Source organism: Xyrauchen texanus, chromosome 46, assembly GCF_025860055.1.
Source record: "Xyrauchen texanus isolate HMW12.3.18 chromosome 46, RBS_HiC_50CHRs, whole genome shotgun sequence".
Classification (NCBI taxonomy): domain Eukaryota; kingdom Metazoa; phylum Chordata; class Actinopteri; order Cypriniformes; family Catostomidae; genus Xyrauchen; species Xyrauchen texanus.
The window spans coordinates 21,213,904-21,358,082 of record NC_068321.1 but is presented as its reverse complement, the minus strand read 5'-3'; the positions used below and the strand labels follow the sequence as shown (position 1 = coordinate 21,358,082).

The 144,179-nt window shown below is 37.7% G+C and overlaps 1 protein-coding gene across 4 annotated transcripts; it reads right to left on the bottom strand.

The window, feature by feature from the left end:
• Positions 1 to 32,720: 32,720 nt before the first annotated feature.
• On the bottom strand, positions 32,721 to 116,526 carry lrrc4ca (leucine rich repeat containing 4C, genome duplicate a). Of its 4 annotated transcripts, none has more exons than XM_052119235.1 (3): positions 115,008 to 116,526; positions 63,480 to 63,552; positions 32,721 to 37,189 (listed from the first exon to the last, which is right to left on the bottom strand). In XM_052119235.1, exon 3 carries the CDS (start codon positions 37,134 to 37,136, stop codon positions 35,187 to 35,189), a length of 1,950 nt encoding a protein of 649 aa, XP_051975195.1. In that variant the 5' UTR covers positions 37,137 to 37,189; positions 63,480 to 63,552; positions 115,008 to 116,526; the 3' UTR covers positions 32,721 to 35,186. The 4 variants fall into 4 exon arrangements, 3 of the variants coding, with proteins under 3 accessions (XP_051975195.1, XP_051975196.1, XP_051975197.1); XM_052119236.1 differs by lacking the exon at positions 115,008 to 116,526 and adding an exon at positions 83,682 to 83,711; XM_052119237.1 differs by lacking the exon at positions 63,480 to 63,552.
• Positions 116,527 to 144,179: the final 27,653 nt, after the last annotated feature.

The window sequence follows — 144,179 nt, the reverse complement described above, 5'->3', positions numbered from 1 at the left end:
ACGCCTAAACGGAATTGCAAAATTAGTGCCTTATGATGCAGAAAATGCGGAAAGAATCTCAAAATTGAGTCATAAAAATGGAAGTAAATGTAGAACACAGAATATCACAGAATTTGGTATGATTGACAATTTGACAGTTAATCATATTCAAAGTGTGATGTGATTAACCCGCAAAACTATGCAATTCGGGACCCCACAATACAAGATAATAGACCATTCCTACAGAGTGATCAATGTTTTGAAATAGAAACCATCTGTACCTGCCAACGGCTGATTAAAAACATTCCAAAGAGGCTGAATTATCGAAAAAATATTTGACTTTAAATGTTGACCTTGGTCCTGAATGTACCCTGTTTCTGCCCTCAGAACAAACCAGACTGTGTTGCATTTCCTGCAGTGTTTGTCAAAGCAAATGCTTTTAAGGCGTAGGCAGAAAGCTTCTATTCAAAGGACAGAGGGAAAAAGAAGCACATTTTTCTCTGTGAACTGGAGTAACAGAGGTCTTCCCTGTACTGCAGCTATATTTGGTCAATGTTATTAATAAACAAGCAGATTAAGTAGGAGCTTTTTGAGTCTGCAAAGAATTGGCAAACATTGCATCAACTCTGATGGGATCGTAGTAGCTTAAATTACCACAGAAACTATAAATAATGATTTATGTGCTGTGTTAGAGAGCATACACAATGGAGAATAACTTTAGCAACATAAATTACTCTATTAGCTTCTGTTGGGGTTTTTTTTTTTTAGCGACTGTGATCTCAATACAGGGGTGATACTAGGATGTGATCTGGGGGGTCTTTAGAGTGGGCAACTGTTTTATCTTTGTCAGACCAGGGTGAGCTCATCCTTTATAAATTAACTTGAGTTGGTCCCCCATGTTGGTTTTCTACCATTGGTCGGGGGGGGGGGTGTCAGAAGTTTCGGGGGGAGGAAAATCTTGAACCCATATCCCCACCCCCTTCGACCTGACCATGTCTCAGTACATAAATAATGACTGTTAAAAGACACTAGCTAGGCTGCTGGTATACACATTTTTAAAATGAATCTTTGGCTGCACGTTTGAAGGTCACAGTTTAAAAGGTGAATTTTGCCTCTCGGTAGCATTCATTAATCTAGGCTGCAACCAGGAAGGAATATGAATTTCGGTGATAAATACTGAAATAGGGTGCTCAGGTGTGCGCTTTGACTGGGAAATAAAACCAGTGGTATATTTCTACAATGATTACTCTGGAATAAAAAATGAACTACTGTAGGTTTAGTGCTTTAACAATTTGCATCTTTGATTAAGTAATAATTGCAATGTAGTGCAACAGCAGTTCATATAGGCAGTGCAATCCTTAACAGTTTGTCAACATTCCTATTTAAGGATGGGAATCGTAAAGATTTTATTCGATTCATTTACTGACAGAAATTACAATAAGATTAAGATAATATTAAGTGAATTAAAGTCAATTTTTGGAAGAAAAAAAAAAGCATTTAATAAAAACATTTTCATTTTTTATATTTTTCATATTTTAACAGAACAGATTCTTGCAAACGATGTGTTTACCCAGGCTTTTAATTAAGATATGTTATTCATTCATTTTTATAAAATACTTACTACAAAAAAACCAGACATTTATTACTCTGATTAAAGACTCACAAATCTCATACACAACACAGTAACAAATTTTGGTTCATTTTGAGTCACAGGATGAAATTAATGATTTATGGTTCAGAACGTTTTTGATTCACTACTAAGAACCAGCTGATGAGAGTAATTAATTTGGGAGGAAGTGCTTTAGGTTCAAAAGAACCGACTCACAAGAGTCATTTGTTTGGGAATCAAACTACACTGATCTTGCTATATGTTTCAAACTGTAGAAGTAGTGTAGCTGTGTAACAGTGCCACTAAAGCGTAGAAAACACTCTCAAAATATTTTAGTACATTGTTAATCTGCGTTGGGATAAGAATGCGTGTTCGAGAACCATTAACAAAACCGAAAGTCATTGTGGCAGGGACGGATGCTGCACACCCTGTTCCTAATCGGGCTAATCAAGCCATCGAGGGGGATAAAGGCCACTGGAGGTGGAAGTTTGAGAGAGAGAGTTACAGGCAGCTGCCCTTTTTTGTCTTTTTCCTTCATTAAATGATTATTTATATTGTCAAGCCGGTTCTCGCCTCCTCCTTTCCCTTTTACCCTGTTACACTGGTCTAGTACTAAAGTCCTCGACACTACCATCCACCCTAATGGAGCAGCTGTGGCCATCCGCCGGGGGATAGAGGAATCCGGCCGCCTGAGAGCGGAGGAACGGCCAACGACCATGAGAGGAGTCTCCTAGCCAACCACCTGGAGTGGTCTGGGCCACTGCCAGGGGCGTGGGAGACCCCCTACCATCCACCAAAAAAGTACCGAGGCATTCCGTCCACCAGGGGCTGGAGGAGTGCCTCAGATCCGCCCGGGGAGGCGTCGCTGTAGTCCACTAGAGGGTGGAGGAGTGGCCCAGGACCACGCTACGGCGTATCGAAGAACGATTATTTTCTCTCTCTCTCCTCTCTCTCTTTGTCCGTTCCCACTCTTTTTGTTGTTGTTGTTTTTTCCCTCCCCTTCTCACCCTCTCAGGTCCAAAGAAGAGGGGATGACCTGCCGGCAGGCTGGCCGGAATTGTCGGGGGCTCCACGGCCTGAAGGAAAGGAGGGAGGAGTGTGGCAGGGACGAGAGGCGAGGCCGGGTCTTGATGTTGCATACCTGGCCCCTAATCAGGCTAATCAAGCCCTCAAGAGGGATAAAGGCCACCGGAGATGGCAGTTTGAGAGAGAGAGACAGAGTTACGGGCAGCTGCCCTGACTGTAATTACGTTTTATTAAAAGATGATTTATATTGTCAACCCGGTTCTCGCCTCCTCCTTTCCACTGAACTTTGTTCCAGTCATGAAAAAAAAAGTTATACTGGTTTGGAACAATATGGGTGAATAAATCCTGGATTTTTATTTTTGGGTGAACTGTCCCTTTAACACTGACTGGTAAAGTAGAACGTTTTAGACTAGCGCGATATGATTAATGATTATAAAATATATGATAACATATTCACTCTTATAAAAGAAACTGTAAATATTGTTATAGTAACACATTAGAAATAATAACATTGTACTATAAGGAAAAATCCAAGAGTTGTTTTTACAAGCTGTTGTCTTATCTAGGAGATTTATGCTTCATATGTTGTTCCCAATTGCCTGTAAATGTAATTTAGAATATGTTAGATCTCTTCAGAAGCACGCAGATAGAGTCTACTTTGTTTTATTGCATCGCTTTGTGTGGGCAATTCAATCTTCCCCCATTAAATATGGGGAAATGTTGTTACTTTGAATATGTAGGTGTGATACGAAATGGAGTACTCCACGTGCACTGATCCAGTTAAGCTGAACAATCATCAACTGTGATGAAATTCCCAATAGGTTAGAGAGGAAACAGGTGGGAACTTTGGGATTGCAAGAGGCATGGTGGGGCCGACTCGTCGCCTGCTCTCTGTGGGAGTCACTTGAATGATAGTCAGGAGAGTTTTAGTTTTTATCAATAAATGAAATTGTTTACTCTCCGAGTCACACATCAGAGCTTACTCTCTCAGGATGGTATCCCAGCCCCTGTGTAGATCTCATTTGCAGTACAATTGTTTTGGAAGAGAGTATGGACCAGCAAAGCAAGCATGTAACTTGTAGAGATGGTCTGCCCAAAGAGATCTGTCCAGGTCTTCTAAAGATTCTGGAAAGATGTAGATCAGAAAATCACAGCAAAACAGATGTTCATTACCAGTCAAAAGTACTGGTACATTTATTCCATCAATGTGAGCTGGACACGTTTAGGTGAGCTCTAAAATATGGAACAGCCTTTCTGTGCCTTTCGGCGGCACTGTATAACTGTGCATATCGCCACCTACTGGGAAGAGAGGAGAATTTATTGTAAAAAATGACTTAAATGTTGATCTGTTTCTCACCCACACATATCATATTGCTTTTGAAGACATGGATTTAACCACTGGATGTATTTGCTTTTTAGGCTTTAAAAATTCTGGACACAATTCACTTGCATTGTATGAACCTACAGAGCTGAGATATTCTTCTAAAAATCTTTGTTTGTGTTCTGCAGAAGAAAGAAATTGATCCACATCTGGGATGGCATGAGGGTGAGTAAATGATGAGAGGATTTTCATTTTGAGTGAATTATCCCTTTAAGAATATAGTTTGAAACTTAAAACCGGTTCTTATTCTGTCCCGAATTATTTAAAGAAACTCGTCCAACAATGCTCTGACAATGTTTCTTGCTGTGCTAATCAGTGACAGCACTGTCCCTCTACTGAATCTAAAGCATGAAACAGACTGCGTGACCAGTGTAGTCTGATTCCTGAACAAATTACTCTAAAGATTTGGTTCGTTTGAATCTACAATGCAACCAATGAAGTGTGGTTCTCAAATGAATGGCTCTTATAAGCTGGTTCTTTTGAATCTACTACATGAAACACACAGAGCAACAAGTGTAATGTGGTTCCTGGACAAAAATAAAACATTTTTGAAGTAATTTAATAGTCTGTGTAAACACGCCTTTTGCAAGAATTGCATTCAATTTATCTCCAATTTGTCATATCTGTTCTGTTGAAATCTGAAATGATCTTATCATTTGGCAACAGACTGATAGAAGGCAGTAAATGCAATACAAATTGCATTGATTTCGGTAAAATGTTCTTATGATTCCCATCCCTATTTAAACATAATAGTAAATTTGATATACTATAACAAAAAGAAATTAGGCACAATTCATATTTGTCAACAAAACCAATTTCAATGATATCAAATCAAAATGTTTTAAATCATGTGAAATATAAATCCAGTAGGGTATCAAATCTTTGTGGTATATGTTTTATTTTTCTTGATCTAATTTAGGAATAAAGAGATAAAAACATAACAAATGAATGCAAAATTATTAGACAAAAAACTACTCCCATGCAACATTTCCAACTGATCTGCATGATTTGATAATGAGATTCTAATTAATTTCTGATTAATTATCAATGGGGAACATATTGGCTTTGCCTGCACAAGAATGACATATTAAGTTACATCAATTACATGGCATTCTTTTTATCGCCTGTCACATCTGTTCATGATCTGTTGTAAACATCTCGAGATCCACTGTCAGCTCACAGCTTCTAAGCATACAATAGAGATTTATGGGTAATATTCCTGTGCTCTTTATCTCCCAACTTCTCGAAGGTGTAAAATGACACATCAAAGCAGTCATATCTGTCAATTTTTCCTTTGTTTAACTTTTGGACCGGTACACAAGGGAAGTGCCCGAAACAGGCTGTTTCAGTGTTTACTGAAATCCAAGAGGAGCCACCTGTATGATGTTTTTATATTAATTTGAGCAGTGTCGGACGAACATTTTCTCCCCCTGCCCTCCCCAGACATCAACTCTGCCTATCATGATCGCTGTTGCTTTGGTCAACTTTTATCTCTGAGTGAACCAAAATAAGATTCAAAACAGCTTTTTGTCTGACTAGAAAATTGTTTTATTGACATATAAAGCTATAAATGAAATGTTAGCAATTAATTAAGCCATAAGCTGCATAAGCAGTGCCGGTCCATTTGGCACCCTAGACGAGACCCTCCAGTAACCCCACTCCCCCCACTAAAATTATTAGAAAGCTATGTAATTCTTTTTACACACAAAAAGTACAAATTAACACATAACACATTCTATTGTGTGTAAACCTAAACTAGCAAATCATTAATTATAACAATGTTGGGAAAAAGTATGAAAGTGGATGTTATGGCTACTTAAGTTGGCATCACATATGGGTATTACTGTATATAGGAATAACTTTAACATAAAGTGCACGTAAACCAAGTTAAGTGGTCTACGATGTAAAAAAAAAAAAAGAAGAAAAACGGCACACTGTCCTAAAGATCTATTTTCTTTACTAGCCTATATATACGTATATATATGTAGTAGCCTATATACAGTATATTTTGTAGCATTAATTTCACATTATACAGCACAAGATGGTTTATCAAAGTTACCTTACTAAGCCTGCTGTGGCAGAATTATGGTACAGTATGTTAAAACCTTGGTATTTTTTATAATACTTTAGGCCTATATCATGGTATTTATATGGAAGGCTACTCCAAAGAACATGTCCAAAAACATGGCATTGGTTTGGTTTTGGTAATTTTAAGTGCTTTTATGTAATGTGTTTTGATGTGACACTATTATTTAGAAAGTATCTTTACCTGCAGTAGGCATTCATTCACAGGCTGTGGCACAATGCGTCATCGGAACACAGGGCGCATTTTGTTTGACACAGATTGAACACTACTTATTGGCTCGGTAGATCGGCGCCCCCGAAGTGATGCCGCTCTAGGCGCTCGCCTATGTTGCCTAATGGGTTGACCGGCCCTGTGCGTAAGGCTGGGCATTACAGGGCTTTTACCATGGTGGAGTGGTGAATTAGGTCATTCATATATTCACATATATGTGCTTGTAATTTTTAAAAAAAAAAATGTTTAATAACAAATAAATTGCACCAGGTACGGTGACTATAATAATATGCCATATAAAACAGAAATAGATCACTACTGAACAATATATAAACAAGGGCATGCAAAGAAAAATGCAACTTAATGGAAATGTCCCTTGTCAAAACAAATTAATTATACATAATACTAATAACAATATATATGCTATAAAAAGTTTGATTTGGTAAATAATAAATATAGAGCATTGTAATGGAGCCAAGTCTCTGTCATTTCAAAATAAGAGTCCCCCGTGTGTTTTAGGTTTGTTTAGTGTTAAAAGTCCCAGGTTATGCATCTTAACATTTTTCTGATTATTATTGGGATAATGGGTTGAAAAATAAACGACATCTGGGATGCTTGTGTCATATATATTTTGGACTCTAACCTCTATGTCTGTGCCAAATAAGAAAATGTTCTAACATTCTATGAATCAATTTTAAACGCTATAGACCGATTAATCAGTAATCAGCCTTTTCCATCACCTTAGTTATTGGTCTCTGCCAAATCCACTGTCAGTCAACCTCTAGTTGTTATGCAGGTACAATTTTAAAAGCTTTAATTTTGAGAAAATATTCATAAGCTTTGAACAGTTGTACATACAGTGCATTTTAGGAAGTATTCAGGCCCCTTCATATTTTTTTTCTTTTTTTTTTCTCGCATTTTTGTATGTTGCACATGTTTTTTCACACCAATAGACACAAAACAATTTTGATAACTATGCAAATGTATTAAAAATACAAGACTGAAATATCACATTGACGTTTGTATTCAGATCCTTAACTCAGTACTTTGTTAAAGCACCTTTGGCTGCTATTACAGACTCAAGTTTTTTGGGGTATGATACGACAAGCTTTGCACACTTGGATTTGGGGATTTTATGCCATTCTTATCTGCAGATCCTCTGAAGCTCTGTCAGATTGGATGGGTACCATCGGTGGACAGACATTTTCAGGTCTCTCCAGAGATGTTCGATTGGGTTCAAGTCTGGGCTCTGGCTGGGCCACTCAAGGACATTCACAGAGTTGTCCCTAAGCCACACTTGTGTTGTCTTGGCTGTGTGTTTAGGGTCATTGTCCTATTGGAAGGTAAACCTTAGGCCCAGTCTGAGGTTCCTGGGTGCTCTGGACCAGGTTTTCATTAAGGATATCTCTGTATTTTGCTGCGTTCAGCTTTCCTTCAACCCTGACCGATCCCCCAGTCCCAGCTGCTGACCTGACCCCCCACAGCAGTATGCTACCACCACCATGCTTCACGTTTGGGATGGTATTACGCAGGTGATGAGCGGTGCCTGGTTTCCTCCAGACATGATGCTTGGAATTGAGGCCAAACAGTTCAATCTTTGTTTAATCAGACCAGAGAATATTCTTTCTCACAGTCCAAGAGTCCTTTAGGTGCTATTTTATGAGGCTTGCATTGAGGAAAGGCATCCGTGTTGTAGTGATAGTTGTCTTGTATAACCCTGAATTAATACAAATCTATAAATACATTTAAATAACAATTATATTTTTTAATAAATTGTAAATTTGAAACAAATAAACATAAATGTATTGCTATTAGACTGAGTTCTAAAAAGCTGCTGAAACCACAAATCAAACATTCAGAATGACAAAGCTAAAACAAGAGGATAATCTCTGGAAATCCAAAGACTTTATATTGATTCTGGTGATGCAGCCCAGACTTCCCGTTATTACTTATGGAGGCAGGTGCAGCAGTGTTAGTATATAGATCTCAGCTGCATAAGCCATATTAATGTAACACATGTCTGTCTGTATAAGTGACCCCTCCCGGAGCCATAATCCCTTCATCTGCTCCTAGAACATAGTCCCTTAAAACATAATTTCCACCTGAAAGAAGATGCATGAATTGATTATAGGATTCAGAACTGCAAATAAGCACTTTATCTCTTTCAATGCAGAACTCCAGCATATGAGTCAACATGGGAACAGTCATTATTTCAATGTCCAGTGTGCTAGCGCCTAATATACTTATTAATAATATGGGTTAAGAGGGTGCTATTTTCAATTACCTTTTTCATCTGCTTAGTCTAAGAGATGTAAATAGTAGGACACTGCTTTTTGCATTAAGATCTTTCAGATACTCAAAAATGAATAATAGAAAGCCCAGAGCTCTATTTTCTGGAGATGAATGAATAAATCAATTACTTTTAATGTGATGAAAATGGCAAGGATATTTATTTTTTATGTACACCGGCGGTCAGAAGTTTGGAATAATGTACAGATTTTGCTGTTATGTAAATAAATTGGTACTTTTATTCACCAAAGTGGCATTCAATTGATCACAATGTATAGTCAGGACATTAATAGTATGAAAATTACCATTACAATTTGAAAATGTTAAAACATTTTAAACTACAATGAGTTCTCATCAAAAAATCCTCCAAGTGCAGCAATGACAGCTTTGCAGATCCTTGTTATTCTAGCTGTCAGTTTGTCCAGATACTCAGGTGACATTTCACCCCACACTTCATGTAGCACTTGCCATATATGTGACTTGTCGGGCACTTCTCACACACCTTACAGTCTAGCTGATCCCACAAAAGATCAATGGGGTTAAGATCCATAACACTTTTTCCAATTATCTGTTGTCCAATGTCTGTGTTTCTTTGCCCACTCTATATTTTAATTTCTATTTCAAAAGTGGCTTTTTCTTTTGCAATTCTTCCCATAAGTCCTGCACCCCTGAGTCTTCTCTTTACTGTTGTATATTAAACTTGTGTTTAGCAGGTAGAATTCAATGAAGCTGTCAGCTGAGGACATGTGAGGCGTCTATTTCTCAAACTAGAGACTCTGATGTACATATCCTCTTGTTTAGTTGTACATCTGGCCTTCCACATCTCTTTCTGTCCTTGTTACAGCCAGTTGTCCTTTGTCTTTGAAGACTGTAGTGTACACCTTTGTATGAAATCTTCAGATTTTTCAAGCATTGTTTAGCCTTCATTCCTTTAAACACCCAAAGTTCATAGTTCGCCCAAAATAAAATCGTATTCATTATTAACTCACCGTGTCAATTGCTACTTATAAATACATGTAAAATGTAGCCCTTTATTTATTAGAAACATATGTTGTTTTGCTACCAAAAATAAAAAAAGCTTGTAAGGTTCTCACACAGAAAACCTAATATATAAAAGTTTCCTAGAATGTTAGAAGTTGCTACACAGTGTTGTTAGGGATCTATAAACTAATGTTAGGGGAACATGTTTGCTGGGAAAGAATAAAATCATTCAAGTAGCTTCAGAAAGAGTGATATGCTAATACAGATTTGTTTTACCTGTAAATGTATTGGATGCTAGTATGTATAGACTCTAGGAGTATAGGAGCTTACAGCAGGTCCTCGTACCCTCATGGCACTGACCATGGAAAACTAATTAGCTGATGCATTTAATTCCGTCAGAGTCCATGGTGCAATCAATCATGCTCGGGGGACAAACAAAATAGGCCTACACTACTCACGCAAATTAAAGACACAAGAGCCTGTAGCTCTTTCATTCTCTTATTCATTTATATCTTTCCCTGTGTCTGATCATGGAAATCTCTTTCCCATCTTGGCGCTCATGATTAACAACAGGGAATGTGTTGATTCAATGGTTTGCGATAAAGAATAGATCAGACATGCTCCGATATTCCCTCTGAAATGTATTGACTTTTATGGCCTCCTTGCAGTGAATACCATGCCATCTAGTAAATGCAGTCAATGCATGTCGCCCGGTGTATTCTGTGGCCATGAGACATTGCATTAAATGCACCACTCAGAGTCATGTAATGTAATGCATAAATTGCAGTTAGCCATCCTGTGGCTCTCCTGCTGTTGTGAAGAAGCTCATTCTGATTGGCTAGACCTGTGTATAACAGGCCAAAATGAAATATGGTGAAGATTACATACTTTCCTTTTCAATTAGCTTGTTTCTTCACAACAGTCAAAACAGGATTTGCATAATTGTAGGAGGCTGGGGAGGTGGAGAAAAAGAGAAAGAGAGAGAGAGAGAGGAAAAAATGGGATTGAATTATGTTAAGCTGTTTAAATTTTGGTTAAAAATAAAGAAATAAATGCATAAACAAAGCAAGCTGAATCCAAGCTGTTGCTTGTTTTTTAAGTCTTTGTCAGTTTTCAAAAATAACCTAATAGGAGATTCACAGTATGATCAATGTGTTTCTGTTTGATTATGAGATCAGATTCCTTTGCTGAGATATTAACAACTACTAAGTGAAATATAGCTGAAATTATGTTTGTATGGATGGACAGTTTTGATTTTCTAGATTCTTCTTTCTGTTTTGTGGCATTGTACAGGTGATCATACCTGTGGAAAAATATGTGATATTTTTTCACGTTCATCTTGAGATCTCAACGTGAATTAAGAAAATAAGACAAATATGTTGATGGTGAAAGTGCTGAAAGAAAAACTTTTTGTTTGGTCAAGTTATCACTTTTTACTCCAGTGAATATTTCTTAGGGTAGGTTTATTTTTCAAGTGGTTATGACAGGAAAAATGTTCTTGATATTTTGACATACTGTACAAGAGGTAATTCTATTATAAAAACATACTGTAAATTTCAGAACTCAAAACTTAATCTCCACTGCAATATATGCCCTATGTCTCTATGAGTACATTATTTCATGATAATTTCATTTCTACAGCAAAAAAAAACATCAATTTCTACTTAAAATCATCACACCAGTGGCCCCGCCCACTGGTGCTCAGTTCGTACTCAGACAGAAAGCAAGTCCTACTGTGGCCTCACTATTCGGGACCCATCTGGACTATTCAAGATTATTTTGTATGTATATTTTTTTCATGCACTGGACAGAGATCTTTGACCACATGATACATATATAATGCTGCTTTTAGTAGACACGGTGTCAAGTTACAACTCTGAATAAGAGACTCCATTTGGTTTCATTCAGTCTCTTGTTGTTTTGAGCACAAAAGTGCGTCTAGTTCACACTATGCTTTCGACTATGTGTGTGTGCATCATGTGGATGTTTCTTCATCTTTTTTCAGCGTAGATTGTACGTTTTTTCGGCTCATGTCAGCGCAGATTGCTTGTGAACCAGTCATAACACCATTCAAGCTTTGCAAAGCAACTATTATTGAAGGACAGAGCAGTTAAGAACAATTGGACGCCATGCAAAACATTAAGAAAATCGTTTAATTCATGAATATTTCAAATGTCATGACTGTTTGATATTTTATGGTGCTGGAGTGTTAACAGTTGTGCCTGAGATGAAAAGTTTGATAAATTTGGATGCAATGTGTTGGATGTGCATTATGTATAAAGCCTGAAATTTTGTTTTATAATGTTGTGGATCTTTGTTCATTCTCTTCCAGTTGAGTTTCAAATATGGCTGCATTATTTTGAGGGTTATTTTTCCAGGGAGGTGCTGTCTCGAGGAGCGTAAGATCCGAGAACCAGGACCGGGTGGGCCAGTAAGGGGCCACCAGGATGACCTGTTCCTCATCCTCCCTGATCATGCAAGAAGTCTCACTTGGGGAAATACATACTTGCGAAGCCACCGGGGCCAGCTGTGTGCAAGCACGTCTGTCCCGAGAGGAGCTCCTGTCAGGGAGTTCCAGAGCGGGCAGTGGGAGTTGTCTTGGGAGGCAAAGAGAGAGTGCCTGTGCCTTGCCGAATTGGTCCCATATCAGCTGGACCATCTGGGGATGGAGCCTCCACTCTCTGCTGGGCGAAACCTGCCACGACAGCGCGTCCGCCATCATGTTGCGGTTGCCAGGGATGTGAGTGGCTGTTAGCCAATCAAAACAGCGGGCATTTAAGTTTAGGCGCTTAGGTCAAAACTGAGCGTTTCAGACAGAGGGCCAGAGACAGGGTGGTAAATTATCATATATATTACAAAATTATGACTGTTTTGGTGCAAATAAAAAAAAAAAATGAAAATAAATACAAAATTAATAACATTATCCATGGACCTTAATATATATATATATATAGCCACAAGATGTAAACAATAAGAGTGTTAACATGATTTAAGTGTGATAAAAACACTTACTCTTTTAAAACCTTTAAGCATCCATTAAAAGTATGATTTACAGCTCAACTAATACACTAATTTTCACAGAATAATTAAAGTCCTATTTTTTATAAAATTATACGCTTAGATTTCTGCTTTTAACTCTCCAATAATTGGACCTATTCATGCCCATTCACTGCAAAAAAAAAAAATTCCTCAAAATAATTAGTCAACATGTATATATATTTTGTGGTAAATAACATTATGCCACAATTGCTGTCAATTGAGCTTAACTTGCATTGAACCCAGAATATTAATTTAAGACTGTTTTGATTTAGATGTTTGAAACCAACATAGATTGCCAGTGCTTTTGATTAAGAACCTTAATTACTGAGATTCCCTCATATTTTAATTATTGAGATCCCCCATATTTCAACTAGTCCTGGGAATACTTCAGAATAAAGTAGCAGAGAATATTTTAAAAATTTAACTTGGCTCTACCCCCTTAAATTTGTGTTGCAAAACATTCATTTTAAATATAAAGAAGATGTGTGCTGTCGCATGTATTCATCTCTTAAGGGACCAACAAGATATATCTGTCTGCATATCTGTTTAACTTTTAAAAAACAGTTGACAGTTGATTCATCCAACATTGTAGGAGTCAGAAAAGTAAGTAGAATGAGTAACATGTCATACCATAAACTATGCAAACATTACATAAGAATGATTTAACACAGATTGCTTAAGGTCGATTAAATATTTGAGAGCGTGGGAAGCATATGGCTGCTGTTGCTTTCCCTATACAGTATGTGTCACTGTCAGCAGCAAACATATGGAAAAGGTCATATAAATGACCCATGGCCCAGAGTTATGAGCCATGTGATTAAATAATGCAAATCCACTGGGAAAATATGGAGAGGAAAGATTCATTTAAAATTACAGTTTGCTCACCTCAAACATTCACATATAGTTTCTAAAACACAGTATTCATCTTAAACACTGAGATGTGCTCTTCTGAACTATGAATTATACGTTTTTGTGGTGTTTTCTTGCAATGAATTCAACATATTCCAGCAAAAATGATAGATGGTGGAATCATAACATAATCGTTTTGCAGCTGGGGACAGTTTCTGCAGCTGTGAAGACAGCTGTGTCCTTGTCCAAAATTTTTTAAAAGAGAAGCAAATAGAAAACAAGGCACCATGGGAAATGATCAAAGCACATAAACAGGATGCTTTTTACAATAATAATGCCAGAAAGATGACAGAGGATTCATGATTTCTGATTGAGTGGAATTGATTTCTTAAAGTTCCTCAAAGACGCAGAAGAAATTATGAAAACTTTGTGTTTTAAGGGCCATTCACACAGGACATTTCTCAATACACACATACAAAACACACTCTGGCATAAACACCAACACACCTGCAAAATTTTAGCTGCATAATGTATTCTGTTTGGCCTGCAGTGCTCTATAATACAGCAAACAGAAAATAGGAAAAAAGCATGTATTTGCTCCATAGGCTAAAAATAAGGAAAATGGTGCCATTTGGAGGAAAATATGAATATTTTTAATTTTGAAGCCAGGGCTCTGGAATGAAAGTATAATATCATATAATTCATGATGTTATGCATTCAATGGGGACATATTTGTCCTTAAGGTCCTGTGTGTAACCTGAGGCTCAAAAACCATATATGCTTGGTATGCAATGCATAGGGGCGCCATGTAAAGGGGGGCACCAGCGGCTCACTAAAGGTGGTTCAATCGGCCTCATCGACCCCTCCAACATCAAAATGTCAAAATTAGATCGCAGAAGATTTTTAGGGTTCTTTTTTAATTCTTGTTTGACGAGCTTCCACAAGGATAAAAGCAGTGGCGGTGCCAGCTAATTTTGATTGCAGGTGCCGAAGAGGTGCTAAATCATGGACAGGGGGAGCTGAGCTTTAGTCACTAAATATGTGCAAAACCCTGCATGGCCAAGTGATTTTATTAAGATCAGTTTGCAAGTGGTGACAACAGAAGTGAAATCTCTATGTTACAGCCTCAATAAAACAGGTAACACACTTTCAGCTTTTTACAGTACTGTCTGATGCACGGGTCCATCAAAACAGTGTTCCCTTATTGGGGGTCTGGGGATATGATCCCTCAGGAGAAACATTTAGCAAAAATGGCACTTAAGTATTTAATTCTGGTGACTTTAGGAGCAGCATTTGGTAAAACATATTGAAGATTAGTGGACAGGTGACCAATTAATTAGGTTATGCGCTGTTTCCTCACAAAAGCAGTTTATTATTCTTGTCTCTTGTCTCCTCGCCTGTGAACCGCAAACAGAATGTCTATGGGACCGCTGCGTTGTGCTTATTTTGCTAACTTTGCAGGCTCACCTTGGAAGAAGGGCTCTGGTTGTTACAAAGCAGGGTCCAGGATCCAAGGTTGCGGCTGCTGCTGCTGCTCCACCATTACTGGGAGATAATTGTTGAGATTGAGTGAGAAACGCTCCAAAAGACACAGTGCATGAGCTGTCTGAACTATTTGGACCATTTTGCCAAACCGTTTGACTTATTCTTTGAGGAATCAAGTCAAATGACTAATTCATTCATAAATCGGGCATCACTCATTCTGATTCTAAACAGGCAACAGAAATAAATGACACATGGAATAATTGCTAAAATATTGTCAGGGGAAATGTTTCTTCACACATTCTTAATACAGAAAATATTTCAAACATTTGCTGGGGGTGCTATGGACTTTCTTGGGGAGGCTGAAGCACACACTAGCCCCTTCATAGTGCCACTTCTGAAGTGATGACCTTGTGTGTTGTTATAGAAAAGACTCTGAGTACTATTTCCAATCTATTATGTCACTGAGCAAGCCTGTCACCTGTCAGTCAAGACTGCCAATGCCCCTCCCTCCCTACCTGTTTTTGGCAGTCAGACTGTCAATTGTTCAAAACGTGGATATAATTTGTGTATACAAATGTCAAAAGGTCAATAGATGTAATCCTTTCAAGAGGTGCTGGGGTTTGTTCATTGGCATTTTGGCTGCTTTCCTTAATCCAATACTAGTAGAGTGTTTCTCACAAGCTGTTGTTGGCAGGGACGGTTCTAGGGGGGGGGGTGCAGAAGCCTGCCCATCCCCCCAATCCCCGCCCCCATCGGATGGAATTTTGGTGCCACCACAGGCTGATCACGGTGCCCTGCACGACCCCCCTTGTAAAAAAAAAAAACCTGCCACTGCTCCTGGCTGTTGGGTGGGGGTAAGGGGGTTCTCTATTCAGTGGAGATGGGTTTTTTGATGGGATTTATATGCCGTGTTGGAATTGATAGTGTTATAGTGTGTATATCACATCAAGTGAGCACTGACATTTAGCCGTTTCCTACAAAAACCTTAGATGGTTCATGAACTATTATGATTTCATTGAGATGAAAAAGGAAGTTGATTACCTCATAAACATTTTCTGAATGCCAGTCTTGAAATGGGAATGATCATGCTCATGGGTTTAGATTATGGCATTTTTGTTATATTATGTGCAAAACATTGGTTCTGGTGGGTCATGACCCCAAACTGGATTACAAGTCTTTTCTGATTGGGTCTCGCAGACAGCAGGGAAAAATACAATAAAATAAAATACAATGCTGATTCTAACGTTAATTATCCATAAAAGTATTCATTATAAGTATTCATCAACTTTTTTACAGGTACAAGAAAATTCTCAAATCTTGTGTCGATAATGTCAAAGGCAAAGTTCAATCAAATTACAGTTTTTGGTGTAAATTCACTCGTGGACTTCAACTGTACTATCCTCAGTGTGTTTAGTTGAGATAATTATTTTACAAAATGAATACAACTTTATTTATTTTTTTATTTAAGTGTACATGCATGCCTCACTGAAATATTATTTATTTAATAACTTTTGGTACTCTGTTGGTATGCCACTTGATATCCAATGTGTCACTGGCCAAAAAGTCCTTTTCTGCATATCATGGTCCCCTTCAGCATAATGCGGCGACATTTTGCGACCCTCTTCAGCCAGTCGTGGCCCGTTTGGCATAATGCGGCAGCCCATTTCAGCTTATTGCCTCCCGTACTGCACCGTTCGGCCCCGTTTCGTGGCTGGCCCGCCGGGAAAAGTCCCGGTCTTCCTTATGGCCAATCCGCCCCTGGTTCTGGGTATTAACCATGATAATAAAATTTTGCTTTGGACACGTAACATGGTAGTGCCATGGTATTGTTGGAAGTGCATTGGAGTATGGATGTAAAAACGATGGTACATGAATTTCAGGATCAAGATATGTATAAAAATACCATGGTTCTACCATATAATACCATCACTGCACTACAGTACCATTACAGTACTTTTTTGTAAGGGTTATAGCAAAACCAAGATCAAAACATTGAGAACCATTGATCTACTACAAAAACTGTACCACCATAATTTTAACCATGAGTCAGACACTTTAGCTGTAATTTCAAACACTTTTTAAAACAGTGAGCAGCATAATACAATTAGTCAGATAGGGGAGTCAGAGGCCTCAGAGTAAATAAAAAATATGTATTTTGACAGATTGAGGCTGCAGACATGTGGGACGCCAATTTTACAAGTCTGTGATTTTAACTGATTTTGTCACAGTGAACATAAAGGGCATTTATTAGTCATAATAATGAAATTATTTTGAAAAATTCTAAGCAATTTGACTATACAGAAATTGCCTGAATTGAATAACATGTTTGTGGGGATGGGGGTGTGGTCATGTGTCTGTTTGTGGGAGAGAGGGAGTGGTGTGGCTCCTCAAGCTGGTTGGCATAATTTCTAACAGCTGTTTCTCATTACAGTGATGGCTGAGAGAGCCCTTAAAAGCAGCCAAACACACCAGAGAAGGGAGAGAGAGAATGAGTTGAGGTGCATTGGTGGCTGTTTACCTATTGAGAATTTATGTTTATTTTTGGGCAGACTTTATTTGAACTGAACAAGTGAAAAGCACGGAGAAGAGTGCAACAGCTGTGATGGAGGCAGAAAATAAAGAGCCTTACTTAACTGTGAAACTGCTTCCTGTCTCCTTCCCATACCTGAACATTGACTGTCTGTTTTAAAAAAGTGATGTGTATATACAGTGTATGGATTATAGAAAGAGATCAAGCCAAGTACAATACCCTAACCCCACTTCAAGTATGAGTAATAATAATAATAGTGATGCTTGCCTTAGCACACACCACTAATTACCAATCATAGAGAATAAAATAATAAATAGATATGTTTATGAAAAGTATCAATCATATCTGCTGCAAAATGGGACCTTCTGTTTTTGGCTGTTCAGAACGTTGTTGACAAATCAATAAACATGGTGTTAAATGAGCTCAAATGAAGCTAGAAATAATTATTAGAGTTATGATCCGTTTCACGTTCAGTGATGTTGGAAGAATAGCTCACTTCCTGTTTGTCCAAATTGAGTTATTGATTGGGTTTAATTGCTTTATGTTCACATCAGTTGATGATGTTAGGTGGTGATATATAATGTATTCTTTTTGATGGTTCATGTGTTCTATATAATATTTTCAAGGATTGTTTTATTTATATGAGTTATCCATCATGTGATCTGCCAAACAGACTTATTCTGCATTGATTTGATTCTGATTAATTTTGCTTTGGAGTGGAAAGCAGACACAGATCAATAAATGTGGCGTTATCTGAAGACAGATGCAGCCAGAGATGATTAAGCCTCATGGTGTTCACCGTCTCGTTGATGGTGTTTAATAAAATAGCACACTTCCTGTTTTCCCTCTTGCTGATATTGATTAAGCTTCATTATCCAAGGGATGTGAAATTAAGTGAACACCTTAAAGGTCAAGGGCAGGAAGTTTTCAATTTAAAGGTGATGTCTGCAAATGAAAACTAATATATGTTTCTCCTATACCTGCTTAAAATGAAAAGACAACAATAAGTAAGCCATTTTGTAAAGGAGTTCAATGGAAATGAGGAGGCGAGAACCGGCTTGACAATATAAATATTTTTTTACAAAAACACACACATAGGACGGACAGCTTCGTAGTTGCGGAATATACGTGTAACAGGGTTAAAATGGGCAAGGAGGCGGAGGGAACCAGACATACACCCCCCCCACCCGTCCTTTCCTGCCGGCAGGCTTTCCCCACATCTCGAGTCCTGTGAGGAGACAAGGGGAGAGGGAAAGAGTGAGACGGAACGATAGTGAGAGAAAGAGAAAAAAAATTGTTTGCTGGTTCCCAGACATGCCGTCGCTTGGTCCTCGACCACACTTCCAACTTCTGGCAGATTACAGCCGCTCCTCCCGGGCAGACAGTATCGAGTCTTTCAACCTCTGGTGGATGGCAGCTGGTATTAAGCCCCTCTGCCTCTGGCAGCGGCTCCACCGCTTCAGGCGGCCAGCAGCGAGCCCCTCATGGATGGTGGCCATTCCTCCACATCCAGGCAGCTGGCAATGGCAACACCTTCCCCCGGGGGATGGTTGTGGCTGCTCCTTTCAGTAGACGGCAGTGGCAAGGACTCCACGACAGCACATCCCTCCTCCTTCCTGGATTTCGCACCAATGTAACAGAGTTCAAATGGGCAAGGAGGAGGTGGGAACCAGCTTAACAGTCAAAATACTAATACTAATGAAAACTTAAAAGACTAAAAAAACACAAGGCAGCTGCGTGTGGCTCTTGCTCTCCCAAACTGCTCCATCCGGCTTGGCCTTATCCCTCCCTCTCCTCCACTTATTAGCCCGACTGGGGGCCAGCCATGCAGACTCATGATCCAGCCCAACCCTCCTCCTTGTCACAATAAGTTTTCTCTCCATCTTACAACTAAGAATATCAGCTGTAAAACAGGAAATCTTGACATGCGATCATGTAGCTACATCTGAAGTAGTTTGTTTTATACACAAAATATCACATTATAGCGTCTTTCTAATAATGGAGCTTAATTCAAGAGGCTTGTTTACTGAAAAACATACAAATAAAATACAAACAAGTACAGCAGTGTCATTTGTACTGTCGAGTGCCATTTTTGATTGTTAATCATGCAGTGGCTTTGAGTGTTTTTACCATTAACTCTTTACCTCTAACCTTTCTACTTAGTCCATTGGTTTACAAAAGTGAATGTATGCCTGTGGCCCGAAATGCTTAATGAAACTGAATGAAACTGAATTAGAGAAAATGCAATTTTCTTAACAAAAGATGTTTAGATTGATTGGCAGAGCTGTGGAAAGATAGGGCCAATATGAGCTCGGATGAAGGAGTGTATTCTTGGCAAGGTCCATAGCATCACTGATGTTGGACAAAGTACTAGAGGAATCTGTATGGAGACATGGTCCAATGCACAGATCATCTAAAACAAATAAAGTTGAAAAGTTAGCACCATTCTATTGTCACCCTGAATTTTGACTTGAAAGGGATGTATTTACTTAAAAACATCAGAATATAATAGTTAATTGATAGTCCCCTGTATTTTGTACATTCAGTGTTCCATTCCATTCACGTAGATCTGTACTGTATCTCTCTACTGAACTCTGCAACGGTTGGATGCCCCTAAAACAATTACTCTGCTTCCCCCATGAGGCTCAAAGAAATGCTGTAAGAGAGAGAGAGAGAGAGAGAGAGAGAGAGAGAGAGAGAGAGAGAGAGAGAGAGAGGAGCAACATATGGATGAATTATTGCTTTTGTGACTTGTGATATCAATCATTTTTCAAACAAAATAAATGGTCGCAAATCTGATGACTTTCTTTTCTATTTTTGCCTCTTTTTCCACTTTTTTGCTCATACAGAACGTATCTACTTGGCTGAACCCTAAACTATTACATCACTCACAAATCTGTTGTAGTTTTCAGTCCTTAAATATACTGGATTGGGGGTGGTTAACTTTCTTGATATCGGTATCATCTGTAAAGTTAAAACTGTTACAATCTTCACAGAAAACATGGATTCTTCATAAAAAAAATAGTTTTTGATATATTTGTTTGAAAGCAAAGAAGGTTAGTCTATGTATATATATATATATATATATATATATATATATATATATATATATATATATATATATATATATATAGGGAATTTACTAACCGGGTCCCTCACAACATGATCACATGGGAAATTGACATGTTGCCACCAAATATTCTGACATTCTGAAAATTGCCATCTCCTTTCAGACATTTTTTGCATCAATTTACCTTTTTCGTAGGCCACAGGTTCTGGTCCCAGTGAAACTAGGAAGTAAGTTCACACAGTCAATAATGAGCGTGGTTCGTAGGTTGTAATTTTTTCTGAAAGGGTGCTTTCACACTTGGTTCAATTGCTTGGATCGAACCCGAGTTTTTTTCCTCCCCCTTGCCACTGCCCTGCGCTGGTCTGTGTTCACTTTGGAGTTTTAAGATCGATAACCACAAGCTCCCCTCTCCAACCATAGTGGAGAACCCGGGAGAAGCGTCAACACATGCCTGAGTGCCCATGAACAAGGTGGCTATAGATCTCGCACATCCGTCTCCCATCGCACCCCTCAGCCATGGATCACTCGATTGTTAAAGGATGGAATAGAGCAATAAACAGAAAGAGAGGAAGAGAAAGACAACACAACACACACACACACACACACACACACACACACACACACACACACACACACACACACACACACATACATACTTCATGTACACAAACGATACAGCCAAGAGGGCCGTGACAGACGTCACTGTTTTAAGTGAAATATTAAAGTTTGTCTCTTAGGATTTACCATGAAAACTTGCCATGCACGGAACAACATTTGTGTTTGTCTCCTGCGGAGCCATTGAATGTGCAATGTTGTGAAAAATATTAGCGTTTGTCCGGCGCAAAACAGCGGAAGTGTTGCAAGAGATGTGAAGAATGTAAGCTGCTCTCTGAACTCGATTTATTTTGGACACAAGTCGGTTGGAGAAATGTATTATACCATAATAATTGCGATTGTGAGCCTGCAAAGGTGCAAATTATACATCATCACAAGCGGTTCACTTCCGCGATTTGGTACGACTGCATCCATATCAGCAGTGCACCGTACTAGAGTTCACATGAAACGTACCCCAGACCACATTTTGAAGCAGACCTAGGTGCGGTTCGCGGGTGCATACCTGAGTTCGATAAACAGCGCTCCAAACAAACTGAACTTCGATGTAATTCGACTCCGGGTGTGGACCAAAAGTGCTAGTGTGAAAGCATCCTAAGAATACATTATAACTCCACTGACAGTTAGGTTAAGGGTTGCGGTTTGGATTAGGGTGTATAGTGAATAAATTATGCTTTCATGTTGACTGTTTGCATCATTTATAACTAAAAATACAATTTGTTTTTGGCGCCACTCTATGGACATTTCATGTCGAAAACGGAGATCACACGTGCCCATAAGTTCAACAACACTTCCAGCTTTGGCCACTGTGGGTAGCACAGACTGGTTTCAGAACAAGAACTTTCTATTTACTTTTGCCCAATTTACTGTGGTGGCATTCAAATCCTAAGGTAGCTGCCTTGTTGCCTATTATATTTTACTTACTTAAGTATTACAGGTTATTGACATACATCAATAATTTGTAATGCATACAATACATATGGAATGAGTAACCAAATTTTCCTTTCTTAAAGCTGCGCTACATAACTTTGTGCTCTCTAGCGACATCTGTGGTTGAAATTTGAAATTGCAAGCAATTTGCTAATGAACATATTACCTGAATCGTGTTTCAGCTCTGCTCTTCCTGCAGATGAATATAATGATTTCAGCTTATCTGGACATCTCCTGTGTGTAATCATGCCTGGAGATATTCAGAGCCAGTGTCATATTGTGCTATTTTCATGTTGATATTATGTTATACAATTAAACATTTAAAACTGAAATATTATTTGCTTTGATGAAAATAAAATACATCCCATGAATAAATGAATTTTACACAGAATTTTGCTCTTTTCTAATACTACACTTATACATAGAGAACAGGGTATACCAGAATTATCAGTGTTTTTTAATGATTATTCAAGTGTTTTTTTATATTATATTATGTTTGTATTGTACTACACGTCAATTTTAGAGTTGACACTCGTGATATGGCTGATACGAGTTCAATGGAAGACTTTAATATTTTTATATTATATTGTACAGCCTCAGTTGATGATACAAGTGAGCCGTAATACTACAATATTATGTCTATGCATTGCACACAATCACACCGTAAACTAAAAACATAAAACGACGATTCAGTAATGATGGGGATAAAATATATTTTATTAAACATGAAAATAGTCTGCTAATATGCAATATAACGTCACAAGAAGTCAATTTCAAAAGTCATAAATATTGGCAAACATGTCACAGTAACTTCCCATAACAATCTAGATACATCGCAATCGGTTAAATCGCGAGTCATACAAGTTGGCTATCTATGTTGTAATAAACAGAGCTATCAGCGGGCACAATTCATATTAGCAATTTCCCTCTACAGTCTGTTAAAATGCATTTCAATTCAAACATCAGTAAAATGGCCCTAAATCCAGCTCCAGTGTTGATATAGAAGTCAGCTCTGCTCTCAGGCACCTCTGGGGCTGAAGCTAGATCTTGAGAGGGATATTAAACAACAGCAGGGTTGTTTAATCATCCCCCCAGACACACTGAAGTTAACCCAAACCCTCACCTTGAGAGGAGACAAAGAAAGGCTTAAAGGCATAGTTCACCAAAAATGAAAATCCTGTCATCATTTACTTACCATTATGTAATTCCAAATTTCTATGACTGACTTTTTTTTGTGGAACACTAATGTTTATCTAGCAGATAAGAAATGAGTAAGAGGCCGTACTCACCAAACTTGCTTTTGCATCCGCTTGCGCTGTTGTTACATCATGTTTTCATTGTGCACGGATGCGTTAGATGAACGTTTTTGATAGCTATGTCACGTCTCGTTGTTTTCCGCATCTTGTGCTGGAACGCCAAATATTTTAGTTACCGTGACAAGTTCAAAAGATTTTTAACTTTAAAAACACTATTGCTTTATAAGACTTGCAGACTTTTGTAGTACGTTTATTTTTTTGTCAGGCAGGGTTGCAAATTTCTTTAACTGTATAGAAATGTTGCTAAATATCTCCTTTGGTGTTCCACAGAAGCAATAAAATAATTTAGTTATGTATAAGTTCTCAAATTTAAGTCAAATCTACAAACTCTGGATATTTGCAACCCTTTTACTTTCATATGTGAGTTTCTAGTGGCATTAGGTTAAAACATTTTCATTTTTGAGTGAACAATTCTTTTAAACTTGAAAGGAACAGTTACTGATGGATAAATTGTTGTAAACGTTCTGTGGCTTTTATTCTGATTTAATTCTTAAGAATATATTAAGAAATATTGTGATTTTTAACTGGACATTCTAAATTTCACAAACAAGGTATGTCTAATAATACTTAGTACAAAAGTATTACAAATAACATGCATAAAGTAATCAATGAATCAGTTTCAATATGACAAAATGATACAAACGTCTCTTGAAAATAGTTGTTAGCTCTGCAAAGGAAGAACTTTGAACTTCACACACAGCTACTATTACAATTATATGATTGTTCCATCTTGGAAATTAAAGTGACAAATGTTTGTATTACAATGTCTCAATAATCATTTGGCCTCTGGACCCAGATGTCACATAAATTGCAAGCCGTTCTTCAGAGCTATACACAAAAGTTCCTCCTCTAATTTAATTAAAGCGTATATTCGCTGATATTCAAATCACAAGTGCTCTGCCAAATGCAACTGACACTTGCGCTCCACTAGAGGTCTGTTACTATGTCAGGTTTCACCAGAGAGCAGATGGCCACAGATGGTTTGAGGAAGCTTTCTCATGCCCTCGAATTTCCTCTTGATCTGCTCAGCTCCTGGATGGAATCGAGCAGCAAACAAATTAGATTATGTGACTAAATTTGACAATATGTGTTTGTCTGTATTGCAGGAAATTGTTATTATAAAATCAAGCATTGCTTCTGACTTGATTCGTGTTGCTGCGTCTGTGTGTGAAATTAAAAAAATACATATTCTGGAAGTTGTTGTTGTTTTACATTTACATGATATAGATATTTCAGCCAAAAAGAGAATTTACTCACCCTTATGTTGTTCCAAACCCATATGACTTACTTTTACACGTAGAACACAAAAGGAGATGTTAAGCAGAATTGACAGCATTAGTCACCATTTACTTCCATTGTGTGGAAATAAAATGCAATTAAAGTGAAGGGTGAAACCAGGAAATCTGTTTTTTAGTTGCTAGTAGTGCAGAAATTACACACTTCAACTTTAAATGTAGAATGTAAGTTTCATCAACATTTTCAGTGGATTTATATTTAAAAGATGTATTTCCAAATTTTTAAAAATCACATTTGCAGTTTACTTTATCTGCAATAACTCTTACCAACTCTCTCTCTCTCTCTCAAATCCCAGACATTCATATATATGTGATCTCAAAAAGCTTCCGTTGCAGCCATTTTTACAAGTAGAGGACTTCATTATTTCAAGTGGAGGACTTTGAAGCAGGATATAAAGTGGAACCGAAAATGTTACGACCATGTGGTGCTCTGAAATTGATTGCTTTGGGGACTTTGTCAGGGGCTATAGAGCAGATATTTACTTTAAAAGTCATTTAACATGTTCAAAGCTCTGGTTTTGACTGGTTTTGACTGGTCATGACATTTATGAAAACCACTTTGAATTTCCTAGTCATCTAATTACAAAAATGTATTAACCAGTCAAAACTGACACTACATTTCAGGAGAGCTTCAAAGAACCCAGAAAAGGGACTTTTCCTTCTGGTGTGTAATTTCAGAGGTTCAAAAATTTCAGTAAAATGCATATTTTGTTTTTAAATTATAACTAATTTCTTCATTAAATTACCAATAAAGCTTTTTTTATTTAAAATGTTTTTAATTATTTTAATTATAAACGCCTGAAAGAACTGAAAATTCAGGCTGAAGATGAAGTAGTCGGACAAAAAAGCAAGAGCTGTTTTTATATTTTAATCTTCGATCAGACTGGTTGTCTTCAATGCATTTGGCAGAAGTCAGGGTGAACAAATTGTATCGGCCCATAGGGAAACAAAGTTGTGTTTAAAAGGCACTGAGCTGTCACAATGAGTACTTCTGAGGAAGAACTAGCAGCTAGATTTGCCAAAACTTCTAAGGTATATGACAAAGTTTTGCAAATGATTAGGTTGAAAGTATACTAGATATTCGCAAGCTTGTATATTCCAGTTTGCTTTTGGAGTTATAGAGTTTATAAAGGCAATAAATTATAAATCTAGTAAATAAGAGAAATCACTAAGTTCAGTCATGAAACTCTTAATGGTATAAGCTGGTTCTTTGAACTTGTTATCTGTTAACCAATCAGATTGGTCACATGTGAAATGTCAAGCAAATTGGCTCACATGGTTTGAGCTGATACGTCCTTTGACATATAATCAGGAAGCCAATCAACTTAATTCTCTCTCTTTGCCTAATATTTAAATTTGTTCAGTTTGCAACTGTTTGTTGCCAGTTTACTGCAGCATGCTGTGAGTTTTCTCTGAAAATTCTGTTTGCTTAGGTGGTTCCTGGGGCTTTTTTTCTATCAACTTGCACAGTAAGGTCTGCTTTGGGCCATGACACACACAGTAGAAGCATGTCTTTAACAAATTAACCCTTAGCCAAATCATGCAATGGCACACATCGCTATCTTAGGTTAATTGTTTAAATAAATCTATGCCTTGCTAGGCTAAGTTACTAGTTAAATAAGCTCTGGGCTTCCTGCTCCAGGTACACATTAAGAGTCAGGTCACTAGCTGTTTAAGCCTTTCGGCCAAGCAGTTAAAGCACACCTACAGTAGCTAGCATACACTCAGTGCACATAACTGTTCAGAGCAGCAGCAGTACACAAGTCTTGGTGGTAGATCTGCTTGTTTGGGGGGTTGTGTTTTTTGCTATGCATTTGTACATCTTCCCTGCTTTTTTGGGGAATTGTATTTATGTCTAATTGTGCAGCAGCATGTCATACTTGATGTAGCATGTCTTGTGTTTTCTCTAATTGTGCAGCAGAGGCATCATTTCCACATGCTTAACTCCGTATGTCTGTGTGTGTTCTATAAGTGGCAATACTCTGTACTTGATATGCAGCAGCAACAGCAGCGTAAAAGATCTAGTCCACCAAGACCAATATCCTATTAATATGTCATACCCTCATTAACATGCTAAATCTTTTCGAGAGTTGTCATGACTGTGGACTGTGGTTGGTCAATGTACATTTCGATCAAATGTCCCTTTCCTGTTAAGGTGGGCGATTCTTGGCAAGAATAAGCTGCAGTTTGTACCAGACTTCATAAATGTACCAATAGTCTAAAGTAGTCTAAAGTCTGCATGCAACATGATCACACAGGAAATTACTTTCAAATGTTCACATACCCTGAAATGGACCCCATTCTGCCTAATTACTGACAAGCATCTTCCCTAACAGACATTTTATCAACTCAAATGATTTCACCTTTTCCTATGGCATTACTGATAGCACATTGCATGAGAAAATTCTGAGACATGGGTTCAGGCCCCATGAAATCCAGGAAGTAATTTCATTCGCAGACACAATGATGAGCATTATTTGGAGGTAACATTTTGGCCCTAAAATAACATTTTTACTCAATTGTTACATTTTGGTTTGGGGTTTGGTTTAGGTAGTGCAGTTAATTCATGTATGCATTCCTGTTGACTCTATTATATAATTTACAAACAAGTGCTTTTGGTGAACATTACCCCAGAAACTTTTCAACAACACCTCCGGCACCTTTCAGTAGGCACAGACAGATTTCAGCTGAAGAACTTTTCACTTACTATCGCCAAATTCACATTGTGATCATTCTGTCAGAAGAGAGATTTTTCAGTAAGCCTAAGTATCAGAAAAGTTCCTTTATCTGTGTCTTCATGCTGCATGCATATACTGTAAATATGACTACTGTATGTGTTGCCAGTACCGGACTACACACATGGTAGAGCGAGGCATGGTGGTTTAAATTATCCAATTACATCCATCCATGCCTCATTCATCACTCTGTTTGTCTGTCGAATGTTTGCTGACGGATCAAAGCCATGGATCCATTCCAGCACTTTTTCCACATGATTAGATGGAATTAATTGTTCTCACATCTCACACTCAGTCTGGAATAAACTAATTACCCATATCTTAATGAAGAGACAAAAAGATCCTGGCTAGAATTCCTGCAAATGGCGTTTTGATCCATGCCCATCTATAAATATTTAGTTGAGGGTTAATTGGAAGTCCAGAAGGCTGCAAAACCTGCAAAGAAAGACAACAACAGAAAACAAACCAAAAACGTGCACGTTCAAGCAAGAGATGGTGGTGTGAGACATTTGTTTTACCGTAGGGAGCAACACATTGCTGTTAATTGGTCGCTTGATTAATAGATCTGATTAAATGAGAGGAGTGATTAACACTTGTGACCAGGAAAGAAGAACTTAATGTAATTATAACGCAAATCATTAATGTAAATATGAAAATAGGATTATGTTGACAATCCATTGGACAAAGATAGACTCGGATTAAAAAACAGCTCTATTCCACCCCTTTCACATGGTAAAGGTTTCACAGCACAATTACACAATACATGTAATATATATATATATATATATATATATATATATATATATATATATATATATATATATTACAGGGTTGGGAGGGTTACTTTTGAAATGTATTCCACTACAGATTACAGAATACATGCTGTAAAATGTAATTTATAACATATTCCATTAGATTACTCAAGGTCAGTAACGTATTCTAAATATTTTGTATTGCTAGATTTTTTCAATTGTTTTGACTATAAAAACTCTGCCAGTACAGTAAGACAAAATACACATGTTAAAAATACGTTCTCTGAAAAAACTAAATATCTTATGCAGTGTTGTTTCTAAAACAAAATAAACCAAAATGATCTTGTTTAAAGGTTTTTTTTTAGATATTTTTACAGGAAAACAATACAAAAATATTTATCAAGAATACGATTTTCTTCGTAATATCAAAGGTCATACTAGAAAAATAAAAAATGATACTGATCAAACGTGAATTTTCTTGTTATAAAAATAAGATCGTGCCTTGTAACATGTGCATATAAAATTGTTAGAATTATAATTTTATCTTAGCATAAAGCTGACAATTTACACAAGGCTTATTTCTATTGATTCTGCTCTAAACTTACTTCAAACGTACTTCTCTGTCTGCTCGTATGAATCATAAGAACATAAGTGTTTCACCGCTGTTCAAATGCACTTAGGATCACGTCATTTATATGTATAAATGTTTTTCATTTGAAAGGACAAAACATTAAATGAAACAAATGAAAATAAAATGCAAAGTAATCTCTTCAGAAATCAAAATACTTTTTTAATTTAACTGTATTCTAATTATTTAAATTGTAACTGTAGTGGAATAAAGTTACTTATATATTGTATTTTAAATACTTAATCCCGTTACATGTATTCCGTTACTCCCCAAACCTGTATATATATATACTTTACAATTAAATACACACACACACACACACACACACACACACACACACACACACATATATATATATATATATATATATATATATATATATATATACAGTATGTGTATATTTTAATTTAATTTTAAAGTAATTGTACATCATATATCATATAAATGTTACATTTTTGTATTGTATTTAATTTATTTAAATACAAATATTTTATTACAGTATTTTTACTGTAATTACAGTAGTGCAAAATATAATACAAGTCAGCATTGAGAAGAATGAGAATTAAAAAATGACTCAAAAACTAAAACAAACAAAAAAATAATAAAAATAAAATCTTAATGGTCCTAGAAATACAGATAATACAGAGGCAAAATCCCTTGTGGTTAAAGGAATAAGCTGTATTTACATGGTACAAGGCCAAAAATGAAAATCCTGTCATTATTTATCACCTTCGTGTCATAGCCAACACGTACGAGTTTCTTTCCTCTGTGGAACACCAAAGTAGACATTTTAAGGAGAGTTTACACTACTCTTTTCTATTCACTGAAGTATGTAGTGACCCCTGGATGTCATGCTCCAAAAATGACAAAAAGCAGAATAAAAGAACCATAGAAATAGTTCATATGACTCATGCTGTATATTCAATATTTTCTGAAGCCATATGATAGCTTTGTGTGATAAACAGACTGAAGTCTAGACTTTGGATGAGCTAGGTTCTGACACTGTTCTTTTGGGCTGCTCAGGGCATGCTTGTTACTAGGTCCCAGGTTGTAAAGGGTACAAATGTAACTCAATTTGCATGGGCATATGCGTCCTCCTTTAATCGACACAAAAGTACAAACACAATCACAAAATCATGACCTATTGCTGCAAAACAGACCCAGGTTTCCCAAGCGCCACTGTCATCCATTTGCACCCTGGAGCGTTTTTAAACCTTCAGCAAACACAAACAGATACAGTATTTTCCACAAGAGGTGTACAGAGAGAACCTTTTTTTTGTGTGTGTGTGTGTGTGTGTGTGTATGTTTGTGTGTGCATCTATTCAGCAAATAGTTGCGTTCAGGGCACAAGGGGTATGAAAGAAAGGACCCAGTGCAGAAATTTGCAAACTCAAAGGAAGTGTTCAGAAAAAACAATAACATGCAAAGTACACAAGACTAGAAAAGGGCACACGACAAATGTTAATCAAATAAAAGCCTGCAGTTAATTGTTGCTGAGTAAAATTGTGCAGCTCTTTTTGAATCTGCCTGTTGTCTTTGCAGAGATGGCTTTGCTCTGCGCCTGTTGCTTGACATTGTTAATAAAATGCAAAGATTTCAAATGTGCACTTTTTTCAATCCTTTCCTTGTCAATAAACGTTTGAGCTAAACAGCATCAAGGGGAATAGCGATTAAGACAAGTAAAATAAATTGTCCAGAGCATATTCTTTCCTTTAAAGGCATGTTTTCTCCCATTTGTGGTTGTAGTCTATTCAATATGTTAGCCTACTCTCTATGCAAAGAAATTATTTGAATATGACTTAATCATTGATGACTAAATGATTATAAGAAATAAATATTCCATATATGGATATAAATATACCATCCCTGGAGTCGCAAGTTTGAATCCAGGGCGTGCTGAGTGACTCCAGCCAGGTCTTCTAAGCAACCAAATTGGCCTGGTTTCTAGGGAGGGTAGAGTCACATGGGGTAACCTCCTCGTGGTCGCTATAATGTGGTTTTCACTCTCAGTGGGGAACGTGGTGAGTTGTGCGTGGATGCCACGGAGAATAGCGTGGGCCTCCACATGCACTATGTCTCTGCAGTTACACGCTCAATAAGCCACGTGATAAGATGCGCAGATTGGTGGTCTCAGACACGGAGGCAACTGAGATTCATCCTCCACCACCCGGATTGAGGCGAGTCACTACGCCACCATGAGGACTTAGAGCACATTGAGGATTGACCATTCCAAACTGGGCAGAAAAATATTGAACATATCCAGTGAGCTGTCGTGAACAAAAGTTTATTCATCTAAATATATGTATATTAACTATATATACATATATATATATATATATATATATATATATATATATATATATATATATATACACACACACCCACACACCTTTTATTTGTTCTTTTGTTATGTTTTTGAGAGATTCACTTTCCTGCTTAAATATATCCCCAAAACAAAACAATAACTATGAATAATGGAGGCAACAGAAACGTTTTGCCACTCTGAGTTGGCTCTATCCCAGAAAACATATTTCTGTAATATTTGGGTCAGCGTTCTAAGAGCAAGCCTCAGTGAACTGCCCTTCAACTCTATAATTAGTCTTAAATTAATGGTCAGGACACAGTTTATCAGAGCTATGACATCAACAGGGGAAGAGAACAGAGTTGAACTCAGGAAACAAGGCACACTGGCAGTCTCAGTGAGGGGCAACAGAGTGGGGCACGGCTGATGATACGGGAGGGATTGAAAATACAGGCCTAGCTCAAGTTCAGTGTAAGCATTTGATGGATGGATGGATAGATCTGGTTCAGGTGTTTGCCTCTGAACACTGCACTGGAAAGTGTGCCATGATCACAGACGTACTCAATGAGGCTGAAGTACAGGCAGCCAGTGAAATGTATTTACACATGAGCAATATCAGCAGCTTTAAATCAGCTAAGAAATTACATTTCAAGTGTCTTATCTCAGAATGGCTCATTTCTTATACTACCTGAAAACTTAAGGCAATTGGTGGAGAATTGCATAGGATTCATTTTAATCAATGTTAAAAGCACTAAATGGTCTGCACTTATATAGCACTTTTTGAACCTTAGAGGTTACCAAAGGGCTTTACACTGTGTCCCAATCACCCAATCACACATACATTCACACTCACACTCATACACCAATGGCAGCAGAGCTGCCATGCAAGGCGTTAGCCTGCGATTGGGAGCAACTTGGGGTTCAGTGTCTTGCCCAAGGACACTTCGGCATGTGGAGTCGTGTGGGCTGGGAATCGAACCGCCAGCCTAGCAGCCGACCTACGGAATTTTAATAAGTAAACTCTACTTTTGACAAATATTTCAGAAGTCTAGAAAAATTCATTATATTCTACACAAGGTTGGTCCCCCATTAGATTGAAATCACATGAATGGCCAAAACCTACTCGCTTAATATTGGTAATGTTGAGTACGTAAATAATTGTAAATATTTCATATTTTAAGACAAATAACAGAGAGCAAAATCAGAGGGTCTAGAACTGGAAAAGGTAGATTTCGTAAATACAACATATAGGCCAAAAAAAGCATATTTTTCCTTTGCTGGCCATTCAAATGCAGCTTCAATTCTGACAAAATATTTTTTTGCAAGCAACATTTAAATGACACAGACATGTCATTATGTTATAATAGACCTATTACCAGTGGTCGATTTATTTATTTATAATTTCTTGTTTTTTTGCCTGATGTATAGAACTCCTTAAGTGAACAAATAAACAAAAGAAACAAACCAAAAAAACTTTAAAGATAACACATTGATTCTAGCGAAGTGTAGTCATTGAAACTGGAAAACAAAATAAACCATTTCATTTCAACCTCAAAATACTGTGATTAACATTTTCCAACCTTCTGACTTTAAAAGAAGAGTAAAGAGACAATAGAGAAAAGACAATGATAGTTTATTTGTAACCTTATCTTGTGTATGAACTACAAATTCTGATTTCTATAATTGATCTCCATCTCTTTTTTTTTAAAGGTCATGAAATTGTTTACATGAAAATCAATCTTCAGTCTTTTACAGCATGACTCTCATTCTCTCTTGAAATCGTTTAGAACAGGTTGGCACATGTAAAATTAAAATGTAAAAAGTTTTTGTTTTGATTTTTTTATTTTATTTTCAAAATGTATTTTTATAGAAATCTACCACTAGAACAGCATTCCCCCTCAGAGATGAAAAGAAAGAACTTACGTGGAAAACTAGAGCAAAGTATATCGTTCTCTCCTAAACCAAAAACACAGACGCGTTTACACGATGAGACAAACAAAAGTACAGAACCGGTGATGAAACTAAAAAGCATCATCGTTTTGGACAAAGGACAAAGACTTCTTCCAATAATCATGATTTCAAGACCAAATCATCAAATAAATGAATTAAACACAACCAAAAAAGGACACTCAACTCAATTAATTGGTTTACTCTTGTGCTAAACTCCATTGACCACAAAGATCTTTAACTGTAATTCATTTATGTTTCGATTGATATCAATTGCAGTAATAACACAAACATAAAATCAGAAAGACAAGGATATGAATCAAGATTTGAAAGAGCAGCATATTCAGATGAAGAACAGTCTTTTTGCACGCTTTGATGTCTTGATTAGAAAATGCACCAGATGGCCTTTGCTTTTAGTGGGGCAGGAGGTACACTCAAGAACTTTTTTAAACTGATTTAAAATAGCAAAGCCTGTGAGCATAATTGCATTAGATCTTGGGAATCAGAGTGCATCTGGTGTGTGATAATAAAAGTATGAACCAAAGTTCAGCAGATGCCACTTGGTATCCATGCTCATCTGTTTCACAATTGTAAGTTCTAGAAGCAGGACTAAAAGAGAAAATGTCTTCATGTGAGGCCTGTGTACGTTTTGGATAAATTATGAATGGCCAGCTTAAATGTTACGAAGATGAATAAAATGTCAAAGGTTTATTGGTTTCATTCAAATTACCTAGAACCCTCTTGATCACTTTATAGACTAAATGATGCACTTCAACTCAATCCGCTCTAGCTCTTTAGCCCGGCGTTGCTCGCCCATTTGACTCTAAATACATTTAAAGTGTCAAGCTGGTGTCTGTTGGCTACTCCCTGCCTGTCCAAGGTCATAGGTTTCTATAGTGACCGTCTCAGGCCATTTTGATTTCATAAATTAATTCATAATGACAAGTCATTCTCCCTGCATACAAATGCTTCTTGATAACCACATGTGCAAGCAGTAGATGGATGCATCATTTTCTGTCTGTACTGAAAATAACTAAAAGTGTGATTGAATATGTCATGTGACTGAAAATATGTTTAAAAGTTTAAAAAGTGTTGCATAACTGCCTAGGGAGATTGACAGCACAGAATGAAGAAAGAGAGAACATTGAAGAACTTTGGGGGAAAACATCATCGGTTCACATAATCTTTAAAGTCACATCTGTGGAAGCTGTAGATCTGACTGGCACTAGCTTTGCCACATTAAAAAGGGCTAGTTCACCCAAAAATAAAAATCTTGTCATTATTTACTCAACCTCATGATTTTTTAACCTCCATGGAACACAAAAAAGGACGTTAGGAAATGTACCATCAGTTACCATTCGCTTTCATTGCATCTAAAATTCTTCATATTGTCATTTTTTTTTTGTTCCATAGAAGAAAGAAGGTCATACAGGTTTGGAATAATATAATGATGACTAAATAATTATTACAACATTTTCTTTTTTTGGTGAAATATCCCTTTAAGAAGATCCCCGAAAGAATTCCATGGTGAGGCCACAGGAACCCTTAATGTTGCATACCATGAGAGATGTGTATGTGTAGCAAACTGTTTGAGAAATTAAATATAGCTTTTTTTTTTAAGCAGGAACAAAGATGTGCTGCAAAATATATATAAGAGCACATGGGGCAACAGAAAGTGGCACCTTATTCTCAGACAGATAAAGGGAAGTTTTAGATTCAGCTGGAAATGACTTAATTGGGTCCTCACATGAAGAACATTATATTTTCTACGTTTTACAGAGTTTACAAGCATACTAGTAAACCAACAACCCTTAAAATAACATTAAAAAACATGGAGAAATAATTGCTGGAAAAATAATTGCAGATTACATCTTTTTCTTGATTTAACCACAATAGTTTTTTTTTTTCCTTAAATAAATAACTTCTGTTATGTAAAGACACTTTTGAAACTGTCGACGCACACTCGCTCCGAAATGTTTTTTTTTTGTTTTTTTACCAACATCCTTCTAATGTGTCTTGCATCGGGCTACTGAGTCTTTGTTTCAACAATCTTCCAAATCAATATGTCACATATTGTTCCTTAAGAGTTCATTTAGGTCTTTTTTCAGTGTTTTATTCCCACTATGAAAAGCAATTTAGATCTGTGTTTCTTGTACATTGTCTTTTGAACTGGCCCGAATTAGCAAAGGTTCGTGGGCAGAGCTATGTATAGAATTGATGGTGGAGGCATGGTTGTATGCAGTCTTGTAGGCGTTGTAATGATTCAGGTGCTCATGCTCAAGTGGAGGAAGAGTAAGGTGACCTTCCATGGTAGGTCCACCTGTTACGCAATCCTCTCCCATGTTAATGATCTCGATGGTTCGCGTCGGTGCGTGGTGATTCTGCTGGTGATGCTGTTTGCGCATTTTATAAAATATGATTAGCATGACGGCCGCCATCAGAGTGATGGCCACAAAGCATCCAATGATGATCTTGGTGGTCTTCATCACCTCATCCAAGGTGTTAAGGGAGCCATCGCTCAGGGCAGTGACAGGGATAGTGTAGGTCTTATCTGTGGCCTTGGTGGACAACGGAGTCCGTGCTGTGGTGGTGGTGGAGGTGGTGGTGAATGAAGGTGGGGAGGTCTCCCAAACTCCAGAGGCAGGGGTGGGACCCCCCTTCTGCTGTACTGTTGGGTGGCCCTCATCGTTTGCTGAATCTGTGGTCTCAACTGTGACTGTAGTGAAGTAACTGAAGCTACTGTTCTCCGTTGTGGATACATTGAGTGTAGCCGAAGCTGTTGTGTTGCCTGCAGAGTTGCTCACCATACAGGTGTACGTTCCTGTGTCCTGCATTGTGACATTGGTAAAGTTTAACGTCCCATCATTGAGGACAGAAATGCGTATCTTGTATGCCCCATGTGTCATGATGGATCCGTTGGGTGTGATCCAACTAACTGAGGTCAAAGAATTAGCTCGGCATTTCAGTTCTGCAGCCATGCCCTCGGTTACGTTGAGATCAGCTGGCGGCTCCACGATAACCGGTGCATAACAATGAAAATAGTTCTGGTCCAGTTCGCCAATGTAGCGCCCTTTGTGGCTGGTGGGTGAAGAGCATCGAGCACAGCAACTGGTATTGGCCGGCACCATCTCCTTGAGCCACCAACTGAGCCAGAGGATGTCACAGTTGCAATTCCAGGGGTTGTGGTGCAAGTGTACCCTTTCCAAATGGTGCAATGGCGTGAAGAGGTCATGGGGCAGAAGGGTAAGGTTGTTGTGGGCTAGATTTAACTCCACGAGGGACTGAAGATCATCAAAGGCATTTCTCTCAATCGTCTGGATCTGAGCATGCATCATCCACAGCTTCTGTAGGTGGATGAGGCCCTTGAAAGACCCTGGCCTAATTATCGATAGCTGGTTTCCAGACATTTCCAACTCATCCAATCGGACTAGCGGAATGAGGTTGGGGATCTCCTTCAGGTTGCACATGCCCAGATTCAGGTACCGCAAGTTGCTAAGGCCTTCAAAGGCACCTTCTGAGATATATGAGAGCCGTTTCAGCTCACCCAGGTCCAGCCTTCGAAGAGATGGGACACGGTTGAAGGCATAAGAGGGTATACTCTCTACTGGGTTATTCCTCAACCAAAGCTCCTTAAGTTTGGACAAGTACTCAAAAGCCCCATTGGGGATTGTAGTAAGACGATTATCAAACAGCTCCAGAGTGTTGAGGTTGGCCAGGCCATTGAAAGCCCCAATTTCAATGTTGCGGATATGGTTCTTGCTGAGCTGCAGGATCTCCAGGTGCCTCAGATGTTTGAAGCTGTCCACTTTGATCACCTGGATGAGGTTTTCCTGAAGGTTCAGGTACCTCGTGTTGGTGGAAATACCATCTGGTACATCTCGAAGGCCACGGCGAGTACAAATGACCTTGCTGAACTGATTGCTACAGGAGCAGGCGGAGGGGCAGGTCTGCGCTCGAACCAGGCCGGCTACCACCAAAAGCTGCAGGGCCAGCAAAAGCACAAACAATGGGTCGGACAGGGCCCGGTTCCACCTAGGACCTCTCATCGTCTGCTGCATCAGGAAGGAGCTCATCTTGTTTATCATTCATAATTCGCTGACAGTTTTTCCATTCTTTGGGAAGTGTTTAATTAGGCCAACTGGAAGAAAAGAGAGAAAGAACAGGGTAAGGTTTGGATTACTTGATATTTACATTTGCCACTTCTATCACTGAAGTTAACACTGACAGATACAAATAAAGACTGAAGAAGATTTTAAATGAACTTCCTTGGATAAAGAGTGACCTTACGACCTTACTCCAATAAAGGAACGTTGTTTAATGCGTTTACACAATCACATACGCTGTTGTCTTATTAAGCATAATCTGTGTAGGATTGTTCATGTAAACACTCTTTATTTCTTTGTACGTCATTAGCGAATATTGTGAACCATACTCATAAACATGCTAATAGAGAACTAAAATGTTCTATATGTATATAAGATGTGGTCAAATAACTACTAAAAATAATCAAATATAACTGTAGTGATTATGATTATAATGATTATAATCCTGAAGCTTTAAAAATAGAAACTACATCTCCAAGGCACTGATTTGAAAAATGATTTACTACAAATTGCAACACATTGAGAACATACTGTACTGCACATATAAGCACAAACATACACTTGTCTTTCTCAGTGAGGACTTTTTATAAGCATAAAGTCATTGACTTTGTAATGAGCTAATGTTTTGTGGGCTAATTTCCTAACCCTACACTTAATGTTTTTGCATTTTGAGATTTACTTTAAAGACAATTGTGGCATGGGGGGCGTGGTCATGTGTCGGACTGCGGGAGAGAGAGAGAGCGGTAAGGCTTGTCACCTGGTTTGTAATTACCTCTAACACCTGTGTCTTGTTATAGTGATACGGAGAGAGACATTTAAGGGACGCTAAGTGTCGAGAGCGAGAGAGTGTCCAGAAAGCACGACAGCCAGAGTGTGCAACCTGTGTGATTTAGATGGACATAAATATAATTATAGCGACGGTAACCATCGTGTGTAAACCCCAGAAGTACAAATTAAAGTACTTTGAACCTGCCTCATTGTCTCCTGACTCCTCCATCACCCCAACCAAACCAGTTCACAGTGGTGCCGAAACCCGGGAACAAGCCTTACCGCTCTCTCTCTCTCCTGCAGACCGACACACGACCATGCCCCCCATGCCACAACAATATTTTGTATGTTCATTAAATCGTTTTCTTTCCCATTAATGGTGTTCACAAAGTAGGGGACTTCAGATTTTACTATCATTGTGGGGACAGTTTAAAGTGTTGGAACACAAAATGAGATGTTATACATTGATAGAGAATTCTGACTAAGGCTGTCAGTGCATAAAATCTCCTTTTTGTTTTTCACAGAAGAAAGTCACACCGGTTAGGTACAGGTTTTGTGAGGTAACTGATAACAGACTTTATATTTTGGGGTGAACTATCCCTTTAACCACATACACTAAAGATATTTTATTACACCACAGTTCCGTGGCTATGCATTCAGAACAATCCCTTTTCTCTCTTGTCTATTCACATATTAGCCCCTATAGCCCAGCGAAACTGAATCACAGACACAACATTGCTTACACACATGCACTGTAGATCACCTTGGCAGAGTGTTTCATATCCATTTCATTTCTCTGAGTGTGTGTGGTATCTGTGTGTTTGTGTCTTTTGCACGACTACACTCTCAATCTATGTCACATAAAGTGAGCCACAATATTGTGTCTGCTTTCTCTGTTTCCCCTCTTCTCAGCCTGGGAGATATGTACCACCATGTCAGTCTGTGTTACTTTATTTATTCTTCCAGAGGAGGAATAAATAAAAGTAAGACTTCCCACCTAGCAATCTTTCAATCCCTACATATCTGAAGAGTTCAGCTCTCAGAGATACTAAAAGCACCGGTGTGACCAGAATGTGAATGCAATGTTGGACTGGAAATGAATGGACAGATGCTTATTTAGTGTTTAAAGGGAAAGATCACCCAAGACTTAAAATTATGTCTGCATTTATTCACCCTCATGTGATTCCAAACCCGAATGACGTCATTTAATAGGAGGAACACAAAAGGAAATGTTTTTTGAATATAATGGAACCACTTCTCAATACAATGGCCATGGATAGTGTCTCACATTAAAGCTTTAAAAAAAAAAAAAATCAAAGTATGTGGCTCATGAATCATATTTCATGTCTTCTGAAAGCATACAAAAGGTTTTGGTGAAATACCAAAACCTATTGCAAGCTTTAAAAACAAAGCCAGTATAGAATACACTGCACAGTATGCAGTAAGCACAACAAAAGCCTATGCATTTATATTCAAAATATTACGTGTTTCTGTGGTTTACTGCTAGTTATCAGTCTGTTGGCAGTTTGTACATAGGACCAGGCATCTCAAACAAGATCTATTCTTATTTGATTTCTTTACATGGGTCTTCCTCCCTGTGGCTATTACAAAATCATGTCTGGCTAATGTGCTACACTGTTGTAAAACATTTTCTCACTCTCTCTTTCCACCACTCTTATTCTCTGCAGGGTACTGGTCTTAACCTAATAGTGACTGCCATTACAATAAATTCTTTCATCGCAAAATTACTTCAATCTCAGTCCAGAGTCTTCAAGACTGCTGGCAAGGATTACACATCAAGTATATATGCCATTTCACTGGAACTGCTTTATCCCTAAGTTTTTAAAACAGATCTTCTGGAGAAAGACTTGTAGTATATAGAAGATAAACACATTATAACTTAATCAGATTTTATACATAGATAATTCGAACATAAATCTTGTGTGTAAATAATCAATTATAAGAAAAGATAAAAGCTTTAATTGCTTTAATTATCTTAAACTTTGTTAAAAGAGCGAGGGCTAGTTAATCTTCCCCGATTTGATTTTACACTAATAAAATTGCACAGATCAAAAGTAAATACAAGGTGACACAGAAAAAGAGCAAAAAAAATAAATAAAAATAAAATAAAATAGCACACTAGAAATTCTGCCACCCATCAAACAATGAGGCAGGCAAAATTGGATTTAGTGTAGGAAGAGAATTAGATGAAAATATGCTAAAAAAAAAAAAACATTATGAAATGAATACATTTTTAAACTTATGTCCCTGTAAGAGATGATGAAGCAGGTGGTAAATGCTTTAGCAGGAGGGAGGTAAAGAAGAGGAAGCCATAATGGTGGGATGCGTAACAAGGTAAAACTTTTTTTTTTTCAAGTAACATGAAATTGTATGCCATTGCGGCTAGCAAAAATAAATTCCTGTGTGCTTCTCAGCACAGCCCGGGCACAAAAAAGCTTATGTACTTTCCGTCACAATATGGGGTAAACAGGCTGAGTTAAGAACAATTATGGCAATCATACAGTTCTGCACAAGAAAACCAAATGTCAGGAGTCATTCTGGATTTATATTGTATTCAACTATAAAGAGAGGGAGAGAAGGAGAAAAGACAAGGGAAGAGAAAGAAGAGGACGAAGAAGGAGGGAAGAAAAAGGCGGACTCAAGATGAAGGAAAAGGAAAGAGGGAGAGGAGAAGGTAAAAGGAAAAGGAAGTGGATAGAGAAGTGAAGAGGAGGAGGAGAGAGATGAAGGAGAAGGTAGGAGAATGAGGAAGAAGAGGGGAAGAGGAGTGGAAATGGAAGAGGATGGAAAAGAGAAGATGAAAGGGAAGAGGAAGTAAAGGGGAAGAGGAGGAGGAAGGGGAAGGGAAGAGCAGGAGGAATGAGAAGGGAAGATGAAGAAAAAGGAAAGAGGAAGGAAAATGGAAGAGGAGGAAGGGAAAGGGAAGAGCAGGATGAATGAGAAGGGAAGAGGAAGAGGGAAAAAGGAAAGAGTAGGAAGAAGGGAATAGGAGGAGGAAGGCAAAAGGAAACATTGAGAGGAGGATAAAAAAGTGAAATGTAAAGAGAAGCGGTGGAAGAAGATAAGTTCAAGAGGAAGAGGAAGTAAAAGGAAAGAGGACAGAGGAAGGAAAAGGGAAGAGGAGGAGGAAGGGAAAGGAAAGAGGAGGAGGAAGGGAAAGGGAACCACAGGAGGAATGAGAAGGGAAGAGAAAGAGGAAAAAAGGAAAGAAGAGGAATAAGGGAATAGGAGGAGGAAAGAGAAAGGAAACATCAAGAGGAGGAGGATCAAAAAGGGAAGAGTAAGGAGAAGTAAAGAGCAAGAGGAGGCTGAAGAGAAGTTCAAGAGGAGGAAGTAAAAGGAAAAGGAAGATGATGATGAAGGGGAAGGGAAGAGGAGGAGGAAAGAGAATGAAAGAGGACAGGAAGTAAAAGTTAAGAGGAGGAGGAAAGAGATAAAGGGAAAGAGAATAAGAGGAGGAAGGAAAGGGAAGAGGACAGAGGAAGAGGAAGTAAAAGGGAAGAGGAGGAACAAGAAGGAAAGAAGATGCATAAAAAAGGAAGAGAAGGATAAAAGGGAAGGAGGATAGGTGACAGAGGAAGTAAACTTGAAGAGGAGAAGGAAAGAAGAGGAAGTAAAAAAGGAAGAGGAGGGGGAAGAGGAAGGTCAATGAAAGAGGAAGGAAATTGAAAAGGAGGAAGTAGAATGTAAAAGATAAGGAAAGAAGAGGAATTAAATAGGAAGTGGAGGCTAAAGAGAAATAGAACAAGAGGAGGAAGTAAACGGGAAGAGGAGGAATGAGAAGGAAAGAAGATGCACAAAAAGGAAGAGGAGGATAAAAGTTAAGGGAAGAGGAGGAGGAAGGACAGATGACAGAGGAAGCAAACTTGAAGAGGAGGAGGAAAGAGAAGGAAAGAAGAGGAAGGAAAAAGGAAGAGGAGCATGAAGGGTAAGGGAAGAGGAAGGACAATGAAAGAGGAAGGAAATTTAAAAGGAGGAAGTAGAATGTAAAAGAGAAGGCAAGAAGAGGAATGAAATATGAATTGGAGGCTAAAGGGAAAGAGAAGAAGAGGAGGAAGGAAAGGGAAGAGGAAAGGGAAGAGGACAGAGGAAGAGGAAGTAAAAGGGAAGAGGAGGAACGAGAAGGAAAGAAGATGCACAAAAAGGAAGATGAGGATAAAAGGGTAGGGAAGAGGAGGAAGGAGAAGGATATGACAAAAGAAGTAAACTTGAAGAGGAGAAAAGAAAAGGAAAGAAGTGGAAGGAAAAAGGAAGAGGAGGATGAAGGGGAAGGGAAGAGGAAGGACAATGAAAGAGGAAGAAAAAATGAAAAGGAGGAAGTAGAATGTAAAAGAGGATGGAAGAAAAGGGAAGAACAGGAGGAAGAAGGGAATAGAAGGAGGAGAGAGAAGGGAAGATCAAGAGGAGGAGGAGGAAGAATGGAAGAGGAGGAGGAAGAAGAATGGAAGAGGAGGAGGAAGAAGAATGGAAGATTAGGATGAATGGAAGGTAGGATGAATGGAAGGAAGGAAGAGGAAGAAGAAGATGAAGTTGGAAAGAAGAGGAAGCGGATATGTTGAGTAAACAAATAAAACGACTTATTAGCCACACATGCATTCCATCATTTGGTGATGTTCATGCTGACGACACAATGGACACAAATGTCACTTATTTTGACAAAACGGGGGAATGCTGAGCCTTGGCTGAGCAAAAGGTTTACGTAAACCATGTGCAGGTAGAAGCTTCCGACTTTCAAGCCAATCAACAAGAAAAAAAATAAAACATTTTATTTAAATGCCATTGTAAGTGAGTCATTCTTTAGAAAATCTGGGACTCTTGAACAACAGAGAAGAAAGCATGTTGTATCAAAACTGCACTATTAGAAAACCTGAGGCACCAAGAAAATACAAGATCTCTTGAGGGATTTTGTAAACCATAGCCAGAGAGAGAGATAGACCCTAATCCGGGTTTCATTTATCTGCAGGCCTCGTCTTTATACTACATGCTCCTAGAGCAAAATTCATAGGTATGCTGGATGGCATCAATAAAGTATGATAGTTCAGCCATTGGTTTACAAGACTGTGAAATGCTTCATATAAAAGCAAAGCGGGATTGGAAGTTATACAGCCGGATGAACTGGTGATGGACTGTAGAATCACCAAGTTACCCGCAGCAGTTGCGGTTTAGCCGTCAAATGTTATGATTGGTTGCGTACTACAGCTCACGGGAACAAGGCTGCAGCAGTATTTTCTTACTCTGTATTTTTGCTTGTATCTAAACACCTTTTAAACAAGATATATTTCATTGAGAAGAAAAATTATATACGTACTAAAGGGATAGTTCAACATTTACTCAACCTCATGTGGACTCTGTGGCAATGAGAATCTTAGCCTTGGTCCAACCAAAAAATGAGGGATGAAAGGATGTCATACCAAATAAAATAAAAAAGAAACAGTGTTTCATGTATAGGGCATTGCGGAACTGCAGCTCTTTCAAGAACCAGAGAAAAAAAGGGAAGAAACAGGGGGATACAAAATAACTGCATCAATCACTGTATGCTCATCTCTGGAAATGATATGGAACAAAGTATGTGGGCACCGTCAGACGGTTGCAACAGGGATGAAATGGGTTTTGGCAAAGGCACAAACAAAAGCAGCCTTTCTGTTTGCACCATGCTAGTCCAGACCCCTGTGGTGGTGGCAGGTGGAGACTCACTGGCAGGGTGAGTGGTGGAAAGGCCCCTACAGTGAAAGATGAGGCAAGCACTGTCAGAAAACCCCCAGCCTGATGAGTCTACAAGAGTAGAAAAGAAGAGAAAGGTATCTGGTTGAGCACAATGACAACCATTGGTGGGGTTTGGAGGGTACCAGGGATGAAATCATTCTAGCAATATTTCAACGTGTGAATAAAACAAACTAAATGACTGATTTTCTTAATTACTTTTAAAGGACTTGCTTGTTTTCTTTATTGGGGGGTTACACCCCACCCCCACACATCCCCCAGTTATCTACACCCCTGAGCCTATGTATTGTTTTTGTCCATACAATGCGGTTCAAAACTTTCAAACTCCGAAAAGGACATAAATGCAGCAAAAAAGTAATCCACACGACGTGACTGGTTTAATCTATGTACTGTATATGCGAGAAAAGCCTTTATTCAGAATAAATTTTCTCCCAGGTGCTAATGCCTGCCACATGCAATCTCTGTAAGTGTGACTTATTCAAGTCTTACTCACAACAACATTTTAAACAGGTGCGACTTATTTTCATGCGTGATTTTATTTTCAGAAAATACAGTACTTTTAAAATGTATTTCCAAAAGGTTGACGCAAACACTAGAAAATGAAAATGCAACATCTCATTGATGTACAATGATGCTGAGATTAAGTACCTGGCAATGAAGCTTGCACCGTGCTCCAGTTGGGCCAGAGGTCAAGATTTATAGTGAAAAAAGATTTACATTTTGGTCTGTTCTCACCCAAAAATGAATGTATCACTTCAGAAGACATTCATTAAACCACTTGAGTCATACATATTACTTTTATACTGCCTTTATGTGCTTTATGGAGCTTGGAAGTTTTGGACTGCTTTGATTTACATTGTATTGAAAAATAAACACTTGAGAGTGAGTAAACCTGAGAGAAATTGTATTTTGGGTGAACTTTATTACTTGCAGACAGACAAATATGAGCAAAATTTGGCATTGACACAAATGAATATGTTTACTCCCTTTCATGCCATCCCAGATGTGTATGACTTTCTTTCAACTGAAAGACTGCAGAATGTGAAAGTGAAAGTGGATATTTATAGTAAAAGGACTTAAAGGTGCTGTAAGCGTTTTCAGCCATTCTACTTCCTCGAGACTGAGCCGTTGAATTAGCCTCGCCCCCTCTTTCCAAAAATGACAGATGAGCTTTATTGAGACCGACATTGTGCAAAAACAGTTGTTTAAAACAAAAGTAGCAAAATAGTACCCTCAACAGGTAACTGATGAACAACATGGCTTAAAAATGGCAGTAAGCCTCAATAATTAGCTGCAACTACAATGCTATGAGAATGTACAAAAAGGTTGACAGGTCAAAAGCGTTTGAGACAGGTGAGATATCTTACAGCACTTATTTATTAATATCTTTCTGGGAGTAGAAACATTTGTTGCACACTTTTCCAAGAACAAAAATCACTTACAGCACTTTCAAATATTGATCTGTTTCTCACCCACACCTATTATATCTTCTGAAGATATGGATTTAACCACTGGCATCTTAGGGATTACTTTTATGCAATCTTTATGCTATTTTTGGAGCTTAAAAAGATCACCATTCAGTTGCACTATATGGACCTACAGAGCTGAAATATTCTTAAAAAAATCATTGTTTAGTTCTGCAGAAGAAAGTCAAACACATCTGGGATGGCATGAGGGTGAGTAAATGATGAGATTATTTTCCATTTTTAGGTGAACTGTCCCTTTAAAAACAAAGAGCTGCTGGCCATTTGACTTGAATGGCAACAAAACATATGGCTTAAATTGTAAGACAGACAGTCTGACCCTCGCTGTTTTTTAATCGGCCTGATAATTATGAAAGTGTTTGTTTTTCTTTAGAACTCCCATGCAGCGAACGATATGTGAACTATTACTTGCATTAGCTTCCAAAACGAGTGTAAATCTAATAAATTATGCTACGTGTGATGCAGTACAATGGCACAATGTTTGGTGTTAGGAAATAATATGTTAGGAAAAAACTGCTTAATAATTCCATTGTTATATAATGACAAAAAGGAAAAAGCTTGTGCTGAAATCATTCTCCCTTCCACCTATTATGACAACATGAAAAGGCACCTAAGCTTTCTTCCACTCATTTGGCCTGAAAGCAACTGGGGGTGACTAGAGAGAGAGAAAGATAGAAGGAATGGAAGATATGATATAGTAATGCTCTTTGAATGGGTCTGAGGCATATCTCTCTAATAAGATCCAGGAGAGAAGCAGGTCAGCTGCATGTTTTACAGCACAGGAATTAAGGAGAGAACAGGGTGCAATAAAACGGTGGAGATGCCATAAAGCCGGGTTCTCCCTCTCTCTCTTTTTCTCTAATATCATTCTCTTGCCAGATGATGTTCAGTGCTGCATTTGAAACAAATCAAACCAAATGGATTTTTTAAGAATCTATGAATGTATATTTATTCAATAGCAATAAACCAGCCCAAATGTCCAAATGATGAATGATTCAATAATTTTCCTACATGGAGAAGAATTTCTTTTACATCAGGGTTCTGGTTAGTAACCAAACAATTATTTCTATGGTATTGGGTCTGAAATGAAAGGGATAGTTTGACCAGAAATGCAAGTTATGTCATCATATACTCAAGAATGTTGTTCCAGAACCAACAAATGATCCAGAAACATGTCAGATTTGGATAAATTACATTGTGGCAATATGTCACGCAAATGTTCCCAACAGTCAGCAACTATGAAAACATCAACTTTGAAGACATGCATATCTGAGTCATTTCTTCAAGCTTGTGAAGTCAACATGACACGTGTCAACTTGGCCACACAAAAAAAGTTTCTTTGCCTCTGCGGCTCAAGCTACAGAAAGGATAATTTAATTAAGTCAATCTATTTTGTGAGGGCTAGATTGCAACATAGTAATTCTGCAAATAATAGGCACTCCAATGTAACAAGTGGCCATCTGGTGTAATTTTGTACTCCAGAACTCTTTTCAGACACTCCATTCTTTATGCAAATGAGCTCTGTTTCTAATAATGTCTACAAATTAGCATTTCTTCTATAACTTCCCTTACCACACCCCTTCTAATGAGCCCCGCCCCCTGCCAGCCCCAGATGTCCCTCCCACCTCGTTGTCAATGGGTGCCGCAAAGTTTCTGTTCTACATCGCCTTGGTGACCATATTTTCAGCTGGCACTGATTTACTTTCTGTCCTTGGTTGCCATGCCAACCCCCCTGCAAGGAGGAGCCTCTACTAGTCATGCATGATTTTGACAAATTGTAACAAAATGGTCTTCACTGTCTCAATCTCCACCAAAGCTTTCCCTTTGCCATTGCATTTGTAAAACAGTGTCAGAGGAAGTCTATGCTTCAACAGCATCACGTTGTTGACATGAAACAGAGTGTTCCTCAGCCTTGAGATGGATCTGATGTATAATTCAATGCAGAATAAAGACACAACACACTTCAGCTATGTGTAAGACTAATTCCTGTCAGAGCCACACATTGGTGTAGAATTGGGAGTGAAGGGGGTGATTCAGTCATGCTTCCATACTTGTTCATATATTTTTTTCAGCATGAAAATAATTTAGAATAAAATACATTGCAATCTTACTGTGAGACTGTCATAATCTGACAAAAAAACTGAAGTCCCCCTCCATTGTGCCAGTGGGTTCCAGTGGGTTCCAGTGGGTCCCCCCACCCCTCGGACCCACATTTGTACCCCACCCACCGCAAAATGTTCAAACAAAATCTACGCCATTGAAGCCACCAATACACTGGGTCTAGTTCACCATTCATATGCCCGTATTTGTGCGTAAAACCTGTGTGCAAATGTTTTTACGAATAATTTTAAGATGAACTTCACACGGTGCCCTAAAAAAAAAAAAAAAACATTAATTGCGAAGACAGAATGCAATAACACATTATACGTGAATTGCCCCTATATCTACCTCAGACAGAATGACAAACTTCACAGCTAAACGCATATCTGTGGATTGTGGTCCAGAGAACACACAATTAATTGGCTTATAAAGCCATAACACTGCAATGTGTTTGAATTATCTTAATTTTGGGTCTTTTATCAGCAAACACTGAAATATCCAATTCATTTCACAATTCAATGAATATCATGTAATTTACAGACTAATCACAATATCGGCAACAGTAGGTCGAAAGTTCTGTTGCTGTAATCAGTCTGTGCTTAACGAAATTCAGATTACTGCCCTCCAGTGACTGAAGCTGGAAGTGTTCTTGAACATCACAGTTTCCAGGTTCACATGTCCTCAGGGTGGCATCAAAAGTGAGTTGTATTTGAGGGAAAATGTAACCTTTGTATGGCGCTCACCATTATTTGTGAATGCGATTACTTCCTAGTTCCTACGAGACCAGAACTCGTGTGTCTGAGGTTACTTGCTCTAAATTAATTTATGAACAAACTGTCTGATGGTGGATGGCGCTTGACAGTAATTCAGCAGAGTGGGGTTGATTTCAGGGAACGTGAACTTTCGAAAGCAACAATGCAGATAATGTTGACAGGCCTAATTATTATTCTTGTAATTTAATAACTAAGTGACCATACAAAAAATCTTATTTCATAGTAAGAAAAGTTATGTGTGTTATAGTTCAATCTGGGATAGGTCCGGCATTAAAATGCTGATAGCTTGTAGTCTAGGCCTTTAAAATGTGTTTATTGTGTTTCAGCTGGTTTTAAGAATGACAATACAAGTGGCTTTACTCAAAGATCTTGCTGTATGTGCTCTCAAGCAAGAGCGCTTGGCAGAAAACACTTATATGGAGATGGTTTGGGCATATTTTATGCTAATTACAAATGTACACACTCCAACATTTATAATAATCCAGATTCATTGTAGGATATTAGATGCAGATGAATTACAGATTCAGATTTGATCTAGGAAAACCCAAACCTTTAGTCCTGGAATTCCTCAACATCATAACATAAAAGATTCTGCTTGAATAAAGCACCAAGAAATCTAGTGAAGCTCACATCTGGCTAATAAAACAAACAAACAAAAGAGACTTGTCCATATGGCACATGCCTTTAGAACTTCATACTTCTGAGGAAATACTCCCACAGTTAATGGTTCTAGCCTGACACCGCTATTAAGACCATCTCTGCAAAGAGGCCCCTGGGTGCAGAGGTCACAAGCAATAAAGGACAAAGTGAACCAGCTTCCCTTGAGAGATCCGGCTGAATTACAATGAACAAAACAACACCAATTCTATGAATCTTTAATCTGGATGATAATTAGTCATGAGATCCTTATGAGATCCTCATCCCAGTCCCAGTACTTGTGATTTAACCCTATAAAATATACACCATACTTAGCCTCGCTAGTTAATTCAGAAAATGACTCTATGACCTGTGATCACTTTTATAACTGACAAATAAATGATTAGAGCAAAGATGTTCATTTTAAAATATGTGTAGTGATTGGTAATCACGCATATCTAACAAACCAATGATTATAATCTTTAATCTGGTATGATTCATCTCATTCTACTAAGAATGGTAACTATTCAACTGGTTATTACACCCCGACAATCAGGTGTAATGTATTATCCATGTTGTATAACCAATGAATTAAACAGTATGATTTGTAACCAGGGATTTTCATGTTTTGTTACTTACACGTATAATATTCATGAAAGAATGTCATATTTAGTATGTAAATGCTTGCTTGTTTACGTAGAGAATGTTGATGATAACGAATGTCATGTCTCTTGTAATGTTGTCAAGATATAAAATGATCATGATTAAACATGCACTATTTTTGAGCGGGAGTTTGTAAGAATCCTCCACAAAGGATCATAAATAAACTTTAAAAGTAGCGACAGACCAGTGGACCATGTGACTATGAAAAGTCACTTCTGTTTGGCACACCTTTAGGGTGCTGCCAATTTCAGTTCAAAACTTTCCTACCCAAGGAAGAACTTCCTCTTCTACTGAATTTCCCTCTTGCAACACTCTCTTTGAACCATCGCTTGGTCTCTCCTCTTCGGCTATCTTGCTGCTTCCAGATCCTCCGTGCCATGTAGAGTCCAAGGAAAATTCGGGACACACAAAATCCCAAGGAAGCCTCTCACTCTCTGCTCTACGGTTCACATACCCAACGGAAGTCGTGAGTCCTCCTTGCAGAAGGCCTCGCCTCATCCAGACAAATTACTATCTGCGATCATAACGGAGTCCAAAATATTAACGGAACAAAGTTTCGACAAAGAGCCAAAGAACCAAGCAACACAAGAAACGCAATGCAAGGAAATGCAACGACACACAAGTACACCTCCAGACTTTTGCTCAAAGTGCTGGTGTTTTTGTTGAATACTATATACGGTATGTATACCAATACGGTAATCCGATTGCAAATCGATATAGACTCAAAGAAGGATAAATGGTTCTTAAGGCATTATCAACATACTCCATAAAGTGCATTTTCTCTGTATCAATCATTAATTTCACATTCTGTCACTTTACTCACAAACCTGTTTCATGTTGTATGTGTTAGATTAGTATATGTTTAGAATAGCAATATAGTTTGTCTGTATTCAAAGATAATTTGAATGTGGTATATTTTGATAAATAATCTCATCCCTGTTTTTAAAAGATTTAGCATCAAAGCTGTACCTAAATACATATGATACTATTTTCAATAAGCCAAGAGAATAATATTAATCCAATAAGTGAAGTAATCATAATTCCCTTATTTAAGATAATTCCGTACAATATGAATTGTAAGAGAATACAACAAGATATTGCATTATGATTTTAATGGTGGAGAATTTTATTCAGGCAAATAATCTAGTTATTTGTAATTTATCTAATTATTCATCTTTGTCAAATGTGACTAATTCCATTATAATTGTCCTTACATAATAATGTAGTATAAGGACAGTTTAATTTAATTCCTAGCTCACACATACTGTTTCCTACATATAATGGTGGGAGAATTGAGGCACTTTAATCTGTACCATGTACATCAACATCAACTGAAATTTCCTACATATAATGATGGAGGTATGCAGATAATTTAACCCATCCCTTGTACATTTATACAACCAAATATGCTACACATCAATAATACAACAAATGTAAGCGTGTATGCAGCTATTTTACTTTTTATGTTTTCTGAGTGAGAACCTTTTCTACGTGCATAAATATGCAACCTAGACCCATTGACTTAATGCATCTCAGCTATGTGTGAGACTCATTTAGTTCAGATACACAAATAGACACACTCGACTGCTATTTCTGATCGCTTCAGTGTGTAGGAGTACACTTCCCTAATTGAGATGAAACTTGGTGTTACCCAGTTTTCTGTTTGGATTCTCAAAATGAGTCATGCCACTCAAGTGTTGCATTGTTATAATGCCTTCACAATAAAGACTCTAAGTCTTTCTCTGCTAGACTTGTTTAAAATGTCAAAAGAAGAAGCAATTTTCTGTCTAACAGTCCAACAAACAGACATAGCTTGGTGTTCTGTGGCAATTTGTCCACGTCTATTCATATTTAAAAACCTCAATGGATTTTATTCTTGGTGTCTCTGAAGCTCTTGGTGAAATGTATTTTATCCATTGAAGTGAATCAATGACTGATGATTGAAATACATTAAATAAACGGATATGGCGCAAATGCCACATGGCCTTTTCAATCAGTGGCTAAGGGATTTTTAAAGGACATTACTGTCAGCGTTTTCATGGCAGCAGAACTGAAATGGCTGAAGGATATTTTGGGGATGAAGTCCTTTGGCTGTTAGACCAATAAAGTTGATGGAGACAGAAGAGCAAGGGAGACAGAGAGAGGAGAAGAAGAAAAAAAAAGCACTCACAAAAATGCATGTGTGTTTACTAAGCTATGCTGTAAATGGGAAATAGCACCAAATAAAACTAAATATAATTTTTATAAAGAAGTTTTACATTTTAGACAGACAGACAGACACTGATAGAAAAGGCCATATGGCGTTCGTGCCATATCTGTTTATTAAATGTATTTCAATCATCAGTTGTTGATTCACTTCAATGGATAAAATACATTTTACATTTCACCAAGAGCAGGCAGACAGACAGACAGACAGATAGAGAGAGAGAGAGAGAGAAAAATAGAGAGATCTGAATCTGAGAGAGATCAAATCAGACAAAATTACACCTTAAATGGAAATGGTGGACATTAAAAATATTCTGTTCACAAGTGAGTTTTATCTTGATTTTTCTTTGTTTACTTCAAACACCATGAAAATGAGGCAAAATTCCACACTAATTTGTTTTTGTTCGAAAACTAGTTTTTAGTGTTCTTATGTCATTGTTTTTCCAAAGTATGTTTTCAAATGCCATTCTATTGTGGACGAGAGATGTAAAAGTAGTGCAATTAATGCATTTTCAATCAAAGATGTGGCCTTCTCCTCAAGCATGCTCTTCACTGGCACTGTTGACTCCATGGTAACCAAGTAAACAACATTTTGAAATGGTTGGTCATGGTGGAAATTACACCACAACTTAGAGACAGTCATAATGTATAAAAATAGCTCAATCATAAAAAAAAAAAAATTATAATAAATATTGAAATATTTTATTTCACATTTTTGTTTAGATGTTTTAATTCCACAATCCGTCTCATTTCATGTTAATGTTGTTTAGATGTTGTTTTGTTTTTTTTTGTTTTTTCAATGAATGTAATATTCAATATGGATTTTTCTATTTTAAAATTGAAAGTCTGGGGAAAGGGTAAAACAGTAAAAAAAATAAAATAAAACAATTATGTAAAAGTTAATAATAAAGGCATGGCTAAAAGTTTACAAGATCAAAAATATTTACTCCTGGGACATAAAAGTGCCCATAGTTAAAGAAACACCCACTGTAACTTTATACAGTATAAGCAGCACTGACCACCACTGCAACCCTAGTTTTGTAGCCGATCCCAAAAACAGAACTCAATAAGACATGCACAACTCCAGTCAAGCTATACAGTTTTTTTGTGTAGTTGAGCTACAGACTTCATCTGTCTAAGTATACATGATACAATGCGTTATCGGATATTTGAAGGAAGGACGTCAGCTGGGGAATTGTTAAATACACGTAGCACATTACCTCGGCTTGGTCTATTGCATTTTCTAGGTCAGGTCTGATAGTCCAACTTCGCAAAAATCAGCCTGGTGCGATTTCAGTTGGACTAAAACATTTGCATGACATTTTAAAAAGACAATTTATTGTTCAAGTCTGTCTAAAATCAAACTTAAAGTTCATGTATATGTACTGACTGCTGTATTCTGAGATAGAACACATCCTTATAGAATCCTCTGACTGTGATTCAACCCTGATCCTTTGCCCTAAATGGAGAAGCCAGACTGGGGTTCTGTCCGAAAACTGGAAAATACTGCCTTCGTAAGCTGTATACGGAGAAAGGAAGGAACCAAAACACATCAGAATCCAATCTTTGCATCACATCCTGCCTACTGAGATACAGTCATCTAATCTATTTAAAAAAAATTTAAAAACTCTTGATTTTGTTGTAGATTATTAGAGCTTTGTGTTTTGGTTGGACTGAATGAATGCTGGTATCCTTGCAACGATGTGACACAGTGCTGCCTCTGAAGCCTGTACGAAACCAGTTTCCGGAAGTACCTTCATACACAAACCCTGTCTGTTAAGCAGTGCTGTGTAAGATCCTCAAAATAAGTAATCCACTCAAATGAATAATTACTTCTCTAAAATATGTAATCAAATTACTTTACTGATTACTTCATTTGAAAAATTATCACATTACTAATCATTTTACTTTTAAGTTATTTTCTAAAGATTTTATATATTTCCTTGTTCATTGTCGCGCACACTTCGGCTGTCACAGAATCGCTAACAGACGTACATATGAATTAATATTTTAAATGTATTATACATATTAATTTAGTGCAAGTAATGCACTTAGAGATAATTTCTTTCATTTAAAGTCAGTAACTGTAATCTAATTACAAGAATTTAAAATGTGATACGTTATATTACTTTTATGACCATATAGTAATAAATTACATTAACTAATTACTTTTTGTTGGATACACCCAACACTGCAGTTAAGTCATTGACTGATTGGTCAGCGAGGCAACAAGGCTGCTACTTCAGGATTTGGATGCAGCCTGGGAGTAGATGTGTTCAGTTAAACATGAGAAGCTGACCAATGCATCTGCTGGGCACCACATTCACCAATGAGTCGAGATTATTTCCACAGGCCAGTCAGACGCATGGTGATGGGTGAGTGGGTGTGCGGTGCAAGGCATGACTGAGGCGCCACATTCTCCAGACAAATGAGGCGTGCAAATTCCGATTGGCCTCTTCATACTCTGCTGTCGCACCCAGAACATGCTTTAGACCATTGGCCCTGAAACTTATGCAAGCTCGCACTTATATTTCCAAATGGAGGCTCAGCTAGTTAGATCACATGACCACACTACGTTGCTTGTTTCTTGGCGTCCAGTTATCATCTCGGAAATGGAAATTCCATCATCATTTACTCATGATGTACAAATGGACTTTCTTCTGTGGAACGCAAAATATGTTATGCTGTATGTTAGTCTCAGTCACCATTCACTTTCATTGCATCATTTGTGCCATACAATGAAAGTAAATGGTGACTGAGACTGTCATTTTGCCTGACATGTCCTTTTGTGTTCCAGGCGAGAAGACAGGTTTGGACCAGCATGGGGGTTAATAAATAATTACTAAATTATTAAATTTTGTGTTAAATTTCCCTTTAAGTCATTATTCAGTGGAAATCTTGAAAACCCCTCCTCTGCAGCTATCAGTTCATTCCTCACAGTAAAAAGGTATGGTGAAGTCAAAAGGATTACATCAAGGGATACAGCATCCCACACAGTCTCTTCTCTCTCCATTTTTAATTAATTAATTAATTATTATTATTAAATAATCTCCACACATACATTTGTGATGTTATCAACTGCCTCACTGCCACCTGGTTTGATTTATTTGTGTAATTAAGCAAAATTGTTTCTGACACACAGACGCTGTATTGATCAGGTGTGCCTGGAGGGGAGGAAAGGGTTGTGGGATGACAGCGCTGAGGAGATGTAGAAGATCCACTCTTACAATCAATGTTTAGAGAATTACATGATGTACTCTCTCTGTGTGTGTGTGTGTGTGTGTTTGGGTACTTGACTTATGTCAGTAAGTAACTACCTAGCAACCACCTAGAACACCCTAGCAACCACATACAGTAGCAACACATTAGCATGCATTCATAATACCTTTGCAACCATATAGCAATGACTTTGGTAAGTTTTGTACATGCAAGCACCATTGAAATTATCTTCCAAACAAAAAAGGAAAAATATATTTGGGAAATGATTGGTGATTGCTGATGTTTAACCTCTGGTGAACTCGATTTCTGCAATCAGAACTGCAGTTCCATTCACAGATACATCTGTTCAGCACCAAGGACAGTGGCCAATCGCAAGCACATGGCTTTGAGATAAAGGGCACTTCTGTGGTGTATTGCAAGGCACAGCAGTAGACAGTCAGAGCTCATCAAGAAAGTCGCCTGGACGGCACTTATGGTAATTCACTTGGAGGAAAAAGGCAAATGCTGTTGGCTCCCATCATCGTTTCCTAGAAGGAGGACTAGGTGATATAGCTAAACTAATTAGATCTCAAAATGTTTCCACCTTTTGACGACAGCTTGATATTTTGATATATATGTACAGCAGAAGTCAGATGTTTAAATACTCTTAGGTTGAATTCATTAAAAAAAACATTTACCACTCCACAGATTTAATATTAGCAAACTATATCTTTGGCAAATTGTTTAGGACATCTACTTTGTGCGTGACACAAATAATTTTTCCAACAATTGTTTACAGACAGACTGTTTCACTTTTAATTGACTGTATCACAATTCCAGTGGGTCAGATGTTTACATTCACTAAGTTAACTGTACCTTTAAACAGATTGGTAAATTCCAGAAAATTATGTCAAGTCTTTAGACAATTAGCTTCTGATTGGAGGTTTACTGAAGGTGTGCACAGGGGTGCCTGTGGATGTATTTTAAGGGCTAGCTTCAAAATCTGTGCCTCTTTGCTTGACATTGTGGGAAAATCAATAGAAATTGACCAACAAGACTTGTGGACCTCCACAAGTCTAGTTCATCCTTGAAAGCAATTTCCAAACACCTGAAGGTACCACATTAATCAGGACAAACAATAGTACACAAGTATAAACAGCATGGGAACACGCAACCATCAAACCACTCAGGAAGGAGACACATTTTGTCTCCTAGAGGTGAACATATTTTGGTACGAAAAGTACAACTCAATCCCAGAACAACAACAAAGGACCTTGTGAAGATGCTGGGGGAAACAGGTAGACAAGTATCTATATCAACAGTAAAACGAGTCCTATATCATCATGTCCTGAAATGCTGCTCAGCAAGGAAGAAGCCACTGCTCAAAAACCGCCATAAAAATGCCAGCCTACAGTTTGCAAGTGCACATGGGGACAAAGATCTTAAATTCTGGAGAAATTACCTCTGGTCTGATGAAACAAAAATTGAACTGTTTGGCCAAAATGACCACCGTTAAATTTGGAGGAAAAAGGGTGAGGCTTGCAAGCCGAAGAACGCCATCCCAACCGTGAAGCATGGGGGTGGCAGCATCATGTTGTGGAGGTGCTTTGCTGCAGGAGGTACTGATGCACTTAAAAAAATAGATGGCATTATGAGGAAGGAAAATGATGTGGATATATTGAAGCAACATCTTAGGACATCAGCCAAGAAGTTGAAACTCGGTTGCAAATATGTCTTCCAAATTGACAATGACCCCAAGCATACCTCCAAATTTGAGGACAACAAAGTCAAGTTATTGGAGTGGCCATCACAAAGCCCTGACCTCATTCTGATTTTTGTGGTTAGAACTGAAAAAGTGTGCACGAGCAAGGAGGCCTACAAACCTGACTCAGTTAAACCAGTTCTACATTTATGCATTTGGCAGACGCTATTATCCAAAGGGACAATTCCCCCAGAGCACCCTGGAGTTAAGTGCCTTGCTCAAGGACACAATGATGGTGGCTGTGGGGATCGAACCATAAACCTTCTGATTAACAGCTATGTGCTTTAGCCCACTACACCACGAACACTCCAGTTCTGTCTGGAGGAATGGGCCAAAATTCCAGCAAAGTATTTTGAGAAGCTTTAGGAAGGCTACCAAAAACCTTTGACCCAAGTTAAACAATTTAAATGCTACCAAATACTAAGAAAGTGTATGTAAACTTGTGACCCACTGGGAATGCGATGAAAGAACTAAAAGCTGAAATAAATAATTCTCTCTACTATTATTCTGACATTTCACATTCTTAAAATAAAGTAGTGATCCAAACTGACCTAAGACAGGGAATGTTTTCTATGATTAAATGTCAGAATTGTGAAAACATTTGTTTAAATGTATTTGGCTAAGGCCTGCTCCAGAATACCTAAAGTAATTTCTGCAGAGCTACATTCCCACCAGAAGCCTGCGTTCGGCTTAGGAATGGGGCCTTGTTGTACCAACACAGTGGCACCTAAACACTAAAACACCAAAACAGTAAAACTTTTCATAGCACTGTCTCCTTAAGATGATTCGCTAACAATGTATTCCTCTTTTGTAAGTCGCATTGGACAAAAGTGTTTGCCAAATTAATAAATTTAATTTTAAATGTATGTAAACTTATGATTCAACTGTATCTACTCTGAAATGGCTTAAAATGGGTGCTTTTTATTTTCAAACAGAGGAACCATCATGTAACCATACATCCGTTGGAGCCAAAACAGATGCAAGGTAGTGAAATAAAGTGAATAAAAAGGATCAAGAGTAACATTTTAATTAATTCATTATTCATTTACAGTATGTCAATATTATTTCAATAAATAAATAAATATGCCAATAAATAACATATAAAGTACATTTCCCATTGGATTTTGATGTAGTTATTGACATTATATACAGTATATTAGGGCAGTCAATCGATATTTTTTTTTTAATCAAATTAATTACATGGTGTCATAATTAATTAATCACATTTAACCACAAATACAATATTTGCTGAGAAAGCCCCTCATATAGCAATAATTCAATATATAATGATGAAATAAGTTATCTTTAAATATTAATATATTTATTTTAAGAGCCCATATATATATATATATATATACACACATATATACACTCACCTAAAGGATTATTAGGAACACCTGTTCAATTTCTCATTAATGCAATTATCTAATCAACCAATCACATGGCAGTTGCTTCAATGCATTTAGGGGTGTGGTCCTGGTCAAGACAATCTCCTGAACTCCAAACTGAATGTCAGAATGGGAAAGAAAGGTGATTTAAGCAATTTTGAGCATGGCATGGTTGTTGGTGCCAGACGGGCCGGTCTGAGTATTTCACAATCTGCTCAGTTACTGGGATTTTCACGCACAACCATTTCTAGGGTTTACAAAGAATGGTGTGAAAAGGAAAAACATCCAGTATGCGGCAGTCCTGTGGGCTGAAAATGCCTTGTTGATGCTAGAGGTCAGAGGAGAATGGGCCGACTGATTCAAGCTGATAGAAGAGCAACTTTGCCTGAAATAACCACTCGTTACAACCGAGGTATACAGCAAAGCATTTGTGAAGCCACAACACGCACAACCTTGAGGCGCATGGGCTACAACAGCAGAAGACCCCACCGGGTACCACTCATCTTCACTACAAATAAGAAAAAGAGGCTACAATTTGCAAGAGCTCACCAAAATTGGACAGTTGAAGACTGGAAAAATGTTGCCTGGTCTGATGAGTCTCGATTTCTGTTGAGACATTCAGATGGTAGAGTCAGAATTTGGCGTAAACAGAATGAGAACATGGATCCATCATGCCTTGTTACCACTGTGCAGGCTGGTGGTGGTGGTGTAATGGTGTGGGGGATGTTTTCTTGGCACACTTTAGGCCCCTTAGTGCCAATTGGGCATCGTTTAAATGCCACGGCCTACCTGAGCATTGTTTCTGACCATGTCCATCCCTTTATGGCCACCATGTACCCATCCTCTGATGGCTACTTCCAGCAGGATAATGCACCATGTCACAAAGCTCGAATCATTTCAAATTGGTTTCTTGAACATGACAATGAGTTCACTGTACTAAAATGGCCCCCACAGTCACCAGATCTCAACCCAATAGAGCATCTTTGGGATGTGGTGGAACGGGAGCTTCGTGCCCTGGATGTGCATCCCACAAATCTCCATCAACTGCAAGATGCTATCCTATCAATATGGGCCAACATTTCTAAAGAATGCTTTCAGCACCTTGTTGAATCAATGCCACGTAGAATTAAGGCAGTTCTGAAGGCTAAAGTGGGTCAAACACAGTATTATTATGGTGTTCCTAATAATCCTTTAGGTGAGTGTATATATATATATATATATATATATATATATATATATATATATATATTAGGACTAACAATTTAACGCATTAATTCAGTGTGATTAATTTGACTAAAAATAATGCATTAAAAAAATAAATGCAATTAATCTCAATGCCCGCAATGATATGGAAGATTCCTGAGAAATGCAAGCTTGTAGTACCACCTGTTTACTCCAGAGGGCAGTAAGTGAAACTTCAGATGTATGGGCAATGTACAGTTTATACAGTGAAGAAAACAACACTTCAGTAGGCAGAACAACACAAACATGCGTTACGTTCTTGTGTTCAAAACACTTGATGGAGTGCAAATCCAAACTAATAGATCTCAAGATGTGTTCTAAGTATTAAACTATATTTAACTTGATACAGTGACCTAAAGATTGTATGTTTATGACGCAACGCACCCGAAACGCTACACAAGCATGTCTGAGGCAGGTGTAAATTGACGGGCTCTTAAACAAGCCCTCATCATAAATCTCCAACTGTTTGACAAATTCACTTGTGAAATGGATTGCTGTGAACTGTAAGCCAATGATTGACTTATGATCAATAATATGATAGTAAACAATACATTGTATTCTAAAGCCGCATTTGTATTGTCTTATAAATGATTAATGTTGTGCTGCCTACTGAAGTGTTGTTTTCTTTACCGTATAAACCACACGTTGCCAACAAGCTGAAGTTTCACTTACTGCCCTCTGGTGGTACTACAATCTTGCATTTCTCAGGAATCTTCCTTATTACGGTCCGGGGCATTGCGAATAATTGCGTTAACTGTTTTAACGCGTTATTTTTAATACAATGGATCACACTGAATTAACGTGTTAAAACAACAGCCCTAATATATATATATATAAATACTTCCAAAATAAGATGTATCTTTGTCAATCAATCAAAAGAAAAACAACAATAACATGGTGAAAATGTTATTTGAAACCAGATTTAATATATAATAAATGCCTGGACAAAGCTACGTCTTAAAGTATATTGTCGTATTTGTTTGCCCCAGGACAGCTCTCTCCAAAATTTATTTGAACAATACTGTTCAGCATGTTGAGAAGGAGAGAGAAATTGTTAAATCTAGCAGTTAGAATTTATGGAAGCAATAGATGCAGGTGAAATCCCCACAGGAGCGCAAAGACAAGCCACTGTCACGTTACACTACATTTGTTGAATTAATCACAGATAATTTAGCTCCAGGTGCAGACAGACGCCGTGCTCCCAGCATTAAACCCAGCATCCAGTGCTTACTGTAATTCTGCGCTTTCTACCCTGATGTCAGTTGAAATCAGTTTTCACTTTATGTATTTCCAACTTGGAAATAATGTGGGACTTTTTAAGCCGTAGAACATGAGATGATGTTTTGCAGAATAATCTGGCTGGTCTTTTCCACTCCTATTAAAGTAAAAAGGGACCATAAATTAAAAAAAAAAAGTTTCAGAAAAAGTAGTACTTTTGTCTTGTGCACTTTAAACAGAGTTTTTTGATATCCATACAATAGTTTTGTGTGATGAACAGACTGAAGTTTCATTTAATACTGACTGAAATCTTCCCCACCACTGAAGCTCTCAAATCTTATTAGTATACATGTGACACGTCAATACGTTTTGCTTGAGGTTTGATGTCAATTACATCAAATCATTAGTTTTTGTGTGTATCGTCACCGATTGTCATTTATGTAAAACTTGCTGCAACGTGTCTTGAATTGTTATAGTTAAAAGTATGCAAACAATTGGCAAATTAACTTCCTTTTATTTTCACAAATTAACGAAAGCCATTAAGCTAACAACATGTGGGTGAATAAACAATGACATAAATTTCTTTTTTGGGTGAATTATTCCTTTAAGAAAGTAAACAGCTTAAATTTGCATCTCATGTTTTACTTTAGGCCTACAGTATATGTCCAGTTCCACTTTCATCACCTAAAAAAATCCTTAGGAAAACTGATGTACACTGTACTCCAATAGGTTAGAACTTTTTACAGATTTTGCTGTTTCAGAAGACAATTGGTACTTTAATTCACCAAAGTGGCATTCAACTGATCACAAAGTATAGTCAGGACAGTACAGATGTAAAAAACAGCACCATCACTATTTGAAATCAAATCTATTGTAGAAAGGCCACATTCCCAGCAGCCAACACTCCAACACCTTATCCTACAGTAATCATACTAAATTGCTAATTTGGTACTAGAAAATCACTTGCCATTGTATCAAACACAGTTGAAAGCTATTTGGTTCATTAAATGAAGCTTAACATTGTGTTTGTTTTTGAGTTGAAGTTGAGTACGCAATAGACTATGGTCTTAAGGTCAATATTAGGTCAAAAATGGCAAATAGAAACAGCTTTCTCTAGAAACTCATCAGTCAATCATTGTTTTGAGGAATGAAGGCTATACAATTCTTGAAAATGCCAAAAAAAACAAAAAAAAACAGAAGATGTCATACAAAGGTGTACAAACACTACAGTCTTCAAAGGAAAACTGGCCTCAGCTGACAGCTTCATTGAATTCTACCCGCTCAACACCAGTTTCATGTACAACAGTAAAGAGAAGACTCAGGGGTGCAGGACTTATGAGAAGAATTTTAAAGAAAAAGCCACTTTTGAAATAAAAAAGAAAAAAGAAAAGGCTAGCGTAGGCAAAGAAACACCGACATTGGACAACAGATAATTGGAAAAGAGTGTTATGGATCTTAACCCCATTGATCTTTTGTGGGATCAGCTAGACTGTGAGGTGTGTGAGAAGTGCCCGACAAGACAGCCACATATATGTCAAGTGCTACAGAAAGTGTAGGGTGATAGTAAGTGTAGTAATTTTTATCATTATTAATGTGCTGACTATACATTGTGATCAGCTGAATGCCAATTTGGTGAATAAAAGTACCAATTTCTTTACATAAGAGCGAAATCTGTACATTATTCATAACTTTTGACCACCAATGTGTCCAACCAATGCTTCTGCCACTAAAACACACAATAATTCCTTCAATATAACTTGTGCTGATCAAATGCCAGTATGTATGAGTCAAAATGGTCTTTGAGGAAGGTCATCTGTTTGATGTTTGGGATGTTTTGGCCCTAATCGTTGTTGTGCTTAATTCAACAAAGTGATAGAAAAGGCTGAGACAACTAAGGTAAGCGAGCAGTTGCCTTCCAATGTCACCATCTGTTATTTATACAGTTACCGCCTCCTGCGGGACACAGGGAAAGGCCACATATTGCAGGAAAAAAAAACATAAATCTATCACTTCAACTCGTTATCTTTTTAAAATCAGCGGACCCAGGCTCCCTTCTCAGGGGAATGGCGCTGCCAGGGAAAGTTTGCGACAGACCAATAATTCATCTTGCTCCCATCAAAAATATATAAATAAATAAATACATATATAAAATGTAATAAAATTAAACAAATGAAAGATACAGGGAGATTAATGATTACAGTATTATATATATATATATGTATAAAACTGCATTTCACTGGCCTTTGTACTGCACTCTACACAATGACAATAAGGTTGAATCTAATCTAATATATACAATTTTACAATTAACCATTTATTTAAATGTCAGCTTTTTAACTTTAGCTTTGGTTAAGGTTAAACTACGATTTAACATTACTTAGAGGGTCAGTTCACCGAAAAATTAAAAAGTTCATTTCCTCCATTTGGTTGTTCCAAACATGTAAGACTTTTCTTTTGTGTGGAACAAAAATTTCCGATAGTTTCAGTCGCTATTCACTTTTATTGTATGAAAAATTATGCAATGAATATGAATGTGACAGGCTAACATCCTGCCTAAAACCTTTGTGTGTTCCATGGAAGAGAGAAAGTCATACTGGTTTGGAACTACATGAGGGTTAGTAAATGATGACAGAATTTAAATTTTGGTGGTGAACTATCACTTTAATGTTGTATTTATTTTCTTTTTAACACATTTTCATTTTGTTCACAAAATTGTATTTGAGATGCATTGGAGAAATGACACTGAAGAACGGTCAGCAGTTTTAGGTCTTAATTATTCAGCTTTGATTACGCATACTGAACAGAATGCCCTGCCGTGTCCAAAAATTTTACATATATTAACTCTATGTTTTGCATATTCAGCTGTTCAACTATAGCATTCACTGAATAGCTTGAGGTTTAATTAAATAAAGGTTTGTCCCAATCGTCCAAGCGAACATGCAAGACATAAAAAAAAATAGAAGGCAGACATATGGACTAATTGTAATACAGTCCTGTTTGTTCTAATCTGTCTTTGCCTCCAATGAGACTGTTGTTGCCATTTCTGCTTGTGTACACCACATCAAATTCAGTCTTCAGACAGGGCACGGTGCCTGATCTCAAATCAGCCAAAGTGTGTTCCTCACAACCTGTTCCTGTACACTCACCTGCCAAGTCTTCCACCGTAGTGCCAGCAGTTTCTGGACATCTTCACGCTCGGTTTCACAGGCAGTCTTCGCCCTGCGCACACAAAAGAGAAGAAATAAGAATGATAGTTACGTTACAATTACAAACCAATTGGATGCTGCTTGTTTCGAGTCTCCAAATCTGGTAATGTTAACTCTAAAGAGGGCTTTGGAAATGCAAGAAGACTTAAACAAAGCCTTTGTTAAAAATGAATGAAAGTGGCACTGGAAGCCAACCTCACTGTGTTCAACTGGTTAAAGGAATAGTTCACCCAACAAATGTGAAGCCTTAAATTTTTTGCTCATCTTCTTGTAGTTTAAAACCTGTATGCTGTAAATTTTTCAGTGGAACACTAAAGTAGACATTTTTGAAGAATATAGAATTTAACGTTTCTACACCAGCTGGTTTGCATGCACATTCTTAGACCGATTGTACTAAATAAGCCAACATGTGTAGTCACGTTAACTCCTTAAAGGGACAGATCACCCAAAAATCTCTCTCATCATTTACTCACAGATGTGTATGACTTTTTCTTCTGCTGAACACAAACAAACATTTTAGAAGAAATTCTCAGCTCTGTAGGTCCATACAATGCAAGTGGATGGTGGCCAGACCTTTGAAGCTCCAAAAATCACATAAAGACCACATAAAAGTAATCCACAAGACTCCAGTGGTAAAATCCATGTCTTCAGAAGTGATATGATAGGTGTTTGTGAGAAACAGAGCAATAATTGAGTCCTTTTTTGTAAATCTCCACTTTCATATTCTTTCAAATTTTGAAAGTGAAAGTAATGTGGAGATTTATGAAAAAAATATTCTTCTTAAAATCTTTGTTTGTGTACTGCAGAAGAAAGAAAGCCACACATTTGGGATGGCATTAGGGTGAGTAAAAGATGAGAGAATTAAACATTTTGGATGAACTATCCCTTAAAATGTTTCCTTTTTCAGGGTAAAGTCATAAACAGTTTAACCCTTAAATGCATGGTCATTTTCCCCAAACACTCTTACATATTCATGTCTTTATAGACCCGTATGTACAAAATTCCCAGATAGTGTAACATTTCTAAAATATTTTCAAAACAATAAATTATATTTTGATATATTTAGATTTTTCATAAAATGAAAGAGATAATGCAACAAAACAAGAACAGGATTAATTACTTTCACACTGAAATGTCATGAGATGCAACTGGCTGTCAAACACATATTCAGCTACAAATAACACATAATCTACACACGTGTCATGTATGTGTAACTTATGTGTAGCTTATGTGTATATTATGTGTATTTTCCCAGGCACTTGTTGAGTCTAAATAGATGCACAACTTACAGTCTTTTAGTACAACACCCAAATGACAATAGTCTTCATGTGTTGTACTTGTTACAAGTTTACTTTGATGTTGATTCAAGGCAATCGCTGAAACATTAGTGCCACATTGAGTAAGAAGTAACATGAATATTACATATGTGTACATGCATATAAAATACTGATAATTCACCATTGTTGATAGTTCATTGTAGCACAGATAGTCAATGTGATATGGCATTTATTTGTATGAATATATTACTAAATTTTTCTTGTAATACACAAATAAACAAAAATAATATATTTTCCTCACATAGCTTTAGAAGACGTGGAATACAGCGTGCAGGTCACAGAGACCGATATCATCTATCCCCATTCACATTCATCATCATGTCTATTCTCATGGAGCATAATTGGTGTTTTTTGTCCTTTTTGGAGCTTGACACACGCGGGCACTTTGTAAAAGTCGTACGGATAGAGCTTTGTAAAGATTCATGCATACAAGGTGACATAAGGATGAGTAAATAATGACAACATTTAGTTTTTGGTGTAAACTTTTTGGGGTTAATTATTGATGATGAGTGATGGCGGTGTGCACGCACGTAGCGGCTGAACCGGCTCTGATGAAAACTGGAGAAAAAAATGCTCTTGTTTATTGTTTATTATGTTTGTGAAGTGTGCCTTGTTTTGTCTGTAATCGTGCACTGCAGACCAGGTAAATCGCCATTTCATTCCACGGTAAATTGGCTGGAATGACAATAAAACTTGAAACTATTCTTTACATTTTTACAGCAGAAGCAACATATTTATGAACATTATAATGTAGGCACCTATTGTATAAATTAGTATCAGATAACACTACGTACTGTCTTAAAACTGACTGGCTAGGCACAGTTTTCTGAACACAGGAGTTGACGAAGGTGCCACTGTTGCTTAAGCAGAAATATTTCTGATCCTCACATTTCTCGTGTCTCAGTGGCTTTGGTAAGTCGATGATGGGATTTTCTCTACAGTTTGCAAAGAGATATTTTTGGACATGCAGAGAATACTCTACCAAATTTAGTCAATTCCAATTTTTGTCTATTCAGTTAAATCAATGGTTTTACTAAAACAAATTACAGTTTGCATAAGGTGGTGATTTCTGTGCTTTAAAATGTGTGTAATTTTCATCACATGTAACCACTCCAAGTGAACGATTACATATTTTTATTAAACCCAGCGGTGGTGTGAGTTCGACTAAACTCAAACTGAAGCTGAAAAAGAAAATGCACTTGAGTTTGCACACACACACACACACACACACATATATATAGTATATTAGAATCAGAATGAGCTTTATTGCCAAATATGCAAAAAAAATCTTGTGAGACAAACATTACAATAACAAGACAGAGACAGAGATCAATAGAATTAAAATTAAAAGATGAATACAAATAAAATGAATATACATAGAAAATATAAGTATATATAGAAATACACAATAAGACAAAAACTGTATATATATATATATATATATATATATATATATATATATATATATATATATATATATATATCTATGTATATACACGTATATACAAATACAAATCGGTTATAAACAGATAGTGCAAGGGAAAGTAATGCAGAGGAGGAAGGATGTGTTGGATAAATATAAATAGACTAAGCTGTTTCTTGCACATAATTATTGCACAGTTTTAACTGTTCATTAGATGGATGGCATGAGGGAAAAAAGCTGTTCTTGTGCCTGACGGTTCTGGTGCTCAGTGCTCTGTAATGCCGGCAAGAAGGTATCAGTTCAAAAATGTAGTGGGCTGGGTGAGTGGGGTCCAGAGTGATTTTTACAGCCATTTTCCTCACTCTGGATGTGTACAGTTCTTGAAAGGAGGGCAGGGGGTAACCAATAATCCACTCAGCAGTCCAAACTGTCCTTTGTAGTCTTCTGATATCCAATTTTGTAGCTGAACCAAACCAGACAGTTCTGGAGGTGTAGAGGATAGGCTCAATGGCTGCTGAGTAGAACTGTATCAGAAAAGCCTGTGGCAGGTTGAACTTCCTCAACTGGTGAAGGAAATACAACCATGTTGATCTCCCACTTCAGGCCCTTTGAGATGGTAGAGCCCAGGAACCTGAATGATTGAATGTTGGGGTGTTCCTCCTGAAGTCCACAATCATCTCCACTTTTGAGCATGCTCAATTCCAGGTTTTTTTGACTGCACCAGACAGCCAGCTATTCAACCTCTATTCTGTAAGCATCCTGGATGAGGCTGATGACAGTAGTGTCATTTGCAAACTTTAGGAGCTTGACAGAAGGGTCCAGGCATTTTTGTACAGGGAGAAGAGTAGGGGGGAAAGCACACATACCTGGCGGGCACCAGTGCTGATCATACAGGTGCTGGAAAGTAAGTGCAGTGTAGTTATAGCGGGAAGACTAGCAGCTGTACATCATCACATCGCTAGCTAGGTAACTCCATGTAGTCATTGACGGTCTGACGATAAGTCTGCTCATAATCTATCACATTGCAGTTTCAGTGTGCTAACACGGCAAACATTAACAGCTTCTATGTCCATCGAAGACTTGGTTAGGCTCCACGACGAGTCAATAACCACTCAGGATATGGATTTGATCCCATACGCCTTACCTCACATTCAGGATCAAACAGCTCCTTGGCGCAGCGAGCATCTGCATTCACAGGAGTCTCAAAGGGATCGCTGCCCCCTGGGAAGGATTTTAGAAATGCTTGCTGCATCAACCTCGATCTCTCTATGCCTCAGGTGAATCAGCTTGCTCTTGACATACTGGGATCCGCACCTTCCCTTCCTCACGATTTAGCCATCTTCTCAACTCTCTGCCCCTGCTTCAAAAACTACGCCCCGTAAGCATGCTGATAAATCCGGAACCCCAGTCATATCACAGTCATGCCGGAAACTTCCCTAAGGCGAAGCCACAGCATCAACGTCAATCGGAATACATGACCCAGTGCTCGAAGCTGTGAGATCCATCGCCAAGTCGGTTAAAATCATAGATTCCAGACTTTTACTCCTCGAATCCTCTCAACCTTCAATTTCTTCAGCTTCAGCACAAACCGCCCCTCAACCTGTAGCTATTTTAGCTAGCCCTTCCCACATGCACGCTGCTCCCAATTTCTCTCTGGCAAGCTCCTCCCCCACTCACACGTCAGGTAGGTGTTTTGTTTCACCTGCTACAGCAATGGTCTTGCCAGTGCTCAGAGCTCAAATCATCAAAGGTAAAGACGTTCATTTAGCGTCTCTTTTGCTTCCCTACCCCGCATGTGATCTTCGAATCGTAGACTGCGGGGATGTGTCAGTGGCCCTCAAGTCTTCAGATCCCAGATTTTAACGCAGCCTTCCCTTTCAGAATTCGTCATCGCGTTTGGTGTTTATAGATATATTCTCTGCAGCGCTTTCCCTGAGCACAGGGAAGAATTACATTTATTAATTAGACTGCTACCTCACATTGATCACCAATTTCAATCAGCAATATGGCAGTACGCTCTTCTACGAATATCATAAATCATTCTCAGCTAAATCTGCCATGTACATTTCCCAGTTTAATCAAAAAATGAACTGGTCCATCTCTGACACAGAGTTGCTAATCAGACATTTTGGGGGGCACCGAGCACTCACTTGGTCTGAAATGTGCCCAAAAATGTTATCTGCAGCCTTCATCCAAGACATTTTGTTAACGGCATGCCCATTTGTAACAATTTTTATGAAACTGTGTGTGCATTTCCTTTTTTTCCACATATTTGTAGTTTCAGCAAGGACCTGCATCCGAAACCCATGTGTCCACAATTCATTCGCAAAATCAAACTCAAGGACAAGGAAAAAATCTAACTCATCAAGGCAAAAACAATACCCCTCTGTCATAAATGCCATAAGTCAAGGCAAGCACAGCGCAGCTTATCCTTTCACAAGGTATTACACCAGTGGTTCCGAACCCTGGTCCTGGAGTACCCCAAACACTGCACATTTTGGATGTCTCCCTTATTTAACACTACTACTAATGAGCTGATGAGTTGAATCAGGTGTTGGATAAGGGAGATATCCAAAACATGCAGGGTTGGGGGTACTCCAGGACCAGTGTTAGAAACCACTGTATTACACAACCATGCAAGGGATATTGAGTATTTCATGCAAGTGTCAATTCTAGATATTCACATTTCTTTTTTCTCTTCTCCAGAATGAATGCCTAACATGAGACCTGGTTTGTAACTGACTGAATCTTCTCTTTTGGGGGTAGTCTTTTACTTTTTCTCTTTTGGGGTAATCTCCTTGCCCCTGCCTCCTATCTCCGGCAGGATATGACGGTTCCGAGTTCAACTTCTTCGGATCGCCAGACGGGGCTTACGCCAAAGAGAGATATTACATTTCTGTTATATATTCATAAAATAAATGTCATCTTAAATTTCACTCAAGTCCGCGAGTCTTCCTGATAGAAGTGAATTTTCCCAGCCTCACTAACTGCTGGTGATCACCTGACAGATAGAGGTGGGAATAGATAGTTGGTTTAATTTAGTCCAGAGAATAGCTGGGATGATGGTGTTGAAAGCCGAAATGAATTCCACAAAAATGATTCTTGAATATGTCTCTGGTCTGTTCAGATGTTGCAGAACAGCATGTTGACTGCATCATCCAAAGACCTGTTTGTAATATATATATATATATATATATATATATGAACACACACCATGTATAAATACTGTATATGCTTCATTACACGTTTCACAGCAGTTCAGAGGTTAAATGTCCACTATAAGGCACTAAAAGCAATTCAAATGTTCTCCAAACAGATTAAGTTTTGTTATAAAAAGCTAACTTCCTTAAAAGCAAATGTGATATGAAAAACTAAAATTATAATATCATTAAGGCAATGTCCACACTAATACGTTTTCATTTGAAAACATATTTTTCTCTACATTTTGGCCTTCTGTCCACATTGAGACGGCATTTTTGACAAAACATATTTTCAGAAACGCTCTCCCAGGTGGATACATTTGAAAACACTGTCTTTGCGTTGTACTGTGGACATGGAAAATAGAGATATCTGAAAATGATGACGTTTTTGTTGTAATGTAACTAGATTATTGTAATGCATTACTTGGTGGATGTCCTACAGGTTTAATAAATAAACTTCAGTTGGTTCAAAATGCAGCAGCGAGAGTGCTAACTAGAACCAAGAAATATGATCACATTTTATCGCCGTTACATTGGCTACCTGTTAAGTTTCTTATTAATTTTTAAATTCTGTTAATTACTTACAAAGCTTTGAAAGGTCTAGCTCTGCTTCCATGGCGAATAAGACAGAGACAGAGGATCCCTCCTCCCTCCCAGGTTTTGGCACCACTGTAACAGTATAATGTATCCTCACAGCCCGGCCCCTCCCTCCTCAGTGACTTTCAGTCCACAGTGACTTTCTGTCACGCTATAATCCATTGCGCTCATCATGATCGCAACACTCCGGCCTGTTAACTATACTGAAAATATCAAAATCCACAATTGAAGGGAGATCATTTTCATATTTGGCTCCTAAACTATTGAATAGTCTTCCTAGCAAGGTCAGAACTCAGACACACTCTCTCAGTTTAAGTCTAGACTAAAGAATTATCTATTCAATCAAGTATATACCTAATTTATCCCTCAATTCATAGCTATGCTGCTTTATTTAGGTCTGGAAGAACCAAAAACACTTCTCTTATTCTTTAAACCTGCTTTAAATTGAATAGCATCTACACTAATGTTATTCTATTTCTTTCCCTAGTTCATTTCTTTTCCAAGTTCTGCGAACACTTAGTCATCATTATCGTTGTCATCGTAAGGGCCACCGTCCAATTACCGCATGTAGCAAATGCCACATCATAGCGACAAACAGCTTTCATTCATCCCAGTTAAAGCCAAAATAGGGTCATTATAATATAAAAATGTTTTCTCACTGTTATAATTTAGAATAAAAGGTATTTTTTTGTGGTACATTTATGACTTCTGTGTGTCATTGATATGTAAACGTGGGCAGTCATATGTTACTGTTTCGAGGTTTCTGAAACCATAAATCCAAAGATGAGTCATTTATGCAGGTTAGTTTCAGTTTTTGCACTTGGGAAGAAGCTTTGTGTTCGTAAAGTTACAATATTATTCAATAGATGATTTCTTTAAACACAAAAGATCAAGGGAAATGTGATTCCTCATGATATGACACTTTTAACAACATATCTGATTGGAAGCTGAATGTTGCCATCTACCAGGAATCAAAAAAATCTTGCAGAGAGTTCTGAAGCACAGTGTTTCAGTTGCTTTCCCACAATCTACCTTTCCAGCCCACACACTTCCACTTCCTTTGGCTGCTACCGGCAGCATTAAACCTGACCAAAGCAATATGTTTTCCTTCACGCTCCTCAGGCTGGTTTTGACGCACTCTGCTTTGGAGCTCTTTTATCTTTAAACTGCTGCTCTGCTGAGATTAAAACACCAACAGCGATCATACGAGTGCAAATGTTGAGTATTTTCACTGCTTCCAGTATAGCACCACAGTGAACTTGTTTGATCAGCTCTGTTAACTTATCTACCTTATTTTTTCTCTCTTTGTTTTCATTGCAGCTAGGTCCATCCTACAGGTCCCCAAGGGTGTAACTCTTTTCTGACTTGAAGCCGCGGGGTCAGTCCGCACCACCCTCAATGAAAAAACCATAAATGCAGATGGCCTTTAAATCAATGACCCGAGGACACTCTGGAAAAAAATGCAGAAAGGAGAAGGAAGACTAGAGCATCTGACAAAATAAATATATATATATATATATATATATATATATATATATATATATATATATATATATATATATATATATATATATATATATGTGTATATATAGTGTATATATTTTTTTTTTATAAATATATATTTGTTTTATGTATTTAATTTTTTCAGATACCTGTGACTGCAAATCCAGTCTTCCTTCTCCTCTCTGCATTTATCTCCAGAGTGTCCTTAGGTCATTGATTTAAAGGCCATCTGCATTTATGGTTTTTTCATTGAGGGTGGTATATATATATATATATATATATATATATATATATATATATATATATTGGCCAAAAATATATGAAACCTATTACAAATATATGTTGTAAACAGCATGGTTGAAAGAAAGTGGAAAATATATTGTGTTTAAACCTTCAAATTGCAAAATATACAGTCATTTGAATAAAGCAAATTTTTTCAATCCAAATACATTTTGTATTTTTTATATATATATATATATATATATATATATATATATATATATATTGCCATGTTCACAAACAGGCACTGCACTTAAAGAGTACAGCTGATCCATTTGTCTTTTTCGAATGGTAAATCTATCAGTGTCTGGGTCACACAACGAGGGAAAATAATGATGACCCTATGGGAGACTTAATGAGGCATCATGTAAAGGTAGAGGAGCTATGATATGAGGAAAGTCAATCATAAATCATATGTCAGCTCATATAGCATATTTTGTGCAGAGATAGTGTACCTTTACTTCAGTCTAAATGGTCTCTCAATGGTCTTTGATGTCTAATAAGTCTACTTTCATCTTCATTTTGTTGTCTACTACATTCACTACATTCTTAACTTTGTAAGAGTAGTGATGTCGTCCAAACAGGACATTTGTTTTAAAGGCAGAGCAAGTCATTGCAGTTTTATGAAAGGTTACAAAGACAAAAGATCATTTCAGTTAGCCATAAATGCACATTACATACTTTAAGAAGTAATTTTTATAAGTTTGTTTTTTCACCCCGTTTATTCAGTCAGACTTGACCAGTTCCACTTTGCTTGGCTAAACTGATTTAATTTGCTTTTGCTGTACATTTCTGTTGTTAATGCACTGACGGAGCATGCTGATCATTAAAGAACATTAAAACGGAATTAAAAGAAAGAACCCCAGATGCTTTTAATTTGGTCCAGTCACATTCACACTGTGATAATTTTAGATTATAATTAATCAATATTAAAAGTTATTTTATTAAGGGTGCAGTAATTGTAATTAATAGATTGTCATGCATATACATTAATTCCATAATGGTAATTAGGAAGTGCTCTGGATTGCTGATTACATGCCAGTACAACATATGTCAGCTCAGGACCTCTAAAAACAGTCTGTAATAAGAATTGCAATAGGACACCATCAGTCTTTAGATGGTATGCCACCTAAAAAAAAAATTCTTAAACCAGCCTAAGAAGGTTTGCTTGTCTTAACTGGTCTCCCAGCCTCGTCAGGCTGGTCTGTTTTAAGATAGATTTCAGGTACTTGTAAGCTAGTCAGGTTAGGAGACCACCTTAAACCAGCTGAGATCATCTTAAACCCCCTTAAACCAGCTAAGGCCAACAAACTATTTTACCAGCTTATGCTGTTTTTCAGGTGTTTTTCTATGTAAACATATCCTAGACAGACATCTTTGACCACTGCGCCGCATCTTGCTGTTTTTTCAACATCTTGCGCAAGAGCATCACATTTTTTAGACACAGATTAAGGTTAAAAACGTGTCTCGAGACACCTGTGTTCTGTTCTATTAAGTGTTGTGTATATCTATGTTTTAACATATCCGAGAAAAATGTGCAGTCATAGTGTATGCTTGAATTAACATCTCAAAATAGCCTGAGCTATGTGTTGCCACTTTTCCATGCCAAATGAACGTTAAAGGAAAATTCCGGGTTCAACACAAAGTTAAGCTCAATCGATGGCATTTGTGGCATAATACTGATTACCACAAAAATTATTTTTGACTTGCCCCTCCTTTTCTTTACAAAACACAAAAATCTTAGAATGGAAGTTAATGGGGCCAATCCGTAAACGTTAAAATACTCACTATTTCCAAAGTATAGCCACAAGTGTGTTAACATGATTTTTGTGTGATAAAATCACTTACTAACCTTTTCTGTGTAAAGTATTGAGTTTTTACAAAATAATTATTGTGAGTGCTTTTATAAAATTATAAGCTTTAGATTTGTGCCTTTAAACGTACCAAAAATTTGCCCCATTTACTTCCATTGTAAGTGACTCCCCGATTTTTGCATTTTAAATTTTTTGTGACGAGTCGAAATTTGCTTTTAATCAACTTTCTGCCACAAATGTCCGATTGATCATATCTTAATCGTAATATTCTTTTAACAGCATCAGTGGTGGTAACCCATATAAAACCTATAGTTTTATACTGATCTAAAATCAGTTTGTGCTATCAAAACCTGTCCTTTAGAACCTTCAAGAAACCGCAAAGCTGATTTCAAATCAGCATTAGAGAAAGGTGGCTTTTTCCAATGACATATCATCATGTTAATGGCCTTGACAGATGGTGTGTGAATACCCCGATCGATACCATTCCACACCTCTTAACCTTCAGTAGTGCAAAGCAAGACCCAGAGAAAATGAGGCTATTGATCAGAGCAGTAGAGCAGAGTAGGAAGACGCATGCTGCATGCAAGTAACAGGCTAACTGCTGCATGGGCACTTCCACTAACATATTAACTGGCAGTCTCAACCGGTGTTTACCAATGCCGGAACTTAGCAATGCAAGATTCGTAATGAAATTGCAAGTTTCAAAATAACCCACTGCATAAAAACAGCAAATGCTATATAGAGATATTTAATAAGTCTTTATGCTTTAAAGGTGCTTACACAGAATGTGTGTTTGAGTCCGTCTACATGTTTTTTCTATGTAAACATTGACCATTGCGCTGTCTCACTGGTATTTTTTTATTTTTAGCTTCTCGCACAGGAGCATCATGCTTTTTTTACATAACGTGTCAAGTTAAAAAGAACTTCATCTCTTAAATCTGTGTCTAAAGACACTTGCATTCTGTTCTATTTTTTGTACTGTTTTTACAGAATGCATTCGGTCTGAACAGCCCCTAATACTGTCTTTTTTTGCAGCTCACAGCAGTTAGCCAAGTTGCATGATTAATTAGCCATGCTAGTTAGCCAGTTAATTTGATAGAAAGGGTTTATTGGTGATTTACACTCCACAGAGCTGCACATCCTTTAATTTATGCTGGTTCTATAATTGGCTTGAGTCCTACCTCAAGATAAGATAGGGTTTGGTGCCAGATTTTGACCTGTTCAACTACCACAAGGTGAAGTTGCTCTGAAGCTAAAATAAGAAGATTCTTTGCTAGTAAAGGCTAGGAGTAGCTAGTAAAGGCTACGAGAAGAAACCGCATGAACATAGTGGATAACATGACATACAACACATGCCTCATTGTGGTTAAAGATCTCCTGTTGTGTTCCACAGGGGGAAACAACAAAAAAATTAAGATTCATACAGATTTGAAAGAATATGGAACATGGTGAGTAAATGGTAACACAATTGTCAGTTTTTTGTAAAATATTCATTTAACCAGACAATTCTTCTTTCTCCATAGCCATACAAAACGTAGCTTGAGAATCTGGTCAAACAGTATGGTCTTACTTTCAGGTACATTTTGCAGGGCACTTGTGGTTCAACCGGGTAGACCAGCACTAAACCGCTTCTAATGGAAAGGCTGCTCTTTTCAGGAGGGTAGTCTGTGCTTGACCCAAACAACTGAGCGAAACCCTATCCATCATTGGGATTTATAAAGTCCTAAGACCTGTCCTTGATCTTGTAGCACAACAATCCAAATATCCTGCTGTGGTGAGTGCTGATCAGTGCCACAGTCCGAGAGATTAACGGCTCTGGGTGTGTCTTAGCTTCAGTTCCCAAACGACTGACACTGAAGAACAAACATTGGAGTGAGCCCTTCAGCTCCAAAATCTCAATCAACGTATTGCACAAAGTCAGGAAGTTGGCATCTCTACAGAGCTGTATGCGCAAAAAGGGCCCTGTGATTCATTTTTCTTAAGAGGATTTGGCATATCAGCTAAAAGCAGAGAGCTCATTACAGGTATCCGTGGAGTTGATGGCTGAGTTAAATTGAAGCATGCTGACATCATGCCAAAAAGCAAAATCTAGACACTACAGCACAACACGAGTACGGCAGTTTAGCTGAGGTTTTAATCATATGTGTTAAGTCTCAAATAACTCACCTTCTCAAAAATCTTGCAACACTAGCATGACAGTAGATCATAGCTTGTGGTTTTAGTAGAAGATAGATATTCTTACATTCTCATCTGAAATTAATGTGGCTGCTTTACAATTACTCATTTGGCAGACACTTCTGTCCAAAGTGACCTACAGTGCATTCAAGGTAAATGTTTGATCAGTTTGTGCATTCCATGAGAATTAAACCCACAACCTTGTGGTTGTTAATACATTGTTTTTTTCCAAAGCAACCAACAGTGCATTCAAGGTATACATTTTGTGATTTTGTGTATTCTTGCATATTCGAACCCGCAACCTTGCGGTTGATAGTGGCGTATTCTTTAAAAAAGCAGGCTACAGCACATTCAGTGTTTGCATTTTATTTGTTTATTCCATGTGCATTAAACTCACAACCTTGGGATTGACAGTCCCATGTTCTTTTTCAAAGAAACCTAAAGTGTATTCAAGGTCTATGTTTCAGTTTCAGTTTATGAGTTTATTCCCATGGAAACAAACCCATGCCCTTATGGCTCATAAAGCCATTTTCTTTTCCAAATCGACCAATAGCACAATCAAGATACAAGTTTTATTTCAGTCTAAAGTAGTCCCTGGGACATTCACATCCTTGTGTTTGATAGTGCCATGTTATTTTCCAAAGCAACTAACAGCACATTCAAGTTACATGTTTTATCAGTTTATAAGATTATTCCCTGGGGATCAAACCTACAATCTAGTGGCTGAAAGTGCCATGATCTGCTAGTTGAGCTACAGGGTCACATAATTAATTGAATATTTGTTATCATTTCTAAGATTCAGATTTTGTTGATACATTCATTTGCTTAAATATATGTATCAATAAGGGACATTAACATTTATCCAAAGAACAGTCATGGACAGGCAAGGATCTGTCTGCAAAGTAAAATTAAGCATCAGCAAAGCTGGAGCAATTGCTCATGTGCACTGAACGAACTTGTCAGTTCATTTAAAGCATGATTGATACCGGTAACTCTCTCCATCCGGCTTACTTGTAACACAGATGAAGATAATCCTTATCTCTTGTGGTAATGCTGATGGAAATGACAACAATTAATATGGGAGGGGAGCAGCATTGTAGATCGCCATCCGCAGAAAGAAAAAAAAGGTAAATAATCTAATAAATTTGATGACACAGCAGAGTGCTATAGAAGTCACTTACTACTTTCTTTATTCTGTTTTTCTCTAGAATGAAGGGCGAACAAAGAGCCAGACGATGAGGCGGTGAGAAGCAGCCTGCCAGCCCCATTATGTAGAGCAAAAATGTCCTTTTATTCCTAACTTAAAGAGATAGTTCTCCCAAAAAATGTTATTTCTGTCATTATTTACTGAAACTAATTTTGTTTCAAACCCATGTGACTTTCTGGCACAAGTAAATGTAAGGCAGAATGTTATCCTCATCTACAAAAAAAAAAAAGATGCAATGAATGTGAATGTGTAAATTTTTGAGTTGCACAAAAGGAAAGAAAGTCAGGTTTTAGAACATTAAAGGAAGGGATTTTCATTTTGCTGTGAACTATCACTTTTACTATCACTTTGTAGACTCTCAAATCATCGATTTACTTACTTAAAACCCATTTATCTCTCTTGGGTTCTCTTTGCACAATATTTCTGAACTAGGTAAAATGACAGTTTGATAATGATGGTGGATAGGTGCATCCGTCATGCTTCAGCAGTCATGGCCACCTTCCTTTGGAAGATGAAGTATCAGATGAGCAGAATCTTAGTGCCCTCTGGAAATGACCCTGAGTCAGTCTAGACTGAAATACCCTCTTCGGTAGCATCAAGCGTTCTCCCACAGTAGATGCTTCTACATCATCCAATCACAAGCCCATCAGAGCAGAAAAGCTTCATGACAACATTGATACCATGACAACACAGACACCAACCCTTCTTGCCAGTAAACATAGGCCAAGCTGAGCATCGGGCGACTATCAACTGTGCATGAGTCAAACATGCATGCCTATTGCACACTATGGGCAATAAAAGAGCCAAGAGACCCTATCATGCAGTAATTCTGACTAGTAGGGATGGAGCCAGAGGTAAAAGCAACAAAGAGAGAGGGGGTCAATGTTTTCAAGTTAAATTTGCCATTTACTGGGCCACATAGGATCATTCTACATTTGTGAAGGAGTTACTCTGATAGATGGCCATAGGCCGTATCTATTTGCGTAAGAGCCTCTGCCCTTGGCTCATAGATCAGTCAAGCGGCCTGTGCTTGTTCTGTACCCTCTGTAATGGATGACTGCGGTGGGAAGCTATGCAGGTGCACCTTAAGAAACCCAAGGCCCTAAACTGGGGAATATGCCACAACAGGAAATAGGCAGGTTATAAATATTAAGTTGAAACTGTACATCTTCCACTATGAAAGCAAACTTCTAGTTGCATGTGTTTGAGAGGTTGAATGCGATCGTAGATATTATAAGGGGAGTAAACTGAAAATACATACTTTACACATTTACGCATATGCAGATGCGAGCCCTTGGTTGACACACGGTCCGGTTGAACATACATAACATTCATTACTGTGGTGGTAATAAACCTCAGTACATAAGGGGGCGATAGAGGTGCCTTAAAAAGTCTGTGACTTTTGAACTCACAGTAGAAGTGGACAGTTAACACAAATGTCCACTATAGCACCCCTTGAGGCAACATTGAGAATGCAACATGTACTTGCGGTGTGATATAAATTGTGGTCTGACAAACTTTGGAATGCAACTATGCACAAAATTAGCTTACATAGCTAGGAACACCTGCGTTTGTGTACTTGTGTAGAGTATGTGTCTGCCTTTGCAGTTAAAAGAGCCAATTGGTTTTTGATAAAAGCCATCTAGCGCATGTTTACATAGAAAAACATTTTTAAAAAAATCATGAAGATGGATGCAAAAATGCAATTGGTGTGATTGGCCCCTTACTGTTAAAAGAGCCTTTTTGCTTGTGCATTAGCTGGATAAGCCTTCAGTTATAGTACATATATATATATATATATAAAAAACACACTGATCAGCGACAACATTAAAACCACTGAACGGTGACATGTATTACATTTATTATCTCATTACAAAGGCACCTGTCAAGGGATGGGATGGATTAGACAGCATGTGAACTGTCAGTTCTTGAATTCCATGTGTTGGAAGAAGGAAAAATGGGCAAGCGTAAGGAGTTGAGTGACTTTGACAAGGGTCAAATTGTCATGGCTTGTGGGATCTTCACATTATGCAGTGGTTAGTACCTACCAAAAGTTGTCCAAGGAAGGTAAATTGGTGAACCGGCAACAGGGTCATGGTCACCCAAAGCTCACTGATGTGCGTGGGAAGCGAAGGCTAGCCCGTCTGCTCTGATTACACAGAAGAGCTACTATAGCACAAATTGCTGAAAAACTTTATGATGGCAATGATAGAAAGGTGTCAGAACACACAGTGCATTACATCTTGCTGCGGATGGGGCTGCATAGCCACAGACCGGTCAGAGTGCCCATGCTGACCCCTGTTCACCACCGAAAGCGTCGACAATGGGCACGTGAGCGTCAGAACTGAAACATGGAGCAATAGAAGAGGTGGCCTGGTCTGATAAATCACACTTTCTTTCAGATCATGTGGACGGCTGGGTGCGTGTTTGTAATTTACCTGGGGAACAGATGGCAGCAGGATGCACCATGGGAAGAAGGCAGAGGCAGTGTGATGCTATAGGCCTTGGGTTCTGACATTCATGTAGATGTTACTTTGACACGTACCACCTACCTAAAGATTGTTGAGAGTATGTAAACCCCTTCATGGCTACCGTATTCCCTGTAGTGGCCTTTTTTAGCAGGATAATGTGCCCTGCCACACTGCAAAAATTGATTAGGAATGGTTTGAGGAAAATTCAAATAGTTCAAGGTGTTGACTTGACCTCCAAATTCCCCAGATCTCAACCCGATTGAGCATCAATGGGATATGCTGGACCAACAATTCCGATCCATGGAGTTCCCACCTTGCAACTTACAGGACTTACAGGATCTGCTGTTAATGTCTTGGTGACAGATGTAACAGTACTCCTTCAGAGGTCATGTGGAGTCCATGCCTCGATGGGTCAGAGCTGTTTTAAGTGGCACGAGGGGGACCTACATGATATTGAGGCTGATCGATGTATGTATTATAGCGGCCTGGGGACGTTCGCAATATGGCCAAGCTAATGAATTTGCCTTTAAGGTATAATTCACACACACAAAAAAATACAATCGGTCAGTCTTAGTCACCATTCACTTTTATTGCATCCTTTTTTTCTCCATATAATTAAAGTGAATGGTGACTGAGGCTCCAAAAAGTGATATCCTTTTGTGTGTTCCACAGAAGAAAGGAGTTCATATGGTTTGGAACAACATGATGAAGGTCACAGAGGGTGAGAAAATTGATGATAGAATTAACATTTTGAGATGAACTATCCCTTTAAGAAAGAAAAGGGGATTGCATGCAAGTGACTGAAGAGAGTGAAAAAAATAAAGAGTGGGCAAGTAAACACACAAGCAGTAGAGGAGAAGGAGGTTTGAAATATATGGAGAGTAATAGAGGTGTTCAGAAAAAAGAGGGGAGAGAACGGATAGTGAAAGAGAGCAGGTATTTTTGCAATGCTGTCTGTGTGAGAGAGGGCCTGTCTGAAGAGGTTATTTATTTTTCATTTAGAAATGGAAAGTGAAGAGTGATGTCGAGAGAGCCCCAGTGGAATTACACTAGAGACTGTTGAAGGCGACAGAGTCTCGTGGGTTATTCTCTCCCTCTCATTGTTGCTTTCTCCATCTTGATCTCGAGGAGGGAACTGTTTCTTGATGTCACTCATCGTAAATAGCTGCACTTTCAGAAGCCTCCTCAATAGATGTCCTCCTCAACATTTCAAACTCAATTATAGCACGAAGCGAAAACTCAGGTGCTCCATAATCAATATATAGTCCCATTAGGCCTCAGGAATGTGTGCTCCTTGGGACGGCCCATTAAATGGCCCACAGGTACACTTTGCCTTATTATGGAAAAACCTGGCTCATGTTGTCTCTCGTGACTGAGACTCACAGCAGACGATCTTATCCTTTCCTATGCAATCACACTAGCTGTAATGCTAAGTAGTTCTTTTTTTGACATCACCAATTATGATAAGGCATATAAAAAAATGGATAGTTCAGGTTATCTAATCTAAATGGATATTTCCCAATAAAAAAAAAAATATATATTCCAGAAAATGTCAACCATGTCTACCACTGGTTGTACAAACATAAATTCCTGCCCCAAACTCACAACATTGGTCAAGCCACTGAGGCTGGATGGGCCACAAAAAAAAAAAAAAGAAAAACAGAGGAATATTTTGATAGTGCCACAGAGCCACAGTACTACACTTTAAGTTTAAATCAACATATAAATGGCTTACTTATAGTTGACTAAGCTAGGATAGAAACAATTACACATCAGATTTAAAACAAGATAAATTCACCTCATAAGCAACACTCCTTGTAGTAGTAGTAACCTTTATATAACCATGATAAAAGGGACATATAACCTTGGGATATTGAGACTTTTTCACAGAGAATGTATGTTGAATATCTTGCAGTGGACTATCCTTTTAAATACAGTGCCGTACAGACAGAGGCCTTCCATTTGAAAGTCTGGTCAGTGATACCAGAGAGCTAAACTAGCTTGCTATCTTAACTCCCCGCCACTTTTAATAAGCAAAAGTGTCAAATTCATCCACAAGAAATCTCTCACCGGGGAGATTCCAGAGAGTTGCGGAAAAAGTAATGTGCTAAAAATAAGCGCTGTTGCCCTACCCAGAATGGAGGAACTTTCCCTATAGTAATCAAGCAAGTTCCGAGCTGAAGTTTACCAAGGGAGAATAATTACGGTGACACCAGTGCTGCTTTGGAACATCCTTTTGCAAAACTCTAATCTGATGATGGTGTTGGGTCCTTCGAGTTTACAAGGCCTTCGCATTCTGTCGCCATCATTGCAACTACATTTCAACACCCAGCTCCCCTTTCATGTAGCCACAGGAGGCTGAGGGAACTCAGATATGTAACATGGCCTCATTTTGCTCATTCGGCTGTTCTGCAGAGGCAGCATGGTGCTACGCCACGAGGCGCACAGAGCAGGCAGCCTTGATTATTTCCTCAAAAAGAAACAAGTGCACTGGGTGCTAATCTCTTCGGCAGTGCCAGAGTGGATGCAGAATTCAGCGCATAACAATGGAAGTGGGCAAAATCTAATTTTCACACCTCTGTTACTTCTGTTTTTTTCCACCCTATTTCTTTTCTTCACACAACCTTGTTTTGAAATGTTTTTCCCTCTTAATGGGATTAATTCACTAATGGTACACACATTTGTCACTAAAACCTATGTGCAAACGTTTTCATATCGGTATCAGGATTCCTCAATAAGTTTGCACTTAAATGTTTTTCAGAAATTGCTACCTCATTTAGAATAATCCAGACTCATCAACATTACAACTAAAGTGAAAACACATGTACAGTGAGGAAAATAATTATTTGAACACCCTGCTATTTTGCAAGTTCTCCCACTTGGAAATCATGGAGGGGTCTGAAATTGTCATCGTAGGTGCATGTCCACTGTGAGAGACATAATCTAAAAAAAAAATCCAGAAATCACAATATATGATTTTTTAACCTGTTAACCTTCACCCCCACTCAGGGGCTCACAGCTGAAAATGACATACCTGAATTAAAATAAATATAGCTCCTGAGAACAGTGTACCACAGGCACAATTAAGGTCTCTTTGGAAAGAAGACACTTGGCACTCTACTAACAATAAATCAGAGTTGATAATGCTCAAACAAATAAAAAGTTATAAAAGTTGAAGTGCCTCATAAATAATGTGAACTTCAAAAAATGTTTTATTATTTCATGTACAAATATATAAAAATAGACCTGGAGGAATCCAATTAGGGAAAGGATTGAAAGCCACAAGTCTCATCAGTTTATATTTCAAATTTGAGGAAGATATAATGAAAAATGGGGTTCCTGCAAGCTTTTTTCCAAGACTATGTCAGTTCCCTTTCTCCCTTCCCCTGCGTGAGGCACATCCCCAGAAATGACATCCCCAAACTAAAATAATTGTAGTTACTGAACAATTTGCTCTACATGCACAATTTAGACATATTTAAAAAGAAGACACTTTGGAGTTTATTACCCAAATGTAAAAGTTGAAAAACTTACACAGACAAACATTTATAGAATTTAAAGTGTCTTGAAGATAATTTGTACTGCAAGTAACATTGCATTATTTTATGAAAAAATAAATGAAAACGAACCTGGAGGAATCCAGTTAGGTAATTGATTGAAAGCCACAAGTCTCATCAGTTTATATTTCACATTTGAGGAAGATATTATGAAAAATGAGATTTCTGCAATATGTTTTCCAAGACTATGTCCAGGTACCAAGAAGCCTCCTTGGATACCTCAAAAAGCAACCTAATGACCAAATGTTATGAAGGGTACTGCAAGCTATTTTAGTCATCATATACACTGTTCCATGCTTTTTCAATTATAAAATAATCCACACAGCTGTTGCATGGGAAAGAATGGAAAGATAATTAGCACCGCATGTCAAGTAAATAATTCTGTATAGTTTTTATGTGGCTGGCCATTCAATCAACAATCAAACTGATGGGCAGTCGTTTAGACAGCATTCATAAATCAACAATCAAACTGATGGGCAGTCGTTTAGACAGCATTCATACTAAAGGTCGTCCATACAATCAAACTGATGGGCAGTCGTTTAGACACGTATAATGTGTGCATGTTACATAGCAACTCACCGATGTGAAATTGGACCATCTTTTCCGTCCTCAAGCATATCACCCTCGACGCTGTCTTCACTCTCCTCAATTTCGTCATCGCTGCTTCGAGTGATCGCAAATAAAACATCTTCAGCAGAAAAAACTTCTTTTGACGATCCATTTGATGAGATAATCCGTCCAGTAAGTAAGACGCGAAAACAGATGTTGACTGGGGAACCGTCTTTTTACTATGGCTTGTTTGTTGTCAAATGACGGGGTGTGGTCACAGCCTACATCGCAGGTTAGCTCCTCAATAGAGAGTGGCTGATTCAAATAAATAAAAAAATATCTTGTTCGCGAGGAATTTAGACTTTCCGTGTATCGTTGGAATCGTGCACTGCTTGGCTACATTTTCTATCAGTCATACAATTTCAATTCTTTCATTGGCTTTCGTTGTAAAGACAAAATAATAGGATCAGCATTTCATGACGTCAGAAAAACTGACCGCAGTGTTTGGATATTTTGACCTATATATTGCCTATCTTTGTATTTGTGTGTGTGTGTGCGGTCTTAATTTGTTCATTACACTCTAAGCAACACACCCATATAACGTTCGGCTACCGGAGTCTGTTTTTATGCATAATTTTATTGCATAACCGACAAGTATGATACTTCACCCTGAAGAAACTTCGATGTAAACAAAGGAATAACCATCGATGTTACAACGTTATTGTTTCTTTGGACTAAAAATGCTCTATGGGATGTTATTCAGTGGACCCTCACCTTTCCATTCAATCTGGAACTTTTAGCAGTGGATGCGTGTGTGGCTCGTTATTACGACACTACTGGTATGTACTCCGTTTTTGATTACGTGTGTTTTGATCTGTACTGCTTACATAAATGCAAGAAATACATTCATTATAAGCTTTTCATCAAAAAACAGAGCTCTATCATCGATGCTTGAGGCTTACACCTTTAAAATGATATATAGTTTGCCAAGATTAATGATGTTCTTTCACGTTAAATCTATTCATAAACATTAAACTTGTGGGGGAAAAAAACTCTTCCGTGCGCTGGCGCTCTGGCAAAGGTTAACAGGTTAACTATTTATTTGTATGATACAGCTGCAAATAAGTATTTGAACACCTGTCTATCAGCTAGAATTCTGACCCTCAAAGACCTGTTAGTCTGCCTTTAAAATGTCCACCTCCACTCCATTTATTATCCTAAATTAGATGCACCTATTTGAGGTCATTAGCTGCATAAAGACACCTGTCCACCCCATACAATCAGTAAGAATCCAACTACTAACATGACCAAGACCAAAGAGCTGTCCAAAGACACTAGAGACAAAATTGTACACCTCCACAAGGCTGGAAAGTGCTACGGGAAATTGCCAAGCAGCTTGGTGAAAAAAGGTCCACTGTTGGAGCAATCATTAGAAAATGGAAGAAGCTAAACATGACTGTCAATCTCCCTCGGACTGGGGCTCCATGCAAGATCTCACCTCGTGGGGTCTCAATGATCCTAAGAAAGGTGAGAAATCAGCCCAGAACTACACGGGAGGAGCTGGTCAATGACCTGAAAAGAGCTGGGACCACCGTTTCCAAGGTTACTGTTGGTAATACACTAAGACGCCATGGTTTGAAATCATGCATGGCACGGAAGGTTCCCCTGCTTAAACCAGCACATGTCAAGGCCCGCCTTAAGTTTGCCAATGACCATTTGGATGATCCAGAGGAGTCATGGGAGAAAGTCATGTGGTCAGATGAGACCAAAATAGAACTTTTTGGTCATAATTCCACTAACCGTGTTTGGAGGAAGAAGAATGATGAGTACCATCCCAAGAACACCATCCCTACTGTGAAGCATGGGGGTGGTAGCATCATGCTTTGGGGGTGTTTTTCTGCACATGGGACAGGGCTGACTGCACTGTATTAAGGAGAGGATGACCGGGGCCATGTATTGCGAGATTTTGGGGAACAACCTCCTTCCCTCAGTTAGAGCATTGAAGATGGGTCGAGGCTGGGTCTTCTAACATGACAACTGACCCGAAACACACAGCCAGGATAACCAAGGAGTGGCTCTGTAAGAAGCATATCAAGGTTCTGGCGTGGCCTAGCCAGTCTCCAGACCTAAACCCAATAGAGAATCTTTGGAGGAGCTCAAACTCCGTGTTTCTCAGCTGACAGCCCAGAAACCTGACTGATCTAGAGAAAATCTGTGTGGAGGAGTGGGCCAAAATCCCTCCTGCAGTGTGTGCAAACCTGGTGAAAAACTACAGGAAACGTTTGACCTCTGTAATTGCAAACAAAGGCTACTGTACCAAATATTAACATTGATTTTCTCAGGTGTTCAAATACTTATTTGCAGCTGTATCATACAAATAAATAGTTAAAAAATCATACATTGTGATTTCTGGATTTTTTTTTTTTAGATTATGTCTCTCACAGTGGACATGCACCTACGATGACAATTTCAGACCCCTCCATGATTTCTAAGTGGGAGAACTTGCAAAATAGCAGGGTGTTCAAATACTTATTTTCCTCAATGTATGCCTGATCTCTCCATTGCACCCTTCCTCCACTCCACCTGCTACCACCTTCCTCAGTCCAGTTTCAGCTAATCAGAGAGGGAGGGAATTGCTCAAGAAGTTGTCCATGGCAATTAGACGTTTATTTTATTTTGTTCCTAACTGCCAAATTAGGTTGTATAATAAATGAAGAGAGAGACCGAAAGCATGAGAGAGAACGAGAAAAAATGCCTGATAGGGAACAGATGAAGTCTAAATTTAAACCCCACTCAACATGAGTCACTGCCCCCAATGCTTCGGGCCAGCCGGGGCCTCACTCTAATCTTTCGTCTAGAGTGAATACTCTCTCGTAGAGTCTCTCCATATGTTATACAATGTGCAATTTCTCTCCAGACCCCTTCTAAAACTGATGGAAATCCTCAACAAACTAGTATAAACAGAATAAGGCTGCTTCCATGTCATCTTTTTTTCCCCTCTGTACCCGACACTCCTGTTGTTCCACTCAGCTGACAGAAGTGAGAATGAGTCTGCTGATGGACACTCTACGCACTTAATGGATCTCAGCTCACACAACACTTCCCAAAAAATGCAGAAAAAGCTCAATTAATTAACCAAAGCATTAACTGAAGCCTTCAGAGTTGAAGCTAAAGGCCATGAGAACACAATACAGTGCATTACAATCAAACAATAACAGTGACTTAAAAAAAAAAATAATCTAATAAAAGTTACTATATAAACAATGCAATCAAAAGAAAGCAGTGATTATATAAACCAGGGCCGCTGCTGGCCAAATTGATGCCCTACGCAGTGTTTTGAGGGGTGGGGTAGGGGTTTGCGTGATATGAGCGTGAAGCGATCGTCTGCATTCCGCAACTGCTTTCCGGTCCTTGAATAACGTATATCGTGCGAGTAAGGGCAGCTGGTGGACTTTCTGGTGCCCTCCAAGGGTAAGATTGTGCCCCCCAGGGAGTTGGTGCCGTACACAGACTGCGCAGTATGCGTCTAGGGAGCGGCGATACTGATATAAACGACACAAATGAAAGTAGTGTCTCTATAAACAACATCATCAAACAAAAGCTGTAACTATACATATAAACAATGCAATCAAACAACAGTTGTGGTATTTAATAACAATACAATCAATCGAAAGATGTGACTATGTAAACAATACAATAAAAGAAAGCAGTGACTATAAAAACATTACAATTAAATTAAAGCCCTGAATGTATAAACAATACAATCAAATGAAAGCCTTGAGAATATAAATAATACATTCAAACGAAAGCATTGACAACACAAACGACAGCCATGACTAAAAACAACAGAATCAAATGAAAGCTGTCTCTACACAAACAATACACTCAAGCAAAAGCAGTGACTATATGCAATAGAATCAAGTTAAAGCAGTAAGTGTACAAACAACACAATGAAATGAAAGCAGTGACTATATAAACAAAACTTATTTGTATGGAACAAGCAAGACCAAGATAGCGCTGGGATGATTTCATGCATCCCAGGGAATGCATGAAATCACTAACTGCACACCTTGAATGCTTTAAAGCAAAAACAAACTCTCTCTTATTAATAAAGCTGTGCATTGCCAATTTTCTTCACAATAAGAAATGCACAGTGACACTCGTATGTCACAAGCCATCACGTTATAATCTAGCTGCATTAAGCGGCCACTCCAGCTCAACTTATTCCACAACGAGAGTGCTTCTGTATTTACTTCTTTTATATTTTTGCATTATAATTCCCTCATACTTTGTGATCTACATCACCTGAAGCTGTTTGGAAAGTTTAGAGTGCATCTGGACTGTTAGCTGTGTAATTCTTCCTCTTCTCTGTCAGGCGTGAAATGTACAAACAGCAATTTTTGCGTGTCATAATTAAAGTTTAATGTGATCAAACGACTATTCTACTATTCGACTATATCCCCCCTCCCCCCGGTTGTACAAAGACATTGTTCCAACCCAAGGGAAATGTGAGTGGTGCTGGTCCACGCAAAACTCACTTCCAAGATGCTAGGATGTTGTTGTTGGTGGTTGCCAGAGCAATGCTATGCAGTTGCTAGGGTGTTTTGAGTGGTCGCTAGGGTGTTACATGTGGTAACGTTACTAGGAGGTTGCTTACTGCCCCAATTCAGAAGAGCCCACCCTAAAGTCTCTACGCTATTCTTGTCCCTCAATATGTTAAGGTCCCTCTTTTTAACCTTACATCTCACAGCTGACATACTGGAGGAAGGTATTTAATTGTATTAAACATATAATGTGGATTGAATATGTTTATAATGATTATGAAAGATGAGATGCAATAACAAATTTGATTGCCGAAATGTGCACCGCCATGTTGTTTACATCATAATACTGCATAGGTTTCTCAGTCACAGCAAAGATGGTTCTAAAAAAACTAGCCCTTCCACTTTGTTGCACTGGTAGCAGGAAGAATGAGTGATGGGTAAACTGGCAGAAGGCTCAGGTGGACTAACTAGTTTATACATTCTTTGTTTGATGTCAGAAAACAGCGCTGCATTGCTGGATCAAAACAGACTGTGAAGACAGTAATGGCTTTACATTTTCATTTTGTGATTATTTGAATGCTTGTAACATAAAATATAAAGATATTGTTATGTCGAAAATACAATTTGAGCAGCTGTTTCATTTTGACACCCACTTCAGTCGTTTTCTCCAGGTAAACACCAGAACAACAGCAGATCACACCAGTTTGATCGCACAGTACGTATAAAGAGGTTAATTAAAGTCTAAAGGATTTTCTCTCCCGTTTTATCAAACACCAAGTGAGAATCATAAATCCAGACGCTTATTAAAGTAATAGTACACGTCTCCTCAAGCTGCATGATTTTAGGTTGCATTAAAGTAATTTATAAAAGGCGTGGAAGAAGTCCAACTTTAATACAAAGGAAATGTTGAGCAGAAGGCTGCATTTTAGTCAACATTTAGTCATTGAACGGAAAAGTGAACAGTGACTGAAGCTGTCAGTTTCTAACAATTATAGCTAATATCTCCTTTGTGTTCCATCCATCCATCCATCCATCCATCCATCCATCGTCAACCGCTTATCCTGTGTACAGGGTCGCGGGGGGCTGGAGCCTATCCCAGCTAACATTGGGCGAAATGTTTTAACCTTTGTGTTCCATGAATGAAAAAGTTATATGAGTTAGGATCAATTAATGAATCATTCCTTTAAATTAAATGATCTCTATGCAGCATACAGAAGCAGATTAAGAATGAACTATGTTGCCACATAAAGACTATGGAAGGATATAGCGCTGAGATTTATTTATTTATTTATTTTATTAACAGAGACTCTGGCTATTGTACCACCTGTGTGGTCAGCAACTCAAGAGAACCAATCTTGAATTGGATTTTAATAGATTTTGTATCCACTTCACAGCACTGCAGTATTTTCACTTTCTCTCGTATTTCTATCCTTCTATCACCCTATTTTTTTTGGGTTACGCCTGTTATGCAGTACATTTTCATGCCCCCATCATTTGTGTTAATATATTGGATAAAATATTACAATTATACTTTTTAAAGATGGAAATCAAGTTAGTTCGTTTTTTTTTTTTTTATCACAGTATCACAATTATGTGAACATTTTTGCACTTTACAATGAGTTCAAGCTGGTAATTTATTACAAAATAGTCCAGGTATTATTTTGTTTTCTAATCAAGATGACTTAAACAAATCATGTTTTCTTGGGTATATTTTTTAATTGGTAAGCAATGTATAGGTTTTTCCAAAATCACTTTCATTCCTGTTAGTCTTGTTATATCCCTTTAACTAACAAAAGTGCCCTGAATGACATCATTCTCCAGAGAGTGACATCATTTTGGAGGGAAAACAACAGCACAAACATCAGTAAGTATTAGCAAATGATTTGATAAATTCTGCGATGTTTTATGATATTGGTAGGTTTGTATCACTCATAAAACTGTACATCCTGTTTGACGAAATGTAAGTTAACTTTCAATGGCTAGCCATTAATTCCATCCTGTTAGACATCCAGTTAATTTTCTTTCCATTATGCCAACAAATTAAGTTATAATTAATAACTTTAAGTGCTCAAGATTGACCAGAGCATGTTTCAGAAAGCCTGGTACAGCCTAGTTATAGAAGACACAAGCATATTCATATTTTAAAAGTTACAGAACTGTTAAAAAGGTACTGCGTAACAAGAATGACCCATCTCACACATGTTTGGCATCTCTATGATGACTTGGAACATTTTTATATAAGGCAGACACTACTTCCCCAACATGCTTCACCTAGAAAGCTCTCTGTCTTTTACATAACCGTTTTAATAACGGAGCAGACACTCTTGTGCTGTTCCTCTCCAATCGCCCTGTCAGTCCCACGTTTGACATGGAAACAATAATAAGCAGGTTTGCGAGTTATTTTTAGAAATCGGGGGGAAGTGGAAAACGAGATAAAACCACAAATGAGTCAGAGAGGCACACTGCCTCTCCACATGGCTGTATTCAGCAGACTGAGAGAGGAAGAGAGAGACAGAGAGAATGACATGGCCTTAATCCTAGTTATAGTCTTATCGGAAGTTTGCGTTTGAATATAGAGCCGGAATTGGGCGTCTTGTACATTCTATTTGAATGAAAAGCACATCTAATAGAGTGTCCTCGTGTTCATGAGCAAAATAAACCTTCTAAAATTAGAATATTGCCCCAAGAATTTTGCTCTTCAAAAGCAGAGTAATCCTCTGCATCAGAGAAACTAATCAGAGCACTTTCTGTCAGCTAATTAGAGTGACAGAGCCAGGCAGTGCATTTTAGGAAAAAAACTTTGGAGTCTGTTAGCCTGTTCAATTGTTGACATTTTAAAGCCTTGTCCAACATGGATTATTTGGAATGATCTTAGCACACATGCTATGACACATGGAGTCTCGATGCTCATTTGGGCGATACAAGATCATTCCCGATCCTGTTTCAACAACATTTCAAATAGCTGCTACACAACTGTATCTATAAAGTGATAGAAAGGCCAAAAATACATAAGAATACCCCAATACTTTATTCAAAAATAAGTAAAAATCACACAAAATACCTGTACACCTACATATTCATGTGATTATCTAATAAGACATTCGTATGTCAGCAGTGGAATGCGTTAAATCATGCAGATACTGTTCAGGAGCTTATATTAATGTTCACATAAACAATTAGAATGGGGGAAAATGTGATTTCAGTGATTTCAACCACGGCATGATTGTTGGTGTCAGACGGGCTGGTTTGAGTATTTCTGTGATTGCTGATCTCTTGGGATTTTCACGCACAACAGTCTCTAGAGTTTACTCAGAGTGGTGCAAAAAACAAACAAACAAACAAAAAAAACATCCAGTGAGTGGCAGTTCTGCAGATGGAAATGCCTTGTTGATGAGAGAGGTCAATGGAGAAATGTCAAAATGGTTCGAGCTGGCATTAAGGCTACAGTAACTCAGATAACCACTCTGTACAACTGTAGTGAGGAAAATAGCATCTCAGAATGCACAACGTGTCGAACCATGAGGCAGATGGGCTACAACAGCAGAAGACCATATCGGGCACTTTATTAGGAGCATAGTGTTCTTAATAAAGTGTATATTTCAAGCAAAATAACTATATTGCGTTCACCATGATATATACATATATATTACTAATACTGCAATACATATCTTTCCTATCCCTGATACTAGTAACACTGAGTGGCTTGAGAAATCTTAAAGACAGAGGGAGAGAGAGAGAGGGAGAAGAGGAAGTGTAAAGCATGTTTGTGTAGGATGGTCTTGGTTATCCTGTCTGTGGTTTTCTGAAGGCAATGCTTAAAGAGATGTAGGTTTGTTGCGGCCTGACAGCGCACAGCTGTGTGGAGATTCTTCGTTGTTGGGCTGGAGTCCTGGAGGACTGATTAGCCCAAAAGATCTTTATATAGACAGCAAAGGAGGGCGGTACATGGAGAGAGAGAGAGAGAGAGAGAGAGAGAGATGGAGGGGGGGCAGGAGGGATCTACATTGGTCCATGGAGACAGTTTACCTCGCCGCATCCACAGAGCGAGCAAGCATTTAGCAATCTGTCTCGTAATTAATCATGCACCCTAATCAGTCATGGCTGCCGGATCTACGCGTGATAGATTTTCCACATTAATCCCTCGTCAATGTCTGTGATAGTGTTCTGAAACCACCCCGTTGCACCCATACCCCTATCCTCGCTCAATTCCACTCTTCCTTCCTGTGTTATTATGTCGAACAGTTGGGATGCTGATCCTGGTTACTATCTTCTGGGATGCTGGTCTAATCCTTTTAAAAGTAGCGAGATAAAAAGCTGTGATATGTTTGCCCCTCCTTTTAAAGATGTTCATGATGTTTCAAAGTAAAACTGTATCACATACATGTACAGGGAAAGATATATTTTCCCTTGAATCAGTATTTAGAACCCAGTGTGGTTTGAACTTCTTGAGATTATATAGCTACTTATCAGGTCCTACCATGCGAAGTGTAATGCAGTGGTACAGAGAAATGGGGTTCCTAGAGCAGGGCACAAATAATCTGATTAGCTATCTTGAGTAAGGATGGGCAAAAGTACCCATGAGTACTTTGAAATAACATAATGAAAACACAATATTTGCGTGACTATATGTATGTGTACACGGACACTGTGCATGGTGACTTGCAGTCTGGGGCAATAAAAGCACTCAATATTCTGGGGTGAAATCTCTAAACAGTTACGCCACTTATGCACGTTGTATTTCAGTCTTATTAACAAACCACCTGCAATCTAGTTTAAGCAGGCACAATCAACCATAAAATATTGCTGCATCTTAAGCATTTAAATTAAGTCATTGTCATTCCTTTCTGCGCAAACATGCCTCCTTTCAACATAATTCGGGTAATTCTACATTGTGCTTTATTTACAAAACTGTTATTACCGGCCGCAGAAAGCTAGTGGCAAACTTAATTGAAATAAAATGTAATGCTTGTGTACAACATCGCAGTAGAAATTGATCAAATAATGATCAAATGATGGAGAAGACCGTCTTAATCTGGCATTTATCCAGATGCATGTTGTAGTCAAGCACCCTTTCAGCATATTAAAAAGATGATTCAGGTGTCTGGATCACATTAGTGGAGTGATGCTTTACAGTCCCGGCAGATTGTGCTTGATCGCTCAGAACCAGCTTGCAAGAATGTAACTGCGTCATGCAAATTAATTTCAGCACAGGTTTTGTGGCCGTGTTTGCGCGGCTGCCCGATCTGCATAACTCCTTTAGCGAATTGGCCGCTAAACCAGCGCAGACAGCACATGCAAATAAACAGAGCTTTTATTGGGCGTAATTAATTCTTAGTTAATTCTGCCCTCTGTTTGGAGAGGATTGGGGGAGTATACAAAGGATGCGTTTTGACGGAGCACAACTAATATAATGGAATGGAACAGAGTGCAGTGACAAAAAGTTAAAAAATGTTGCTAATATGAGCTTTTTAAATAAAATAAATATGAAGTTTAAAAAAATTAAGAGTCCTCTTTCCACCAAGTACTCAGATGAGTTATCTGTTGATACCTAAATGCATACCCTTAAAGGAATATTCTGGTTTTATCACAAATTAAGCAATATCGACAGCATTTGTGGCCTAATGTTGACTGCCACAAAAAATTACTTCGATTTGACCATCCTTTTCTTTAAGAAAAGTACAAAAAAATCTAGGTTACAGTGGAAGTGAATGGGGCCATTTTTTGGAGGGTTTACATTTACATTTACATTTATGCATTTGGCAGACGCTTTTATCCAAAGCGACTTACAGTGCACTTATTACAGGGACAATCCCCCCGGAGCAACCTGGAGTTAAGTGTTTTGCTCAAGGACACAATGGTGGTGGCTGTGGGGATTGAACCAGCAACCTTCCGATTACCAGTTATGTGATTTAGCCCACTATGCCACCACCACTCCGGTACAAGACAGAAATGTGAAGCTTAGAATTTTTATAAAAGCACTTACAATAATTATTGCGTTAAAACACATGCATTGAGCTTTAAAGTTGTTTCAATTGTCATGCTTACAGTTATTTTAGGGTTTTAGGGTTTGTTGACATTACATTGTCAAGACAACAAATTTGTAAAATTGGCTATAACTTCAAACAGAAATGTTTATCACACTAAAATCTTGTTTATGAATATTGTTTATGTCTTGTGGCTATATCTTTGAAAAAGTGAGTATTTTAACATTCAAAAATTGGCCCCATTTCACTTCCATTGTAAGTGCCTCACTGTAATCCAGAATTGAGCTTTTTTTAATGAAAATACATTTTGGTGGTAATCAACATTATGCCACAAATGCTTTTGATTGAGCTTAACTTGTATTGAACCCGGAATATTCTTTATAAGCTCTAGATTAACTGTATTTGAGCTTATATACGCCCTCAACCGCCAAAGTGTATGAGTCCTTCTCAGTGCAATGCAAGTCTACATTCTTCATCTTCATGTAAGTGTGTATTTTTTTACTGTATGCATATGTGTATGAGTGCAAGTACATATCTTGGTACATAAATGTGTTTGTCAGACAATAAGCCTCTTTCCTCACTGCTCAGGTTGCCCGTTGGAAATTATAGAGGAATTCAGCGGAATGCGAGTGTGATTTAACATTAACTATGCTGAGAAGCGAATGGGACACCTAACTGGGGAAACAGTGACAGCAGACTGAGAAACAACAGCCTTTTACACCCAATTACATAGACACAAGCATACCAAACTTAAGGGGGGAAAACAGAATGAAGACAATGTCAGGGACATAAAAAAAAAGAGAGAGAGAGAGAGAGAACCATGTTTTGAAAGACGTTGACTGCACACATCTCTGTTCTAGGAAAGAAAAGGGCTTCATTCTTGGCCTGGACTGAGATAACCCAGCATGCAGACATGTGTGTTTGTCTAAGTCTCGCAGAGACCCTGAGGTGAACATCACCCAGTTCGCCCTCTCAGATCCGCTGTCGTCTCCACAGGGAGGTCTTTCAATAGGCGGCCTGTAGTTCCCTCAGTACAAGAGGGTCTTTGATAATGGCGCTACAGAAGCAAACAGGGGCCCAAAGGACAAACAGAAGCACATGCCAATTATGCTCATTTATTGACTACAAATGAGACCAGTCAGACTACACTCTGTGCCCACGTATTCAGGCTCATGGAAAATAGAAAAATAAAATACTCTCTAGACCCAAAGGTGTAAAGCCACAAATGAAGGGAGCTAAAGATACTGTTTGTAATAGTGTTTCCTAAAACAAGCTTAATGTGCCTTTTCTAAAAGCATGTTGAAAATGACCAAAAAAAAGCCTTACGGATGACGCTGTAACGTTATTGATGCGGAGAGTCACCGCAAGGCTTAGCGTCAGATAAAGAACACCACTGCATGGTGTGAGCTCTGCAGTGATACAAGAAAATGTTCACTGTGTGGTCTTATTATGGGTGTACAAGTGTATGTATGTGTGTGTGTGTGTGTGAGAGAGAGAGAGAGAGAGAGAGAGAGAGAAAGAGACCCATCACAGTTGTGCAGACTCAGCATTGTGGAGGGGCAAATGACTAGGTGGTTTTAGCTTTAACCTTAACCTCGCTGAGGAAAACATTACAACTCTATATAGCTGAAGCAGCTGAATGCTGCCTATCTGTTGTGCCACTATAAATCGATATTTAACGGGGATGCATGATTGCTATATGCATCACAATTCAAATTATGACAATTTAAGAGATTTTGAAGAGCAACATACTGAGAAGTTCAGCAAAACACAAACCTCACCATCAATAAGGTACTGTGTTGATCAGAAAATCCGGTTTCACTTGGTTTCATTGTGTTGCACTATTAGCAGTTGGTAATTTCAGCTACAAAAATTTAAATTCCGTAATAATTTTGTCAAAATCTTGCACTTTATTGTAACCCTTGAATCCCATTTGCATTTGTGTACATTAAAATATGGTGACGCTATTAGAGACAAATAACAAGCCACCAAAGCAACAACTCAATTTTCGAAGGTACTATAGGTTCATGCATTCATGTTCATAAAAATACGGTGCGCCAAGAAACGAGAAGCCTTGTATGATGCCAATAATGCCAAACAACATTGGTTAGTGTATGTGTCCTAGCAACAAATCTACTCTGTTCAATTAAACAAATCTATCATATGGCTTCAGAAATGTTGATTCACTGCCAGCACTACAAGTCTATTTCATCATGTTATAGTCAGTCTTTGAAGACAAAAAGTCACCAAAGGTGAAATTCACTTCACAAAATAAGGACTTATGAGTCAGTGCAAGGAAGTAAACGAGAAGATTCATTCAATCCAAAGAGCTGATAAAAAACACACAGTCGCTCATGACCACATCAACAATATTTCAAAGCACTCATGCTTCATTTCTGCACAACAATGTAATGTAAACATATTGTGTTTAAACATTTCCATTTGAGGAGTAAAACAGCAGTGGATACATTTTAGCTTGATTTGTGCAGCCAACACCTCCAGCTTAATTCCATGCACTGTGGGGGCTGCTGGGAAAACTTTCGGCTCAGACTAATTGACAGAAGGAGCCCCTGGAGAGTTTGGTCATCAGCACACATGGAGGAAAAAAAAGAGAGAGAGAGAGAGAGAGAGAGAGAGGGAGGCTTTGGGGAGAAAACCTTTATCTGCCCAGCAATTAATTTCGGCCCATTTGCATTCCTGGTACAGTTTTATCCCATTAAAATAATTTATTACAACTTATATGGCTCATTTGTGGATTGCTAGCTGCCATTCCTAACTGTACGTAATGAACATCTCATCAAAGGGGCTAAAGTCACCACACTGGATCTAGTCTCGCATAGCCAGACAATAGACTATGGCAAACGAGATTGGCCCTATTGCAGTTTAAATTGTCAGATGATCGGATGCACATTGAACACGTGGAAAAAATAGCAAACGATGTGTAAAAAGTCTAAGCTCAGTGTAGAAATATAAGGACAGACAATTTCACTGACAAAACCAAGAAAACAAAGCTATGAATTTCTAACAACTTCTAACAACAAGTCACTAACCTGGCAAACTTTGGCAAATCCAGCAATTCATGAATTAATACGTCTTCATTATTAAATCCCTAACAGGTGGACAAAAGTCTTGTGTGTACTCTGTTAGCACTAGCCTACTCTAACCTACTCTGATCAAGTGCAACAGGTATATGCTAGGCTAGCAAGCTACAGTAATCAGTTAGTGGTATAAGACTGCAGGCTAATCAGTTTGCAGTATGCTAAGCTATTAGGCTAACCCAGGGGTGGACTGGGACTAAAAAGTGGCCCTGGACTTTCTGGCACAGAGTGCCCACCAAACCCAGCCCGCAACACACCACACCATATCACACCAGTTCATTGATTTCAATTTCCGGCTCAATTTCAAATTTTTGCGTTAAAAAAAATGACAACAGGCCCCACCAGTGCAAAATATAAAACCACTGTAAATGTGATTAACACTAAAAATAAGTACTTTATAGCTCAGACAAATAACATGTCAGAAAACGTTTTTCCCAACATACAGATGTTAGGTTAAAATGTACATGAAAGTACAAGGGAAAGTGTGTATTTTAGATGCTGTGACAAGTCAGCATTTCTGAAAAGTTTTTAAAGATCTTTTTCAAATAGTGAAAATAAACTATTGTCTTAGTTAATATGAGGTCGTGGAAACAACAAGTATAATAGCACGACCTTGCACAACACTGGCCTTCTCTCCGTCTTCATCAAGACTTAATTTGCCCTCAGCAAGTCCAGGCCCCCAGACACCTTCTTTCCCTGCTTCAACGCATCATTTGCTTCTCTTCCAGATAACACTGTTTAGGGTAGTCACCAAATTGGGAAAACGGAAGTACCGGTAAGTGAACAAGATTACAGAACAGCAGGGGCAAAGTGAGTTGGCTTGTATGAAGAAATGGGACAGCCGAGTTAAAAACAGATCTGGGATCAGTGAAACAGATGTTAGTGCTTTGTTTAAATATGTTTTGCTTAATGGTTTTTTATGGTAATTTGTGCAGAGGGCCATTCATTTTGTATATATTTATTCTGCATAACTAGTGCCCAATTCTAAATATGTGACAACTGAAGTACCGAAACTATTTATCATACCAAATTAAATAAAAATTTAATTAAAATAGAACATTGAACCTTTTAATTTATTAATGTTACCATGACCTGCTTATGCTCAAAAATATGCAAAATTCTTAAAGGTATGTTCCAGGTTCAATATAAGTTGAGCTTAATCAACTGAATTGGTAGCATAATGTTGATTACCACAAAAACAATTATTTTATCTCGCTCCTTGTTTATTAAAAAAGAGTTTTGAGTAAGGCACATACAATGGAAATTAATAGGGCCAGTACATTAATGCTAAAATACATATAGTTTCAAAATTATAGCCACATTACATTTATGGATTTTCCTGTGATAAAATCGCTTTCTAAACCTATTGGTGTAAACTTAAATCTTTTACTGGAATTGCAGGGTTGTGTTGTTATGACAACAAAGTTGTAATATTGTATATAACTTTACACAGATAAGGTTAGCAAGCAATTTTATTACACTAAAATAATGTAAATGTGTTAATGTTTACATCCCGTGAATGTACTTTTGAAACTAAACTCATTGAGCACTTTATTACGAACACTATTATCCTAATAAATTGTCAGACGTGGTCTTCTGCTGTTGTAGCCCATCCACCTCAAGGTTCAACCTGTTTTGCATTCTTAGATGCTATTCTAATCACTACAATTGTACAGAGTGGTTATCTGAGTTACTGTAGCCTTACTGTCAGTTTGAACCAGTCTGGCCATTCTCCGTTGACCTCTCTCATCAACAAGGCATTTCCGTCCGCAGAACTGTCGCTCACTGGATTTTTTAATTTTTTTTTTGGCACCATTATGAGTAAACTCTAGAGACTATTGTGTATGAAAACCCCAGGAGATCAGCAGTTACAGAAATATAGTTTTTTTTTTCATATTCTGCTGGTTGATGTGAACATTAACTGACGCTCCTGACCAGTATCTGAATGATTTTATGCACTGCATGATTGGCTGATTAAAAAAAAAAAAATTGCATGAATATGTAGGTATACAGGTGTTCCTAATATAGTGATCAGTGAGTGTGTGCATTTTTGTGTTTATGGACTAGTGTTTTCTCCTCCCTTTGTTGCCAATTTATTTTACAATCCTAACTATGCACAATTATATGTTTAGTTGCATTCTATTGTTTGCATTTAGCATTTCTTTTTTTTCCCTGTTGTCCGCAACCCATTCAGAACAGACCTGAAATGCAATTTTGGGCCACAATCCACTAGTTTAGAAACACTGTAATATAATTTCTTTGTTTTGTCTTACTTTCCAACTTAGTATTAATTCTAAGAATGCCCTTTTCATTCATCTCTCTTGACCCCCCCCAAAAAGATTCAGCCATAAATAGATGTCTCTATTCTTATTAATATTTCATCTCAAAATAACTGTCACTCAAAGCTCATTATAGTCTATGGGTATGACCTACATTCAGGACGAGTAAGAAGTCTGACGAAGATCATAGACGCTTGTGAAACTTGCCACAGAATCAAATTGGGGTCATTTGCCTTTACATGTATCTAAGAATCACTATTTTATGTATGAATGGCTCCTTAGCCTCTGTTTTTTGACATTCTTTTTTATCATATTGTACAATATCAGAGACTGATACACTTGGAATTTGAATGAGACATTAAGCTAAGTGCACACTACCAGACAGAAGCTAGTTGTCCTTTCAAGTTTTAAAGGGATAGTTCACCCAAAAATGAAAATTCTGTCATAATTTACTCATCATGTTGTTTCAAACACATATTACTTTTTTCTTCCATGGAGCACACACACACACACACACACACACACACACACACACACACACACACACACAATTATTATGAACTATCTAATCAAGTCTGCGACAAAAAGCCCCATATCAAAGACAATTAAAAAAATATATTTAAAGTATAGCATTAATCTTTATACATGTCTGATATCTGTCAGCTGGTACCAAATGATTCTGTCCCCCTGCAGTGAAAGGTCTGGCAGAAATCAAGGGACACGTGCCAACATACACCAATGCCCCAGCATAATCTGCCTAGATATCCACCCCCTTGAAACACCTTCATACATCCCAGTCCAGAGAGAAGGTGTGATTGAGGACAATGGAACAGAGATGTTGAGGGACCAAAAGAGATGTGCCAACAAGGAAATGGGCCAATCGAAACAAAAGAACAGAAGGTGGCGTGAGGATGAAGAGAAAAACGTAATGAGCAATGTAAGGCCAAACTGAGAGGGATGAAAAGTGAGATAGGAAGTGTGAAAGACAGAAAGAGAGAGTGTCAATGTGAGAAGGAAAGAGAATTGGACACAGTGGAGTGTATCCACAGTTGTAACACATCACATCTAGCTCCACAATTCAACAGGGTCCTCGGGCCCTGGGGTATCAAGCCAGGGGGTGTGGAGGGGGCTTGGGTATAGCAAGAGCGAAAGAGAGAGAAAGAGAGAGAGAGAGAGAGACTGGACAGCCCCATTCCATTGAGCGGCCAACTGTTTCTGCAGAAGTGACTGGGTAATCACACAGTGATCATACGAACATACGAAAAACCATTTATTTAATAGTGTCTCAAATTTTATTTGAACTATAATTTCTGTCCGTGACATGTGTGGCTTCTCTCTCTCCCTACGTTTGCTTGAGAGAGAGAGAGAGAGAGAGCGAGCAACTGAGGTGATGTGGTTAGAAACGAAACACGCGTACCCCCAATGGCTTGTGTTGTCAAACTGGCTTGTCCCTACAGTTTCTTGATTAGTTTAATTGCTCTTCACAAGAATTTTGGCTTGTGCCGTATGTGAATGAACACTGTGAATGTCTGCAGTGCAGTTTATTTTCACTTTAGTGTAGTTCTAAATATATTTCTCCAGAAGCAAATTTACTGGTTAGTGTGATGACAAAACTCGCTCGTCCCCAGTGATTTAATTGTCATCTGAACGCATGAGTTTTATCACAGAGGAACCTTGCAAATTGACCTCTACAGATGTTACCCTAAGAAAAAATTGCTGTCCGAATAGGACTTTTGTTAATCTAATTATTACAAGTAGTAAACTCAGAATACTAGGAAAACCATTAACTATTTAGATCCCAAGATATTAGAATGAATGGGAAATATTGGAACACTCAACACGGGGGTGTAGAAAAGGATGTCCCGTCCTTACAGGTAAAATAGCCAATAACCATTTCACATACAGATATTGACTGTCAGTTTACTCGAGCATGTGCATTTGCATTAGCTTGATCAGCCTGAAAAATAGCATTTATTGTCATCTAAGCTAAAGAAACACAATTTATGTTACCATTGTTGTCAGATTTTACTGCTGATTTCAATTCAAGTCGATAGGAGATGTATTCTATCATCATGTTCCAATTTTGTTCCAAATAATTTCCACTCATCTCTCTTCTTTCACTATCACTGACGCTGCAAAAGTCATATCATGGGAAATGTAATTCTCATTGATCTTTTGGGATAAAAGAGTTCATTGATATTGAAAACGTATTGTAACTTTCATAACACTAAACTTCTTCCCTAGTCGAAAAAGACTAAGCCGGAAGAACCTTGTACTGAATTTCAGATGCACATATTAACATATGACTGCCCACATTAACACATCGATGACTTGTTCAGAAAACTGGCCTGCCCAGCAGTTAGGAAGTAGGATAGATATATTTCTATATAACCTGTAATGACATTTAGACTAAAATATAGATAACATACACTACACACCCACACTCAAACCTTAACTATGACACATCCATCACACACACTCATCTCTCGCCTACCACCACCAGGGGAACGAGACTCCAGAGAAGGATAAATTAGATTAGATTAAATTAGACAGCTATTTGTTAAACTGGCACAAACAGACGAAACGGTGCTAATAAAAAAGACCTGTCTTATGTATGCTGGCACACTACCTCTGCAAAGCATTTTATTGCATCATAATCTTGCATGTAAACACATCTGATTGGAAATATTTAAAATGACTGACCCTTGACTTACAAATTCATTTGAAGAATAGTAATCAGTCAGGAGAGCATATTTGGGCAACAAACATAGCACTATTTTCCCTTTCAAATTTTTCCTTCAAACCTTATGCCTATTAGGATGCATACTGAAGTGCCTAATGCACCATGGAACAGATGATGTATTCCATGTTAAGGTCTGCATATCAAAATACGCTTTGCTGTGCTTTCGAGTGATGGAGCACAGTGGCTTAGGGGCTCACTGTTGTTCTAACTCTATAAAATGTGAAGGGAATCGTTCTCTGAGTCTAAATGACACCAGCTGTGCTTTAATGGACATGAATGGACACATCTCAGGTGCAGTGGGATGCTGTCATTGCCTGGAGCTTTGTTGCTGGCTGGAGGGATGCCTTTATCTTTAAGCTCATATAAAAACATTGGGGGTAGATAGTAATCATATTGTACCATCAGGAGGATGAAAGTTTAACTCAATCTAATTCAATAAAATTGTCATGCACTGTTCATATATCTCAAAGTGGAAATGCAATAAAGCCTTTTACAAAAGAAAGTTGTCGACCAATTTGGGTTTTTCAAGGGACGACAGACTGACAGAATGACAAAAAGACAGACTAAAGATTATATATTTTGCTAAAATGTTGATTACCACAACAATAATTTCAAATTGTCCTTTCCTTTAATAAAAGCAAATAACTGGGTTACAGTGATGCACTTACAATGGAAATGAATGGGGGCCAATCAGTAAACATTAAAATACTCACTGTTTCAAAAGTATAGTTACAAAATGTAAACAATATGGGGGTTAACATGATTTTAGTGTGATAAAATTGCTTACTAATCTTTTTTGTGTAAAAATAGACTGGTGGCCAAAGTACAGATTTTGCTCTTATGGAAGGACATTGGTACTTTTATTCACCAAAGTGACATTCAACTGATCACAATGTATAGTCAGGACATTAATAACATGAAAAATTACTATTACAATTTCAAAACAACTATTCAGAACTTCTTAATCTTCTTCAAAGAGTTCTCATCAAAAAAATCCTCTACATGAAGCAATGACAGCTTTGCAGATCCTTGGCATTCTTGCTGTCAGTTTGTTCAGATACTCAATTGACATTTCACCCCACACTTCCTGTAGCACTTGACATAAATGTGACTGTCTTGTCAGGCATTTCTCACGCACCTTACACTCTAGCTGATCTCACAAAAGCTCAATGGGGTTAAGATCCGTAACACTCTTTTCCAATTATCTGTTGTCCAACGTCTGTGTTTCCTTGCCCACTCTAACCTTTTCTTTTGGTTTTCAGTTTCAAAAGTAGCCATTTATGTTGTACATGAAATCAATGAAGCTGTCAGCTGAGGACATGCGAGGTGTCTATTTCTCAAACTAGAGACTCTAATACTCTACTTATACTCTTGTTTAGTTGTACATCTGACCTTCCGCATCTATTTATGTCCTTGTTAGAGCCAGTTGTCCTTTGACAATAGACATGCCAGTCTATTGCTTACTCGGGCAACTCAAAAACAAAAACAAAAACAAAGACAATGTTAAACTTAATTTAATGAACCAAAGAGCTTTCAGCTGTGTTTGATATAATGGCAAGTGATATTCTAGTACCAAATTAGCAATTTAGCATGATTACTCTAGGAAAAGTGAAATGGGGTCCTTTCTAGATTTGATAAATCTTTTTTTTTTTTGTTAATTTTTTGTGTTAATCAACATTATGCCACAAATACTGTAGATTGAGCTATACCTTGAATTTAACCTGGTGGATTCCTTTAATAATCTGACAATGATTAAGGCCATGCAAACACCTTAAACATGTTTCTGTGTCGAGGTAAGGACATAAACGGTTAAAAGGAAAATAATAATCAGCACACATACATTTTTGCACATTACCGTGATTTTGCAATGCATGTAAACACAATTACCAGTGTTTTTGCCTGCTTATCCAATGTGCACTGTGTTATGTGCATGCCTGTTTACATTTTGATGTCAAACGCAGAGAATAATCTGAAGATTTCAAGTCTCATGCAAATGAGATTTCCTTGCGATGTTTTTGAATGAGCTCATTTTTTATATTTATCAGGATATTGGTGTTGTGCATGTCAACAAGATTTAGGCCTATGCAAAATTACTGAAATGTACACTTTACACAATATTTAATCAAAAGTTTCAAAAGAAATTAAAAAAATAAATCTCTTTCATTATAAACCGACAATATGGTAAGTATATTTTGGAACTGAAATTAGGCGTAATGACCACTTTTAATAGGCTAATCAGCCACAGTCAACCGATGTGCATAATCTCACAATAGTCAAATATTGGCCATTTAATCGTCCTGGCTGATATATGGGTCTATCACTACAAAAAAACATCTTGTGTTGCCAAGACACACCCCCTACAACTTTTTCCCAAAGTCTCAGGGCAAACCAGGATTTGCCATGGCCTGATGTGCACTCACTTGACTTGGCACCCAACTGTTATAGAAAATAGCAGTTGTTTTCAGAGCATGAGTCCCAAGTCGCCTTCTCACTGCTTGCTCCTCTGTTTATCACAGATATAATTCCCTGAACTCAACCAAAACAAGTCCATCAGAAATCATATATGGAATCTAAAACAGAAGTCACTTACAAACATGTCTTCTGGTGACTTTCAGGAGAGGGAACACACACATGAAGGCCACTTTGATCAACTGTGTTACTGGAGTCGGAAAAGCCTAAAATGGCCCACATCTCCACCACTCTATTAAAGAGTCCTCGACCGATCGGTTCCACAGCAGCAACAAACTACGCATTTTACTGCTCTCATATGGCATGATGTAATCTCGATCAAAGACTTTTGAAAGGACGGCAGGCTAGGAGGTGTCAGTAAGAGCCTCTCTATATGTAAATAACCAAAGCCGATGTTGGTGAACGGCGACAAAAAACGTCCCTAATTTATGATGCACAGGGTTGAAGGCTGCACAGGCAGGCCACGTTGGCGCGATCCAGTCATGATTTGAGCCTAAGAGCTTTTCTGTACCAGCCTTTTGTGAGGGGAAATTGCATTAATGAACTCTGATAAGAACAGTCATCTCTAGTAGCTCTTATTTTATTCTGCTCTCTCAAGTAACCTATTAAATGTAGATTCTCTCTGGCTTCTTCATTAACAACTCCCTCCCTCTCTCACTCTCTCTCCTATGACAGGAGGACAATTGAACCTCACCTCCGTTAAGCAGGTGCTTTAGTAGCAGAGGAAACAGGTAAGCTGCAGTCCGTCACCTCCTCTACCGCTAGCTTTAACCTTTCAATTTAGAAGCAGAATTAATATGGCCAGTTCAGCACCGCCTTGAACAGATGCCTCACAGGTGCAAACCAGAAAGGGAGACAGTCTCAGTTCGCACACACACATAGACTGACACACCTGCAGTGCACGTTATTGGTCCACAGATACGCCTCTTGGCCCAGCAGCAGGCCTGCTGAAAATCAGGCTACAGAGTCCTGATTCTGGGGTGGGCTGACGTCAGCCTGGCCATAACTCAAGTTAAGAGGCTGATTCAGTTAATTTCCTTTTAGCTGACCTTAGATATAAGTGGTGTGGGGTGAGTTTACCCCTTGTTATTGAGGCCTGCTTTAGCTCATTTGTTTAGAACAGACTAGGTTTCACACAAATCTGAGACCAGATTTAGGTATTTAAAGGTGTGGGTAATAAAAGATGGATCCCATAGCAGTGTAAACCTGTATGACTTTACTTCGTCTGTGGATGCTAAACAGAATGCTAAGGACTGATAGCCTCAGTCACCATTCATTTGTATTGCTTTTTTTCCTATAATGAAACCGAATGGTGACTAAGCAATTAAGTCATATAGGCTTGGATCAGAGTAAAAACAACCTTTACCCAGTAGAGATGGGTCAAGATGGTTGACAAGTGGACATCCAACAATCAACTACATGATTATTGAGGTTGACTAGATTTCTAGATTTTCTCACTATTTTGGCTTTATTGTTTGTTTGTTTTGTTTGTTTGTTTGTTTGTTTGTTTAAATCAGCAACACAACTTGTAAAAAAGTTTTTTGAATGCTGACAATCCAAAAATTACTGTTAGCATGCAACACGTACTTTTAGCATGCTTTATTCGAGCATACTTCGTGCATATCACCACCTACTGGGCAGGGAGGAGAATTAATAGTAAAACGGACATAAATAATGCTCTGTTTCTCACCCACACCTATCATATTGCATCTGAAGACATTTATTTAACCACTGGAGTCTTATGGATTACTTGCATGCTGCTTTATGTGCTTTTTGGACTTTCAAAGATCTGATCACCATTCACGTGCATTGTATTGACCTACAGAGCTAAGAGATATTTTCTTAAAATCTTTGTTTGTGTTCAGCAGAAGAAAGTAAGTCATACACATCTGGGATGGCATGAGGGTGAGTAAATAATGAGAGAACTTTCATTTTTGGGTGAACTATCCCTTTAAGCATAATGGTCATTCTCAGGCACCATTAAATTTCATTGTATGGAGAAAAAAAAAAAAACATGCAATGAAAGTGAATGATGACTGAGGCTGTCAATCCCTAACAACTTGTGTGTCCCACAAAAGAAAACAAAAAACATTTGGGTTTTATGGAAAAATGTACATATTTTTATTTTTGGGTGATTTGGCCCTAGTCCTACTGACTAGCATACTCATACTACCCAGGTTAAAGGTATCTACAATACAGCACATCAAGATGGCCGTTTTATGATGTCGGGCAGATTATTCCAGGAGACTGATGGGGCGATGCAGACTGATTGATTAGGGCATCGACTAGAGAAATGTGCTGTGCTCATCCAGTGGGAGGGACTGTGGATGAGAGACCACTTGAGAAAACACACACACACACACACACACACACACACACACACACACACACACACACACACACACTCACACTTCAAGACACTCAGGTAAAAGAGAAGGTGATTAATGAAAGGTCATTGCTAGTGTGTGTGAAACGGGCTGAGATAAACCCTAAATGCTGCAAAGGTTTATGGATCAGATTTGAGATCATATCCAGTTGAAGGAATAGTTCAGCCACAAATGAAAATTCTGTCATTCTTCACTCACCCTCATGTCATTCCAAACAGATCATTCTGATTCATTAACAGCTCACTGGAGGATATTTTAAAAAGTGAATAACAGATTAATGTTTGGTCTGTTCCTCACACAAAGTTATTGTATGACTTCAGAAACTTGGAATATAGCGCACAAGTTGTATGAACTGCTTGTATGGTTCAGTTTAGGAGCTTTACAGACAAATGGCGTTTTATGGAAAACAGATGTATGAAGATTTGTCAAAATTTATCCTGCTATGTTCCACAAATGAAATAACAGCATAGGGGTTTGAAACAAAATGAGGGTGAGTAAGTAATGACAGAATTGTACATTTTTGGGGTGAACTATTCCTTGAAAATAATTACTTGAAATGGGGCATGATGGTATTTCAGGTGCACGTTTCTAAGATGTAGGAAAACTCATGATCCAGATTAGAAAGCTTCTCAACAAGACATGAAATATTGATGTTTAAAAGCTCAAAGATGTGTTGTTGTGTTATATATCGTTATTCAGTCTCTTTGAAGCAAGGTCGACTGGTCCATTTACACTGTTGCATTGAATACAAAACACACAACCTGTGCTGATGGCTAAATTCTGACATAGAAAAATACTTGCTTTAAAAAATAAAAAAAGATAGAGACAAAAACATCAATTCAATGCCATCTGCCCCATAGCTCTCGCCCATCAATCAATATACACTACCTACATAACCTCCTGCACACGGCCTTGTAGTTTTACTCCCGGAAAAGAAATCTCTATGCTGTGACATGGAAGATTTAGACAATAGAGTGTGAGGTGTCGCGGTTCTCTCGCACTGTTTAATCTGCCTTTCACACTGAACCAAATCCCTCAAGGAGAATTTATACCTTGGGATGATGAAAAAAATTGACAGACGGGCTCCATTATTGATAGAAGTCTCCAGCAGTTTAAGAAATGAATACTAATTCATGCCCAAGCTGGGTTTTTACACAAGCTAATCTCCCTTATTTAAAAGTGTTTATTATGTAAAACAGGGAAACAGGGAACCTGATGGAATAAAGCTAGGAATATTCTTTAAAAAGTCTGTTCAACAGAAGATAGCCATACAGGTTTGGAACAACATGAGTGAGATGGAATTTGAAGGGAATTGAAACTATTCCGGTTCCTTAAAGGTTCCATTATCGATTATTTTAGTACTTTTGAGGAAGATATAATTGGTAATAAGAAATTAATTCTTATTGGATTTGCTGCCCTTGACAATCTGAGATATTTTATATTTTAATTATGTTTATAAAGTACCACTAATTACAACAAAACACATAATGTTGTAATGATGAGGGTCTGGCGAGTTGGAGTTTAGAACCCAAATGTAGCACGTTTATTAAGTAAAGGAGTGGTGATGGTGTAGTGGTCTAAAGCACATAACTTGTAATCTGGTAATCAGAAGGTCACTGGTTCGATCCCCACAGCCACCACCATTGTGTCCTTGAGCAAGGCACTCCAGATTGCTCCGGGGGGATTGTCCCTGTAATAAGTGCACTGTAAGTCGCTTTGGATAAAAGCGTCTGCCAAATGCATAAATGTAAATGAAAATCAAAAGCCATAAACGTCACAACAAAATGAGAAAATGCTGAGCTAAGCAAACAAAAACTACACAAAATAAGCAAGAACTAACAAAACTATAAAGACATCAAATAATGCATGACAAACCACAGGTAAAACACAAGGGCTATCTATACTTAAGAACTAACAAGGGTAGCAAGACTCAGCTGAATGAATCAAAGGGAACTCAGAGGGGGGCCTGGATAGTACAGCAAGTAAAGACACTGACTACCCCACCTGGAGTCGGAAGTTCGAATCCAGGGCATGCTGAGTGACTCCAAACAGTCTAAGCAACCAATTGACCCAGTTGCTAGGGTGGGTAGAGTCACGTTGGGTTAACCTCCTCGTGGTCGCCATAATGTGGTTCTCGCTCTCGGTGGGGCACGTGCTGAGATATGCGTGGATGCCGCGGAGAACAGCATGAAGCCTCCACACACTCTAGGTCACTAGTAGTTTAATGTCATTCATATTTCTATGACAGTGACGGGCTCCTTTTATACACATTGGAAAATGTGGTTCTCATCAGGATTTGGATTTACACATTAAATTATAGAGAATGTAAGTATTATTAACCATTTTCATCTAACACAAATTATGGCTAGAATTAACCGTGCGCTGCAAATAGACGTGCTTTTGAAACATCTCAGCGCAGTGAGCTACTTCTCAGAAAAATAGCAAATTGCTTTTTGTGCCACTTCATTAACATAAAATAAACCCAGAGTTTGTGCGTATACACCCACAGATAGCACAAAAACTCCCACCCTCACCCACATGTGCTTTGCACTGGCACGACAATTGTACTTAGAATTAGCGCTCTCACGAAAATTGGATAAGACACTACTGTTCACGTAGTACTGTATGTTTCACGCTGTAAATTCAAATGAACCCGCTCATAAGAGTCATTAGTTCGGGAATTGGTCTACACTGGCCGCACTGTTTTTGCACTGCTGATACAATAACTGTTGCTGTGCCACTGAATGGTAGCGCAGGAAGCATTTTCAGTCCTCTAGTACGGTGTTGCTTCTGCAAAGGCAGAATAATACATGCTCAAGAACTGTTAACAGAACCAAAATTCATTAAGTCATTATTTTGTTACCAAATATCTTTTTTATTTTTTTAAATGGAACCTGTTCTTGGTTTGTAATCCTAAACATGATGGTGAGTAAATGAGGACAGCATTTTCAGTTTTTGGTGACCTGTTCCTTTAAGAAACTACTGTAAACATACTGTTGTTCTTTTTTGTCAAAGTTTTGTTCATTCATTTTATAGACAAAAGTGAATCTTTATGAAAGAGACAATGGAAGAGAGAGTTAAATTCTATTGACATCCTTTACATACTACAGGCTTTATTATAATCATGATTTATCCCTGTTCATGCCCATTCAGCTCTACAGCAGTACACTTTGTAGAAACCACCCAGCAGACAGAAGGGATATTACCATTGTCACACTTGAGCTGTAAAATAAACAAGCGCCGAGTTGAACGCATTTCCAGAAATCCATCAGCACACCCCTTAAATACTACTGATATGATCCCTGATTTCTTTTCTTTTCGCACAGAGCTTGAAAAACAATGTTGTTTGTCTATTACGAAACATTGAAGACATTATGACATAACCATATTAATAAATCTCAAAAATCTCACCTGAGGAGATTCCACAAATCATATACAATGTGAACCTCAATCTTAATACAGGACAATAAATGTATTGACATCTAAATTTTACGACCAAACTAAAAAACTCAATAAATGCCGTTCCGATTCTGCTTGATGCGGGCTAAGCGAGAAAAAAGTTTGGAAGATGTACAGAGTGAGGAATGGTGCATCTCTGTAGAAACATGAATCACTCTGCATCATTCACCAACAAACAAATGTCATCTCTCCACCCAACCCGGCAGCTTCATCATGCTAAAGCTCCTGACAGCAAAGGAACATAAAATGAGTGGTCCAATTCGTCTCCCCAAGGCAACATCACTCCATCATTCCTCTACTCTTTTTTCCATTCAATGCCTGGAAGAGAGAGAGCGAGAGAGAAGATAAAAAAAATCCTCCCTTCACCTTAGGGGCAGGTGCTCTAAGGTGGGTATGCGATGAAGGCTTTGTTTCTTTATTCTGTTACAAACAAGCTAAACGTCAATGCTGTTTACAGCAACTTGCTATTCTTACTGTCTGGATCACTATATGTTTTGGCACTAACTGGATCCAGAGTAATCTGAAGATGGTAATGATTCTGCAAATTTATAGCACTTTTTGTTGTTGTTGTTGAAGGGGAACCAGATGCAGTCCTGGGTGATTTGGTGCCCTATGCAGTGCAGTGCAAAATAGTAATCCATTACAAATTACTAATTGTTCTATAAAATTGTAATCAGATTACTTAACTAATTATTTAATTGAAAAATGTATAAAATTACTAATTTACTTTTAAAAACAATTTTCCACTCAACAAATTCAGAATAATGTCTATATTTCTTTTTTATTGTTACACACATCTCATACACTCAGCACCTCACATTTCTCCTTCACAATGACTCAATACGGGGCCATAATTCATGTATTCTACATAAACTATACTATATCAGAAATAAGGTTTACCCTATAATGTATTTAAAGGTTATTAAATTCATTGAAAGTCAGTACCTGTAATCTGCTTACAATAATGTAACATGTAATACATTAATCCAATTAAGTCAAGTCAATTTTATTTGTATAGCGCCTTTCACAACACACATCATTTCAAAGCAGCTTTACAGAAGATCAGCATTAACAGACAATAAAATTACTTTTTAGTCAAAACGTTGTGTAAAGTAACTAATTACTTTGCAACCCAAACAAGGGCCCTTAAGGCACTTTTATCCCAGGTTCAAAGGCTGTACTGTTATAAGGGTGTTTCATCAACTTTGAAATCTGTTCATTTTATATATTATATATTTTATATATATATATAAGTTCACAAAAAAACTGACTTATAAACTTTTTACCATTAATTATAATTTTTTTGGCTATTTTCTAGACCAACACTTTCAATATTTAACTATGAAAATCCATTATAAAAATACAATTATTTTTAAAACTATGATAATGTAAACAACGAAATGAACTAAATAAACCATTTAAATATTTATTGTGTATCTATTATTGTGTATATCTATTTCTCAAAAAAATTAGGACTGTCCCACAGTCATTTCCACCACACCAAACAATTTAGCCCCTATAAAGTCGACAAACGAGTCAGTGAATAATGCAAAAAGTGTGAAAATACTATTTAACTGTGTTACACAGACACAATAAAGAGATTGAGATATGGTGGAAATGACACTGTTGTGGGTATTTACATGACTTTCAGAAAAAAAAGAAAAAACATTTGACAAAAATTGCTTGTCATGTGATTCACGTACATACACCATTAGACATTGTTAGTAGCCAAGTGTAAACAAATTAGTGAGTGTGAGAAATGTTTATCGAGACTTTAGTCTCTAGAATTTCACAGAGCTAGAAAGGTTCAGATGAGTGCTGAGTAACACGAGGGTTGACGATTGGAATTACCAAATTTAGAAATTTGAATAAATTATTTTTACCACAGTGTTTGCTTTCTTTTGGCCTACAATATTTACAAAAATCTACTTTTTTATGAAGTTACATTTAAAATCCACTCAAATGCAACTTTCAAATAATCTGATTGGGCACATTTGAATGGGCATAATGCTTATGTTTTAGTGGATGCACTGAAATGTTTAAATTAACAAACTTGTTGTTTACCTTTCATTTTCAACATTTACATTTGCTGGATTTCTATCGTCATACACCCAACTATATTTTTAATTAGATGCATGTCTCTACACCTGCTCTACACATGCGACCAATGTACGTGTGCGTACTGCAAAGGCAGGTCTTGTGCTATTGCAGGCGTCTATGCTTCAGATCGGGCGTACGGCCAACAGGAAGCTCTCCCAAAGGGTGACGGTGAGTGGGCGGCCATGCACTGGCTGCTTCGGAGGGACAAAATGGAGCTTGCCAGACAGATGGATATAATTCACTCAATACACACATACACTCTCTAATTCATTCTGCTCAGCTATCGAATTACTGAAATTACTATGACTTACTTTACCTCATGACCTCGAAACACCCAGAATTGGCACAATACAACCCTCATGATGGCAGAGCTTGCACTACATGTTTGTGGTTTAAAAAAACACTCTGATTGACAAGAACATGAGGGAAGAAAAAATTAAAGAGATTGTTTAGTTGAAGGTCAAGTATGAGAAACAAATGTGTCACTTCCTTGCTATCTCTTTGTAAGGAGGAGATATGGCTGATACGCTGGTTCAGGAAAGCTTGCATTGCTCTTGTTTGAAAACGTCCCATGCAATTTGTCTAGTGTTATGAGCAGATGTAGTATCTTCAAAACAGGCATTGATTATCTAATGCCTTACTGTCTTCTGCTTTAAAGGTCAACCTGATCAACTAACCACTTTAAACACTTCCGACAGCATCACACATTCTCAGAACAGAAGCAGTTGGCTGTAGCAACATTTATCACTTCCTTCTAAAGCCAAACCACATCAACAAACAGTGGGAATGCACAACAAATCCTGAACTGATCTGAATCAAAAGGGTGTCCAGAAATGATTGCTTTAACCATGGTATTCATACCAAATTAAAAAGTTGAAAGACTGGATTCTCTTTCAACGTTTTATTGACTTGTTACAGACGATAATAAAGTCAAAAGCAAACTGCAGGTGCCTGTGATACAAGACACAGATAATCGTTTTGCCAGAAGAGAAGACAGTTAATTATGATTGACAGCTATGACCTCAGAATATGCTGCATGGCTAATCTAGGCAACATTTGTTGGGTCTGTCCTCTTACAACGGATAAAAATTAAATACATAAATAAATAAACGGTTTAAAATGGTCTAAGCAAGATACACCAAATCTACTTTTAGGTCATCCAACAATGCAATGAATCAATTTTGCAATGTAGCTAGTTTACTTTATGTACTAATATATATATATATATATGAACATATAACCAAACGAAATATAAACAAAACGTAAAACGTTAGAGATGCGGAACAGTGCAAAGCGAATAGGGGAAGTGAACTAGGAAAATTGATTTCAGCACCACTATAATGGACAGCTCCCGGAGCAAGGCCAAACTGTGGCAGCCATAATTAGATCATGTGTATTATATGGCTTAAAGCCTAGGCAATAAATAAGTAAATATATACATAAACACATAAGCAAATAAACAAATATGTATGTATACTGCATAATGTATGTGAAATTAATGCATACTGCTTAAGCCAATATAGCTACAGTATATAGTATTTTTTTAGTGGTCGTATTCTCAATGTAGTGCAGAAACGGACCAATCGGACAAATCAGACAAGCAAACGAAGCAACAGCATGCATCATCCTAGTCTATGCCTGACCAGCATCCAAATAACAAAACAGCTTAATTCAAACATAATGAATGAATCGTAAAAATAAAAAAATACAAAAATACTATAAAAAAAAAAAAATACAAAAACATTATCGAAATGACCGTGCCTAAAAATCGGTTGTGTCACCACAAAGTCTATTGTGGATGTATGAACGAATGAATGAAATATTCGGCCGCAAAGGTGGAACACTATGCAATTGTCAATAGCGCACACATTTATCACCTGCGCGCGCGAGCGTTCGCACACGCATACACACAATCACATGCACTTTCGCGCGCCAGAGTGCGCGAGAGAAAAACAAATTAGCATGTTTATGAGAGAAAGCTTTTTAGTAAAATAATTACATTTTAAGCGACTGTTCAAATTACAAAAGTGATCATATATCGCGCAACTCACCGGTTTGTATAACGGCATGCTTTACCATTACATTTTCAATGATCTACTGCACATATTTCCATTTCATTTTAGTGCTGTTGGACGCTAAGAGAGCGTAAGGACATTTGGTTCCAAAGATGAATATCTGAATATGATATATGAATATGTGATTATAAACCGTTTCTATTGTCGAAACGGAATCCTGATGCATTAAGTGGCAGAAAGACGTGATCAGCGATGCAAATAAACGACGACTGACTTACTTTTCTAGAGGCTGAATATTCAAATCGCAGGCAAAAATACGAAGAGCACCATTCCGTTCCCCTCCAAACGACAGGTGCAACGCAAATCCATCCGCAATTCTCAAGCAATTTGGCACGATGCGAATGAAATGTTCTTCACCATGTAGTTTGGAGCCATCCAAGATGAAACAGGCTGTTCTGTAGGCACGAGCAGCGAAAAGATCCTCGAGCAGTTTTGCATTTACAACCTTCTATGAGAAGAAATTTGGTCCCGTATATCCATTCGGTCTTACTTGCAATGCCATTATATAGACACGGCGATCAAAAGAAGTGCCTCTAGAGCAAATATTTCGATGCGGTCTTACTAAACATCCGGTGTGCCAAGTCTGAGAAATCAAAATGAAAGATGTGGCATTCTTGGCGAACTGTGCGTTGAAATACACCGATTTTGCTTTTTAGATTCATTCAAGACACCCGAAAGCATCTAGCTGGTCGTATCCCTGAGATCCCCGACAGTTCCCCGAATCTTCGTCCCAATCTTCGGTAGACCATAAATGTAGAGGGTCTGATGCTCTTATTCCACAGCCATGGCTTAAAATGGAACTTTTCTCCCCCCTTAACGCGCCCGATCTGATTAGATTTCTACTCACAGTCCAGTGCGGATTTCAAGACGCTTATTTCCTTTAAATGTGATTATGTCCAATGCAATGCTTTGTGTGAGAGAGAACCCCTCACCAATCCAAGCAACTATTCGTGGCTATGCCACATCAAACGATTCCAGGCAACTCAAGTCGTTTCCAAATCCAAGACCATCAGCGTTTCCTGAAAGAGAGAGAGGGAGAGAGAGAAAAAAGACAAAATCCCGCAAGTTTCTTATTCTTGAAAGTGGATGAATACGCGTTTCATTCGAGAGAGTCAAATAATGTCCTTTTTGGTTAGATTACTAGTGATTAGATGGACAGACGAGCCATATCGTACTTTGGTGATATGCATAAACTTGTCAGTGGTCGGAGAGGAGGTATTCATCAAAAGCTACAGATATTCTCAACCCCCTAACTCAATGCAGTTCTCTCTCACCGTGCTTCAGGGACAAACGTGGAAAGCAATCCACTGATAACGCGCACAGGAGGGCAGGCTAAGAAAATCCAGACCAAAGGATGGTAGTCTTCGCGCCGTGTCAACCCAGAACTGACTTGTAGAGAACAGCTACAAGTGAGTCCCTCCACGAGCAGGAACATCTGAAGAGGTAAAATGCATTGCATGCATCTAGATCTTCTCGTAGAACAGGACTAAAGGAAGTTGAATATCAAGTTAGATACCCAGACGTGTCCACTGACGCGCGGCTCTCAAAAGAGCGCAGTGAGGTCTCTACCACTCTGATGACACAAGAAATCTTCTAACATGTACTATTGATGTAGTCCCTCAGTCCAAAATATTTGACTTACTCTTCATCTAACTGTCCTGGCGTTTTCTTGGATGGGTAAAAGTCAATGCTTCGATAATCTTTTGCCATCTTACCAATGATTGATCAATCGTAATAACCCTGAGCACTATAGATTATATGATGAGCGATGTGTGTATGCGTTTAGATTAGTGTAAATATAGGGAGACGAACTGTAGTGCCTGTTTGACGCACACATGTGCGTGTTTGAATGTGTAAATGTGCGCGTATGATGCGCTGCGACTTCCTGTCTGGTGGAGAAGGGACATGACTGCCATCTACTGACTCTCCGCCCTTCGTCTAGACATTTTACTCAGCCTTACGACCCACCTAAGCCTTATAAAAAAAACAGTGGGAACATGAGGACATAAAAGCAGGCATATAACGGTCAAACGTTTTATAACCACGAGCTGGTCACGTTCTTTTGACATGCAAACACTTCAGAGTGAATAGCTGCAGTAAAACGCATAAACATACCTAAATGTAGGACCTCAAATCTAAAAAATAGCCAATCGTCACATCCACAAAGCAATTTTCTTTAGCCTATAACGAAAGTAAAGGTTTTAGAAGTGGCATGCATTATATTAAAGGGGTGTTTAATAAATGACGGCACAGAACTTACTGTTGTCTGTCTCATATCGTGTTAGGGGAGGGACATTCTCATCCTAGAAAGCGTTTTATTGGACAAAAAATTTAATAAACCTCTTAGTGCAAGATGAATCATCACTATTTTGGTCTGTTTGTCCCGGAATAGAAAGACTGCACATTTTAAATGTGTAAATCTGCTTAAAGGTATAGTTCACTCAAAAATTTAAATTGTGTCATAATTTACTCCCTCATGCCATCACAGTTGAGAATTACTTTTTTTCTTCTTCCGCAGGAAACAAATTGTAATTTATAGAAGAATATCTCCGCTCTGTGGGTCCATACAATGCAAGTGAATGGTGACCAAAACTATGAAGCTCCAAAAAGCACATAAACACAGCATTAAAGTTAATCCATAGGCAGGGTTTGGAGGGTTACTTTTGGAATGTATTCCACTACAGATTACAGAATACATGCTGTAAAATGTCATTTGTAACATATTCCATTAGATCACTCAAGGTCAGTAACGTATTCTAAATATTTTGGATTACTTCTTCAGCACTGGTTGATTTTATTCACTTGTTTTGACTATAAAATCTCTGCTAGTACATTAAGACAAAATACACATTACAAATACATTCTCAAATACACCTAAATATCTTATGCAGTGTTGTTTCTAAAACGAGATAAAGCAAACTAATCTTATTTTAAGGATTTATTTTATATTTTTACAGGAAAACAATACAAAAATGATTATCAAGAAAAAGACTTTTGCCCTAATATCAAAATGTCTTAATAGGAAAAAAAGAAACTATGACCATCCTGAATTTTCTTGATAAAAAAAATATGATCGTGCCTGGTATCATGCGCATGTAAAAAGGCTTGAAATAGCATTTTAGCTTAGCAGAAAGCTTTGTGAATTTACACAAGAAATATTTCTATTTCTTCTGCTCCAAACTTACTTCAGACTTACTTCTCTGCCTGCTCGTATGAATGTAACACATCATAACAAAGTGTTTCACTGCTGTTCAAATGCACTTTGGATCACATAATATATATGTATAAATGTTTTCCATCTGAAAGGACTAAATATTAAATGAAACAAATGACAATAAAATGCAAAGTAATCTCTTCAGTAATCAAAATACTTTTTGAATGTAACTGTATTCCAATTACCAATGATTTAAATACGTATTCCCGTTACATGTTTTCTGTTACTCCCCAACCCTGTCCATAGGACTCCAGTGGTTTAATCCATGTTTTCTGAAGCAGTCAATCCATTTTGAGTGAGAACTGACCAAAACATAACTCTTTTTACACTATAAACCTTGACAGCTGCAGTCTCCTTGGTCATCATGATTTCAAGCTCGATTATACTTCCTAGTGGCATTTAGCGCTCTGCATGCCTCAAGCACTAGGAATTGTAATCAACCTTGCAATCATGATCTTGTTTAGAGACATTGGGGGGCGTACCATGAGCATTCTCAACTGACCTGAGAAATATTTAGGCCTATTCTCAGAAAATTTCATCAATCATGAAATGTGTCCCATACTGTTCAAACTGAACGTGTTGTTGTGTCCGTTCGCGCAGTTTTTCAATCATTTTCCATGAAAACATTTGCTAGATGTCTATTAACTACTGCATCACATTGCACTGCATATCTGCATTTTTAGACGTGTCAAGTTAAAAAGAACTTATTCAACAAATAAAAACGCATCTCGAGACACATACGTTCTATTCATTGTGGTGCGTTTTGCTTTTTTAGCACGAAAACGCTTCTGTCTGAACGGTTACATGAATGCTACTCATAGCCTACTTGAGAAAATAAATAGCTAAATGGTTCTCAAAATCACCAGAGGTGAACGCTTTGGGTTTCTGTCAACTCTTAGGGTTATCTTATACTTAGATATCGTTATAAGCTAATAAACATGGGCTAAAAGTCACACAACTCATATTGTAGTTCCATGGGGCCTTTACATTTTCTTCAAAAAGTGCCCTGTGAGGGACTTACAGTCTCTTCAGTCATAAAGCTGTATCAAGAACCTAGATCAAATCTTATTTTTACAACTCTTGTTTGTTTGTTGTCTAATTGTTATTTTTTGAACACACAAATAATGTGTGTGTGTGTGTGTGTGTGTGTGTGTGTTCAGACTCGTTTTCAGTGTGTGTGTGTGTTCAGACTCGTTTTCAATTAATTCCCCTCACAACTTAAATATTTCGTAAAAAATGTACAGCCTACTATGAATAAGGACATTTCGAGAGATATCCAGACTAAATCCTCATTCGTTTGTTAATAAAAAAACAAACAAACTCAGAACTTGTGTTTGTGTTGGAAATGTTGAGAATCCTTTTCTCATTCTTAAAGCGGAATGTGCTTGTCAGCATCTCATCACAATCGCGCGCTTCGCGGGCTTCTAGTCACATATCTTGTCCGCGCGCCCGTCCACCTGCCTGTCAAGCGCGGCCAAATCAGCTAAATATGTGTGAAGATCAGCTCCTCCTCTCCTGCTGCCCAGCTGAGTCATTATAATTGTTTGATATTGAAGGGCAGGTGCGTTTCTTGACTGACAGGTCCCGTTTCGATCGCAGTCTATTTACACAAGGAAGCACATGTGCGTGTTGACGCGCGCATGGCAGAATGCGCGAGTGTGAAGCACGCAAATGCACAGTCATATGCCTCTAAATTGCGGAGCCCACGTAATAATGGCTTTAAAGCCATCTAGCTTTTTCATAAATGACCCTTAGAGAAAGATTAAAATATCAGCTGACAGGTCCGGGTTGATTTATATGCCCACAGCATTATGAAGGCGAGGCAGCCTTGTTATGACAGCCTTATCTTATGGTCCAGATTTAAAACTTTCATTTTACCTCCCTCCAACGATTCTCCTGCGACCACTACATTTCACTTAGGATGTCATTTGCTCTGTGGGAACCATCTGAATGACCATAACATCTATCTTAATGCAACCACTCATTTCTCTACAGGGACATCAGAGGAAGAGTTGATTGGCAGAACATTTATAGAAGTGCTTTCAATTTACAAATGAAACAGGTCCAGCTCAAAAGAGACCAAGCTGACTAAATTAAATTCAAGCAGGTGGTTACTTGTCCCTGGCTGTAATATTGAAGTCTACAGACAGTGTAACATAACAGTGAATGTGTGTCCTTTATACTACAGTAAGATTTTTACCAAACATGAATATTTACCTATATATTTACCAAACTTGGCTGAATTGCAACATCTACCACCTTGTTTGGAGTTTTAGCAAAGATAATGGTGTACTTGAGGATATGAAGTGGAACTTGGAAAATCTGATCTATATGTATTCAGAATCTGAATAAAATAGTACAAAACTACATTTCTGCAAAACTCACTGCCACAACTAGGGTGTTGTTGCTGAAAAAAATAAAAAAGTAGCCTATTTTTAAGATTTAAGCGTTTCAGTTTCATTACAAAATTCCAACAATCTGAATTATGTAATTTGTAACTAAATTTAATAAATATTTTCTATTTTTTACATTTTATTTTGTTAAAGATTACTCAAGTTAATCAAGAATACCCTTAATTATTAAAAATGCAATTAACAGAAAACAATGAGTTGAATATACCTCTCCTATGATTAACATGTATTCATTTGAAAGTCATTGTAATATTTATTTATTTTTTATGTTTTCTTGGTCTTTAGGTAAAACGTATTATGTGGTATAACCATCCGGAGACAGTTAAAAAAAAAAAAAAAATCGAATTAAAACCTTAAATTCTTGAAAAACAAAATGTTGGTATGAGTCACACAGAATAACCTTTTTATTATTAATGATTTTTTCTGATGAACACTTTTTTGTTGTTTTTATTAACAAGCCCCCCCAAGCCTATTCAATCTAGTGGGGGTCCAATAGAATCGATGCAAAATCTTAAATTGCATAAGGTGCACCCTTGCATCTCTAGATGTAGATTTGACATTTCTTTTTAGAATCCTAGACCACACTCCCTCCTCCAATACCAAGTTTAACTCTTTCTACCGTAATCACTTGATAGAGTTAAAGCTCCATCTCCCAGGCTATGAATGAGCAGGGAGTAATACACTGATTACTCATGACCTTTTCCAAAATCAACGCATTCAGAGTATCTGCCACTTTAGGGGGCTGTATGTTACTCCCAGAAATAGTACAGAGCAGATTGCGCAGCTGTAAATACCTAAAGAACTGAGATCTGGGAATCCTAAAATGTTGAACAATGTTTTCAAAAGATCTCAGCACTCTTATATAGGTTACCAAGCATATTAACCTCCCTCTCAATACACTCTGTCCAGCAGAAAGGGGATTTATTAATACATAATTTTGGGTTCAGCCATATGCTCGAGGCAACATTTTAAATAAATGTGCGAATTAAACACTCTGGACACTTTTGTTCATACCGAGTGCAAATGGGTAACTTAATTTCTCAGATTAGTTTGATAGAAAGGCTTTGCAATGGTGAAATAGGGGCAAGAACTTCCTGTTCAATACAAAACCAGAGAGGGGCTCTCTCTCAGGTGGAAGTGACCAATGAGCCAAATATCTGAGATCTAATGCATAATAATAAATCAAAATATTGGGTAGGCCTAGCCCACCTTTGTCAATCGGCCTATGCAATTTACTGAAATGTAATCTGGGACGTTTACCATTCCAAATGATGGACTTCACTATGCTATCAAATTGCTTGAAATAAGAGAGGGGTACATCTATAGGGAGAGATTGCAGCAGGTTGTTGAATTTTGGAGTACAATTCATTTTAATAACATTAACCTTCGTAATCATAGATAAATGTAATGAAGCCCACCTGCCCATATCATCCAAAAACCTTTTTATTAAAGTGTCAAAATTAACTCTTACTAAATTAGACAAATTTGCTGGGAATAAAATGCCCAAATACTTAATGCCCTGATGGGCCACTGGAAGGTCCCCGGCTGAAAAGCAGTTACCGGGCAGTACGCTGTCAGAGTCAAAGCTTTGGATTTAGACTAATTAACTCTGTATCCTGAGAACTTAGAAAATGAATTAATAATTATGTGGAGGCAAGGCATAGATCTAGTGGGGTTGGAGACGAATGATAAAATATCATCTGTGTAAAGCAAAAGCTTATGCACTACTCCTCCCGCCATCACCCCTGGAAAATCATCCTCCTTTCTTATCGCAGCTGCTAATGGTTCCAGGGCAAGACAGAACAATAATGGTGAAAGAGGGCAACCCTGCCAGGTACCCCAATCCAGTGTAAAATAATCTGAAATGAATCCATTTGTTTGTAACAAAAATAGAGAGGACCTATTTAGAGCATTAAGTGAATATCTTTAAATATTTTGACTTGAAAAAAGTTACCTTGAAAAATATATTTCAATTTAATGTTTGCATGAATGTATTTATTTATTTAATGAATGAGCCAGCTCTATACACTCTCATATTTTCAATGTGCAAGGAAAATATTTTCATAATTGTTACTTGATTTTACCAAATGACATTTGAAAGTCATTCAATATTTGTATTTTTTTTTAGATAATGCTATTAATATTTTGCAATAATTTATGAAACCACATTGACCACATATGAAACAACTTTTTTATTTCATAGATTTCTAATATCTTTCACCTCAAGGATCCTTATTTGTCAGTGACTCAGTTGTTATTCAAGTCCATAGCACAAAGGGTGAGTTATGTGCAAAAGTTTAACTCTTTCCCTAACTCCAAGTACAAGTAACAGTAATAGTAATACTTGCTTTAGCAAGCTGCACTAATGATCTGATAGACCACAATAGGTGACAAAATGACACTAAAAACAACTCATCTGTGGGTTTGGAAGTTAGGAACCTTCAAAATAAAACGACATACCCCGAGACCTCAAGCAGTGCTGCCTGCAAATGCCTTTCTATTTGTGCTGGCTAATGTTGCCGTGTCCTTCAGGAAGAGACCAAATAGAGCTGTCGACTCTCCATGTGAGAAAATAAATCTTCTTCGCCCTTCAGTCCTTCTGTCCTCTACATCTTCAGGGAGTTTCCAACTCAGGGGGGTCAAACATCAAACTATACAGTATAACATATAGAGCACAGGGCGGACGTTCAAAATCACAGACCCTGCATGACACCTCATTGTTATGGCAATGTCACTATTGGACCTTTGCAGCATCTGGTTGTGTTTTGAATGCAGTAGACTAATCTATGTCCTTAGACCACAAACAGAAAGGAAAAGTACGGTCTAATAAAGTTTGAAGAGAAAAGCAGCTGTGTTTTTTTCTGTCCTGGGATGGAAAAGGCTGCTAGCAACTGAATTAAACATGTTAGAGAATTGGGATAATGCAATATCCATGTTGCATTTGTCAAGACGGACATTTTTTTACACATGTAGCAAACACTGGCAATTATGCCTCTATCATTGCCTACCTCAAGGTTGTAAGAAGACATCACATTTAGTTCCAAAGCAGATAGCTTACTTGTTGCAAACAAGGTTATAAATTGAGTCATCATGGAATCTGCGCTCGCTCACACATTTCTATACCTGCCCAGCCTTTTGCGTTTTAGAGTAATAAATGTTTTGGCTGAAATGATGATGCTTTCAGCTAGGGCTGGGCAGTATGACAGAATAGATGGTGTAAGGATAGTCATGTATTAACCAGAGATTTCTCTATGGTGTTCACATCACAGTAGAATAATTTGCACGTGAGATCGTAGACGTGTTCCAAACAAGTCAGAATGAGGAAGAACTTCTTATTAAGCAGTGTTTTAGGGACAATGTTGCAACTTGCCATATAGAATTCAGTTAATGCGCAGTCACATATCAGCTATTTTAAGGATGGCTTTGAATGTGGATGATCCGATCAGAACTGAGTCGGGACTATAGTTTTATATCCACTTTATTGTTTTGATTTTTTTTATTTTAACTCAAATTTTACATCATGTGAAGGCATTTTTGGACTGACAGACGTAACATTAATTTGGAATGAATACTCTTATCTTTTGGTTTGCATCCTTTACATTCCAAATAAAAGACAAAATAAGCAAATTAAATAAAGTACCTTTAATTTTATATATATATATATATATATATATATATATATTTAAGCATTACATTCACTGGATTATCTAAATAGGCATTGCCATGATTCTTTATTTTATAAACCATTTACTGTTAAATTTCCAGCAAAAATAACTATGTAGTATAGAGCCCCTTAGAAGACAGGGAGGGAATTTAATTTCGGAAATAGTTTTGCATTCCCTTGCAATAGTTAGCATTCCGTCTAAATAGTTTGATTTCCTCACAATAAGATTTGCGTTCACTTGTAATACATTTTGCAATATCTCGCTATTATTTTAGGTTCCCTCACAATACCTTTATTCACAAACATTAGCCTTGGCCTTACTGTACAGTCATAATGGTTGAACTAGAGGATTCGTTTTAAAATCATAGTGTAAAGAAAATTTTGTATGATTTTAACCATGCTATTCATAGTAAAACCATAGGAAAACCAAAACTATAGTATTAAAAATCATAACCCAATTTTGTTTTATGAAAACACAAAAAACTATGCACTAGTATTAAAATACACAGAATACAATGCAATTATTGTGTAAATACATGTTGTTCTGCAAAACGTTCTGCTATTGAGGTTGAGGTATGGGTAGGTTTAGGGGTTGGGCTTAGATGAGGGTTAGGGTTTCGGGTAAGGGTTGGGGTATAGGGCTAATTTTAGAATTAGTGGTAAGGTTAACAATGGAACTACAAAAGTAATTAACTGCAGATACTTTAAATGTAAGTACATTGCAACAATGCATATGTAAATACAAATAAGTGCATAGTGGTTAAGTATTAGACACCTAATTTAACCTTGTGCGACCCCGTGTCCACAGGCATGGACGTTGTATTTTGACTTTCCTATATGCAACACATAATTTTAATATATTTAAACTGGCTGATCTCAGTTCAGGACACTTTGGGCTTTCAGTAAAGGATTAAACTTTCAACGCATGGAGTCATGTGACAAAACAACATGGCGTCGATCACAGCAGAGTTTGTCTTTGGGAGAAATGCCAACAAAACTTAATCTGGTAAGAAACCCAATTAAGTTTGTACAGTGAAACATTTTTAAATCAGACTGGAGTCTCTAGTTCATCTGATATGCCATTTTTAGCATAAAAGTAAAATCAAGCCAAATAATTTGTATTTGTATAGTTTTTTGTGTGTGTGCTTTTCCTAAGTTGTGCCATAGCAGCTTTACAGAAAACCTGCTGTAATGTCTGTAACATCTCATAAACATGAATAACCAACACTTCTTTAAACATAAACCATTTGCCAACCATTTGCCATTGGTAAGAAACCCAATTAAGTTTGTACAGTGAAACATTTTTAAATCAGACTGGAGTCTCTAGTTCATCTGATATGCCATTTTTAGCATAAAAGTAAAATCAAGCCAAATAATTTGTATTTGTATAGTTTTTTGTGTGTGTGTGCTTTTCCTAAGTTGTGCCATAGCAGCTTTACAGAAAACCTGCTGTAATGTCTGTAACATCTCATAAACATGAATAACCAACACTTCTTTAAACATAAACCATTTGAAGGGTTATACTTCCTATAGCTTGGTGTGGGACGGCTGTGGTCGGCCACCAATTGCAGGGTTGGCAGTTCGAATCCCGGCCCGCATGACTACTTGGGCAAGACACTGAACCCCAAGTTGATCCCAATGGCAGGCTAGCACCTTGCATGGCAACTTTGCCACCATTGGTGTATGAATGGGTGAATGGGTCACAGTGTAAAGCACTTTGAATACCTTTAAGGTTAAAAAGGCGCTATATAAGTGCAGACCATTTATTATTTAAAATGTCTTATTCTTATTAACTTAGTCCCGCTGTCCACATATGTGGCCATACATTTTTTAGGAAAACTTATTTGCTCTGGAATTTTTATTTATTTATTTTTGATGTTATTTGTTTATTAGGTGATACATTTTAAAAAATAAATAAGGGAAATGGAAAATGCACACAGCAGTCATGCTCAGGTCACAGCAGGATACAGTGGGTCTGTAGATATGTACCACAGTATCACCATGATTTCCACCAGAACTGACGCCCTTACAAAATTAACCATAGTTTCCCCATAGTAAACCGTATTCCTTACAGTAATTTTTTTTAAACTATTTTTTGTGGTAAGAACCATGGTTTTAAAAAGCATTGTACATATACCACAAATTAACCATGGTGTTACTATAGTAAAAATTACCATGTTTTTTTTTTTTTTTTTTTTTTGGCAGAACGATTGTTTTTTAGTACCATATGTTTGGGTTTCCTGTATTATTACTAGATTTACATCATGGTTAAAAATATGGTTACTGTAGTTAACCCATAGTACATTTTGTAATTATGGTTTTACTACAAATACCACAGTTGAGCTATAGTTACTGTAGTAAAACCATGGTAACTTTGTGGTTACTATAGTTTAACTACAAATATCACATTTCAAACATGGTAACTGAAGTACAATCATGGTTAATTTTCTTAAGGAATGAATAAAGATATTATGAGGGATTGCAAACAATTGCGAGGGAATGCAAAACTATTTTGAAAAATAAATTCTGTGTAAATGTCTAATTTTTTGGATGTTAAATGCTTTCTTAATATGCAGAGGCAATTATAGGTCAGCGAGCTTGATTTCAATCATTAGTACCAACACAAGGCTTTTGATGTCACTCTATTGAAGTGAACACTGTGCTAAGCCATTCCTTTGATTCATTGCAATCATAGCAATGAAACTGCACATACTGACACTAACTAATCTCACCAAAAGGTGTGACTCACAAAAGCATGTGTCACAGATAATTAGTCCACAATATCCCTAATTATGATGAGGCCTTTAGCACCTCTCACGTAGTCTGTGGGATTTTGGGTTTGGCATAGACAATCGGCTTCCTAGAAACAGGATAAAATGTAAAGAAAAGAACACCTCAGTGGCATCCATGATATTTGCACCAATTCAGCAAATTTCACAGACTTGCTAATTAGAAGCATTGATGTGTTTGCCGTCCTGTTTAATCTCCACTTTGATCCAGTCTAATCTCTCATCGAACTCATTATCCAGGGGTTCTTCTGGCCCGGAGGGTTCACGATCGAAGAGCACACTCCTAATTTTCGGCACAGACTCACCATGGACTTGATTTCTCTATTACTGCCCTTCATCTGAGTGCATTTGAATAATTAGCAGACTCCGCTTCTTATCGGTTTTGTTGTCGATGTCTGGGGCCACTGCGGTTGGCAAGATTAACAGGAAGAGAACAGTATTGAGAGCTTTTATTACCATCATCATCACCATTATCATAATCATCACCACCTTGATTGGTTGTCAGACTTATCACGAATGAAGATTTGAACACAAAATGCATTGTGATATAGTTTGTAGTAGAAATATGTGGACATCTGCTGTTGTCAGACTTATCTCAAATTAAGATTTTAAAAGTTAAAAGATAAAGTTTGTAGCAGAAATATGCAGACATAGCTGTCATGTTTGTTAGGTTGAACTATTCCTTTTAAACTCTGAATATAATGTACAGATATGGTGAGGGAAGACTCCGCATTAGCGTTAAATGATCTCCCCTGCTGGGGCTGTGACATTCTAAGTTGCACCTTAATTAGTGTTATGGGCCTGCACAGTAGTACTCACTGCAGATAAATAAAAAGCCAACACAACATGCCTCTTTGAATCTTGTCAGCGCAAAGAACCTGAGGAGGAGAGAGCGTTTTTTTTTTTCTACTTCAGTTTGGAGTAGGGGCGTAAATTCAGTCGTTTTCTGCCAAGAAATAGCACATAACGCACTAAAAGAGCTCCCAGGCATATTATAAAGTACCTAATGGTTGAATATCACTGTTTACTGCCGCCTGATTACTGAGTAAATAACCTCAGATACAGACACACTGTGTATTTCAAAGGCTGGCAAATGGAAACATGGAAGGAAAAAAAAAAAAGAGCTCTCCAAAGCAAAATCTCTTCCACTCTTGCATATTCAAAAGTGTCTTTTCAGAATTGGTGCAGATGAATGAACAGTTGAACAGTTTTTGAAAGTATAAACCTGAACCCTGCTGAAAAACAGTAACCCTGACCAGGCTCCAAAAAGCACATCAAATAGACAGCAGTCTCTTAATAGTGAAAAAGGAATTATATTTTGCCCTGTTTTCACCCAAAACCAACTCAATCGCCTCAAATATACGGATTAAACCACTGGAGTTTTCTGGATTACTTTTATGCTACGTTTATGTGCTTCTCAGAGCTTCAAAGCTTTGCACCCCATTCAGTTGCAATGTATGGACCTGTATAGCTAAGATATTCTTTTAAAAATCTTCATTTGTATTCTGCAGAAGAAAGAAAGACATATACATCTGGGATGGCATGAGAGTGAGTAAACAATGAGAGAATTTTCATATTGGGTGAAATTCCTTTAATGTTTTTTTTTTTCTTTTCTTTTTTAATAGTGGAAAATAGCTTAAAATTTTACCATGTCAAAAACAAAATGCAAAAATGTACATTTTTACATATAATCCTAATTTTAAACTCTACACCTAACCATAATTGTATTGGGAAAATAACCTTTTGTCTACCACGGAAGAAACGTCAGTGTTTGGAATGAGACGAGAGAAGCGTATTACAGGTTATTATTGACATACATCAGTCATTTGTATTGCATACTGTACATAAATATGGAAGGAGTAACCAAATTTGTTCACAGACGTTTCCTTCTTAAAATGAAGTTTTGATAGGAGGCTAGCTACAATTTTTCTCCTGTATTGTATCGATTTGAAATTCTGTTTGCTGATTGTTTGGTCTCTATGGGAATAAAAGTTGCAATTTTTCATAAAAGCAAAGTTGTATGATATAAAATGATTTCACTATCTTGTACAAAATTATTATGAGTTGTCATGAGACTATGTTGGGCAAATCCAGCTTCTCCAAGATTCAGTATTTGGCATTGCAACATAAACACTGTAGGCTACATTTCATTGAGTTATCTACGCAATATTCAAAGTAACGTCTGGACCATCTGCTACAGTGGCTGACAACAATCACAATGATGAAGAAGATAATAGCTGAGATGACAGTTTTATAGCTGAGTGCAAAGACGATGAGATGAACCCTGCTCAGATGAGACCTTCAGCAAATGAATTGTGACACTCGGTCACCAGCTGCAACACAACACATTTGAAAGAAATCTCAGTGGTCCTACTGTTCAGACTGCTTCCTTTAAATACTGCTGCTGTTGTCCATTTTTTCCATTTACTTACATCAGATGTCTTACAAACAGGTAGAGGACACAGGAGATCTTCTTAGTGTCCTTAAAGGGATAGTTCACTCAAGAATGAAAAAAATGATATCATAATTTACTCACCCTTGTGATGTTCCAAACCCGTTTGACTTTCTTTCTTCCACGGAACTCCACTAGAACTCACACTAGAGGTGATATACAGTAAGCAGCATTTTAAAAACACCATACATATGGATAAAATTAGCTGATATGAACTTAACCTTGACAAAGACTGGTAGATAGGAGGAAAATTACAGTAATTAACCAATGATTAAACTCTTTCATGAGCTTTGTACTGCCATACCTCCTTTATAACCTTGATAACAGTCAACCCTCAAATGAAACAAACAACAGGAGGCATTATTACATTCTCAAGGGAATCTGCCAAACAGTACGCTTAATAATCGAAGTCATATTTTCACAATATTAGCACCGAGGTGACAAATACAGTAAGTACCAAATGTCATGTGACCTCTCCATTAAAACTCATCAATTATATTTTAAAGTAATATTCCAGATCAAAAATAAGCACTAACAAGCTCTATTGACAGCATTTGTGGCACATTATTGATTACCACCAAAGGTGGATAGTAACACATTACATTTACTTGAGTAACTTTAAATGTGGGTACATTTTACTCATACTTAAGTAAATTTCTAATAAAAGAAAAGGGTAATTTTAATTTGTTACAATGGGCAATGTTCCTTTCGTTACATTACAGATTTTAATTCAATGAGTGTTATTAAATGCATAATTTATTGAGAGTTTTTGAAATGGGACGTTTACGACTGCGATCTGTCACTCGAGTCAAGCTCATCACTCCTGCAGCAGCAAGTGCACCAAACAAACACTTCCTTTCGTCACACAATGCCTTAATTTTACACAAAGACAAGTGGATATTTCAAGATTAAAATGGCATCTCCAACTCCAAATACATCAGTGTCTCCTGTATAAATCCATTTAAACATCTGCTTTAAGTGTAAATGCCTTTTGCTCTGCCGATCGCATGCAGACAGCATATCTACGGGTGCACAGATATGTTTAACAGATGTGGTGCGTTTTTCTAATGGAGAACAGAGAACAAGCTTTGAACTTTAATAAGCCTAACATGCTTCCAAACAGAGTTTACCGTTAGTAACGAATGATCTAAATTCTTTTGACACTTGAAAAACTGTACCATGAACTAAGAATTCATGCAGGACTTTATAAATCTGTGAAGTAGTGACAATAGGCATTAACAAAGCATGATCTTGCTTCGTTTTATTCAGCATTATATATGATTGGGCCTGTTGAACATTGTTCAAATTTCTTCACCATAATAATTACTAGAAAGTTTTCCAAACTTTTACACTAATTGACAGATTCGTACAAATCTGATTATCATTCTTAAACTGATAGTTCAGCCATCATTTCCCCACCTTTATGTTGTTCCAAGCCCATGTGACTTTCTGCATTTTGTGGAACCCAAAAGATGTAAGACAGAATGTTAGAGACTGATAATCTCAGTCACAATTCCGTTTTAAAATATGGAGGGGAAAAAAACCATGCAGTGAAAGTAAATGGTGACTAAGGCTAACATTCTGTCTAACATCTCCTTAATTGTGTTTCATGGAATGATCATATGATCTGGAACAACATAACGTTGTTTGATGATAGAATTTCCAAAATAATAATAATATTATTATTATTATTATTATTATGTAATACTTGTTAAATATGTATTATGTAATGGAATATTGAGGAGTAAACATCTATTATGTTATATGTGGAAGTAACTAGTTACTTACTAGTTACTTCCACTAGCTACTTAAATATTCTTTCAATTGGATACTTTATTACTCTTACTCAAGTAATTATTAGCATGAGTACTTTTACTTACTTGAGTACTTGAGGAAGTAATTGTACTTTAAACTTGAGTACTGTTTATGGCTACTCTACCCACTTTTGATTACTACAGAAAATTACAAAAAGGTGTTGACAAATAGGCACTTAAAATAAAGGTCTATGGGGAAACTTCTACATTGCTATATATATATATATATATATATATATATATATATATATATATATATATATATATATATATATATATATACATACACACACTGGATATGAAGTTCTCACTCAGATCAAATGCATTCTTGCATTTAAAAAAGATAGAAGCCATGCAACAACTAGGAGACAGGTGTCTTGAGAAATGTTTCTAAAAGTTATTTTTAACCTGAAACAGTGTCTAAGAACACAGGGTTACTTTGCGAGATGCAGAAAAAACAATATGCCACAACGGTGTAAGTCTGGTGAATTTGTACCTAGAAAAACAATTTAAAAAAGCATGTACGGTCAGATGGCATAACACGCACCTAAGGCCACATCCACACTAAACCGTTTGGGTTTGAAAACTGTTTTCGGCAATGTAAAGAGTTTTCGAAATGCTCAGTTTTCAGCTAAGAAAAAAAAACTTTTTAGTGTGGAGGAGAGGGGTACACGTAGTGAAATCAATGCCTTTTTAAACTAAAAAATACTAGGACATGGCCTTATTCTTTTTCCACAAATTAGTTCAAGAAATACAAGGTAACTTTACAGCAATATACTGTAAACAATTTCTAAAGTGGAACGTCATTGTAAATACATCAATTATATTGTAAAAACAACAAGTATCATTTACAGTGTAGATTTAAAAACTGACAAAACATTGCTCTTTAACAATTTACTACTGAATACGACTAATAACTTGCATTTGTGGACAAAGGTTTCAAGGTAATGGGACAAAGAAACCATAAAGTAGGTGAAACCAACAAACAAATCTGTCACGACACCTATTCCTAATTAATAAGCGAATAATACTGCTGCTGTTTAAACAACACCAGAGACAGAATTGAAAAAGGCAAAGGAGGGTGTTTCGCAGAAAGGAAAAATTGATGGATGAATTGTTTGTTAAAATTGAAATTCCACAAATTGACATAATTTAAAAGCCCTGCAAAAAACTAGCAATATTATCTGTTTGTAGAAACAATCTTTGGAGGGCACACTCTATTTGTGTTAGTTCTGTGTATGGTAGCCTTGTTTTAAGCAATGGGCCACGCATAGTAAAATAATTGTTTTACACTTTGCTTTGCCGAGCTATCAAGGACTCTCCTCTCTTTGTGTCTTTTGCAATTAAATTTTGAGTGGGACTTTTATCGATTCAATCCAATGACAGACTCATAAAATGTTGTGTAAAGATGTTTTTCAACCGCTTTCCTGAAACAGTGTGACAGACGTAGGGCAAGGCTATAATGCTTATCCAATGATGGCAAGTGAAAGGTGTGTGGGTTGGGTGGGTTTATTTGTCTATCTATCTATCTATCTATCTATCTATCTATCTATCTATCTATCTATCTGTCTGTCTGTCTGTCTGTCTGTCTGTCTGTCTGTATCTATCTATCTATCTGTCTGTCTATCTGTCTGTCTGTCTGTCTGTATCTATCTATCTATATATTTATCTGTCTGTCTGTCTGTCTACATATCTATCTATCTGTCTGTCTGTCTGTCTGTATCTATCGATCTATATATCTATCTGTCTGTCTGTCTGTATCTATCGATCTATCTATCTATCTGTCTGTCTGTCTGTCTACATATCTATCTATCTGTCTGTCTGTCTGTCTACATATCTATCTATCTGTCTGTCTGTCTGTCTGTATCTATCGATCTATATATCTATCTCTCTGTCTGTCTACATATCTATCTATCGATCGATCAATCTATCTGTCTGTCTGTCTGTCTGTCTACATATCTATCTATCTATCGATCGATCAATCTATCTGTCTGTCTGTCTACATATCTATCTATCTATCTATCTATCTATCTATCTATCTATCTATCTATCTATCTATCTATCTGTCTGTCTGTCTGTCTACATATCTATCTATCTGTCTGTCTGTCTGTCTGTCTGTCTATCTATCTATCTATCTATCTATCTATCTATCTATCTATCTATCTATCTTCTATCTATCTGTCTGTCTGTCTACATATCTATATTTATCTATCATTTGACAACTAGCCCTGGTCTCCCTTATATTAAAATAAGGAAAATAATATGCAGATATTTGCTGAAAAAGTGGAGAGCAATCGCAGCTAAGGGACGCGACAAAACTTTTCAAAGCAAAGGAAATGCAGAATTCTTAAAGTCAACATCAGCCGTTGTGGCAGAATGCAACAGAATCTATACAAACACATGAAATCATGTTAGAAAAATACAGTACAGCAACAATTACACAAGGGACTGGCATTCATGTGCAGAGGAACGGCTGGTAATGCAGAAATAGCTGGAAGGTATATTCTCTATTTGAGTCAGTGTAAGAGGTTTCTTCGTTCCACTATGAGAATATAAATAACAGCAGAGTAGAAATACACAAAGAAACCTGCCGGCAAACACACTCTTGATCTCTGCCAGTGCACGGTATAAATATACAAACTAACAACAGCTAAAAATATTTTTACCACTATCTACGAATTGGGTACAAATAAGGGTTGTAGTATTTTTGTTCACCCTTTTCAACAAATGGTCAGTGAATGAGGTGCTTTTAAGAGGGATATAGACATTTGATGGGTTTAAAACTAGTAACTTTTATATAACATATATGATATTTAATCAAATAAATTGTTTATCTAATCTTTTTGTAATGGAACACCAACATCTACCATATTCGTGGATGTGCCATTTTAAAATCCTCAAAGACCCTATTTTTTCAAGATAGAGGGGGTGAAATGGGCATATCAACTAAAAACACTGTAAAAATGTGTTTTGTGGAGAAACTGAAAGAGGATTGAGCAGGTGGGGAAGAGAAGGGGGCGAAGAGATGACCCTGTTGGCCATCAAGCCATTTTCCCCGCATTTGCGGTCCAGTGTGATTTAAAGCAATGGCTGCGCCAGCTGCTACAGTTAGTCTCTTGAAAACACCAGTGTGTCATTCATGCAATGGTTGAGTGGAGACAAATGAGGAAATGATGATGCAGTTAACCTTGATTTGCATGTAAACATAGCAAATTTGGAACATGGAGCATTCCCAGAAAGAGTCGCCTCGTGTGGTGAAATTAGCAAATCATTATGGGTTTGCTCAATAATTTTTGCAACATAAGATAAGTGACGAGAGTCAGTGTGCAAATTATACAATGACTTTCAGGGTCAACTATTTAGAAGACAACATGAAATGTCACTTACAACCCATTGTATTTCTCTAATAAATGACGTACTTTGTTATGACGTAATATGATATAAGCTCTACCTGTATGATACGTATCTCTACCTGTCATTCCAGCCTGATGACCCCACCGTCTCCACTCATATCTCTTCCTTTCACATTTTGAGATCTCGGCCTGGATGAAGGAACGTCACCTTCAGCTCAACTTGGCCAAAACAGAACTCTTCCTGATCCTAGCCAACCCATCTGTCCCATCTCATAAACCGCCGGTCTTGCAAGTTTGCACTTTACAACATCAGTGGAATCAGAATGATATATTCCTGTCAGAATATGCTGCACAGCTTCTGGTCTAAGGTACTCTCAAAACTGTACTACTGTAATGCCTTGTTGGGTGGACTCCCAGCTAGCAAAATTAAGCCACTATAGATGGTTCAGAATGCAGCAGCATATCTGGTCTTCAATCAGCCAAAGAGGGCTCATGTCACCCCACTCTTGATTTCACACCACTGGTCACCTGTAGCTGCCACCATCAAATTCAAGGCTTTCACTCTGGCCTTCAGGACATCCCGTGGAACAGCAGCCTCTTACTTCAATTCACTCCTCCAACTCTATGTCCCAACTCGCTCTCTGTGGTCAATGAACGAGCGTTGCCTGCTGGTCCAGTCACAGAGAGGCACAAAGTCTATTTCACGATCATTCACTTTCTCAGTTCCTCTGTGGTGGAATGAGCTTCCAACCTCCTCACGATTTGCTGAAACCATCTCAAAATTTAAGAACCAGCTGAAAACACATTAACCTGAAAGCACTTAACCAATCCAAACTAAATGCACTTACTTAATATTTAACAATGTAAAAAAAATCTTGTCTGACTCTTTCTTCTACGCTAGCTTTTATACAACTCCTGCCACATTGAGAACTTGGCAGTGCAGTACTGCAGATTGACTTTTGTACGACAAAATGCTTGCTCCTCATGTGTAAGTAGCTTTTGATAAAAGCGTCTGCTAAATAACTAAACGTAAATGTACTGTAAATGAAACTGGCTATATTTAAAATGAGTTTATTCATTGGGAATTGTAGCATGTAAGAAATGTAGCTTCCGAAAGTTCATGTACCCTGTAATCAACACACATACTGCCGAATTCCTGACAAGCATTATCTGGCATCTGATATTTTGCATAATTTAACCCATGGCCACATTTTCCTCTTTTATAAGGTGCAACCTTAGAGACATGGGTTCTTGTCCCATAGGAACCAGGAAGTAATTGCGTTCACAGAAACAATGGTGAGCACGATTCGGAGGTTGCATTTTCATTCTAATATTACAATTTTACTCCACTGATGGTTAGGTTTAGGATTAGGTTTGGGTTAGGGGGTAGAGTTAATAAAATATCCATTCCTGTTGACCGAATTACATCATTTAAGACCAAAAACACAACTTGCGTTTGGCATCAATCTGTGGACATTTCAGCCAGAAATGGGAGTTCACATGTGCCCATACATTCAACAACACTTCCAGCTTCTGCCACTGGGGGCAGTGGTTCAAATTTTGGAAAACACAGACTGATGTCAGCTGAAAAACTTTTCTGTCTTCAAATTCACAGAGATGATGACATCAACAGCCTATTAAGTCATTGCAGTTTAATCGTTCATCATCTTTAAGTCAAGAACCAATGTCTGTTAATTTAGCTGAAATGTCTCCAAAAGTTAAAAACAATCAAAAATTTGATAGACTCTTTTCCTAGACATATCCTGTGATTTATGTGCTTTTAATGTCCTCGAGCAGAAATGGTGCTTGCTGGCATTTTTTAGATTGACAGGAAAGATTAATCTGCCAGCCGAGCACAGGTCCCCCGCACGATGTGCGCACATTAGCATTACTTAATTGAGATTTGCGAAATGAATCAGAAATCCAGTTTTTTTTTTAGAAGGGGCATTGTTTAGCTAATTGATCTACTTCTTATTCCTGTCTAAAACTGGCATAATAAACTCAACCAAAATACTACAATTGTGGCTACAGTCTCTGTGCCTTTTGTGCCACAATATACTGAAGCTCATTGCAAGTGTTGCTTTCTTGGGAGTGATTCTATCAGTGTAGCAGAATTAGACCAGGAGACGTTTAATCTCAGCAGAATGAGATCACGGAGTGGAGACAGGAGGTGCCTGTGTTAGTGTGCGTATTGTAAGTTTCTTTTTGAAAGCTTAGCCTGAATAGAACATTAGCTGTTGTGTGCCAAAGAGAGAGTTCAATTTTGTTACGAATTTGTGGTTATGCTCACTGTGCTCAGGAGAAAAACAAAACAAAAACAATAAACATTGCTAGATTTTATCATTTTCTGAAGAAAATGTGAGTGGTGTTCATACAATGCCCCACCATGATGCTAGGACGTTACAACCTGATCTCACGAGAATTAGCCATAGTAGTAGGAAGTGGCGAATTTGTACCAATTGGTCCAAGGTCATTCGTACGAAATAGTATAAGTTATAAACCCACCAGTGAGAGATGATTCCCTCATGTCTTTGTAGTTCCCCATGTGGTGCTTGTTCCTTTTTAATCAAAGCTGTGTTTTTGTAACTTTAACCCCAAACCCCATCCTTAAGCTAAACATAAATTGTATAAGGCCTGATGTGTAATATGGAAGAAAGCGATACTTCCCACAAATTAAGTTGTAAAAATTGGTGCGAATTTGCCAACTCGTAGTATTGTGAAGAATTCTCACAAGACTATGTTAGTTGTTAGAGGTGCTGAGGCATTGCTGTGTGGTTGTTGTTTTTTTCATAATGCTATTTGTTTTCTAGGTTATTCTGGGTAGTTGCTTACTGGTCAAAAGACCCCAGCCCTCAGTCTCTATATGGTATTCTGGTCCATATATGGTTGCTTATTCAACTTCGGCCACTTTTAGCACTGTGGATTTGTCTACGAACCATGTCCAACATGCTTCACAGGAGATATATATAATTTCTTTCTAAATATTCCTACCTCATTGTCATTTCCACCACATCTCAAAATCTGTATTGTGTTTAATATAATTATGTGGTGGAAATGACTGTGATAGAAATGATATTTTTAATGTTTTTGAAGGCTAATTGCATAGCTAACATTTTATATATCCTAAATACACACAAGTAAATAATATTTGAAAACTGTTTGCATAATTTGGCAAAATTGCAGTTTGAAATCTGTTTTGATCAACAACAAAAAAAGAATCCTTGGACATGGAATGGCCAGAAGTTTAAGAAACCCAAATATAATATATGCCTATAAATTGGTTCCCTCCCTAAGTGTAAATCTATGGGATATTTTCATCAGTTTTATTATCCAGCAGGCAAAACAAATAAGTCTGATTGCTTTAAAAAGTAAGAGCACACATCTCCTCACAAAGTCACATGATTTGAAGTGCCATGCATGTTCGTAGTACAAACTGTGCGGGATAAGTCACTCCGCCAAAGATAAATACTCAGGGTTAAGGGTTTGTTCAAATCCCTAACTCTAGGTAAAATTTATAGTAATAATGATAAAATGTAAAGTTGCAGTAGCATTGTAAAATGCAGTAGCAATGCTTCAAGAAAGCCATAGAACTTGTGATAAACCTTTTGGCTCTGAAGAGTTCATACAAACTTCTGTTGAGCAGTTGGCTGATGTTGGAGAAAACAACAACAACAACAACATGTAAGCCTAATTTCCATGCTTACTGTAAATCTTAAACCTGGTCTAAAGTACCTGCTGTTTAAGCTTAAGATCTTGGTTTTGTTAATCCTCATTCCCGAGGAGTCAAGAGAGGCATGCCGAGCTGCATCCTTTTACCCAGCGGGGATCAACACACTTTATCCACTTTACTCTCAATGTGGACCCAGTAGGACACCAGCTTGCATCAAACTCTTGATGGAACGGCTTAAGACATCAGGAACATCTGTTTAAAGTAAAGTGTTAAAAAAATGCTAATTACTTACGTGTAATTTCTGAGCCACTAGCATCATAATGGAATTGCAAAAAATATGATTTTAAGATCTTAAAAAAAAAAAAAACAATCAGCGTGGTCGAATGAAACTTGACAATAGCAAACTTTTTGCAATTCAAAAACTCGTTACATATTTGGCAGCAGTTTTCCAGTGAAATGTCCAGCGGGGGCACCAAAATCGAGAGAAATTATGTTGTAATCAGATGAGGTTTTTAAAGTGAATATTAGATGGATCCAAAGGTGGACTGGCCATAGGGAGAACCGGGACTTTTCCCGGTGGGTCGGTACTGGAACTGTTCCCAGTGGGTCAGCAGGGAAACTGGGCTATGATATGCCAATGTGGGCTGCGATATGATGTAGGGGGCCGCAAAATGGTGCAGTGAAATGCCGAATGAGCCGCAATATGCAGAAGGTGACAACGAAACAGATTGAGTCAGAGTACGTTTTTTATCTTAAAAAACCTGTGTGTGTGAAAGTAAATAAAACTGAATGGTCAGTTTGCAAACATTTTGTTATATTTTTACATTTACATTTATTTACATTTACATTTATGCATTTGGCAGACGCTTTTATCCAAAGCGACTTACAGTGCACTTATTACAGGGACAATCCCCCCGGAGCAACCTGGAGTTAAGTGCCTTGCTCAAGGGCCCAACAGCGGCAATCTTGGTGGTGCTGGGGCTAGAACCCCCGACCTTCTGGTCAGTAACCCCGAGCCTCAACCACTGAGCCACCACTGCCCATGTTTATTCTATGAGACTAGGTTAAAAAAGTATACACTTCAGCTTTAAACTTTCCAGACTTGAGACAGCAATCATATACTGTATGCAGAGGAAATTATTTCTCAAAGAGCACTGAAACTTTTGATTAATAGCCTTTTGTTGAATACACATCTACATATCCTTTCATTTGTTGCATTTTTTCTTTCATTTGTTTCTCTAAACTTGACATTGGGACCATTGCCATCTGAAACTGCTGAGTACCTTCCCTGCTTGCTGCAAAGTACAAAGTACACAGATAAAAAACTAAGTTCATGGAAAGCTACGTTGTCTGGCACTCAAGAGGAGAACAACTTGGGAAGAATTTTTTCTCTTTTAACTAGATTCGTGATTGCAGATTTACCTGCAGTCACTGGTTTCATGTTGTATTCTTTTTTAAGCTTCACTTTGGAACAGTTTCCTTTGTTTTTAAGTTATTTTTTTCTTTTAGTAAAAGTTATATTTTCTGCAGTTTTGTGAAACCCATGTGATCTTCTCCTAGCCCTAAAGGCCTTGCGTACCACCAGCAGGGTTGGCATTTTTTTCTGAAAAGGTTGTGACTGGTTGTCATAGCAAGTTGTGATGTTTGTGTTTTTTCCTGTTCTTTCCTCTCAGTTTTGATGGAAGAGATAAATAAACCATGAAATTAATCACAAAAAAGCCATCACCCATGTCTGCTGCCCCTACAGCAAGTTCCCACATGTCCGCCCACTCGTTTTAAGGGCTTACTGGATTCCCCATACATATAAAAAGAAAAGAAAACTGCCCCCGCTATCTCATCGTGTTAAAATCACCCAGTGCACTACATGGTTCATCACCCTTGGGGAAAGTTGCTGATCTGAGATGGACAGAGAATGTTCACACAGCCTCTCCGGGTACCATGCAGGAGGTTAGTCTTTCTTAGATATGATGCTAAAGGGTCCACAATATATATATACACTTGACTCTCCCTCTCGGTGTGTTGTTTGAGATTATTCACTCATAAATCAAAGGACTCATAGCTATGCATACAAACCTGTCCAGCTGCAACATTGCAATGCACAATAAAAGTCCATTTTTTCAAGCCTATTGATAGCTCTCAAATTTCAATTAAAATGTGGCACGTCAAGACGCATTTTGCCAGATTAGAGACATGCTCAATAATGCAAAATGTAATTGGTTATCGCATGTTCACATGCACATTCTTACACCGATTATGAGCTTAAGTGTGTTAAAATGATTCTCCTATCCCAGCTGTATATATAAATATTCAGGAGGTAACTGGAAGAAAATGTAAAACATTTATTGTGTTCTTAGCTGGTGTTGATACTCTTTTTATTACAGTTTAACATATTGCTTTAAATTTAAACATACTCATTTATGTCAATACTGATGTGATACATCATCATTTAATGATTTTTGAAATACTGATGGATAATTTGAAATGCTGTCCATCATTTGGCATAAAAAAAAAACTAAAAAACTAATTTAACCTAGTGCATCAGTTTTGACTTCACTCTCTCTCCTACTCCACTGTGTGTGCGCCCTGTTTATTGCCTGGTATTAAAGATTCATTTCAGGCAATCCGATCACAAGTGGACAGGCGCATCACCATACTTTACCCGGTAAAATGCATCTCTTTTGACCAATTGTGTTTGGATTTCGAGTGGAGTGTCTCTGATTTCATGATTGCAAACATCAATCATTAAGTCAGTGTGTTACTGCATGATAATGAAGGGGAAATAAGTCTAAGAACAAAAAAATGAAATCTTTTTATTATCATTTGATGAACAAGTATAATATTTAATCTAAGCACAAACATGATGTTTAGAGCAGAATTCATGGTTATTTAATGGAGTACCTGTTAGTAAGCTTCAGATGTGTGTGCTCCTTTTCTGCATTACTTTATGTTAATATCAGGCACACTGAAAATGTTCCATGAACTTGTGCATGTATGCACTTTTTCACATATTCCAACCATTCCGACAGTTATTTCCTATTAAAGCCGCAAGTAACCTGCAAAGTTTAAAGATTCTGAGTGTTGATTTACAGCTAGATCTTTCATCATAGAAATCATTGGATTCACAACTCGCTTGGGGAGTTATCCACTGAAGTATGATGGATAAAAATAGATCATGACATACATTTTACACCTCAGTTAATTTAAATGAATAAAAAAAAAATGACTGAATCTGTTCACAAGACTCTAGACTGTCAATTAAAGGTTTAACCTCTAAGAGTCTTTTGACACAACAGCATGCCGTTGATTTCCTTCAAGTGCTCCTACCGACGCAGCACCAGCATAAGTGCCTCTGATAAGAACTGTATTCAAGTTTTTTCATTTAAACGTGTTTGGTTGTAAAGAGGAGAGTCTCTAGTTTCATTTGATATGTCGCTGTATTAGGTCAAATATGGGCAAGGAGGAGGAGGGAACGAGGCCATGTCTCTCTCTCTCTCGAACTGGCGCCTCCGGCTCCCTTTTATCTTGCTCTCCCGTTGATCATCTGATTTAGCGCCGGCCGTGCCCCCTCACGGCCCGGCCACACCCTCCTCTTGTCACAGCCAGTTTAAAAAATCTGTTAATCTTTTGTACGTCAGGGCACTGATAAACGTGATGTCCACATACTGTATGTGGAAACTGGCTCCACATTTCCTTAAAAGTAGAAAACACATTTTAGTTATTTTGAATAACTATCAACTCTAACACAACTGTGGGTAATTTAGCTTTATTTAAATAAATATTTTAGTACGTTTTATTTTGTCATAACTGTACAATATGATTCTATTCATTAACATTAGTTTATGCATTCTTAAATATTTACTGTGCATTTTCACATTGAGAATAAAACGTTACTTTCAGGGGCTTAATATGGAGTTAGGATGAAAATAAGGTGCATTTCAAACTGTTGAGACCAGTGAAGACAGACAGCACACTGGAGGTTAAGTCATTCACTAAAAGGTAGCAACTCATAGCTATCTATGCATCTAAGTGTATTCAATCCTAAAATCTGATCTAAAGTTCAGTTTCAGGCTGCAGATGATTTTTGGACCACTCAACATGTTTTGCAGACACGGGACAATAGTAAACATTACATAGATTCAGAATTCTATAATGTTACATTATATTTTAATATGTTTGCCAATGACTGAATGATGCTGGACATTACTTTGAATCAGAATTATGCTCATTTCTGATGTAATGTCTAAAAAACATGAATAACCAACACTCCAGGAAACAAAACAATTTGAGGAAATCAATCTGACCTTCCATGGCTTAATGTTATTTAAAATTTCACAATGCAGTCTCACTGACCACATACGTGAACATTCATTTTTAGGAAATCAATTTACTCTAGAAATTATTATTATTTCTTGTGTATTAGGTGCTACTAGTTACAAATCAAAAATGGAAATGAAAAATGCACACAGCAGTCAAGCGCATGTCCCAGGAGGATAAATATTGTTTTCTAGCGCAACCTTTGGTCATGACCGACATATTTTGTAATTTTTGGAAATCAACAGCTAAAGTCTCTGTATTTTCAATTTTGTATTACACGAACGTTTGAGTTAGCGTGAATAGATGACAACATTTACATTTTTGGGTGAACTATCCATTTAAAAACAAAAATGGCAGACCTCTTTTTCTCCTTTAACACTGTCCAAATTCACAATCTCTTCTTAAAGAATTCAAGCATGAAAGTTAACTGTCTTGGTTTCTGTTAAAATACTATGTAAGGTCAGTTGGTTACAAGGACGGAGGACACAGGAGCAGGATCTAAATGCAGCTAAAAATTATTTAATAAATTAAAACAACGTACGGAATAACAGGGTTAACACAGGAACAAAAGAAACATCCACGATGGGGAAAAACACAGGAACAGAGAAACCATGAACAATGGGAATGGGTCAAAAACAGGAGGTCAAAACACATACAACAACTGACAAGGACTAAGCAAAAAAACAGGGCATTAAATACACACTGACTAATGAGGGAATGGAACACAGGTGAGAACAATGGGGAACAGCTGGAAGTGATCAGAGCAGGAAATTATGGGAAGTGTAGTCCATGGGGAAAAGATGACAGAGGCAAAACAGAGGGAATTGTGACACAGTCAGAGTAAATTAAAGCAAGTATTAACCTCACTCCCCTGTCATTAAAGCACTACTAAAATCCCAATGAGTTTACAGTAAAACTTGGATGTTAGAAAAGAGCTTAAATGCTGTATTGTATCCTCTGTCGGTTTGTCTTTAAGATGTCTGCTAATTAGCACAGTAAACATTTAACACATCTAATGTGTTTTCTGCTGTTTTTGGTTTATGGAGTGGCTATAACCTATGCAGAGTACAGTAGGTCTTCAGAGACCCAACAAAAGAATAATAATTGGTTTTCAAAAATCTCTAAAATGCTAACCTCAGAGGCTAACAGATTTTAGAGAAGCGTTTTATAATTTGAACTCAATCCCCAAAGGGGCAAAGCAAGAGAAAGATTTCTTATTTAACTTTTCACTCTTGTTCACATCAACAAAGAAAATAGTTTTATGCGAGAACTTGATTGTTGGTCCACCGGCCAAACCAGCGCTAACCATCATAAATTAGCCTTGGTCAGCACGAAAATTCCTGGTGATTCTTTTCATCAAGGAACTGATCCAAAATTGTTTGATAGGAACAAGAGGTCCTAGAAAGCCACTTCTAAAACCACCTGGAAAACAGTCTAAGAAATCAAATGAATTAATGTATAATAATAGTGCCTAGCTTCATTAAAATGAACCGTGGCAACCATAGCTCAGAGCCTGTCACAATTTACAAGGTGTGAAGGATGTGTGATCCACTTTCTGAAGAGTCATCACTGACCTGTATAACACTGAGATAACCTACCAGAGAGGGATTGGTCATGGGCCATGAGTCCTTATCAAACGTGGTATAAATATCAGGCTTGAATTTCCTAAAAGCCTCTTTGAGCTAAAGGGAGCTCAAGGTCACTCATAA

Coding starts and splice junctions, on each gene's coding strand:
- lrrc4ca (XM_052119235.1), bottom strand. CDS start 37,136: ATGATAAACAAGATGAGCTCCTTCCTGATGCAGCAGACGATGAGAGGT.